Source organism: Oncorhynchus mykiss, chromosome 11 (genome assembly GCF_057628025.1).
Source record: "Oncorhynchus mykiss isolate SJ-2025 chromosome 11, ASM5762802v1, whole genome shotgun sequence".
NCBI lineage: Eukaryota > Metazoa > Chordata > Actinopteri > Salmoniformes > Salmonidae > Oncorhynchus > Oncorhynchus mykiss.
Genome location: NC_143032.1, coordinates 83,492,063 through 83,636,241, shown reverse-complemented (window position 1 = coordinate 83,636,241; position 144,179 = coordinate 83,492,063). Strand labels below are relative to the sequence as shown.

Below are 144,179 nucleotides of genomic sequence, written 5' to 3'. Positions count from 1 at the left end.
TGGAATGGAAACCTATTTAACTTGTCTTTTTGTATTCAGTACATGGGAATTTAACTACAATTTAACGACACGGTCACCAAACACAGATTGTCATGCACAACAAGTAAATTTGATGGAAGCACATCACTGGTGGGAAAATGCTCATATTGTTTACATGCAAACTTTTGAATATTTGCATAAAAGTCTTGTCATGCTTGCTTCCACTCTTCCGACCCTGGCGCTCGAGGGCGCCAGGCTCCCCAACATTACGCTCACCTGCCTTCCCCCCGTCACGCGACATCAGTGATAATTGGACTCACCTGGACTCTATCACCTCTGTCGTTACCTTTCCGAGGTAGACCCTCGGTTCCCCGCTCTTTTCCCTGCTTCAGCGTTGATTGTCGAATGTCTTTGTTTCTGCCGTGTGCCGACGCTGTTCCTGTTCTGATACCTGTATGTTCCTGTTCTGATACCTGTCTGTTCCTGTTCTGATACCTGTCTGATCCTGTTCTGATACCTGTCTGTTCCTGTTCTGATACCTGTCTGTTCCTGTTCTGATACCTATCTGTTCCTGTTCTGATACCTGTCTGTTCCTGTTCTGATACCTGTCTGTTCCTGTTCTGATACCTGTCTGTTCCTGTTCTGATACCTGTCTGTTCCTGTTCTGATACCTGTCTGTTCCTGTTCTGATACCTGTCTGATCCTGTTCTGATACCTGTATGTTCCTGTTCTGATACCTGTCTGTTCCTGTTCTGATACCTGTCTGTTCCTGTTCTGATACCTGTCTGTTCCTGTTCTGATACCTGTATGTTCCTGTTCTGATACCTGTCTGTTCCTGTTCTGATACCTGTCTGTTCCTGTTCTGATACCTATATGTTCCTGTTCTGATACCTGTCTGTTCCTGTTCTGATACCTGTATGTTCCTGTTCTGATACCTGTATGTTCCTGTTCTGATACCTATATGTTCCTGTTCTGATACCTGTCTGTTCCTGTTCTGATACCTGTCTGTTCCTGTTCTGATACCTGTCTGTTCCTGTTCTGATACCTGTATGTTCCTGTTCTGATACCTGTCTGTTCCTGTTCTGATACCTGTCTGTTCCTGTTCTGATACCTGTCTGTTCCTGTTCTGATACCTGTATGTTCCTGTTCTGATACCTGTCTGTTCCTGTTCTGATACCTGTCTGTTCCTGTTCTGATACCTGTATGTTCCTGTTCTGATACCTGTCTGTTCCTGATTAAATGTTGACTCCCCGTACCTGCTTCACGTCTCTGGCGTCGGTCCTTACAAATCTGTCACCAAGTGGAAAGATCTGTCACCTAGTGTGTAAATAACAACAAATGAGTGCAATAAATGAAGAGGCTGATAACTATGCAAATGGCAAGCATTGGTTGAGTAGCAGGTAGACCCTCAGGTACATCTTCTAGTAGACCCTCAGGTAGACCCTCAGGTAGACCCTCAGGTAGACACTCAGGTACACCCTCTGTGAGAACCCTCTGTTAGACCCTCAGGTAGACCCTCAGGTAGACCATCAGGTAGAAACTCAGGTAGACCCTCTGTTAGACCCTCAGGTAGAAACTCAGGTACACCCTCTGTGAGGACCCTCTGTTAGACCCTCAGGTAGACACTCTGTGAGGAGCCTCTGTTAGACTCTCAGGTACACCCTCTGTGAGGACCCTCTGTTAGACCCTTAGGTAGACCCTCAGGTAGACCCTCTGTGAGGACCCTCAGGTAGACCCTCAGGTAGACCCTCTGTGAGGACCCTCAGGTAGACCCTCTGGTAGACCCCTAAACTTCTATCCCCTTCCCGACAAAAGGACCTCCTTCCTCCTCCCTCCTCTCTCCCCCCTCCTTCCTCCACCTTCCTCTCTCCTCTCTCCTCGCTCCTCCCTAACCCTAAACTCCTATCCCACTCCCAACACCATGTCTTTCTCCGTCCTCCCTCTTTCCTCCTCCCTCCTCCCCTCTTCTCCCTCCTCACTTGTTCCTCCTCCTCCCTCCGCCCTCCTTCCTCCTCCCTCCTCCCTAACCCTAAACTCTTTTCCCCCTCCTGACACCATGTCTTCTTCTCTCCTTCCTCCTCCCCATTACATTATAAACAAACACAATGTCCTGTGTGTCCTAAAAAAAACGTATTTCTGTAAAAGCCTCAGTGTATACATGCCAGCTGGGGCTTGAGTCAATACACTACAGTACACTACAGAGATATTGTCTGTCCCGTCCAGCCCCGTCTCAACACTGCTGGGCAGCAACTGGACTGGAAGCACAAGAAGAACAGAGCCCAAACAGCATAACAATGTAATGTGGCTGGCGGTCCGATCGTTACTCTCCTATCAGTGCCCCCCCAGACCATTTTTGTGTCCCAAATAACACCCTATTCTCTATGTAGCGCACTACTTTTTTTGACCAGGGCCCTAACCCTTATATAGTGGCCTATGGGTCCTGGTCAAAAGTAATGCACTACATAGAGAATAGGTTGCTAGTTTGGGACGCAGACCTACATGAAGGGAGTTGTGGGGCAGAAGTAGCTTTCTCAATGGACATCAGGCCTGGTCAGGCTAATGGGAGGTGACACGGAACATAATGCACCAACTACATCCCTCACTGCAACGCCTAATGGCTCATAAAGTCAGGCCCCGGAGCAGGAACTGTCCAAACTCAGCAGTGCACCAATGGCTAATGTTTTTCATCCATTTGAGGAGGAGGAGGGCACCCCTCCCTGCCTCCCGCCCATGCGCTCGAGCTCGCAGGCATAAGAAAGCCACACACAGTCACCCCCCCCCCACCCTTCTCCCCCTCCTGCTCACTCTCCACCCTACGGTGAAAGGCTGTCACCCATGCTAAAAAAAACGTTTTCTTTTTAATTAATCACGCCAATACAATGGCAGGCAGTCAGCCAGTCGCAAGAGGCAGTGCGGCTTAAGTCCAAATCAATGGCACAAGCCAGAGGCCCGGGCCGTCGATATTTTCCAAAGTGCAAAAAAGCCCTGCGAGTCCTGGGTTCCCTGTGACTGACCCAATACACACACAGACACTGTCCCAATAAAGGGACGCCCTGGGGTGTGAGTCAGCCCGGTCTGGTCTGGTCTGACCGCCCTCTCACTATACTCTAGCTGCCTACCCAGAAGGCCTCACTTCTCTTTTGTTCCTGCTCGTCGAGTAAAGACTAGAGGGCATTCAGCAGGACGGATCCAGCAGGCACCCAGCACATCACATAGCTAACAAAGGAGAAAGAGTGACTGTGTGAGTGACCCCCTGTAAGGTTACTGTAGCTGGGTCCGGTCTGGTCTGACATGACATTCAGTCAGCAAGCATGAAGCCTAGTGCACCTCATACGAACACAACAGAATAGAATAGAACAGGACAGAATAGAACAGGACAGAATAGAACAGGACAGAATAGAACAGAACAGAATAGAACAGAACAGAATAGAACAGAACAGAACAGAAAATAATAGAATAGAACGGAATAGAACAGAACAGAATAGAACAGAACAGAATAGAACAGAACAGAATAGAACAGAACAGAACAGAAAAGAATAGAATAGAACAGAACAGAACAGAACAGAAAATAATATAATAGAATAGAACGGAATAGAACAGAACAGAATAGAACAGAATAAAATAGAACAGAATAGAACAGTACAGAATAGAACAGAACAGAATAGAATAGAATAGAATAGAACGGAATAGAATAGAACAGAATAGAACAGAACAGAATAGAACATAATAAAATAGAACAGAATAGAACAGTACAGAACAGAAAAGAATAGAACAGAAAAGAACTGAATAGAACAGAATAGAACAGAACAGAATAGAATAGAATAGAATAGAATAGAATAGAACGGAATAGAATAGAACAGAATATAACAGAACAGAATAGAACAGAATAAAATAGAACAGAATAGAACAGTACAGAACAGAATAGAACAGACCAGAACAGAACAGAATAGAATAGAACAGAATAGAATAGAACATAATAGAATAGAATAGAACAGAATAGAACAGAACAGAATAGAACAGAATAAAATAGAATAGAACAGAATAGAACCGTACAGAATAGAACATAACAGAATAGAACAGAATAGAACAGAATAGAATAGAACATAATAGAACAGACCAGAACAGAATAGAACAGAATAGAATAGAACATAATAGAATAGAACAGAATAAAATAGAATAGAACATGATAGAATATAATAGAAGTAGCTAATTAGTTTGTCCTTGGTTAAAATAAAGGATAATAATAATAAGAAACAGGTATTTTTGATGTAATAATTTAGTTGCTTATTATTAATTGAGGTGAAAAACCTAAAATGCTATTACAATTTTGAACCGTCATCCGCACCATTAGCTCGCTGTGTCTGAGGTATTCAACGTGTGGTCACTGTGCCATGGTCCAAGGCCAGGAGATGCAGACAGATGGCTAGCTGGCTGTGCAGAGTGTAAAAACAACACTAACCTAATGATATGTGCGTGGTGTGAGTAATGACAAATGACCATGTGTTATAATAACGGTTCTGTTCACTGAACAATTTAAAAACATTAGTTCACGAGTCAGTGCTAGGAGACAGACAGACGGACAGGCAGACAGACAGGCAGGCGGACAGGCGGACAGGCAGGTTGGCAGGCGGGCAGGCAGGCAGGCGGACAGGCAGACTGGCAGGCGGACAGGCAGGCGGACAGGCAGACTGGCAGGCGGGCAGGCGGACAGGCAGGCTGGCAGGCAGGCGGACAGGCAGGCGGACAGGCAGGCAGACAGGCACAGGCAGGCTGGCAGGCAGACAGACGGACAAGCAGGCGGGCAGGCAGGCAGGCAGGCAGGCAGGCGGACAGGCAGGCAGACAGGCAGACAGGCAGGCTGGCAGGTAGACAGACAGACGGACAGGCAGGCGGGCAGGCAGGCAGGCAGGCAGGCAGGCAGACAGACAGACAGACAGAGACCCTTGACATAGCTCTTCAAATCAAATTGCTCACATACACATATTTAGCAGATGTTATTGCAGGTGTAGTGAAACGCTTGTGTTCCTAGTTCTAACAGTGCAGTAGTGTCTAACAATTCACAACAATACACACATCTAAAAGTAAAAGAATGGAATTAAGTCCGGAGTGTATATGTCTCCGCCAATCAAAAGTTTTGGGGTCACTTAGAAATATCTGTGTTTTTGAAAGAAAAGCACATTTTTTGTCCATTAAAATAACATCAAATTGATCAGAAACACAGTGTAGACATTGTTAATGTTGTAAATGACTATCGGAGCTGGAAACGGCAGATTTTTAATGGAATATCTACATAGGCGTACAGAGGCCCATTATCAGCAACCATCACTCCTGTGTTCCAATGGCACAATCCAAGTTTATCGTTTTAAAAGGCTAATTGATCATTAGAAAATACTTGCGCAATCATGTACTGTATTCTGAAACTCGTCAGTCTATTCTTGTTCTGAGAAATGAAGGCTATTCCATGCGAGAAATTACCAAGAAACTGAAGATCTCGTACAGCGCTGTGTACTACTCCCTTCACAGAACAGCACAAACTGGCACTAACCAGAATAGAAAGAGGAGTGGGAGGCCCCGGTGCACAACTGAGCAAGAGGACAAGTAAATTAGAGTGTCTAGTTTGAGAAACAGACGCCTCACGAGTTCTCAACTGGCAGCTTCATTAAATAGTACCCTCAAAACACCAGTCTCAACATCAACAGTGAAGAGGAAACTCCGGGATGCTGGCCTTCTAGGAAGAGTTGCAAAGAAAAAGGCATATTTCAGACTGACCAATAAAAAGAAAAGATTAAGATGGGCAGAAGAACACAGACACTGGACAGAGGAACTACGCTCTCCTCCCTTTCTGCATCCTATGACTCGCACTGTCCCCTTTCCTCCTGGCTGGCTCGGCCCTCCTGCTCAATGTCTAACTGACTCATTGCGAGCTTACTGAAGAGGGCTGTGGGCAGCTGAGAGAAAATTCAACTTCAGGAGGACCTATCATTCTTTCAATTCCTCCTCTTTACATTCTCTTCCTCCGTATCTGCTTTTAAAGCCGCTTTCTATCACTCTAAATATCAAGCTTCTGCCTCTAACCCTAGGAAACTCTTTACCACCTTCTCCTCCCTCCTTAATCCTCCACCTCCTCCATCTCTGCGGGCTACTTTGTCAACCACTTTGAAAATAATGTTGACAACATCCACTCTTTATTCACTCAGCCTATTGAGTCCACTGGTCCCACTCACACATTACTACCCTAGGCATTGACCTCTTTCTCTCCAGATCAAATCCTGTGACTACTGAGGTCTGGCCGCCCGACAACTTTCCCACTCGACCCCATCCCCTCCTCCCTTCTCCAGACCATCTCTGGAGACCTTCTCCCATTCCTCACTTCCCTCAACTCGTCCCTGACCACTGGCTGCATCCATTCTAACGTGAAAATGTCCCGAGTCACTTCCCTCAACTCTTCCCTGACCACTGGCTGCATCCCTTCTAACTCGAAAATGTCCCGAGTCACTTCCGTCAAGAAACTCGACTCATCTGATCTAAAGAAAATAAACATGTATCCCTTTCTTTTCTTTCCAGAACACTTAAGCGTGCTGATCAACTCTCTCGTTATCTCTCTCAGAACAATCTTCTTGACCCTAAACATTCAGGCTTCAAGACGGGTCACTCAACAGAGACTGCTTTTAGCACTACCAAAGCTAACTCTCTCTCTCTCCTCTTTTCTCATCCTCCAAGATCTGTCTGCTGTCTTTGACAGATCCTCCTCTCCACCCTTTCAGAGCTGGGCCCTCAGGCTCTGTACCCTCTTGGATTGTATCCTATCTGGCAGGACACTCCTACTAGATGATGTGGAGAGGATTTGTGTCTGCACCACATACTCTCACTTCTGGTATCTCCAAGTGGCTTGGTTTTAGGCTCTGTCCTCTTCTCTCTATACACCAAGTCACTGGGCTCCATCATATCCTCACATGGTCTCTCCTATCACTGCTATGAGGATGGACCTCTCCTCTTCTCTCTATACACCAGGTCACTGGGCTCCGTCATATCCTCACATGGTCTCTCCTATCGTTGTTATACAGATGACATTCAACTACTTTTCTCCTTCCCCTCTTCTGACACCCAGGTGGCGACACAAATTTCTGCATGCATGGCAGATATCTCAACTTGGATGTTGGCCCACCACCTCAAGCTCAACCTCAACAAGACAGAGCTGCTTTTCCTCCTGGGGAAGGCCTGCCCGCTCAAAGTCCTTTTCATCGCGGTTGAGAACTCCAGTGTGGCCCTCCAGAGTGCAAAGAACCTTGGCGTGACCCTGGACAACACCCTGTTCTCTGCAAACATCAACTCTCTCCTGCAGGTTCCTGCTCTACAACATCTGTAGAGTACGACCCTACCTCACACAGGAAGCGGCGCAGGTCCTTATCTAGGCACTTGTCATTGCCTGTCCGGATTACTGCAACTCGCTGTTGGCTGGGCTCCCTCCTTGTGCCGTCAGACCCCTGCTACTCACTGTTGGCTGGGCTCCCTGCTTGTGCCATCAGACCCCTGCAACTCACTGTTGGCTGGGCTCCCTGCTTGTGCCATCAGACCCCTGCAACTCACTGTTGGCTGGGCTCCCTGCTTGTGCCATCAGACCCCTGCAACTCACTGTTGGCTGGGCTCCCTGCTTGTGCCATCAGACCCCTGCAACTCACTGTTGGCTGGGCTCCCTGCTTGTGCCATCAGACCCCTGCAACTCACTGTTGGCTGGGCTCCCTGCTTGTGCCATCAGACCCCTGCAACTCACTGTTGGCTGGGCTCCCTGCTTGTGCCATCAGACCCCTGCAACTCACTGTTGGCTGGGCTCCCTCCTTGTGCCATCAGACCCCTGCAACTCGCTGTTGGCTGGGCTCCCTGCTTGTGCCATCAGACCCCTGCAACTCGCTGTTGGCTGGGCTCCCTGCTTGTGCCATCAGACCCCTGCAACTCGCTGTTGGCTGGGCTCCCTGCTTGTGCCATCAGTCCCCTGCAACTCGCTGTTGGCTGGGCTCCCTGCTTGTGCCATCAGACACCTGCAACTCACTGTTGGCTGGGCTCCCTGCTTGTGCCATCAGACCCCTGCAACTCACTGTTGGCTGGGCTCCCTGCTTGTGCCATCAGACCTCTACAACTTATCCAGAACACCGCACCTGGTGTTCAACCTTCCAAGTTCTCCCATGTCACCCTGCTCCTCCCATGTCACCCTGCTCCTCCCATGTCACCCTGCTCCTCCCATGTCACCCTGCTCCTCCCATGTCACCCTGCTCCTCCCATGTCACCCTGCTCCTCTGCACACTCCACTGGCTCCCAGTCGAAGCTCGCATCCACTACAAAACCATGGTGCTTGTCTACGGAGCAGCAAGAGGAACTGCCCATCCCTACCTTCAGGCTCAAACACTACACCCCAACCCGAGCCCTCTGTTCTGCCACCTCTGGTCTCTTGGCCCTCAGAGGTGCTGTTGGAGGGCTGCTGCCGCTCAGCCCAGTCCAAGCTCTTCTCTGTCCTGGCACCCCAATGGTGGAATCAGCTTCTCCCTGAAGCTAGGAGAGCAGAGTCCCTGCCCATCTTCCCGGAATCACCTGAAACCCTACCTCTTCAAAGTATTTCTTAAATAATCCCCCTGCTCACCTCGAGCGTCTGGTAAATGACTAAATGTAAATAAATGTATGGTTTGAACATCCCAATGTATTTTCCAATAGCTAATAACATTCTCATTCAAAGCAATTGATAGACCCAACCTTTCAAAATGGAGCCCGATGCTGGATTACTGTACCAAAGTCAGATCACTGTTCCTCGGCCTCTGAAGATCACAGGGAGAACATACTTATCTTTTATCATGATAAATCGTTTCTGCACAGAAGATAATTTTGTCCCAAAGGTCAAGGTGAAATTGACTTAACATGTACTTCAGGTCAGTGTTGCACAGCCTCTGAGCATCATATGGACATTACACTGACTCCATTCGTGTGCTGAAAAACCAGCTTGTTTCTAGGATGCACTGTTCAAAGGTTATATAGACCAAAATCAAATTGTGGGGTTCAAATTGACCCAGATTATCATGAATGTCTGTATTCCAGTACCTGGGCTTTATTTTATACGTTTTCATTTTTACAGATAACATTTTAGTTTGACGCCCCATACTTGAGAAAAGCCCATTGTGGAAAAATGACTTAAAATAGTATTTTAGTGATTTCAAACTCTGTTTATAAGGGAAGGGATCCACCAAAACAGAGCCTATAGGCCTGCAGGTAGCCGACTGTACAACACTAGGCACCGGCTACGATCACTATGAACTAATCACCAACCTGGGAGGTGCCGGGAAACAAACAGTGAAGCGTGAGACTGGGGTGACCTGGGCAGTCATGCGGTATTACGAAAACCCCAGCCTCGTAACAAAGCATAGCACGACGTCATCACGTTTGTGTATTGGCGTAGAGTAGAAGCACTGATGGAAAGTTGCACACATGGGGGAACATTTTTAGTAACCCGAAGGGTCCTGGGAAAATGTTGACCTTCGTGTGTGCAACGCTGTCATCAAGGCAAAGGCTGGCTACTTTGAGGAGTATCAAATATATCAAAACTACGTGATTCCATACGTGTTATTTCATCGTTTTTATGTCTTCACTATTATTCACCAGTGTAGAAAATATAGTTTTAAAAAATGAAGAAAAAAAAAAACATTGAATGAGAAGGTGTGTCCAACCTTTTGACTGGTGCTGTACTGTACATACACCCAATGGGAACAGGCCCCAGTTCTCTGATCCATTTTGCTGGTCCCTGTGAAGTCAGAGACAATCAAGATAGCACCCTGTGTGTGTGTGTGTGTGTGTGTGTGTGTGTGTGTGTGTGTGTGTGTGTGTGTGTGTGTGTGTGTGTGTGTGTGTGTGTGTGTGTGTGTGTGTGTGTGTGTGTGTGTGTGTGTGTGTGTGTGTGTGTGTGTGTGTGTCTGTCTGTGTATCTAACCTTCTCCTGAGATCAGCACCCTCATCTCGTCTGTGAGAACCAAACCTAGACCAATACTGCCATCATATGGTAGCTTTAAGTACTTCGTATGGACGCCGCCCTGCCAGGCCTCTTTGAGTAGGCACAATCTATTCTTTGTAAAGGACAGGAAAACAGTCAGTAAACAGTAAATATCATCCATCTGGCAACGTAAAACATACTGATCCAGGACATGGGATAATAACACAAGAGCCATCTTCTTTTAAAATGGTGTCATAGCTTCTATAATATCTAAAACGAAATATATTTTAAACATTTGGTATATTATTTGTACAATACACCTGACCTTTACTTGTTTGGCTTGGGAGTGGCCCTATTTCCCTGTACTCTGTGTACACCTTTGACCAATCCAAAGGCCTGAATAGTTATTGTTGATGACTGATTGGTCGGATGGTCAGTTCTAGAACATGAGCTTGTTCTAGAACAATTTGCCAGTCACGGCCTACTCTACACTCCGTACCCGGCCTAGGCTAATCATTCTATATCAAACAAGATTTTTTAAAGTTTTATTTAAATTACATTTTATAACTGCAGTAATAACGTTTTTGTTATTTTCTTTTCAACTGTTGATCATCCTAGGAAAGAAAAATCAGTGAATGAGTTTGTGGTAGTGCACTCCAACTCATGATTTTTGGCACCAAACATATTGTTTAAGGCTCACATAGATAATTAGGCTACTCTTTCCATTCATGCATGCATTTGTTGACTAAAACGTAGAACTAACTTTAGAATCAAATCGTTATTTTCCTCAATTGTACAGAAGTTCTTCATGCTTCCTGGTTGACGTTTGACAGGCAAACGGGCCTGCGTTCGAGTCACTGAGCTATAAAATAACTGGAGACTGCTTCCAAGATGGACGCCTGTTTCTATCAACGCAATCTACTCACATTCGCACACGTCGTTTCGTGAACGATGCCATCTGCTTTACAGTGCCAATAAAGCCTGCGTGTGCACTGGAGCGAGGGCCCTTGCTAACTGGGATCCTTGGGATGTCCCTACCCCATTGAATTGGACATTTTAAATGGTTAAGATAACGATTAAGGTAAGGGTAGATAGGTAGAGGCGTCATGCCCACAGGTGGCACAGGGACACGTGCCCCATCAGATTTGTTCTGTTTAAAAAAAGTGTATTTTTTTGCTGCTAGCCACCTAGCCATTTTATGAAGTAGACTTTGGCTAGCCCAGATAGGTTATCAACCTCAGGTAATGAGGGTTGAGAATCCATAAAAAATAAACTAAAAAAAAAGTCATTAAGGTCCATAGACTTTAGAAAATTACTAAATAAGACTAAATTAGACTCATATCTAGTTTTAAAAAATAAAGAAAAAAAAACATTGAATGAGAAGGTGTGTCCAATGTTCAATCTATACCCACATTTTTTTTTATTTTTTTAAAGAACCACCAGTCAGGAGGATACAGATACAGCTCATAAACATACATGCTTCAGCTCATAGTGGTGGGTGTGAGGCAATGAAGCAGGCAGTGGAGGTGCAACAAGGGAGAGTGGAGAGAAGGGTGTTATATCCAGGTGAGAAGGGTGTTATTTGCTGAGGCAGTGTGGTCCAGGTGAGAAGAGTGTTATATCCAGGTGAGAAGGGTGTTATATCCAGGAGAGAAGGGTGTTATATGCTGAGGCAGTGTGGTCCAGGTGAGAAGAGTGTTATATCCAGGTGAGAAGGGTGTTATTTGCTGAGGCAGTGTGGTCCAGGTGAGAAGGGCGTTATATCCAGGTGAGAAGGGTGTTATTTGCTGAGGCAGTGTGGTCCAGGTGAAAAGGGCGTTATATCCAGGTGAGAAGGGTGTTATTTGCTGAGGCAGTGTGGTCCAGGTGAAAAGGGCGTTATATCCAGGTGAGAAGGGTGTTATTTGCTGAGGCAGTGTGGTCCAGGTGAGAAGAGTGTTATATCCAGGTGAGAAGGGTGTTATATCCAGGTGAGAAGGGTGTTATTTGCTGAGGCAGTGTGGTCCAGGTGAGAAGGGTTGATAATTGATTGATGGAACATTTTATGTTGCTGCTTTTCTATTTACCAATTTCTCTGTTCTATGTTTTTCTGTTAACCTATTTCTGTGTTCATGCAAGTGACTGATTGAACGAATTCTCACTATCAGTGTCTGCAATTTGGAAGTACGCCCAGAAAACTTGTTTAGAGAAAGGAATATCTCCGTTATTTCACATGCATGACCCAGTATTGGTCGTTTACATGAATGAAGTAAACGTTAATGATTAATTCATTATGAGTAAGCTAAATCATGCAAATATGACTTGTCTGTATTTTCATTTTTTTGTACCTTTATTTAACTAGGCAAGTCAGTTAAGAACAAATTCTTATTTTCAATGACGGCCTAGGAACAGTGTGTTAACTGCCTGTTCAGGGGCAGAATGACAGATTTGTACCTTGTCAGCTCGGGGATTTGAACTTGCAAAATTAGTCCAAAGCTCTAACCACTAGGCTACCCTGCCGCCCCAATAGGACACTAAAGGAGGAATTTCTGACATAACCTTAATGTATAATGGGTTACTAGAGATAAAGTAACATAATATTGAGTATAATGGGCTATTTGGATAATCTGATGAAGTAAGAATAGAAGAAAACAAATAATAATACTAATATACATCTTGGAGACCCACACGTAGATGTACGTAAATTATGTAAAAAAATATTCTGAGAAAAGTGAGTAGCCAACAGAAATTTGAAATAACTATTAAGAGTAACATCGTTAGGCAAGACTAAAATGAAAACAATGCTTTCCAATATGGAGAAAGTTATCCCATTTGTTTTGTTTTAAACCTTGCAATAGGGGTAAAAGCAGAACATTGTTTGAGAGTGATCTGTGTGTATTAGTAGTAGTGATTAAGAATGTTTTATTTTCTACTGGAAAGAGTAAAAGGGTTTTATTTGAAGGAAACAGATTATGAAGACTAGTGAAAGTAACAAAGTGAATTTTAATTGGCTTTCAGACAGCATTCTAATAATGCAATATCTTAGTGATTTGAAGAAGATTGGGACTGATATTAAACTAGAGGCTGCTCACTCTTCAAGGCCTGGTCCACTGCTCTCGTGTTTAAGTCATCTGGTGTTTGGGTTAGAGATAAGCTTCCTATTATTATTATTATTAATTTTTAATATTAGTATTATTAATTATAATTATTTTTATTATTATGTATTATTATTATTAGTATTACTTTTTATTATTAGTATTATTAATTATAATTATTAGTATTATTATTATGTCTCATTATTATTATTATTACTTTTTATTAGTAGTATTATTTATTATTATTATTATTATTTATTATTATTATTATTATTTATTATTATTATTATTATTATTTATTATTATTATTATTACTTTTTATTAGTAGTATTATTTATTATCATTATTATTATTTATTATTATTATTATTATTATTATTATTATTATTATTTATTTATTTATTTTAAGTGTTCCACTCCGCTAGCCAGCACCTCACATAACTAGGTGTGCATTTCTTTCGCCTCTAGACATGACAGGGCTGTCATGGTAAGAGGTTTGAGACTAAATCAAACCAAATCAAATCCAATTTTATTGGTGACATATACAGATGTTAGCAGATGTTATCGCGATTGTAGCGAAATGCTTATGCTTCTAGATCCGACAGTGCAACAGTATCTAACAGGTAATATCTAACAATTCCACAACAAAAACCTAATATCTAAGAAATTCCACAAGAAAACATATTAAAGGAATGGGATGAGAATATATAACTATAAATATATGGATGAGCAGTGACAGAGCGGCTAAGATGCAATAGATATTAAATAATAGATAGTGAAGGATACAGTATACAGTATGTACTGTACATATGAGATGAGAAATGCGAGATATGTAAACATTCTTAAAGTGGCATTATAATAGTAAATAGTGTTCCATTTATTGAAGTGGCCAATGGTATCAAGGCTGTAGGTAGGTAGTAGTGGCTGTCAAACAATCTGATAGCCTTGAGATAGAAGCTGTTTTTAAGCCTCTCGGTCCCAGCTTTGATGCACCTGTACTGACTTCACCTTCTGGTGGAAGCGGGGTGAACAGGCAGTGGCTCGGGTGGATGTTGTCCGTGATTATCTTTTTGACCTTCCTGTGACATCAGGTGGTGTAGGTGCCATGGAGTGCAGGTAGTTTGCCCCCGGTGCAGACCGCACCACCCTCTGGAGAGCCCTGCGGTTGTGGGCGGTGCAGATGCCATACCAGGCGGTGATACAGCCCGACATGATGCTCTCGATTGTGCACCTGTAACAGTTAGTGAGGGTTTTTGGTGACAAGCCAATTTTTTCAGCCTCCTGAGGATGAAGAGGCACTCTTGCGCCTTCTTCACCAGACTGTCTGTGTGCGTGGACCATTTCAGTTTGTCGGTGATGTGTACACCGAGGAACTTAAAACTTTCCACCTTCTCCACTGCTGTCCTGTCGATGTGGAGAGTGGGGTGCTCCCTTTGCTGTTCCCTGAAGTCCACGGTCATCTATTAAGTTTTGCTGACATTGAGACAGAGGTTATTTTCCTAACACCACACTCTGAGGGTCCTCACCTTCTCCCTGTAGGCTGTCTCGTTGTTGTTGGTAATTAAGCCTACCACTGTAGTGCCGTCTGTAAACTTAATGATTGAGTTGGAAGCGTGCATGGCCACAGAGTCATGGGTGAACAGGAAGTACAGGAGAGGGCTGAGAACGCACCCTTGTGGGGCCCCAGTGTTGAGGATCAGGAGATTATGTTTCCTACCTTCACCACCTGGGGCGGTCCGTCAGGAAGTCCAGTACCCAGTTGCACAGGGCAGGGTTGAGACCAAGGGCCTCCAGCTTGATTATCAGCTTGGAGGGTACTATGTGGTTGAATGCTTAGCTGTAGTCAATGAACAACATTCTTACATAGGTATTCCTCTTGTCCAGATGGGATAGGGCAGTGTGCAGTGTGATGGTGATCGCATCGTCTGTGGACCTATTGGGGCGGTAAGCAAATTAGAGTGGGTCTTGGGTGTCAGGTAGGGTGGAGGTGAAATGATCCTTGACTAGTCTCTCAAAGAACTTCATGATGATAGAAGTGTGTGCTACTGGGCGATAGTCATTTAGTTCAGTTACCTTAGCTTTCTTGGAAACAGGAACAATGGTGACCATCTTGAAGCATGTGGGGACAGCAGACTGGGATAGGAATGATTCAATATGTCCATAAACACACTAGCCAGCTGGTCTGCGCATGCTCGGTGGCACTGTATTGTCCTCAAAGTGCTGGTTTTCTTTTTGTAATCCGTGATTGTCTGTAGACCCTGGCACACACGTCTCTTGTTTGAGCCTTTGTCTCTATACTGATGCTTTGCTTGTTTGATTGCCTTGTGGAGGGAGTAGCTACACTGTTTGTATTCGGCAATGTTTCCAGTCACCTTGCCATGATTAAGTGCAGTAGTACGTGCTTTCAGTTTTGCGTGAATGTTGCCATCAATCCACGGTTTCTGGTTAAGGAACCTTTTAATAGTCACGGTGGGTACAAAATCTCCTATACACTTCCTTATAAACTCGGTCACCGAGTCAGCATAAATGTTAATGTCTGAGGCTACCCGGAACATATCCCAGTCCACGTGATCGAAGAAATCTTGAAGCGTGGAATCCGATTGGTCAGACCAGCGTAGGATAGACATAAGTACGGTCGCTTCCTGATTTAATATCTGCCAATAGGAAGGGAGCAACAAGATGGAGTCATGGTCAAATTTTCCAAAAGGAGAGAGAGGGAGGGCCTTGTATGCATCGCGGAAGTTAGAGCTGATATCAAATAGTTCTTCCCAGCTAAATCCAACAGAAAAATAAATGTCCTCTCACTGTCAACTGCATTGATTTTTAGCAAACTTAACATGTGTAAATATTTGTATGAACATAACAAGATTCAACAACTGAGATATAAACTGAACAAGTTCCACAGACATGTGACTAACAGAAATTGAATAATGTGTACCTGAACAAAGGGGGGTCAAAATCAAAAGTAACAGTCAGTATCTGGTGTGGCCACCAGCTGCATTAAGTACTGCAGTGCATCTCCTCCTCTGCACTAGATTTGCCAGATCTTGCTTTGAGATGTTACCCCAATCTTCCACCAAGGCACCTGCAAGTTCCCGGACATTTCTGGAGAAATGGCCCTGGCCCTCACCCTGCGATCCAACAGGTCCCAGACGTGCTCAATGGGATTGAGATCCGGGCTCTTCGCTGGCCATGGCAGAACACTGACATTCCTGTCTTGCAGGAAATCACACACAGAACGAGCAGTATGGCTGGTGGCATTGTCATGCTGGAGGGTCATGTCAGGATGAGCCTGCAAGAAGAGTACTACATGAGGGAGGAGGAAGTCGTCCCTGTAATGCACAGCGTTGAGATTGCCTGCAATGACAACAAGCTCAGTCCAATAATGCTATGACACACCCGCCCCAGACATAACGGACCTTCCACCTCCAAATCAATCCAGGTCCAGAGTACAGGCCTCGGTGTAACGCTCATTCCTTCGATGATAAACGCAAATCCGACCATCACCCCCGGTGAGACAAAACCGCGACTCGTCAGTGAAGAGCACTTTTTTCCAGTCCTGTCTGTTCCAGCGACGGTGGGTTTGTGCCCATAGGCGACGTTGTTGCCGGTGATGTCTGGTGAGGACCTGCCTTACAACAGGCCTACAAGCCCTCAGTCCAGCCTCTCTCAGCCTATTGCGGACAGTCTGAGCACTGACGGAGGGATTGTGCATTCCTTGTGTAACTCGGGCAGTTGTTGTTGCCATCCTGTACCTGTCCTGCAGGTGTGATGTTCAGATATACCGGTCCTGTGCAGGTGTTGTTACAAGTGGTCTGCCACTGCGAGGATGATCAGCTGTCCGTCCTGTCTCCCTGTAGCGCTGTCTTAGTGTACAGACATTGCAATTTATTGCCCTGGCTACATCGGCGGTCCTCATGCCTCCTTGCAGCATGCCTAAGGCACGTTCATTCAGATGAACAGGGACCTTGGGCGTCTTTCTTTTGGTCTTTTCAGAGTCAGTAGAAAGGCCTCTTTAGTGTTCTAATTGTTCATAACTGTGACCTTAATTGGCTACCGTCTGTAAACTGTTAATGTCACAGGTGCATGTTCATTAATTGTTTATGATTAATTGAACAAGCAAGGGAAACACTCTTTACAATGAAGATCTGTGAAGTTATTTGGATTTTTACGAATTATCTTTGAAAGACAAGGTCCTGAAAAATAGACGTTTCTTTTTTTTGCTGAGTATATATGTAATACCACTTAAGGTTTTCTGGAAATTATACATACACATTTTTTTTTTTAACTGCACAGTTTCCTAAGGACAAGAAACAAAGCTGCCATCTCTATTGACAACATATTGCTTGTGTTACCTCAATCAGCAAAAGCTGTATTACTGGATCTTAGTTATGGTGGTAATACCACAATGGAATGCTTAAAGCCACTTGGCTAATAGGCAGGAGTTCAAAGCAGTTCATTGTAGATATATGCCAGCTAAGCCTGATGTGATTTGTGTGCAAGGAAACATGTCTCAAACTGACTATGGAGTGTATCACACAGGGATATGTAGTGGTTCTTAGTGAGAGATGCAGGGGGAGGTGGGGATGTTCCACCTTCGTAATCCAAGGACTATCCTACAGGATGCTAGGCAGAGGTATTGAACAGGAATATGTGGTGGTGGAGGTGTGTTTGAGAGGAGGGGTAATAGTGGTAGTGAATTACTATAATCCCTGTCAGATATTGGACCTGGAAGTGCTGGGGAGGGTGGAAGGACCAGAATATATGTAAGGTAATGTGGTATGGGGATTTGAAGGCCCACAACACACTCTAATGACAGTAGCAAGTAGTCATTACCCATAGTATGCACAGTAGGCCGGAGGGATGAGGAGGTGTTAGTGGATGGAGTAGGCAGGTGGGTGTTTGGAAAGGCAAAGTGTTTCAGGAGCTGAGTGAGTAGGTGATGTCTCGGGTGGATATGAGAGGGGATGTGGACAGTATGAATAACTGGGTGAGAGCAGCATTAGTGGGGGCAGCAACTGAGGCGATGCCTAAGAGTTCAGGGAGGAGGAGGAGGAAAGCAGTCCCATGGTGGACGGGGGAGTGTGGGGCAGCGGGGAAGAGTAGGAACAGGGCATTTAGAGTACTGAAAAGGATGCAGAACTTCCAACATCTGATTCAGTTTAAGTAGGCCCAGGCCCTGAGGAGGAGAACTATCCCTCAGTCTGATTCAGTATAAACAGGCCCTGAGGAGGAGAACTATCCCTCAGTCTGATTCAGTATAAACAGGCCCTGAGGAGGAGAACTATCCATCAGTCTGATTCAGTTTTAGCAGGCCCAGGCCCTGGTGAGGAGAACTATCCCTCAGTCTGATTCAGTATAAACAGGCCCTGGCCCTGGTGAGGAGAACTATCCCTCAGTCTGATTCAGTATAAACAGGCCCTGGTGAGGAGAACTATCCATCAGTCTGATTCAGTATAAACAGGCCCAGGTCCTGGTGAGGAGAATTATCCCTCAGTCTGATTCAGTTTAAACAGGCCCTGGTGAGGAGAACTATCCATCAGTCTGATTCAGTATAAACAGGCCCAGGTCCTGGTGAGGAGAACTATCCATCAGTCTGATTCAGTTTTAGCAGGCCCAGGCCCTGGTGAGGAGAACTATCCCTCAGTCTGATTCAGTATAAACAGGCCCAGGTCCTGGTGAGGAGAACTATCCCTCAGTCTGATTCAGTTTTAGCAAGGCCCAGGTCCTGGTGAGGAGAACTATCCCTCAGTCTGATTCAGTTTAAACAGGCCCTGGTGAGGAGAATTATCCCTCAGTCTGATTCAGTTTAAACAGGCCCTGGTGAGGAGAACTATCCCTCAGTCTGATTCAGTATAAACAGGCCCAGGCCCTGGTGAGGAGAACTATCCCTCAGTCTGATTCAGTATCAGCAGGCCAAGGTCCTGGTGAGGAGAACTATCCCTCAGTCTGATTCAGTATAAACAGGCCCAGGTCCTGGTGAGGAGAACTATCCATCAGTCTGATTCAGTTTTAGCAGGCCCAGGTCCTGGTGAGGAGAACTATCCCTCAGTCTGATTCAGTATAAACAGGCCCAGGTCCTGGTGAGGAGAACTATCCCTCAGTCTGATTCAGTATAAACAGGCCCAGGTCCTGGTGAGGAGAACTATCCCTCAGTCTGATTCAGTTTTAGCAGGCCCAGGCCCTGGTGAGGAGAACTATCCCTCAGTCTGATTCAGTTTTAGCAGGCCCAGGTCCTGGTGAGGAGAACTATCCCTCAGTCTGATTCAGTATAAACAGGCCCTGAGGAGGAGAACTATCCCTCAGTCTGATTCAGTTTTAGCAGGCCCAGGCCCTGGTGAGGAGAACTATCCCTCAGTCTGATTCAGTATAAACAGGCCCAGGTCCTGGTGAGGAGAACTATCCCTCAGTCTGATTCAGTATAAACAGGCCCAGGCCCTGAGGAGGAGAACTATCCCTCAGTCTGATTCAGTTTAAACAGGACCTGGTGAGGAGAATTATCCCTCAGTCTGATTCAGTTTAAACAGGCCCAGGTCCTGGTGAGGAGAACTATCCCTCAGTCTGATTCAGTTTAAACAGGCCCTGGTGAGGAGAACTATCCCTCAGTCTGATTCAGTATAAACAGGCCCAGGTCCTGGTGAGGAGAACTATCCCTCAGTCTGATTCAGTATAAACAGGCCCAGGTCCTGGTGAGGAGAACTATCCCTCAGTCTGATTCAGTTTAAACAGGCCCTGGTGAGGAGAATTATCCCTCAGTCTGATTCAGTTTAAACAGGCCCTGGTGAGGAGAACTATCCCTCAGTCTGATTCAGTATAAACAGGCCCAGGTCCTGGTGAGGAGAACTATCCCTCAGTCTGATTCAGTATAAACAGGCCCAGGTCCTGGTGAGGAGAACTATCCCTCAGTCTGATTCAGTATAAACAGGCCCAGGTCCTGGTGAGGAGAATTATCCCTCAGTCTGATTCAGTTTTAGCAGGCCCAGGTCCTGGTGAGGAGAACTATCCCTCAGTCTGATTCAGTTTAAAAAGGCCCTGGTGAGGAGAATTATCCCTCAGTCTGATTCAGTTTAAACAGGCCCTGGTGATGAGAACTATCCATCAGTCTGATTCAGTATAAACAGGCCCAGGTCCTGGTGAGGAGAACTATCCCTCAGTCTGATTCAGTTTTAGCAGGCCCAGGTCCTGGTGAGGAGAACTATCCCTCAGTCTGATTCAGTTTAAACAGGCCCTGGTGAGGAGAACTATCCCTCAGTCTGATTCAGTATAAACAGGCCCAGGTCCTGGTGAGGAGAACTATCCATCAGTCTGATTCAGTTTTAGCAGGCCCAGGCCCTGGTGAGGAGAACTATCCCTCAGTCTGATTCAGTATAAACAGGCCCAGGCCCTGGTGAGGAGAACTATCCATCAGTCTGATTCAGTATAAACAGGCCCAGGTCCTGGTGAGGAGAACTATCCCTCAGTCTGATTCAGTATAAACAGGCCCAGGTCCTGGTGAGGAGAACTATCCCTCAGTCTGATTCAGTTTTAGCAGGCCCAGGTCCTGGTGAGGAGAACTATCCCTCAGTCTGATTCAGTATAAACAGGCCCAGGTCCTGGTGAGGAGAACTATCCCTCAGTCATATTCAGTATCAACAGGCCCAGGCCCTGGTGAGGAGAACTATCCATCAGTCTGATTCAGTATAAACAGGCCCAGGCCCTGGTGAGGAGAACTATCCCTCAGTCTGATTCAGTATAAACAGGCCCAGGTCCTGGTGAGGAGAACTATCCCTCAGTCTGATTCAGTTTTAGCAGGCCCAGGTCCTGGTGAGGAGAACTATCCCTCAGTCTGATTCAGTTTTAGCAGGCCCAGGTCCTGGTGAGGAGAACTATCCCTCAGTCTGATTCAGTATAAACAGGCCCAGGTCCTGGTGAGGAGAACTATCCCTCAGACTGATTCAGTTTTAGCAGGCCCAGGTCCTGGTGAGGAGAACTATCCCTCATTCTGATTCAGTATAAACAGGCCCTGAGGAGGAGAACTATCCCTCAGTCTGATTCAGTTTTAGCAGGCCCAGGCCCTGGTGAGGAGAACTATCCCTCAGTCTGATTCAGTATAAACAGGCCCAGGTCCTGGTGAGGAGAACTATCCCTCAGACTGATTCAGTATAAACAGGCCCAGGCCCTGATGAGGAGAACTATCCCTCAGTCTGATTCAGTATAAACAGGCCCAGGTCCTGGTGAGGAGAACTATCCCTCAGTCTGATTCAGTATAAACAGGCCCAGGTCCTGGTGAGGAGAACTATCCATCAGTCTGATTCAGTTTTAGCAGGCCCAGGCCCTGGTGAGGAGAACTATCCCTCAGTCTGATTCAGTATAAACAGGCCCAGGCCCTGGTGAGGAGAACTATCCATCAGTCTGATTCAGTATAAACAGGCCCAGGTCCTGGTGAGGAGAACTATCCCTCAGTCTGATTCAGTATAAACAGGCCCAGGTCCTGGTGAGGAGAACTATCCCTCAGTCTGATTCAGTTTTAGCAGGCCCAGGTCCTGGTGAGGAGAACTATCCCTCAGTCTGATTCAGTATAAACAGGCCCAGGTCCTGGTGAGGAGAACTATCCCTCAGTCATATTCAGTATCAACAGGCCCAGGCCCTGGTGAGGAGAACTATCCATCAGTCTGATTCAGTATAAACAGGCCCAGGCCCTGGTGAGGAGAACTATCCCTCAGTCTGATTCAGTATAAACAGGCCCAGGTCCTGGTGAGGAGAACTATCCCTCAGTCTGATTCAGTTTTAGCAGGCCCAGGTCCTGGTGAGGAGAACTATCCCTCAGTCTGATTCAGTTTTAGCAGGCCCAGGTCCTGGTGAGGAGAACTATCCCTCAGTCTGATTCAGTATAAACAGGCCCAGGTCCTGGTGAGGAGAACTATCCCTCAGACTGATTCAGTTTTAGCAGGCCCAGGTCCTGGTGAGGAGAACTATCCCTCATTCTGATTCAGTATAAACAGGCCCTGAGGAGGAGAACTATCCCTCAGTCTGATTCAGTTTTAGCAGGCCCAGGCCCTGGTGAGGAGAACTATCCCTCAGTCTGATTCAGTATAAACAGGCCCAGGTCCTGGTGAGGAGAACTATCCCTCAGACTGATTCAGTATAAACAGGCCCAGGCCCTGATGAGGAGAACTATCCCTCAGTCTGATTCAGTATAAACAGGCCCAGGTCCTGGTGAGGAGAACTATCCCTCAGTCTGATTCAGTATAAACAGGCCCAGGTCCTGGTGAGGAGAACTATCCCTCAGTCTGATTCAGTATAAACAGGCCCAGGTCCTGGTGAGGAGAACTATCCCTCAGTCTGATTCAGTATAAACAGGCCCAGGTCCTGGTGAGGAGAACTATCCCTCAGTCTGATTCAGTATAAACAGGCCCAGGTCCTGGTGAGGAGAACTATCCCTCAGTCTGATTCAGTTTTAGCAGGCCCAGGTCCTGGTGAGGAGAACTATCCCTCAGTCTGATTCAGTTTTAGCAGGCCCAGGTCCTGGTGAGGAGAACTATCCCTCAGTCTAATTCAGTATAAACAGGCCCTGGTGAGGAGAACTATCCCTCAGTCTGATTCAGTATAAACAGGCCCTGAGGAGGAGAACTATCCCTCAGTCTGATTCAGTATAAACAGGCCCAGGTCCTGGTGAGGAGAACTATCCCTCAGTCTGATTCAGTATAAACAGGCCCAGGTCCTGGTGAGGAGAACTATCCATCAGTCTGATTCAGTTTTAGCAGGCCCAGGTCCTGGTGAGGAGAACTATCCCTCAGTCTGATTCAGTTTTAGCAGGCCCAGGTCCTGGTGAGGAGAACTATCCCTCAGTCTGATTCAGTATAAACAGGCCCAGGCCCTGGTGAGGAGAACTATCCCTCAGTCTGATTCAGTTTTAGCAGGCCCAGGTCCTGGTGAGGAGAACTATCCCTCAGTCTGATTCAGTATAAACAGGCCCAGGTCCTGGTGAGGAGAACTATCCCTCAGACTGATTCAGTTTTAGCAGGCCCAGGTCCTGGTGAGGAGAACTATCCCTCATTCTGATTCAGTATAAACAGGCCCTGAGGAGGAGAACTATCCCTCAGTCTGATTCAGTTTTAGCAGGCCCAGGCCCTGGTGAGGAGAACTATCCCTCAGTCTGATTCAGTATAAACAGGCCCAGGTCCTGGTGAGGAGAACTATCCCTCAGACTGATTCAGTATAAACAGGCCCAGGCCCTGATGAGGAGAACTATCCCTCAGTCTGATTCAGTATAAACAGGCCCAGGTCCTGGTGAGGAGAACTATCCCTCAGTCTGATTCAGTATAAACAGGCCCAGGTCCTGGTGAGGAGAACTATCCCTCAGTCTGATTCAGTATAAACAGGCCCAGGTCCTGGTGAGGAGAACTATCCCTCAGTCTGATTCAGTTTTAGCAGGCCCAGGCCCTGGTGAGGAGAACTATCCCTCAGTCTGATTCAGTTTTAGCAGGCCCAGGTCCTGGTGAGGAGAACTATCCCTCAGTCTGATTCAGTATAAACAGGCCCAGGTCCTGGTGAGGAGAACTATCCCTCAGTCTGATTCAGTATAAACAGGCCCAGGTCCTGGTGAGGAGAATTATCCCTCAGTCTGATTCAGTTTAAACAGGCCCTGGTGAGGAGAACTATCCCTCAGTCTGATTCAGTATAAACAGGCCCTGAGGAGGAGAACTATACCTCAGTCTGATTCAGTATAAACAGGCCCAGGTCCTGGTGAGGAGAACTATCCCTCAGTCTGATTCAGTATAAACAGGCCCAGGTCCTGGTGAGGAGAACTATCCCTCAGTCTGATTCAGTTTTAGCAGGCCCAGGTCCTGGTGAGGAGAACTATCCCTCAGTCTGATTCAGTTTTAGCAGGCCCAGGTCCTGGTGAGGAGAACTATCCCTCAGTCTGATTCAGTATAAACAGGCCCAGGCCCTGGTGAGGAGAACTATCCCTCAGTCTGATTCAGTATAAACAGGCCCAGGTCCTGGTGAGGAGAACTATCCCTCAGTCTGATTCAGTATCAGCAGGCCCAGGTCCTGGTGAGGAGAACTATCCCTCAGTCTGATTCAGTTTTAGCAGGCCCAGGTCCTGGTGAGGAGAACTATCCCTCAGTCTGATTCAGTATAAACAGGCCCTGGTGAGGAGAACTATCCCTCAGTCTGATTCAGTATAAACAGGCCCAGGTCCTGGTGAGGAGAACTATCCCTCAGTCTGATTCAGTTTTAGCAGGCCCAGGCCCTGGTGAGGAGAACTATCCCTCAGTCTGATTCAGTTTTAGCAGGCCCAGGTCCTGGTGAGGAGAACTATCCCTCAGTCTGATTCAGTATAAACAGGCCCAGGTCCTGGTGAGGAGAACTATCCCTCAGTCTGATTCAGTATAAACAGGCCCAGGTCCTGGTGAGGAGAATTATCCCTCAGTCTGATTCAGTTTAAACAGGCCCTGGTGAGGAGAACTATCCCTCAGTCTGATTCAGTATAAACAGGCCCAGGTCCTGGTGAGGAGAACTATCCCTCAGTCTGATTCAGTTTTAGCAGGCCCAGGCCCTGGTGAGGAGAACTATCCCTCAGTCTGATTCAGTTTTAGCAGGCCCAGGTCCTGGTGAGGAGAACTATCCCTCAGTCTGATTCAGTATAAACAGGCCCAGGTCCTGGTGAGGAGAACTATCCCTCAGTCCGATTCAGTATAAACAGGCCCAGGTCCTGGTGAGGAGAATTATCCCTCAGTCTGATTCAGTTTAAACAGGCCCTGGTGAGGAGAACTATCCCTCAGTCTGATTCAGTTTAAACAGGCCCTGGTGAGGAGAACTATCCCTCAGTCTGATTCAGTATAAACAGGCCCAGGTCCTGGTGAGGAGAACTATCTGTAAGTCTGATTCAGTATAAACAGGCCCTGAGGAGGAGAACTATCCCTCAGTCTGATTCAGTTTTAGCAGGCCCAGGTCCTGGTGAGGAGAACTATCCCTCAGTCTGATTCAGTTTTAGCAGGCCCAGGCCCTGGTGAGGAGAACTATCCCTCAGTCTGATTCAGTTTTAGCAGGCCCAGGTCCTGGTGAGGAGAACTATCCCTCAGTCTGATTCAGTATAAACAGGCCCAGGTCCTGGTGAGGAGAACTATCCCTCAGTCTGATTCAGTTTTAGCAGGCCCATGTCCTGGTGAGGAGAACTATCCCTCAGTCTGATTCAGTATAAACAGGCCCAGGTCCTGGTGAGGAGAACTATCCCTCAGTCTGATTCAGTTTAAACAGGCCCAGGCCCTGGTGAGGAGAACTATCCCTCAGTCTGATTCAGTTTAAACAGGCCCTGGTGAGGAGAACTATCCCTCAGTCTGATTCAGTATAAACAGGCCCACGTCCTGGTGAGGAGAACTATCCCTCAGTCTGATTCAGTATAAACAGGCCCAGGCCCTGAGGAGGAGAACTATCTGTCAGGCAAAGAGGTCATGTTGGCGTCGGTTCTGTGACATACAAGAATGGCTCCTGCTATTTGTAACTTATTTTGTAGATGTCTGTTGTAACAGTCAGTAAGACATGGGAGACAGTACTGTAGATGTCTGTTGTAACAGTCAGTAAGCCAAGGAAAACAGCAGATGTCTGTTGTCTGTTGTAACAGTCAGTAAGACATGGGAGACAGTACTGTAGATGTCTGTTGTAACAGTCAGTAAGCCAAGGGAGACATTAGATGCACCTGTGGGAGTGATCGTGGACAGTGAGATCGGAGATCTGCTCCAACTGTCTCACATGCTGACCACACCGCTCACGTCTCTTGCTCATGCTTTGCATAATACACATACATGTTATTCAATCGTTGCACCCACACCGCTCGCGCGCGCCAACGAGCGTCTGCGTTGCCAAGCAATAGAAGTCAGTTCTATTTGTGACGCTGAACGCGATGCAAGTCCTGCCTCTCTCATCTCCTCATTGGTTTATAGAAGCAGGTACCCAACGTGCCATCTCCTCATTGGTTATACCCACGTGGGGGATTGAAAAATGAACCGAGGTCGGTCGGTCGTGGTAATACCATGAAAGTTAGATGCTAATCGCCATATAAAGTCCAAAGAAGAAAATGCCTTGAAAGGAGGAGAGATGACTAGAAACGTTTCGGTTGACCGTTTTATGTGTGGATTAATTGTCGGAGTAGAGGACCTTGTGCATTTCAGGTAAAATAACAACGTAACATTTATATCCCGTGACAAATTACCTAGCAACTGCAAGCTAAATTACCAGCCAGACGCCTCAGGAGAACAGGCCATGAGACGAACTAGCCAGGCACCTCAAAAGAACAGGCCATGAGACGAACCAGCCAGGCACCTCAGGAAAACGGGCCATGAGACGAACTAGCCAGGCACCTCAAGAGAACAGGCCATGAGACGAACTAGCCAGGCACCTCAAGAGAACAGGCCATGAGACGAACCAGCCAGGCACCTCAAGAGAACAGGCCATGAGACGAACTAGCCAGGCACCTCAAGAGAACAGGCCATGAGACGAACTAGCCAGGCACCTCAAGAGAACAGGCCATGAGACGAACTAGCCAGGCACCTCAAAAGAACAGGCCATGAGACGAACCAGCCAGGCACCTCAAGAGAACAGGCCATGAGACGAACCAGCCAGGCACCTCAAGAGAACAGGCCATGAGACGAACCAGCCAGGCACCTCAAAAGAACAGGCCATGAGACGAACCAGCCAGGCACCTCAAGAGAACAGGCCATGAGACGAACCAGCCAGGCACCTCAAGAGAACAGGCCATGAGACTAACCAGCCAGGCACCTCAAGAGAACAGGCCATGAGACGAACCAGCCAGGCACCTCAAGAGAACAGGCCATGAGACGAACCAGCCAGGCACCTCAAAAGAACAGGCCATGAGACGAACCAGCCAGGCACCTCAAGAGAACAGGCCATGAGACGAACTAGCCAGGCACCTCAAGAGAACAGGCCATGAGACGAACCAGCCAGGCACCTCAAGAGAACAGGCCATGAGACGAACCAGCCAGGCACCTCAGGAAAACGGGCCATGAGATGGACAGACAGACGAACAATGACAGATGACACAGGGAACAGCTCGTCCTTGTCCATATCACACAAAAGAAAATGAAATGTATCATACCGTTTATCACACAATGAGATGTGGATGTGCCCATTTGCAGGACTATTTGCTTCACCAGACAAAGATTAAGCCGATAGTCCTGGACTAAACTGCTGACAGCCAGTTGAGAGAATGTTTTTGATTTAGTTGTGTTTGACATGTGCTCTCTGGGATTGTACAGCAGCAGTTTAGCTGTCATGCACTGAATTGTAGTACATGCAATGGGGTTTATTTTCATTAACCCATGAAATGCAATAACACTCTTAGTTGGGAACAAAAAAAACGTTTCTGAACAGAAGAAATCATGATTTATTCCACAGGGGAAAATTGAAATGTAAGATTTGTTTAAATTATTTGTGTATTTTTTCTTTCTTGAAATTTAACATGAAAGAGATCTCATTATGAGATACTTCGTTCTATACAATCACTTCCTGGTGGCTGTTTGGGGTACGTTTGTGTGGCGGCTCAAATTATAACACAAATCAAATCACAGTTGAAAATATACCTTTTGGTATAATTACAAAAATATTCTCAAAAAATATAATCAGAAATTCACGCAATACACAAGTGTAACGGATGTGAAACGGCTAGCTTAGTTAGCGGTGCTGCGGCGCTAAATAGCGTTTCAATCGGTGACGTCACTCGCTCTGAGACCTTGAAGTAGTGGTTCCCCCTTTGCTCTGCAAGGGCCGTGGGTTTTGTGGAGCGATGGGTAACGATGTTTCGTGGGTGACTGTTGTTGATGTGTGCAGAAGGTCCCTGGTTCGCGCCCGGGTATGGGCGAGGGAACGGTAAAAAAGTTATACTGTTACTTACACAAGCACAATTTACATACAACTAGTCTGTAGGACTGACTAAAAAGGATTTTAAGTGCTTGAGGTGATGACGCTGTTTTAACACCAGATGTCAGCATTGTATTGGGAACATCATCGCTATAGGCAACATGTAACAAAACAATACCACACCATACTGGATAGTCAAACCATCCCCATTACACAAACTTAATGTGTGCAGAAGGCTTCCCCTTTGTTATGCTTCCTCAACATGTATCTTAAGTAGTTTTGTGAACCCGGCTAATAAATTTGTAAGATTTATTGTGAAAATAAGTTTGTGTTGTCAAAAGCACATTAGCCAAAAGTAGCTGATTTTGTGTTTTGAAAAGGATATGTGGATGTAATTTAACTCAAACCCTGGTCTTGTAGTCTACTTTATCTCAACAGATTTTAACATAATTTGATTCTGTTATTTTTGGTAAATTAATGCAATTCTGATTTCTTCACCAGCTTGAAAACATCCCACTGGGCACATATGTCAAGTTCAGAAGTTACGATTTATTTGGTTGAGTTTCCAACCAATGTGAATTCAACATCAAATCAACAAAACATTTCACTATGATAATTGGATTTAGGTTAAAAGTTGGGTGAAAAAAAGACAACATCCCTACGTCCAATCAGGTTTCCAACCTTCCAATCAGGTTTCCACGTTGATTCAACGTCATCACTTGTTTGGTTGAAATGACATGACTTGCCCAATGTTATTGAATACTTAAATGTAGGCCTACCTGAATCGAACATATTTACTGCTTACTGTATAGGCAAAGTAAATATGATTTGCTGAAAAATGCATTTCGATGAGTCAATGTCAAGTATTCCAATAATTTAAATACCATAGATGTATTCAAATGACGAAATTAATACATTTTAAACCGTGTGCATAATGATTAAACATATTATTGTCCCTGAGTGAACTAGTCACGTTTTTCTAATTATTTATTTTATATTTTTATTAGTTTAAATGTGATTTTTTTTAAATCTGTAAATTAGTGTTTTGCCTGACAGTCCTAATATTCCGGATGCATGTCAACGCTTGACGCGTGTTTGGAGACGAGGGAGAATAGGCTATATTTCAAGAGGGGGGGTTGCTTTATTGCGTTATTTATCGGTGGTTTTCGGAAAAAGGCGTAGTTATTCGGTAGTTTTCGGGAAAAATCGTTGTTTTTGTCGGTGGTTTTCGGGAAAAAGCGTTGTTTTGTCGGTAGTTTTCGGAAAAAGACTTACTGGCTACAACATAGAGTCGTTACATAATTAGCGTCGTTACGAACATCCCTCGGTGCACTTGTCTTGACAAGCCAGTTGTATAACCAACAGGCTGCAGAAGAGGTTTTCCGTGATCCATGGACGATAGCTGATGTTCTAGCCTAGTCTAGCCTACATAGATAGTATTTAAATGTAATTCTCTCCGTCACACTGAAGACTATTCAGAAACGAGGTTAGTTATATTTACCAGAAACTCAAAACAACTGCCTCATCTAATATTATCATCCCTTCCTGTATGTACTCTGAAATGTATTATTGGTAGGCAGCATGGACAGGTCATTCCAATAGACTAGTTAAAAGATGAACACGTTTATCTGCAGTTGTCGGGAAAAACAATATCCATGGTAACCCAGTCATCTGAAGTTGGGGAATTCCCGGCCCGTAGACTTGATATGCTTTTTGCCTGTTTTATGTAGATTAAGTATTGATAGGTTACATATAGGTTATATTAATATTAGCGTGGCAATTCTGTAACATTATAATTACAGTAGGTGTTATTACTATTATAATTAAACCTGTTGGTGTTAGTAGTGCTAGTTTCAGTAGGCCTAGTATAAATCGTTTATGGTTGCCATAATAGCGGTCTATACTTTTATTTTGCCATCAAAGTAGGGATGAAATTGAATATATTTAATTAATTGAGGTCACACTGAAATAAACCAGGTCATATACATTAACAGCTGGTAGATGCTGGTCCTGCTAGTCTTCTTATTATTGCTCTGTGTCTTGTTGCTCCTCTATTGTTTAAAAAAAAAATATATATATATATATTGACTTAGAACACGAAAAAAAGCAAGTAATCTGCCATCAAGTGTACTTTTATGACACTATTTTTGGTCAGACAGAGAAAATTGCGACTATAGATGTCACCTGATTAGGAATGAAATTTTTCAAAAAAAATGTGGCGGGGGGGGGGGGGGACATCCCTCTCTCCCTCTCCCCTCCCCCACGGACCAGAAGACCGCCTACCACAGATAGACGACCCGAGACCCCTTATAGATTTAAAAAGAGACGCTGCATTCTCAGACTGACATTCATTCAGCACTCACAGCCACCTTTTAAACAGATTTACTCTGTTCGCTTCGCTGCTAGTGTCAATACCCGATACCTTGTTCACTTCACTTCGTCTCCAGCACCATGCTCAGGATGCTACAGAAACTCCGTCTCCAGCCAGGGATGATTATATTATTGATATGGCTCTGTCATTTCATGGAAGATCAAAAAGTACAAGGTACATTATTATTATATTTTCCAAATCTTTTCGACCCCCCCTCCACCCCCCTCAACAACAAAAAAACTTTTACTGCAAAGTGTATCCTATTCTGTCTGCGTCTTGATGTGAATTGTAACGGTGTCAGAATTTCCAGTGTTGCAAATGTTTCAAAGAGAGTTCTACATTCTTTCCATTTGGTTTGAAATTGCTCACGATCAGATTGACTGTACTAAACAGGTGCCATTCGGGTCGTTTCAACGAGATGTTATTGCACGTTTTTTTTCTAGCCCACACGATCAAGGCACATGGAATGGCATTTTTAGATGGATTTCTTTCCCACTTGCTCTCCAAGTCTGTAATACTTGGACATTTTTGTTAGTTTCACGGATTGCCATATCACCAGTCCGCTACGGTCAATATGATGGGACGCAGCAGTGTGGTGTGGCTGTATACACAGTTAACTCAAACTGAGATAGAGTTGGAGACGGTGCATGGCAGAGAAAAATGCTTGAAATTTGTGAGCACATATTATTTGACCCATAGAATGTTGTTTATGTGCGTTGCAACCAACCCATTTCCGATCTATTTGTCATATGGAGATCGGTACTACCTTTATTATTGTTACATTGATAATGATTTTAATACAGTTTGCTGATAATGATGCTCAGAAATTACATAATGACAGAAAATGTCCCTTAATTTTCTGCCGCTGAAATTAACGTCAACAATATAAACCGTTTTAAATGCACCCTTAAACAAAAAAAAGTTACAAATTAGTCGTATTGGTTGGTGTCCATATGTGTATTTGGGCAACGTGTTGTTTTGGTAGCTATTCGTAAAATGCTGCTATGACAGGTCTCGGTGTGATCTGCGTCCACGGATGCGAATTGCTCAAATATATTTGGAACAGATTTTACACTACCATGCGTATAGTTCGAGCGTCAAAATTCATGAATGTCAAGAATAGCCTACAGTTGTTGTTCTGGACTGTTATAATCGGACACAGAATGGATTGGCAATATAACTAGATTGCTCCACTGTCTGCATTTTGAACATGGATAACGCAGTACTTTGTATACAGTTTTATCACACGGGCTCTCAGTATTGAACATTGGTGACGGGATAACCAAATATTTTCATTACGATGGAAAAAAAAAGAAGAAAAAACCAGACACAACACTTGTCTGGGTCAGTAACTCAGCGCTTTGGCTTCAGACTTTAATACGACTGGGACGTTTTCATGTTTGTTTCCAGCTGGCAACTGCTGGTTACAGCAAGGGAAGAACGGGAGGTGTCAGGTGCTCTACGTGCCGGGGATGAGCCGAGAGGAGTGTTGTCGAAGCGGGAGGCTGGGGACGTCATGGACCGAGGAGGATGTACCCAACAGCACCTTGTTCCGGTGGATGATCTTTAACGGCGGTGCTCCTAACTGCATACCTTGCAAAGGTTCAAGTTTTATTAGTCGTATGTATGGGATACACGTGTTATACAGTATACACCGTCTAACAAAATGTATGTATGGGATACACGTGTTATGCAGTATACACCGTCTAACAAAATGCTTTCTTTCAGGTTCCTTTTCCACAATGCAACAACAATAAGAACTAATACAATGAACTAATATAATTTAAGAATAGGGAACATAAAGTACATGTCTCATAAAATATAATACACATTTTAGCATTAGTATAATACACGAAGGCACAATTTATAGTCCAATATTTACACGTGTTTTGGGGAAGGGGGATTGGCGGAAATTGTTTAAATGGAGGTGTATTTAGAAATCATAGAGTCTGGTAGCAACAGTTGTGACTTGTGTATAAAACAATGTTACAACTTCATTTATATTTAAGTGAAAACTCAATTAGAATAATTTGTCGACACGTTTAAAGTTTATTGACCTCGTTGCGTCTAAACATTGTCTATTCTCCATAATTGTGTTTCATATCATTTAATAAACTTGATATATTGATATCTCTTCTAACTCCAGAAACGTGTGACAACGTGGACTGTGGACCCGGAAAGAGCTGCAAGATGAACCGGAGAAGTAAGCCGCGCTGCGTCTGCGCGCCAGACTGCTCCGACGTCACTTGGAAAGGACCTGTCTGCGGGTCGGATGGAAAGACATACAAAGACGAGTGCGCGTTGCTCAAGTCCAAATGTAAAGTCCATCTGGACCTGGATGTGCAGTACCAGGGCAAATGCAAAAGTAAGTTCACCGGGCAGGCAGACCCAATGCATTAAAATAATAATAATAATAACATCAGCTACTTATTCATATCCAATTCTTTGGAAACTTTTCCCATTATAATTGGTCTTTTGACCAATCACATCAGATCTAATTGGTCAAAAGACCAATTAGTGAAACAAAGATCAGAATTGGGCAGCCTGTCTAAAGGCAGCCAATGGGGATGCCTGTCTAAAGGCAACCAATGGGATTCAGTCTGATTGCATTTTATTGGATCACAGTGAGTAATGGTCGATTCACAGGTGTTTAATTAAGGGACATCTGGTTGGCTTGTTACTCTGCTGATATGAATCGCCATGTTAATTTGACTCCCTTTCGTTCTGACAGAGACCTGCCGTGACGTCTTGTGCCCGGGAAGCTCCACGTGCGTCGTGGACCAGACAAATAACGCGTACTGTGTGACCTGTAATCGGATCTGCCCTGAACAGACGTCACCGCAGCAGTTCCTGTGTGGCAACGACGGGATCATCTACACCAGCGCGTGCCATCTGAGGAGGGCGACATGTCTCCTGGGAACATCCATAGGAGTAGCATACCAGGGGAAATGCATCAGTAAGTAGTGTCTCCTGGGAACATCCATAGGAGTAGCATACCAGGGGAAATGCATCAGTAAGTAGTGTCTCCTGGGAACGTGCATAGGAGTAGCATACCAAGGGGAAATGCATCAGTAAGTAGTGTCTCCTGGGAACATGCATAGGAGTAGCATACCAGGGGAAATGCATCAGTCAGTAGTGTCTCCTGGGAACATCCATAGGAGTAGCACATCAAGGGGAAATGCATCAGTCAGTAGTGTCTCCTGGGAGCATCCATAGGAGTAGCATACCAGGGGAAATGCATCAGTAAGTAGTGTCTCCTGGGAGCATCCATAGGAGTAGCATACCAGGGGAAATGCATCAGTAAGTAGTGTCTCCTGGGAGCATCCATAGGAGTAGCATACCAGGGGAAATGCATCAGTAAGTAGTGTCTCCTGGGAGCATCCATAGGAGTAGCATACCAGGGGAAATGCATCAGTCAGTAGTGTCTCCTGGGAGCATCCATAGGAGTAGCATACCAGGGGAAATGTATCAGTCAGTAGTGTCTCCTGGGAGCATCCATAGGAGTAGCATACCAGGGGAAATGCATCAGTCAGTAGTGTCTCCTGGGAACATGCATAGGAGTAGCATACCAGGGGAAATGCATCAGTCAGTAGTGTCTCCTGGGAGCATCCATAGGAGTAGCATACCAGGGGAAATGCATCAGTAAGTAGTGTCTCCTGGGAACATCCATAGGAGTAGCATACCAGGGGAAATGCATCAGTAAGTAGTGTCTCCTGGGAACATGCATAGGAGTAGCATACCAAGGGGAAATGCATCAGTAAGTAGTGTCTCCTGGGAACATCCATAGGAGTAGCATACCAGGGGAAATGCATCAGTAAGTAGTGTCTCCTGGGAACATGCATAGGAGTAGCATACCAAGGGGAAATGCATCAGTAAGTAGTGTCTCCTGGGAACATCCATAGGAGTAGCATACCAAGGGGAAATGCATTAGTCAGTAGTGTCTCCTGGGAACATGCATAGGAGTAGCGCACCAAGGGGAAATGCATTAGTCAGTAGTGTCTCCTGGGAACATGCATAGGAGTAGCGCACCAAGGGGAAATGCATCAGTCAGTAGTGTCTCCTGGGAATACGCATAGGAGTAGCATACCAGGGGAAATGCATCAGTCAGTAGTGTCTCCTGGGAATACGCATAGGAGTAGCGCACCAAGGGGAAATGCATCAGTCAGTAGTGTCTCCTGGGAATACGCATAGGAGTAGCATCAGTCAGTAGGCCTAAGCTTTTGAAGCAACAGTATATACAGTAATTCAGCTTAGTCAGCCTGTCCCCCCCCAAAAAAACTTTAGCCCCTAACCTCTAGACACGTAACCATATGGTTTACACATGTCCAATTCTTTAAGGCTGCATTTACACAGGCAGTCAAATTCAGATATTTCACCACTAATTGGTCTTTTGACTGATCAGATCAGATCTTTTTGCCAATAATTGGGCAAAATATCAGAATTGGGCTGCCTGTGTAAATGCAGCATAAGAGATCCACACGTTTCTAACGGAAGGGGCTAGGGGTTATTTCTGGACATGGCCTACGTACTGTGGTCCCTCTTGGGACACTCAAATCCGTCCCAACTCACACTGTACACCAGGGGTTGGAACCGGTTCAGGGAACAGAACCAAATATGTTTTTTTTTTTAAATAGAACAGGTCTCGTTCCAGTTCCAACACTTACCTCTTATCATTTAAAAAACCCGTTGATGACTAAACTCAAGAAAAGTTGTGCTCTTTGTATTTAAGCAATATGATTGGCTGTTCATCCACTACGGCTCTAACGAATCACAACTTCTCGAGCGGTACAGAAGTTGATAGCTACGTTCACACAGCACACGCGAGCTGTCCAGAGCTGAAAGAAGCGTCCACCTATCTACTCGCGGAGCTTACTCATTTTAGGGAAAGAGATTTACAAAAGTAAACCAATAAGTGAACAGAGTAGCAATACGCTGGCTACTGTTGCTAGTCTGCTAATTGAAAGCTACAAAATACTCTTTATCATTAGTCTTGACTAACTTACTGTAGCCAGGTCCATATCGCTTTTGGAATGCAATTGTCTTATAAAGGGGCAGGGTCCTATTTTACAACGTTAAAATGAGTTACATTGCTAAATTATATTATATTATTTTTAATACACATCATAATAACCAAATGTAGCTTATTCATAGCTGAATACAGAAAGAAAGCCTGTCTCTACCTATAGTCTCTGCATGACCCCAATGCATTTAAAAACAGCACCATGTCTGACATCAAGACCCTGTCATGGCCCAGAGTTTTACCTGACCAGATCATGAGATCAGAAAAAAACTCCAGGCCCCAGAAAATACATAAACCAACTTTTGAACCAGTTGTACCACCACTCCCCCCACTCCCCAGGGCTTCAATCCTCCTCCTGCATCCTCTCTCTCGCTATCTCCCAACCTGTTGTACCACCACTCCCCCCTCTCCCCAGGGCTTCAAGCCTCCTCCTGCACCCTCTCTCTCTCTATCTCCCAACCTGTTGTACCACCACTCCCCCCACTCCCCAGGGCTTCAATCCTCCTCCTGCATCCTCTCTCTCTCTATCTCCCAACCTGTTGTACCACCACTCCCCCCTCTCCCCAGGGCTTCAAGCCTCCTCCTGCACCCTCTCTCTCTATCTCCCAACCTGTTGTACCACCACTCCCCCCACTCCCCAGGGCTTCAATCCTCCTCCTGCATCCTCTCTCTCGCTATCTCCCAACCTGTTGTACCACCACTCCCCCCACTCCCCAGGGCTTCAATCCTCCTCCTGCATCCTCTCTCTCACTATCTCCCAACCTGTTGTACCACCACTCCCCAGGGCTTCAATCCTCCTCCTGCATCCTCTCTCTCGCTATCTCCCAACCAGTTGTACCACCACTCCCCCCACTCCCCAGGGCTTCAAGCCACCTCCTGCATCCTCTCTCTCGCTATCTCCCAACCCTTAACATTTCTGTCGCATCTCGCGCCGTACACTTGTCCATCACACAATGTCAACAACTAGCTTGCCCGCTCTGGAGCTAAATGTAAAATAAAAAAATATATATCACAGGTTAAAAAAAAGGAACTGAAAGGTACGATTGAATCCGGTACTTTTATTTTGTTCTCACCAGAATTGTATTATGCTGGTCGGAACAGTGGAACAGAATGGGGAAGAAAATAGTGGTTCTGTTCCGAAGGAAATAATTGGAAAATGATTTCAGTTCTTAACCATGCTGTACAGTACTTACAATATAGTCTGAATGTAGGCTTTACCATAGAAATGTAATCTATAGAAGGGATTTAGAGCCCCTAACCCTGGCAATCTGACTGGTAAACTCATCGGTATTCATTCTAAACATTCTATTTCTATGGCCTGATTCTCTTTGCCAACATTCCACATAAATGGAGGTTCTCCAAGCAGAGCCATTGAAGCTGTGGATGTTCAGTGTACCTGGGACTACTTTGTACTTGTTACTGTTTAGAATATGATGGACGTCTGATTGTTTCCTGAAGTTGGCAACATTACCCGCAACACAGCTGAGGACGTTTTTCCTCCCCACTACAATGATACTTGACCAAACGTGACCTAACATAGGACATGACTCACTACGACCCACTACGGTTACATGGTTATATTACTCAATACGATCCACTACGGTTACATGGTTATATGACTCACCACGACCCACTATGGTTACATGGAGATATGACTCACCACGACCCACTACGGTTACATTGTTATATGACTCAATACGACCCACTACGATCCACTACGGTTACACGGTGATATGACTCACCACGACCCACTACGGTTACATGGTTATATGACTCAACACGACCCACTATGGTTACATGGTGATATGACTCACCACGACCCACTACGGTTACATTGTTATATGACTCAATACGACCCACTACGATCCACTACGGTTACACGGTGATATGACTCACCACGACCCACTACGGTTACATGGTGATATGACTCACCACGACCCACTACGGTTACATGGTTATATGACTCAATACGATCCACAACGGTTACATGGTGATATGACTCACCACGACCCACTACGGTTACATGGTTATATGACTCACGACGACCCACTACGATCCATTACGGTTACATGGTGATATGACTCACCACGACCCACTACGGTTACATGGTGATATGACTCACCACAACCCACTACGGTTACATGGTTATATGACTCAATACGACCCACTACGGTTACATGGTGATATGACTCACCACGACCCACTACGGTTACATGGTGAAATGATTCACCACGACCCACTACGGTTACATTGTTATATGACTCACGACGACCCACTACGATCCACTACGGTTACATGGTGATATGACTCACCACGACCCACTACGGTTACATGGTGATATGACTCACCACGACCCACTACGGTTACATGGTTATATGACTCAATACGACCCACTACGGTTACATGGTGATATGACTCACCACGACCCACTACGGTTACATGGTGATATGCCAAGCAGCACCAACGAGGCGTCAGTCTGATAAGTTCCGTCTTTCTTCTCCTCTCCTCTCTCTGGCTCCAGAGGCCAAGTCGTGCGAGGACATCCAATGCAGTGTGGGAAAGAAGTGTCTGTGGGACGCCAGGATGAGCCGAGGCCGCTGCTCCCTCTGTGAGGAGGCGTGTCCAGAGAGCCGGATGGACGAGGCGGTGTGCGCCAGCGACAACACCACCTACCCCTCAGAGTGTGTTATGAAGCAGACTGCCTGCTCTCTGGGAACGCTCCTGGAGGTTAAGCATTCAGGATCTTGCAACTGTAAGTAATCACCACAGCAAAAGACAATTCCATGATCTTTCCCAACAATAATCCCTCCCTCGTCTCGTCTTGAGCCCCCGCCCCTGCAAACTCCTACACCGCCCCCCGCCCACCTCCCCCACCCACCCGGCACAGCTCAGCACAGCTTAACGCATCTGAAAGGACTTGAGAATGGGAGAACTTGCATGATGTTGTCTGTGTTGCTGGCTTCTCTAACAAAAAATAACCAAAAAATCTGCAAAAACAAACGTAAAAGTTTTTAAAAAATATATATCTACAGTGGGGAGAACAAGTATTTTATACACTGCCGATTTTGCAGGTTTTCCTACTTACAAAGCATGTAGAGGTCTGTAATTGTTTATCATAGGGTACACTATGGTACACATAGGTACACAAAAATTCAGAAAATCACATTGTATGATTTTTAAGTAATTAATTTGCATTTTATTGCATGACATAAGTATTTGATACATCAGAAAAGCATAACTTAATATTAGGTACAGAAACCTTTGTTTGCAATTACAGAGATCATACGTTTCCTGTAGTTCTTGACCAGGTTTACACATATTGCAGCAGGGATTTTGGCCCACTCCTCCATACAGACCTTCTCTAGATCCTTCAGGTTTCGGGGCTGTCGCTGGGCAATACGGACTTTCAGCTCCCTCCAAAGATTTTCTATTGGGTTCAGGTCTGGAGACCGGTTAGGCCACTCCAGGACCTTGAGATGCTTCTTACGGAGCCCTTCCTTAGTTTTGTTTTAGATTCCGTCTCTCACAGTTGAAGTGTACTTATGCTAAAAAATTACAGACCACTACATGCTTTGTAAGTAGAAAAACCTGCAAAATCGGCAGTGCATCAAATACTTGTTCTCTCCACTGTATATATCAACAGGTTAAGGACAGTTCAAAAGAGAACTACTCTTTTTTGGGGGGAGAGGTCGAGATGCTAACTCCATGAAAATAACAAGAGACTAACTTTTACAATTAGAACAGTGAAATGTTCAGTATTTAACATCGAGTTTGTGGTCATAATCTCACTTCCGTGCAGTTTTTAATTTATTTTTATTGTCATAGTTTTAATTGTATTTTTCATCTAGACAGACAGATAATGGTAATATCTTTACAGCTTCGACATTCCATGGTCACATTGCTAATTTTATGTTAATAATGCATTATTTTTTTTATTTTGGGGTGTAATCAATCAATTCAAAATAGACTATGTCTGTAATGGTACACACCGCTCTGCTAACATGTAATATAGAGTCAGAATGACAACACACACCACTCTGCTAACATGTAATATAGAGTCAGAATGAAAACACACACCACTCTGCTAACATGTAATATAGAGTCAGAATGACAACACACACCACTCTGCTAACATGTAATATAGAGTCAGAATGAAAACACACACCACTCTGCTAACATGTAATATAGAGTCAGAATGAAAACACACACCGCTCTGCTAACATGTAATATAGAGTCAGAATGACAACACACACCGCTCTGCTAACATGTAATATAGAGTCAGAATGAAAACACACACCGCTCTGCTAACATGTAATATAGAGTCAGAATGACAACACACACCGCTCTGCTAACATGTAATATAGAGTCAGAATGACAACACACACCGCTCTGCTAACATGTAATATAGAGTCAGAATGACAACACACACCGCTCTGCTAACATGTAATATAGAGTCAGAATGACAACACACACCGCTCTGCTAACATGTAATATAGAGTCAGAATGAAAACACACACCGCTCTGCTAACATGTAATATAGAGTCAGAATGACAACACACACCGCTCTGCTAACATGTAATATAGAGTCAGAATGAAAATACACACCGCTCTGCTATAACATGTAATATAGAGTCAGAATGAAAATACACACCGCTCTGCTAACATGTAATATAGAGTCAGAATGAAAATACACACCGCTCTGCTATAACATGTAATATAGAGTCAGAATGACAACACACACCACTCTGCTAACATGTAATATAGAGTCAGAGTGGACATCTTCCACTAAATTACATGATTATATATGATGTTCGACTGACTACATTTCTTCCACTAAACTACATGATTATATGATGTTCGACTGACTACATTTCCTCCACTACACTACATGATTATATGATGTTCGACTGACTACTTTAATGTAAATGTGCCTTATTAAGGTACGTGTAGATTACAACTTCTTTTAAAGGACCTTTGCCATGATCACCTCATGAAAGAAGCATTTACCCTATAAGCAGAAGTAGCAGCTTGCAGAAAAAATGTTATCTTATTTCTCCTCAGTCACTTTCTTCTTGTAGAAAATTAACACGTGTTCTATCCATCTATCTGTACTGACTGCTGTGTGTGTTGAATGTATTGAATGTTGTCTATCAGAATATATGTATATATATAAAAACAAATCCCTTTTGGATTTGATGAGGTACTGCTCGTTTTGAATTGTTGTCTCTCTTGCCTTTTACATTTTCCAAAAATCAAAGCTCTGTGGTTGGCCTGGCTCATGTCCTGCTCGATAGGGGTTTCATAGGTCAAACTGCTGTGACCCCAGAGAAACACTCCGCCCAATGGCAGCCACTGTACTGTGTCTGAGACAAAAGGAGACTTTAAAAAAAAAAAAAGAAGAGAAAGCCATTGAATACCTCATACCCCTCGCCCCCCCCCCCCCCCCCCCCCCCCTCCTCCTCCCTGCCAAGTCCCGTCTCTTCCCTGAAACATGCCAACACCACCACGCTTTCCTGTGGCTTTGTGCCGGGAGTGGGGGGCGGGGCTTTTGAGAACCTTCACTGAATATTTTTCTGCTGCGTTGCTGTTGTGCTCTTTATTCATACACCAGCTATCATATATTCTCCCATCTAGCCATAACAGAAGACCGCGAGGAAGAGGAGGAGGAGCAAGAAGATCAGGACTACATGGTTCACATCCATCTGTCCCCCTTATTGGATGGATAGACTGTCTATCATATCCACCTGACCTCCTTATTGGATGGATAGGCTGTCTATCATATCCGCATGCTCTCATTATTGGTTGGATAAGCTGTCTATCATATCCACATGCTCTCCTTATTGGTTGGATAATCTGTCTATCATATCCACATGCTCTCCTTATTGGTTGGATAAGCTGTCTATCATATCCACATGCTCTCCTTATTGGTTGGATAATCTGTCTATCATATCCACATGCTCTCCTTATTGGTTGGATAGGCTGTCTATCTACCTGCCTGGTCTCCACGAAGGGAACAGTCCTAGGGCCAGGTCTCATGTTGTCCATACTGTACAGTACATATGTATATGCTTATTTATACATATTGTTCAGTTCTGCTAGATGTTTTATTTATACTGTGTTTTGTGTTATTTTTAAAAAATAATTTATACATTTACAATGTTCAGGATTACTATGTACCATGTTATTGTTACCACTTGTTTCTATTGGTTTTGTTGTCCTGTTTATTTTTTTCCTTCCTTCCTTCATTTTTTATTTTTTATATATAATGAAGAAAGATATATTTCTCCAAAGAGAAGCAGTGTTATTTATTGAGTGAAGTTTCCGTCTCCATTCTGTAAGCTGTAGTGGACTCTCATGATTCCCTGTGCTGTACTAACCTACCTATGTCCGCACTGTTAGATATCTCTATCACAGATGTTTATCATTCACACATCAATGCATGCTTTAGCCTACTGTGTGTTTATTTATGGGGAGGAATCTTATCTGTCAATCATTTTATGTACAGAAATGTTTCTGCTTTTTTTGTTTTTTGTCTAACCCATTATTATAACTTGCTAAAGGGACAGTTGTTGGGGGTCAAATCTATTTTAATTCCACGCGTTTTCAGGAAGTAAACCCAATTAAAAAATGTTCCTCATTGAAGAGAATGGAATTGAAATGGAATTGAATTCCCACTTGGTTATGAATGCAGCCTTATTTACTCCCTACCCTACAATGTGTTTCCCCAATGGAGATGTCTGTCTAACCCAGGGGGGGGGGGGGGGGGGCGGCAACATTTGATTTTTGTCACAAGATGTGCCATGAACATTTGTGTGCTGCCAACGTTGTGCTCCATGTAGCTCTTGCAGAGCTCACCTGACTAAAATGCTATACACATACACTGTAGTAAACCTCATCACTTTGCTTTTCTCATACTGCCGTTGTTTTTCTCAGAACACATTTTCATTTTTAACAAATCACAAGAGAAATACAAAATTCTGTTATAAGTATATAGTTCTTTTTTTTAAATGTAAATGTCATATGTACATACAGAAAGTCTGATGGTATTTGTACAGATATGAAGAGTAAAACAATAAAAAACGTTTTTTTTTTCCTTACATGTTTGTTGTTTCTGACTCGTAAAGGAGACTGAAATCTCACTGTCTTTGATATACAAAACGTATTAGATATTTTAAAAATCACTGACACCAAAACACCAAAAAAGTATTTCACCAAAGAATTCAACACTGTGATATGCAATATAAATTGATCCATATCTTGGGCCCTTAAGAAATTACATTAACTACAAGCCCTATGAAATGTGTCTCCATAGATGTATTGAGTAACAATAATGCTGTTTAAGGCAGAATGATCTCAAGTAGGAGTGCTGATCTGAGATCAGTCTATAATGTTAAATCATAACTAATACGATCATATGGACTGATCCTAGATCAGCACTCCTACCTAATCTGATACATGTGCCTAGATCAAACTTACTATGAGATGCTTTGTTGTTTATATTATACTAAGAGGTGTGTCTGTAAGAGGTTGGTCCTAGCTAGCAAATTCATGGGATTAGTCCTAGCTAGCAAATTCATGGGATTAGTCCTAGCTAGCAAATTCATGGGGTTGGTCCTAGCTAGCAAATTCATGGGGTTGGTCCTAGCTAGCAAATTCATGGGGTTGGTCCTAGCTAGCAAATTCATGGGGTTGGTCCTAGCTAGCAAATTCATGGGGTTGATCCTAGCCAGCTGAATCATGGGGTTTGTCCTAGCCAGCTGAATCATGGGGTTGGTCCTAGCCAGCTGAATCATGGCGTTTGTCCTAGCCAGCTGAATCATGGGGTTTGTCCTAGCCAGCTGAATCATGGGGTTTGTCCTAGCCAGCTGAATCATGGCGTTTGTCCTAGCCAGCTGAATCATGGGGTTTGTCCTAGCCAGCTGAATCATGGGGTTTGTCCTAGCCAGCTGAATCATGGGGTTTGTCCTAGCCAGCTGAATCATGGGGTTTGTCCTAGCCAGCTGAATCATGGGGTTTGTCCTAGCCAGCTGAATCATGGCGTTTGTCCTAGCCAGCTGAATCATGGGGTTTGTCCTAGCCAGCTGAATCATGGGGTTTGTCCTAGCCAGCTGAATCATGGGGTTTGTCCTAGCCAGCTGAATCATGGGGTTTGTCCTAGCCAGCTGAATCATGGCGTTTGTCCTAGCCAGCTGAATCATGGGGTTTGTCCTAGCCAGCTGAATCATGGGGTTGGTCCTAGCCAGCTGAATCATGGGGTTTGTCCTAGCCAGCTGAATGATGGGGTTGGTCCTAGCCAGCTGAATCATGGGGTTTGTCCTAGCCAGCTGAATGATGGGGTTGATCCTAGCCAGCTGAATCATGGGGTTTGTCCTAGCCAGCTGAATGATGGGGTTTGTCCTAGCCAGCTGAATCATGGGGTTTGTCCTAGCCAGCTGAATCATGGGGTTTGTCCTAGTCATCCCAACCGTGAAGCACGGCGGTGGCAGCATCATGTTGTGGGGGTGCTTTGCTGCAGGAGGGACTGGTGCACTTCACAAAATAGATGGCATCATGAGGCGGGAAAATTATTTGGATATATTGAAGCAACATGTCAAGACATCGTTCAGGAAGTTAAAGCTTGGTCGCAAATGGGTTTTCCAAATGGACAATGACCCGAAGCGTACTTTCAAAGTTGTGGCAAAATGGCTTAAGGACAACAAAGTCAAGGTATTGGAGTGGCCATCACAAAGCCCTGACCTCAATCCTATAAAACATTTGTGGGCAGAACTGAAAAAGCATGTGCGAGCAAGGAGGCCTACAAACCTGACTCAGTTACACCAGCTCTGTCAGGAGGAATGGGACAAAATTCACTCAACTTATTGTGGGAAGCTTGTGGAAGGCTATCCCAAACGTTTGACTCAAGTCACACAATTTAAAGACAACGCTACCAAATACTAATTGAGAGTATGTAAACTTCTGACCCACTGGGAATGTGATGAAAGAAATAAAAGCTGAAATAAATCATTCTCTCAACTATTATTCTGACATTTCACATTCTTAAAATAAAGTGCTGGTCCTAACTGACCTAAGACAGGGAAGTTTTACCAGAATTAAATGTCAGGAATTGTGGCAAACTGAGTTTAAATGCATTTGGCTAAGGTGTTATATATATATATATATATTAAACCTATATATATATATGTTTGGGGTCACTTAGAAATGTCCTTGTTTTTGAAAGAAAAGCATTTTTTTTTGTCCATTAACATAACATCAAATTGATCAGAAATACAGTGTAGACATTGTTAATGTTGTAAATTACTATTGTAGCTGGAAACAGCAGATTTTTTTATGGAATATCTACAGAGGCCCATTATCAGCAAACATCACTCCTGTGTTCCAATGGCACGTTCCGTTAGCTAATCCAAGTTTATCATTTTAAAAGGGTAATTAATCATTTGAAAACCCTTTTGCTATTATGTTAGCACAGCTGAAAACTGTTGTACTGATTAAAGAAGCAATAAAACTACACGTTATTAGACTATTTAAGTATCTGGAGCATCAGCATTTGTGGGTTCGAATACAGGCTCAAAATGGCCAGAAACATAGAACTTTCTTCTGAAACTCGTCTGTCTATTCTTGTTCTGAGAAATGAAAGCTATTCCATGTGAGAAATTGCCCAGAAACTGAAGATCTCGTACAACGCTGTGTACTACTTACTTACCGTAACTTCAGTAATCCCCCAGAATGCCTCAGGCTGCCTTCACTACTTATTTTATTTGTGCAGTTCTGCTCTTATGTGGAGCGGTCATATTGATTGCCTTACACTTCAAGGCCAAGAAGTCTACACAATCTACTACCATTGTTTTCTCCGTAATCGAGCATTTCTGCTCGCATATCACATTAGCATTCGGCTGAGGTTCCACCGGTCTCCTCGGAGCGGCCATTAGCTGTTGTATCTGGAGCATTTTGAGCACTAGCTTTGTTATTCACTTCCTGAACAGCCTCAACATAGGATACATTGTTTGTCCAAAAAAAAAATAAAAAAATGATACCTCTGCGCTCCCATGGCTTTCTGTTGTACTTCACATCCTGCATATGCTGCACTATGTTCTCCGTCACAGTTACAAGATTTACCTTTAGCACACATTTCTCGTTGATCACCACCACACTTTGCACATCTCATTTTACCTTTGGACACATTAGCAACATGCCTCATCCGTTGGCACCTAAAGCACCGAAGTGGAGGCGGCACATACTCTCTAAACAGGATAACTGAGTGATCCTACACTGCACCCCATTCGGCAGATTCCCTTCAAAATTGTAACAGTACAGTTGTAGTCTTTCTGCTCTTCCTCCTTTCAGAGAAGCCTTAACTTCTTCCATTGTAATTTCCACTGGAGGCGGCACACGTCCTCTCCGTTTAGACATAGCCCCGGGAATGTGACATTTCACCCCCCCCCCCCCCCCCCCCCCATTGGGTGTGCAATGTCGAAAACTTTCTTATGCTGGATTTTACTACTTGCAATGATCAGGACCTTCCCATAACCCATTGATATGGCACCCTTAATCTCTTCTCTAATTAAAAAAAAAAAACATTATGCTAAGGGTTGAACTACTTTCTTGCTGGCTCTGAGAACACTGCCATAACTTTATAACCTTCTACTCTGACCTGTGTGTCTAGGGTGGTCCTTTTAAAAGTATACTCTCAGTACTACTCGTTGTTTCCCCAGCAGTATTCATCCCTCATTGTGATTTCTCTTAATCCCGATCCTCCTATTCTCAACAGGTGTAAATAGCTGATCATCACTGGTTTCATCATCGTTATCTATTGTCCTAACGCTGCCCTCTGAATTGTCCGCCATGCCGACCCGTCGTCACAGTGCAGTTGTGCAACAAACAAACAGCTTGTTCCCACTTTTCGACCACCACCGACGATGAATTGGCTTCCTAGTCGTCGCCGTCTTCTTCTTCTTCTTTAGGATCTGTTTTGGCGGATCGTGTCCAACTTTTAGGCGTATACACCGCCACCTACTGTACTGGTGTGTGAGGCCATTCACGGCCTACCTACATTCTTAATACAAAACTGAGAAAAGGGAAAAAGGAACATTTCCTTGCCAACTATTAACCGTCTAAAAAAAACACACCACCTTGTCCACTATGTAACCCTGTCTACTGCAGACCATCGGTCTGAGAGGACAGAAAACTACCACTCAACACCACCTTGTCCACTATGTAACCCTGTCTACTGCAGACCATCGGTCTGAGAGGACAGAAAACTACCACTCAACACCACCTTGTCCTCTATGTAACCCTGTCTACTGCAGACCATCGGTCTGAGAGGACAGAAAACTACCACTCAACACCACCTTGTCCACTATGCAACCCTGTCTACTGCAGACCATCGGTCTGAGAGGACAGAAAACTACCACTCAACACCACCTTGTCCACTATGTAACCCTGTCTACTGCAGACCATCGGTCTGAGAGGACAGAAAACTACCACTCAACACCACCTTGTCCACTATGTAACCCTGTCTACTGCAGACCATCGGTCTGAGAGGACAGAAAACTACCACTCAACACCACCTTGTCCACTATGTAACCCTGTCTACTGCAGACCATCGGTCTGAGAGGACAGAAAACTACCACTCAACACCACCTTGTCCACTATGTAACCCTGTCTACTGCAGACCATCGGTCTGAGAGGACAGAAAACTACCACTCAACACCACTTTGTCCACTATGTAACCCTGTCTACTGCAGACCATCGGTCTGAGAGGACAGAAAACTACCACTCAACACCACCTTGTCCACTATGCAACCCTGTCTACTGCAGACCATCGGTCTGAGAGGACAGAAAACTACCACTCAACACCACCTTGTCTTCTATGTAACCCTGTCTACTGCAGACCATCGGTCTGAGAGGACAGAAAACTACCACTCAACACCACCTTGTCCACTATGTAACCCTGTCTACTGCAGACCATCGGTCTGAGAGGACAGAAAACTACCACTCAACACCACCTTGTCCACTCTGTAACCCTGTCTAATTCTACTGCAGACCATCGGTCTGAGAGGACAGAAAACTACCACTCAACACCACCTTGTCCTCTATGTAACCCTGTCTACTGCAGACCATCGGTCTGAGAGGACAGAAAACTACCACTCAACACCACCTTGTCCTCTATGTAACCCTGTCTACTGCAGACCATCGGTCTGAGAGGACAGAAAACTACCACTCAACACCACCTTGTCCACTCTGTAACCCTGTCTAATTCTACTGCAGACCATCGGTCTGAGAGGACAGAAAACTACCACTCAACACCACCTTGTCCACTATGTAACCCTGTCTACTGCAGACCATCGGTCTGAGAGGACAGAAAACTACCACTCAACACCACCTTGTCCACTATGTAACCCTGTCTACTGCAGACCATCGGTCTGAGAGGACAGAAAACTACCACTCAACACCACCTTGTCCACTATGTAACCCTGTCTACTGCAGACCATCGGTCTGAGAGGACAGAAAACTACCACTCAACACCACCTTGTCCACTATGTAACCCTGTCTACTGCAGACCATCGGTCTGAGAGGACAGAAAACTACCACTCAACACCACCTTGTCCACTATGCAACCCTGTCTACTGCAGACCATCGGTCTGAGAGGACAGAAAACTACCACTCAACACCACCTTGTCCACTATGTAACCCTGTCTACTGCAGACCATCGGTCTGAGAGGACAGAAAACTACCACTCAACACCACCTTGTCCACTATGTAACCCTGTCTACTGCAGACCATCGGTCTGAGAGGACAGAAAACTACCACTCAACACCACCTTGTCCACTCTGTAACCCTGTCTAATTCTACTGCAGACCATCGGTCTGAGAGGACAGAAAACTACCACTCAACACCACCTTGTCCTCTATGTAACCCTGTCTACTGCAGACCATCGGTCTGAGAGGACAGAAAACTACCACTCAACACCACCTTGTCCTCTATGTAACCCTGTCTACTGCAGACCATCGGTCTGAGAGGACAGAAAACTACCACTCAACACCACCTTGTCCACTATGTAACCCTGTCTACTGCAGACCATCGGTCTGAGAGGACAGAAAACTACCACTCAACACCACCTTGTCCACTATGCAACCCTGTCTACTGCAGACCATCGGTCTGAGAGGACAGAAAACTACCACTCAACACCACCTTGTCCACTATGTAACCCTGTCTACTGCAGACCATCGGTCTGAGAGGACAGAAAACTACCACTCAACACCACCTTGTCCACTATGTAACCCTGTCTACTGCAGACCATCGGTCTGAGAGGACAGAAAACTACCACTCAACACCACCTTGTCCACTATGTAACCCTGTCTACTGCAGACCATCGGTCTGAGAGGACAGAAAACTACCACTCAACACCACCTTGTCCACTATGTAACCCTGTCTACTGCAGACCATCGGTCTGAGAGGACAGAAAACTACCACTCAACACCACCTTGTCCACTATGTAACCCTGTCTACTGCAGACCATCGGTCTGAGAGGACAGAAAACTACCACTCAACACCACTTTGTCCACCATGTAACCCTGTCTACTGCAGACCATCGGTCTGAGAGGACAGAAAACTACCACTCAACACCACCTTGTCCACTATGTAACCCTGTCTACTGCAGACCATCGGTCTGAGAGGACAGAAAACTACCACTCAACACCACCTTGTCCTCTATGTAACCCTGTCTACTGCAGACCATCGGTCTGAGAGGACAGAAAACTACCACTCAACACCACCTTGTCCACTATGTAACCCTGTCTACTGCAGACCATCGGTCTGAGAGGACAGAAAACTACCACTCAACACCACCTTGTCCACTATGTAATCCTGTCTACTGCAGACCATCGGTCTGAGAGGACAGAAAACTACCACTCAACACCACCTTGTCCACTCTGTAACCCTGTCTACTGCAGACCATCGGTCTGAGAGGACAGAAAACTACCACTCAACACCACCTTGTCCTCTATGTAACCCTGTCTACTGCAGACCATCGGTCTGAGAGGACAGAAAACTACCACTCAACACCACCTTGTCCACTATGTAACCCTGTCTACTGCAGACCATCGGTCTGAGAGGACAGAAAACTACCACTCAACACCACCTTGTCCACTATGTAACCCTGTCTACTGCAGACCATCGGTCTGAGAGGACAGAAAACTACCACTCAACACCACCTTGTCCACTCTGTAACCCTGTCTACTGCAGACCATCGGTCTGAGAGGACAGAAAACTACCACTCAACACCACCTTGTCCTCTATGTAACCCTGTCTACTGCAGACCATCGGTCTGAGAGGACAGAAAACTACCACTCAACACCACCTTGTCCACTATGTAACCCTGTCTACTGCAGACCATCGGTCTGAGAGGACAGAAAACTACCACTCAACACCACCTTGTCCTCTATGTAACCCTGTCTACTGCAGACCATCGGTCTGAGAGGACAGAAAACTACCACTCAACACCACCTTGTCCACTATGTAACCCTGTCTACTGCAGACCATCGGTCTGAGAGGACAGAAAACTACCACTCAACACCACTTTGTCCTCTATGTAACCCTGTCTACTGCAGACCATCGGTCTGAGAGGACAGAAAACTACCACTCAACACCACCTTGTCCACTATGTAACCCTGTCTAATGCAGACCATCGGTCTGAGAGGACAGAAAACTACCACTCAACACCACCTTGTCCACTATGTAACCCTGTCTAATGCAGACCATCGGTCTGAGAGGACAGAAAACTACCACTCAACACCACCTTGTCCACTATGTAACCCTGTCTAATGCAGACCATCGGTCTGAGAGGACAGAAAACTACCACTCAACACCACCTTGTCCACTATGTAACCCTGTCTACTGCAGACCATCGGTCTGAGAGGACAGAAAACTACCACTCAACACCACCTTGTCCTCTATGTAACCCTGTCTACTGCAGACCATCGGTCTGAGAGGACAGAAAACTACCACTCAACACCACCTTGTCCACTATGCAACCCTGTCTACTGCAGACCATCGGTCTGAGAGGACAGAAAACTACCACTCAACACCACCTTGTCCACTATGTAACCCTGTCTACTGCAGACCATCGGTCTGAGAGGACAGAAAACTACCACTCAACACCACCTTGTCCGCTATGTAACCCTGTCTACTGCAGACCATCGGTCTGAGAGGACAGAAAACTACCACTCAACACCACCTTGTCCGCTATGTAACCCTGTCTACTGCAGACCATCGGTCTGAGAGGACAGAAAACTACCACTCAACACCACCTTGTCCGCTATGTAACCCTGTCTACTGCAGACCATCGGTCTGAGAGGACAGAAAACTACCACTCAACACCACCTTGTCCACTATGTAACCCTGTCTACTGCAGACCATCGGTCTGAGAGGACAGAAAACTACCACTCAACACCACCTTGTCCACTATGTAACCCTGTCTACTGCAGACCATCGGTCTGAGAGGACAGAAAACTACCACTCAACACCACCTTGTCCTCTATGTAACCCTGTCTACTGCAGACCATCGGTCTGAGAGGACAGAAAACTACCACTCAACACCACCTTGTCCACTATGTAACCCTGTCTAATGCAGACCATCGGTCTGAGAGGACAGAAAACTACCACTCAACACCACCTTGTCCTCTATGTAACCCTGTCTACTGCAGACCATCGGTCTGAGAGGACAGAAAACTACCACTCAACACCACCTTGTCCACTATGTAACCCTGTCTACTGCAGACCATCGGTCTGAGAGGACAGAAAACTACCACTCAACACCAACTTGTCCACTATGTAACCCTGTCTAATGCAGACCTTCGGTCTGAGAGGACAGAAAACTACCACTCAACACCACCTTGTCCACTATGTAACCCTGTCTACTGCAGACCATCGGTCGGAGAGGACAGAAAACTACCACTCAACACCACCTTGTCCACTATGTAACCCTGTCTACTGCAGACCATCGGTCTGAGAGGACAGAAAACTACCACTCAACACCACCTTGTCCTCTATGTAACCCTGTCTACTGCAGACCATCGGTCTGAGAGGACAGAAAACTACCACTCAACACCACCTTGTCCACTATGTAACCCTGTCTACTGCAGACCATCGGTCTGAGAGGACAGAAAACTACCACTCAACACCACCTTGTCCTCTATGTAACCCTGTCTACTGCAGACCATCGGTCTGAGAGGACAGAAAACTACCACTCAACACCACCTTGTCCACTATGTAACCCTGTCTACTGCAGACCATCGGTCTGAGAGGACAGAAAACTACCACTCAACACCACCTTGTCCTCTATGTAACCCTGTCTACTGCAGACCATCGGTCTGAGAGGACAGAAAACTACCACTCAACACCACCTTGTCCACTATGTAACCCTGTCTACTGCAGACCATCGGTCTGAGAGGACAGAAAACTACCACTCAACACCACCTTGTCCACTATGTAACCCTGTCTAATGCAGACCTTCGGTCTGAGAGGACAGAAAACTACCACTCAACACCACCTTGTCCACTATGTAACCCTGTCTACTGCAGACCATCGGTCGGAGAGGACAGAAAACTACCACTCAACACCACCTTGTCCACTATGTAACCCTGTCTACTGCAGACCATCGGTCTGAGAGGACAGAAAACTACCACTCAACACCACCTTGTCCACTCTGTAACCCTGTCTACTGCAGACCATCGGTCTGAGAGGACAGAAAACTACCACTCAACACCACCTTGTCCTCTATGTAACCCTGTCTACTGCAGACCATCGGTCTGAGAGGACAGAAAACTACCACTCAACACCACCTTGTCCACTATGTAACCCTGTCTACTGCAGACCATCGGTCTGAGAGGACAGAAAACTACCACTCAACACCACCTTGTCCTCTATGTAACCCTGTCTACTGCAGACCATCGGTCTGAGAGGACAGAAAACTACCACTCAACACCACCTTGTCCACTATGTAACCCTGTCTACTGCAGACCATCGGTCTGAGAGGACAGAAAACTACCACTCAACACCACTTTGTCCTCTATGTAACCCTGTCTACTGCAGACCATCGGTCTGAGAGGACAGAAAACTACCACTCAACACCACCTTGTCCACTATGTAACCCTGTCTAATGCAGACCATCGGTCTGAGAGGACAGAAAACTACCACTCAACACCACCTTGTCCACTATGTAACCCTGTCTAATGCAGACCATCGGTCTGAGAGGACAGAAAACTACCACTCAACACCACCTTGTCCACTATGTAACCCTGTCTAATGCAGACCATCGGTCTGAGAGGACAGAAAACTACCACTCAACACCACCTTGTCCACTATGTAACCCTGTCTACTGCAGACCATCGGTCTGAGAGGACAGAAAACTACCACTCAACACCACCTTGTCCTCTATGTAACCCTGTCTACTGCAGACCATCGGTCTGAGAGGACAGAAAACTACCACTCAACACCACCTTGTCCACTATGCAACCCTGTCTACTGCAGACCATCGGTCTGAGAGGACAGAAAACTACCACTCAACACCACCTTGTCCACTATGTAACCCTGTCTACTGCAGACCATCGGTCTGAGAGGACAGAAAACTACCACTCAACACCACCTTGTCCACTATGTAACCCTGTCTACTGCAGACCATCGGTCTGAGAGGACAGAAAACTACCACTCAACACCACCTTGTCCACTATGTAACCCTGTCTACTGCAGACCATCGGTCTGAGAGGACAGAAAACTACCACTCAACACCACCTTGTCCACTATGTAACCCTGTCTACTGCAGACCATCGGTCTGAGAGGACAGAAAACTACCACTCAACACCACCTTGTCCACTATGTAACCCTGTCTACTGCAGACCATCGGTCTGAGAGGACAGAAAACTACCACTCAACACCACCTTGTCCACTCTGTAACCCTGTCTACTGCAGACCATCGGTCTGAGAGGACAGAAAACTACCACTCACCACCACCTTGTCCACTATGTAACCCTGTCTACTACCACCTGCAACTGTTCTGCAGTAAATCCCCTCAAACACAAGTACTTCTCTGCCACTTCCATCTCAACCTCTATTTTATTTTTTAATTCCAATCCATGTCTTCAGTATAATTGACAACCATGGCTATAAACGCTAAAAAAAGCTCACCTTACTGAAGAACATATTCTTCCTATCACTCTCTCTGGTCTCTGCCTACTCACAGGAATCGTCAAGATGATCCCTCACCCTGTATCCATCTTCCTCTATCAATCTCTTTGCTTCAGCATGCAAAACTTTCTGTACTTTCTTCTTCTCTTTTGGAGTTTTATTGTGAACTACACTTAAAAGGTGTGTGGGGGGTTTTGGTTTGGTCAGGGTGTGATTTGGGTGGGCATTCTACGTTCTTTATTTCTATAGTAAAACATTTACAAAAGAAAGGTAAACTCCCATACAAGGGAATGTAAAAATCACCATGGAATCTGTATTTATGATCAATTTGATGTTACTTTAATGGACAATTAAAAAAAAAAAAATTGCTTTTCTTTCAAAAAAACAAGGACATTTCTAAACTTTTGAACGGGTTTGGGGTAACTTAGAAATGTCCTTGTCTTTGAAAGAAAAGCAACTTTTTTTGGGGGGGGGGTCCTTTAAAATACCATTAAATTGATCAGATATACAAACATCGGATGCTGAACCAGAATTCAAATGATGATCAGTGTAATAAATAGTGTTGTGGTGTTCCTTACCGGACTTGGCGTGTATACAAGAAACATGGTTTAAACCTCAGATGGATTATATTATACCTGGGGTTTATCTCTGTGTGAAGTGATAGAAGGGAGTGTTCGGGGTGATGGGTGTGCTATATTTATCAAAGAAGGTGTAGCCCATAGAGAGATTCATGATTTCAAAGAACATGCATGTGTGGCAGTGGAGATTTGTAGAGAAGGGGGGGGGGGGGGGGATATCACATTGTTTGATTACTATAGTCCTTGTAAGCCCATCTCTGTATCTGAATTAGACATCGTTGCAAAATCCATGTCACGCCCTGACCTTTGAGAGCCTATTTATGTCTCTTTATTTTGGTTTGGTCAGGGTGTGATTTGGGTGGGCATTCTATGTTCTTTATTTCTATGTTTTGTTTTTCTATGTTTTGGCCGGGTATGGTTCTCAATCAGGGACAGCTGTCTATCGTTGTCTCTGATTAGGAATCATACTTAGGCAGCATGTTTTGCTACCTTAGGTTGTGGGATGTTTTTTTTTTTTTTGTTAGCTCTGAGTAACCTTCAGAACGTGAAGTTGGTTTGTTTGGATTAAATAAAGAATCATGAACACGCTGCACCTTGGTCCACTTCTTCCGACGAGCGTTACAATCCAGTTCAGGTGATAAAGAGATACAGTGGGGACCGAGAGACTGAAAAACAGCTCCTATCTCAAGGCCATCAGACTGTTAAACAGCCACCACTAACATTGAGTGGCTGCTGCCAACATACTGACTCAACTCCAGTCACTTTAATAATGGAAAAATTGGATGTAATAAATATATCTCTAGCCACTTTAAACAATGGCACTTTATATGATGTTTACATACCCTACATTACTCATCTCACATGTATACACTGTACTCTATACCATCTAGTGCATCTTGCCTACGCCGTTCGGCCATCGCTCATCCATGTATCTTTATGTACATATTCTTTATCCCTTTACACTTGTGTGTATAAGGTAGTAGATTTGGAATTGTTAGATTACTTGTTAGATATTACTGCATGGTCGGAACTAGAAGCACAAGCATTTCGCTACACTCGCATTAACATCTGCTAACCATGTGACAAATCAAATTTGATTTGATTTGACATATCAATGCACATAACAGGCTGTGGGGCAGCAATACCAATGTGTCTGAAGACTTTATGGAGTGGAGGGGACTAGTTTGTATAAATGACGGTTAGGGGACACGGGTAAATGTGACTAGAAGTATATCTTCATGGTTTGATCTTACATTACTGTCCTCCTCCATTGCTGGAATATGTGAGTGGGATGTGAAAATATAATCCACGATAGGTAGTGATCATTTCTCATTCATGTACCAACATACAGTACCAGTCAAAAGTTTGGACACAGCTGCTAATGCTAGTTAATTTTTACATTTTTACTATTTTCTACATTGTAGAATAATAGCGAAGACATCAAAACTATGAAATAACACATATGGAATCATGTAGTAACCAAAAAATTGTTAAACAAATCAGAATATATTTTAGATTCTTCAAATTAGCCACCTTTTGCCTTGATGACAGCTTTGCACAATCTTGGCATTCTCTCAACCAGCTTCACCTGGAATGCTGAGGTGACCAGAGCTTTGGCAATGAAGGAAGTGATGTCAAAAGTATATTTTGATATTGAAAAAGCATGTGATACAATGTGGCAAGAAGGTCTACTGATTGGATTATGGATCATGTTTGACTGAACCTTCCAGGTAAGGGTGGGATTGGAGTTATCAAGAGAATATGAGGTGGAAAATGGAACTCCACAGGGTAGTGCTATTAGTCCTATCTTATTCACGTTGATGAGTGACGATATCTTCGGGGATATCGGACAGGGTATAGGGGGCGGAGTTATATGCCGATGAAGGTGCCATTTGGAAAAGGGGAAGGAATATTCATCGAGGAAATGTAAGGTGCAGTTGTAGCAGTAGAGGAACGGTCCTTATCACGGGGTTTCAAGTTATCTTTAGTTAAATATTGCCATACGTTGTTCACTAACAAAAAGTTTAAGGAATATGTCAGTGTTCAATTAAATGGAGAACGACTGGAAAGGGTAACAGAATTGTGAGTATTTTGGGGGCCTATGGTTTGATGAAAAGCTGGAGACATATTACATTTATTGAGACTGCATGTAAGAAAGTATTACATCTTATGAGGACCATAGTTGGTCATGATTGGGGGGGGGGGGGCAGATAGGCAATCTTTACTGAATATTTTATCAAGGTCACTCAGAATGTGCGATGACGCTTTTAAAACTACACCGGTAGAGGCTTTATAAGTGTATACTGGGGAAACGCCACTATCCTTTAGACGAGTTAAGCTAGCCCTGGCATACTGTGAAACACTGAAGGGTAGTACGATAGATCATCCTACACTGACGCTACCGGAAGACTGTTGGGAATATAAACGATATCAAAATAAGTGTTTTGGGCGAGAGTTTGAATGAAAAGTTGATGACTATGGACTCAGAGATGTTGTTATAGGACCATCTGTGGTAATAGAAAATGTGCCACTGTAGTTTTATACAAGACCACATGTTGGTCTTAGCCTGATAGAAGAAAACAAACAGTTGTGTGAAGAAGATAATGTAGAAATAATAGTGGATCAAGATATTAGTAATCAGTTGTATTCTTGTCTTGCAGTGTATACAAATGATCCCATGAATGGGAAGACAGGAGCGAGGTGTGTTTATTCCTGAGTTTGACGTTAATCTACGCATAAGAGTGACTAATGATTTATCTGCATATTCAACAGAATTGCTTGTGATAGTTGTTGTATTGCAATGGATAGAGGAAGGAGCAACCAAGAAAAGTAGTAATATGTTCAGACTCTGCATCAGTTTTAAGATCTGGAAAATCAGAATGTGAGGATTTATGGGTAGAAATAATGATGATGTTCTTGTGGCTACAAAGACATGGTATTGAAACTCAGTTCTGTTGGATACAAGCTCATACAGGAGTTAAAGGATATTATATAGTAGATATATATTATATAGTAGATATTATATAGTAGATATTATATATTATATAGTAGATATTATATATTATATAGTAGATATTATATATTATATAGTAGATATTATATAGTAGATATTATATAGTAGATATTATATATTATATAGTAGATATTATATATTATATAGTAGATATTATATAGTAGATATTATATATTATATAGTAGATATTATATAGTAGATATTATATATTATATAGTAGATATTATATAGTAGATATTATATATTATATAGTAGATATTATATAGTGGATATTATATATTATATAGTAGATATTATATAGTGGATATTATATAGTAGATATTTTATAGTGGATATTATATAGTAGATATTATATAGTAGATATTATATAGTAGATATTATATAGTGGATATTATATATTATATAGTAGATATTATATATTATATAGTAGATATTATATAGTGGATATTATATATTATATAGTGGATATTATATATTATATAGTAGATATTATATAGTAGATATTATATATTATATAGTAGATATTATATATTATATAGTAGATATTATATAGTAGATATTATATATTATATAGTAGATATTATATAGTAGATATTATATATTATATAGTAGATATTATATAGTAGATATTATATAGTAGATATTATATATTATATAGTAGATATTATATAGTAGATATTATATATTATATAGTAGATATTATATAGTAGATATTATATATTATATAGTAGATATTATATAGTGGATATTATATATTATATAGTAGATATAATAGCAAAAAAGAGCAAGGCAAAATTATATTATGGATATACACGTGGAGTTGGGTAGATGGGGAAATTTAAACATTGATTCAGAAAAATGGGGTTAGATTGCTGGCAGAGACAATGGGAGGAAAGTAGTAAGGGCAGATATAAAAAAAATGTATAGTACAAGTAAATATGTACAGGAGATAATGTCATATAATGGGAACGGAAGGGAGGAGGTTATGTTGTGTAGGATAAGGTTAGGGCATACGGGATTGAATTAATCTTTGAAATTGATAGGGAAACATGGTCATGGAATGTGTAATGGAGGAAACGGTTGAACAGTATTATTTTGTGAATTGTATGACGTACAAAGGGAGAGGTTGTTTGATAGGGTCAGAGAGGTTGGATGGGAATTATTTGATTTTATTTTAAATTCAGGGTTAATTAATAGGAGCAGCGGGTAGCCTCATGGTTAGAGCATTGGTTGCTAGCTCAAATCGTTCTGCCCCTGATCTAGGCACTTTTAGTGGCACTGTTCCTAGGCCGTTATTGTAAATAAGAATTTGTTCTTAACTGACTGGTTAAATAAAATGTTTTAAAAAAAATACAATATAGTGTTATAGAAATCTCTCGACCGGCCCCACTCTCCAGAACAATAGGTGGTGCTATATGCACCTGTCTGTTGGTTGCGATTCGCCCAAAAAACTTAGAAGAAGAAGCCCAGCAGCAGCTCTTTTTGTTTAGTTTTGAACCTTCCCGTACTCCGTACAAATTAGCTGTTGACAGAATCATGGCGTCCTCAATGTCACTTCTAGGTTTGGGACGGTGTTCCCTGCTAAATACAGCCACTAAAGTAATCCTGAATCCTGTCAGGTAATTATGTTTTTATTTTGCTACATTGCTATAGTCATATTTCTGTCGCACAACGAGTTTCTATCCTCCTATTCGTCATAACATGCCATTGTTAGCTAGTTTATGCCTGTGTCATTGGTTTACTTTAGCTAGCTATTTAGCTTAGCACAAACAACACAAAAGTTACGTTTCACGATGTGTTCTTGGGATATTTCTAGGTGATAATGAGTATGGATGGTTGTATTGGTTTTTGTGAAAGGCAGTGTAAATAAGTCATAGCTAGTTAAGGAGTTAATCGCTAGTGTTAACGTTAGCTAGCTGCATGTGTCCTTTAAATGTGTTAACAAGCTAGTTAGCAGCAAAGACAGTACAGTATGTGGAGATGGGCAGAAATCCGCGATCATGCTTGTATGCGATGTCATGTCGTCGGCTGGCTAAGTTCCGACTGGGAAAAAATATATTTGAATGGTTATCCAAGTCGGGAACTCGGGCCTCTTTATATATAGAGCTCCTACTTTCTTTTTCTTACCGGAAGTAAATACTTTACCTCTTTATGTTTCCGACTTCCCAGTTGTCTTGAAAGCACCCAAATTTGTTTGACGAAAATGAAAACGTGTCTGTTTGTCACTTTTCACAAGAGCTGCGTTCGAATACCCATAATAACATACTGTATGCTACATACTTTCTACTATTAGTTCATTTTAGTATAGAGTAAATGAGCGGTATTCTTTCAGTTGACTGTCCTAAGCACTTCGCCTGTCCACTGGAAGTGGATGCTGTTGCTATGCAACCGCCTGTTAGCATAGCAAATTAATATCTAGACATTTTATGACTTTGTGCGGGTTTGTCAATTCAATCTGGAGTGCCAGAGTGCGTTCTGGGTGTTTGTAAATTGTCAAGATGGTCCATTGGTAAATTCAGAGAGCGTTTTGCTATCGCCGTTCTGACCTCACAACGACAGTCAAGCACCCAAGCTAACTTACTAGCTACTTCCAGACACAAATGAGAGAACACCTCACTCTGACCATTTTACTCTGACCTCACTCTGACCACCTCTATGTCCACCTCTTGAACATCAGACTCTGAGGCCTCATCTTCACTGTCACTTTCCAACCCTGTTAAGGATTGCTCGTTGTCAGGCTCAAAAAGCCTCAAATTTATGAGACACGGTAGCGATGACACCATAGGCCTTGTTGAGCTCTACACCAGACGGGATGCTCTTGCCAGCAGACTTGAGTTCCAACATATATGCTGCGGTGTGTATGGGCTTCAGGCAGAAGTCTTCACGCCTTTTGATATATTTCAGAACTGCAGTTTCCTCTGCTTGGAGCAACAGTGAAGTGGGCAGAGCAGTACGGATTTATTATCTTACATCTGCAAGCAGAGTCTGAACGTCAGACTGGATGGCATTGTCCTGTTCAATCCGTGCACTGGCTACTGCTATAGGTTTCAGGCTGCTTACCGCTCTCTCCCAAAATACATCATCCTGGAGGATCCTCTTGATGTTGATGTCCATATTGACAGACTGAGATATGGCCATGTCTAGGAGACTATTAAACATCATAACAACACCACCCCAATGGGTGTTGCTGGGCAGATTTAATGTGGTGCTCTTATTCTTCTCACTTTGCTTGGTGAGGTAGATTGTTGCTATAACTTGATGACCCTTCACATACATAACCATTTCCTTGGCTCTCTTGTAGAGTTGGGGAAATGTTTTCAGTGCCACGATGTCCTTGAGGAGCAGATTCAATGCATGAGCAGTACATCCAATGGGTGGGATGTGAGGGTAGGACTCCTCCCACTTTAAATCAAGCAGCCTTCATGTTCACAGCATTGTCTGTCACTAGTGCAAATACCTTATGTGGTCCAAGGTCATTGATGACTGCCTTCAGCTCATTTGCAATGTAGAGACCAGTGTGTCTGTTGTCCTTTGTGTCTGTGCTCTTGTAGACTACTGGTTGAGGGGCGGAGATGTAGTTAATTATTCCTTGCCCACGAACATTCAACCACCCATTAGAGATGATTGCAATACAGTCTGCTTTCTCTATGATTTGCTGGACCTTCACTTGAGCTCTGAACTCTGCATCTAGCAAATGAGTAGAGAAAGCATGTCTGGTTGGAGGGGTGTATGCTGGGTAAAGAACATTCAGAAATCTCTTCCATTACACATTGCCTGTGAGCATCAGATGTGAACCAGTTGCATACACAGCTCGAGCAAGACATTCATCAGCATTCATCAGCATTTCTCTGACTATGTTCCTCCATTGAGACAAAACAACTTGATTCCAGGAGGACCATGAGCTGTTGCTATCGATAAGATGTCTGATTCATAATTTTCACCTTGAATAGATGTAGAATTTTGTCAGAGGTTGCTTGTTGTGAGCGTCTGTTTCATCTACTTTGTGCATGACACATACTTTTTCCAATAATTGTTTACAAACAGATTATTTCACTTATAACTCTATCACAATTCCAGTGGGTCAGAAGTTTACATACACTAAGTTGACTGTGCCTTTAAACAGCTTGGAAAATTCCAGAAAATTGTCATGGCTTTAGAAGCTTCTGATAGGCTTATTGACATCATTTGAGTCAATTGGAGGTGTACCTGTGGATGTATTTCAAGGCCTACATTCAAACGCAGTGCCGCTTAGCTTGATATCATGGGAAAATCAAAAGAAATCAGCCAAGACCTCAGAAAAAAAAAATTGTAGACCTCCACAAGTCTGGTTCATCCATTGGAGCAATTAAAGATACAAATAAAAAAAAAGTACTTTTATTTATTTATCTAGGCAAGTCAGTTAAGAACAAATTCTTATTTTCAATGACGGCCTAGGAACAGTGGGTTAACTGCCTGTTCAGGGGCAGAACGACAGATTTGTACCTTGTCCGCTCGGGGGTTTGAACTTGCAACCTTCTGGTTACTAGTCCAATGCTCTAACCACTAGGCTACCCTACTGCCCCAAATACTTGAAGGTACCACGTTCATCTGTACAAATACATGGGACCACGCAGCCTCCATACCGCTCAGGAAGGAGACAAATTCTGTCTCCTAGAGATGAATGTACTTTGGTGCGAAAAGTGCAAATCAATCCCAGAACAACAGCAAAGAACCTTGTGAAGATGCTGGATAAAACGGGTACAAAAGTATCTATATCCACAGTAAAATGAGTCCTATATCAACATAACCTGAAAGGCCGCTCGGCAAGGAAGAAGCCACTGCTCCAAAATCACCATTAAAAAAGCACGGGGGTGGCAGCATCATGTTGTGGGGGTGCTTTGCTGCAGGAGGGACTGGTCCACTTCACAAAATCGATGGCATCATGAGGCAGGAAAATTATGTGTATATATTGAAGCATCATCTCATTACATCAGTTACATCTTGGTTGCAAATGGATCTTGCAAATGGACAATGACCCCAAGCAGACTTCCAAAGTTGTGGCAAAATGGCTTAAGGACAACAAAGTCAAGGTATTATAGTGGCCATAACAAAGCCCTGATCTCAATCCTTTTGTAAATGTGTGGACAGAACTGAAAAAGTGTGTGCGAGCAAGGAGGCCTACAAACCTGACTCAGTTACACCAGCTCTGTCAGGAGGAATGGGCCAAAATGCACTCAGCTTGTGGAAGGCTACCCAAAATGTTTGCCCCAAGTTAAACAATTTAAAGTCATTAGTTATTCTGCTCTCTGGCACACTCAGATGAGAGTGCTCTGAAATCGGTGTAGATAGCCAGAGCGAATTTACGAATGCATTACGACAATGCCGCTAAGCTAAGAATGACTTGAATAATCAATTCAATACACTTTGTGTCGTTAGATAGCATATAGTTAATATACTGGCAAGTTCGATGTATCAGTAGCCAACTAACGTTAGGTAGCTAGCTAACATACCGGTACATCCTGCTGTTATGATATGCGATTCGTAAGGACAGCGTAGCTAACAAATTGTCAGCCAACATAAGTTACACGTTATCTGAAAAGTCATTGCTTTATTACATTGCTCAACATTTTTACATTTGTCATTAGTTAAAGCAATGATTTTGTATCAGACTTCGGCTGCATATTTTCTTCAAATCTGAAAATTTAGTGAAGCCATGCCCATTTTCGGGAAGAATTGCATTATGGGCCCTAAAAGCACGGAAATAGTGTCCACTGCATGTATACTACATATTCAATTTCTGTCGCAAATAGTATGTTAGTGTAGTTAGTATTCAAACACACCTAAGGACTTTCGTGGTTGGAGTCATAACATGTTCGAATCCCCGAGCTGACAAGGTACAAATCTGTCAACTCTGCCCCTGAACAGGCAGTTAACCTGTTCCTAGGCCGTCTTAACCGACTTGCCTAGTTAAATAAAGGTTAAAAAAAAAACAACTACTGAAGACATTGGCGGTAACTCAGGCCCCGTAATAGGGTTAGAGGCAGAGAATCCCGGCGTAGAGGAGTGAACCCGCCCAGGCAGACACAGCAAGGGCAGTTTGGTGCTCCAGTGCCTTTCCGTTCACCATCACACCCCTCGACCAGACTACACTCAATCATAGGACCTACTGAAGAGATGAATCTTCAGTAAAGACTTAAAGATCAAGACCGAGTCTGCATCTCTCACATGGATAGGCAGACCATTCCATAAAAATGGAGCTCTATAGGAGAAAGCTTAGAAATTCTAGGGACGGTAAGGAGGCCTGCGTCTGGTGACCGTAGCGTACGTGTAGGTATGTACGGCAGGGCCATATCGGAAAGATGGGTAGGAGCAAGCCCATGTAACACTTTGTAGGCTTGCCATAAAACCTTGAAATCAGCCCTTGCCTTATCAGGAAACCAGTGTAGAGAGGCTAGCACTGGTGTAATATGATCACATTTTTTTTGGGGGGGGGTTCTAGTCCAAGAATCTAGCAGCCGTGTTTAGCACTAACTGAAGTTTATTTAGTGCTTTATCCGGGTAATCGGAGAGTAGAGCATTGCAGTAGTCTAACCTACAAGTGGCCAAAAACATGGATACATTTTTCAGCATTTGTTTTAGGACAAAGTTTCAGATTTTTTTTGCAATGTTATGTAGATGGGAAAACAACGTTTTTAGTTAATCAAGTTACTGACTGACTAGGATCATTCTTCTTTGTGTTTTTGGAGGTGATTCAAAGGGAGTTAAATCACTAGAAAAGCAGCAATGCAGACAGACCAGGGAGAATTGAGCATGAGATGGAGTGAGTACAGTAAATCCTGTCTAACCATTGGACCTGGATAATATGCTGACATCACACAAGCAGACTGCCATAGTGAAGGAGGTTTACCCAGTGGAGGAGGAGGTTTACCCAGTGGAGGAGGAGGTTTACCCAGTGGAGGAGGAGGTTTACCCAGTGGAGGAGGAGGTTTACCCAGTGGAGGAGGAGGTTTACCCAGTGGAGGAGGAGGTTTACCCAGTGGAGGAGGAGGTTTACCCAGTGCAGCTTACTTCTCTGTGCTCTGGAGAGATCGCAGGTAGTGGGTCAGAAGGCTCTAGAGGTCCTTGGACCAGTCACACTCTGTAGCACCCGGAGAGAGATGGATAGAGGTAGGGAGTGTGCTTGAAAGAGAGCTCTCACCTACTACTGGCTCAGGGCCTCCTGGCTAACCCTCTAATTCATCTCTACTGGCTCAGGGCCTCCTGCTTAACCCTATAATCGGTCCCCACTGGCCCAGGGCCTCCTGCCTAACCCTCTAATTGGTCTCCACTGGCCCAGTGCCTCCTGCCTAACCCTCTAATCGGTCTCCACTGGCCCAGGGCCTCCTGCCTAACCCTCTAATTGGTCTCCACTGGCTCAGGGCCTCCTGCCTAACCCGGTAATTGGTCTCCACTGGCCCAGGCCCTCCTGCCTAACCAAATCAAATCAAATGTATTTATATAGCCCTTCGTACATCAGCTGATATCTCAAAGTGCTGTACAGAAACCCTGCCTAAAACCCCCAAACAGCAAGCAATGCCGGTGTAGAAGCACGGATGTCTCTCTGACAGGAATTTACTCCAGGAGTAGAATGTTGTATGGGGTCTAGGTCTTCTCCACTTCTTATGAGTGTAGTATTAACTCTTGAAATTTCTATCATTTGTATTTATTTAACTAGGCAGGTCAGATGACGACAAATTCTTATTTACAATAACCGCCAAACCCAGACGACACTGGGCCGCCCTAAAGGACTCTCAATCACGTCCGGTTGTGATACAGCTTGGATAATGCAATGTGAAGGAAACAATTGTATCATGACTTAGTGGCACGGAGTGGTCCATGTTCCTGCTGACCTGCTGATAGCACGAAGTGGTCCATGTTCCTGCTGATAGCACGGAGTTGTCCATGTTGCTGCTGATAGCACGGAGTGCTTCATGTTCCTTCTGATAGCGAGCCTCGACCTGGATGCGCCTGTAAATGACGTCAGAGCTGTCGTCACTAGTTACCACAGCCACAAAGTTTTATATCCCGGCCTATTTCTAAATTTTCTCTACTTTAAAATCGGATAAAAAAAATAAAAAAACTTAAGCCTAACCTTTTACTGAAACTTTTAAATTAAGACCAAAAACATATTTCTTTCATGAATTTTCACGATTTGGGCAATTTTGACTCTGTGACTGTGGTAACAACAGCGCTGATAGCTTAAAAAATATATATTTTTTTATAAATATGCACAACATTTTGTGATAAAGATTATGACATAATGACATGGTATCCATGTACAGAGGATCAAAGACGGATCAGATACGCACATGTGGAGGGGGGGGGGGGGGTGTTAAAGTGAATTATGGCCGTTAACTTAACTCAGCAAAAGCTTTAGCTAGTTAACTTGATTGTGTTATAGTCTCACTCGTCTCCGCCATCTCCTTGGAGCGCAGTGCTGTGACATCTGGATCTCTGTGCCGTCCTATTCCGTCCCAGGTTGTGTAGGTCGTCAACCATCAGGTCCGGCCATTTTGACTTTCCTCTTGAGAGTGGTCAGTTAGAGGGGGGAGGGAGGGGGGTGACTCCAGAGATGTGATCGCCATCTGCCTACTGTCATAATGAGTTGATCTAGTTATTAATGTGCATCGTAAACGTGTTTCCCGTTTCACCCTACATATGAACAGGGTGATTCACGTCTAGCCTTGCCATGGAAACGTACCTGTAAAACATTTTATGGTAGGCCTATTTTAAATTCAAAGAACCCGTAGTGTGATTATCCATGTCTGATTGGTCATCTGTAGCCTGTACATCTGATTGGTCATCTATAGCCTGTACATCTGATTGGTCATCTGTAGGATATAGCCTGTACATCTGATTGGTCATCTATAGCCTGTACATCTGATTGGTCATCTATAGCCTTTACATCTGATTGGTCATCTATAGCCTGTACATCTGATTGGTCATCTATAGCCTGTACATCTGATTGGTCATCTATAGCCTGTACATCTGATTGGTCATCTATAGCCTGTACATCTGATTGGTCATCTATAGCCTGTACATCTGATTGGTCATCTATAGCCTGTACATCTGATTGGTCATCTATAGCCTGTACATCTGATTGGTCATCTATAGCCTGTACATCTGATTGGTCATCTATAGCCTTTACATCTGATTGGTCATCTATAGCCTTTACATCTGATTGGTCATCTATAGCCTTTACATCTGATTGGTCATCTATAGCCTTTACATCTGATTGGTCATCTATAGCCTGTACATCTGATTGGTCATCTATAGCCTGTACATCTGATTGGTCATCTATAGCCTATAGCCTGTACATCTGATTGGTCATCTGTAGCCTGTACATCTGATTGGTCATCTATAGCCTGTACATCTGATTGGTCATCTATAGCCTGTACATCTGATTGGTCATCTATAGCCTTTACATCTGATTGGTCATCTGTAGCCTGTACATCTGATTGGTCATCTATAGCCTGTACATCTGATTGGTCATCTGTAGGATATAGCCTGTACATCTGATTGGTCATCTGTAGCCTTTACATCTGATTGGTCATCTATAGCCTGTACATCTGATTGGTCATCTATAGCCTATAGCCTGTACATCTGATTGGTCATCTATAGCCTGTACATCTGATTGGTCATCTATAGCCTGTTCATCTGATTGGTCATCTATAGCCTGTACATCTGATTGGTCATCTGTAGCCTGTACATCTGATTGGTCATCTGTAGCCTGTACATCTGATTGGTCATCTGTAGCCTGTACATCTGATTGGTCATCCGTAGCCTATAGCCTGTACGTTGTCCCCGGATTTTGGGAGCGTTCCCTGCCAATTCAGCTGGGTCTTATTCACTAGGAAGCAAACAGGCTGAAATGGCAAGGGACCTACCTGACTTTGTCCAATAAACTATTTTATTTTTTCCGTAAACAAAACATTTTTGCTACAGTGTGCACCAATGAATATGACCCATTCAATAGTCTTATTTAACCAGGCTATCAACGGGCTGGTCTTCCATGGACTAACACAGACGGGCAAATCTACCTCCCTGGCTGGCCACTGGGCTGTTTTTGTGACAAGCTAATAGCCAGTAGGCCACTTTGTTCACTTCTCACAGAACCGCCCCAGTTCTTGCCCCACTGACTCAGTCGCCATGGTTTGACCAGGACATTGTTGGCTGGCTAGGCTTCCTGGTTGTTTCATGACAAGCCAGCAATGTTCACTACTCCACACAGAGCCATCCCAGTCCTTCCTTAGGCACTCGGTGGCGGTGAGCCGACATAAAATGTGGTCTGCCGTCAACTCATCAGCAGACCTGGGTTCAAAGGTTATTTGACATTGTTCAGATACTTTTGCTGGGCTTGATTGATTGTGCGATGGAACCGATTGAATAATTTAAACAGCCCAAACCCCTCCCATTTTGGCATTCCAGACAGGCTTGGGGCAAATGCTGTGTTTTGAAATATGCCAAATATGGGTTGAACCCAGCAGGTCCGTCTGGTTAACAGGCAAGCAGGAGCCAGAGACTCACCAGACAGAACTAATGGGGAAGGAAAATAACCCCCCCCCGTCTGTCTCCTTTCACTGTTTCCTTCCCTCCTTTCTTCTCCTCCGCTGAGTCCTCCAAGACAGTTAATTGTCATTTAAGTTCCTAACTTGTTTGCGTAATGTTGTGAGTGTGTGTGTGTGATTCTTTGCCATGAACAGTCTTCTAACTTCCTGCGTTGCCATTGCAGGTCGGTGAGCCTGTCGGGATGTAGGCTGGCAGAGAAAGCAGGACAAGAGACCCAACTGATCACCGTGGACGAGAAGCTGGTGAGTAATAGGCTACACACACACACACACACACACACACTTCCTGCTCAACGTGTCTGTCTACATGACAGTATCTCTCGTGTGACGGCGTCCAACTCTGCTCTCACGGTGTCCCCCACCTCCGTGTGTCACGCCATCCACGTCTCACGACATCAGTTGTGTGTTAGCCTAGTTCCACACATGAATGGAACAGATCAGTTGTTTTATAAATATAATTGTAAATGTCATCAAACAGATTAGAAATATCACAGCCTGTTTTAAACAGTCCCCCCCCCCCCCCCCCCCCAGAAGGTTGTCTCCCCCAACACATTAGATCATACAGAGCTCTCAAGTCAAAGGCTAATTTCATGTTTCTAGAAATCCAAGGTCTTCACCGTCGTCCTTCTCATCTTCGTTGTATAACATAAACATTGATTAGCAAGCCTCTGGTGTGCTTTGAACATACTGTACCAAGGCTGGCTGTGTTTTTATAAGAACATTATTATTTTACACTGCAGGTGAAGTAATGGGGAGATAAGATGGGAGGCTGGTGTAAGTGGATGGATGTTGTGTTCTTCCCAGTCTCTGAGCTGGCCACCCTGGCACAGACAGAGAAAGGTGAAGTAATGGGGAGATAAGATGGGAGGGAGGCTGGTGTAAGTGGATGGATGTTGTGTTCTTCCCAGTCCCTGAGCTGGCCACCCTGGCACAGACAGAGAAAGCCTTTGACCGGCACAGGGCCCGGCTACATCCAAATGGTACCTTGTTCCCAATGGGCCGCCTGGTCAAATGTAGTGGCATTTATATAAGGAATTGGGTCCCATTTAGAGAAGCAGCCTCTCCGTCTGTCTGTCTCTCCTCAGTCCTCACAGCAGGAGACACGGTGAAGAGAAAAGGGGACCAAAGAATGAACGGGGGACTCATTCAGCCACTTGCATTCATTCTCACGCAGAAGACGGTGCTTCAGCATTGTGGGCCACAGAGATTTTTCATTGTGGTGGAGAGAGAAGCTTAAAGGGGCAATCCGCAAATGTTAAATTTTTTTCCCCCAACACTGTTTCAAATTGTTAAAAGCGGGAGGGATGAGGCTGGAGAAATGTAACCACTCTCAAATTCATAGACAGAGATATGGATGCAAGGACTGACCATCCATGATATCAACAATTATAGTTTCAACCATGTTTTGAGGCTATAGAATGTTTGTTTACGTTTAATTTGTTTACAAACGTTGGAATAAAACAAGCTTATATTTTGGGTAGTGACGTGATGCGACAGTTGAACTAAGATCATGATGCATTTGTTTTAAGTTATATTCTTTTAAGAATCATTTTGTAGATTTCATTCATTTTATAAGTCGAGAAGTTGTCGTAGAAACTGCAGATTGACCATTTTAATGCTCAGTCAGACTGACCAGAGAGAGGACAGGAGGATATAATGGGACTGGCCAATCGGACGTAAAAATGTTAACGTTTCAGTCATATAGCAGACGCTCTTATGCAGAGTGACTTGCAGTCAGTTCATTCGTCTTAAGATAGCTAGGTGGGACAACCACATCACAGGCATAGTGAAGACACTTCCTCAATAAAGTAGCTTATCAGCAAAGTCAGAGCTAGAAAGGCGGGGGGGGGGGGTGGTGCAAGTGTTTGTTCAGGAAAGATGTTTTTTAAATATCTTTTGAGTGGGGGTGTCAAGGTAAAGAAGGGTATTATTTAAGAAACACTTTGAAGAGGTAGGGTTTAAGATGTTTTCAGGAAGATGGGCAGGGACTCTGCTCTCCTAGCTTCAGGGAGAAGCTGGTTCCACCATTGGAGTGTCAGGACAGAGAAGCGCTTTAACTGGGCTGAGCGGGAGCTGCCTTCCCGTAGGGGTGGGATGGCCAAGAGACCTAAGGTGGCAGAATGGAGTGCTCGGTTTGGGTTGTTGTCCAGGGTCACGCCAAGGTCCTTTGCACTGTCTGAGGCGACACTGGAGTTGTCAACCGTGACGGAGAGGTCTTTAAGCTTGCAGGCCTTCCCTGGGAGGAAGAGCAGCTCTGTCTTGTCGAGGTTGAGCTTGAGGTGGTTTACCGACATCCAAGTTGAGATATCTGCCAGGAACGCAGAGATGCATGTCGCCACTTGATTGTCAGATTGACGTAAGGTGAAAAGTAGTTGAGGTCCATCCACATAGCAATGATATGAGGCCATGTGAGGATATGACAGAGCTGAGTGACTTGGTGTATAGAGTGAAGAGGACAGGGCCTAGAACTGAACCCTGGGGGACACCAGTAGTGAGAGTATGTGGAGAGGATCTGTGTCTGCACCACATCACCTGGTAGGAGCGGCCTGCCAGGTAGGATGCAATCCAGGAGTGTGCAGAGCCTGAGACGCCCAGCCCTGAGAGGGTGGAGAGGAGGATCTGATAGAACCTGAGACGCCCAGCCCTGAGAGGGTGGAGAGGAGGATCTGATAGAGCCTGAGACGCCCAGCCCTGAGAGGGTGGAGAGGAGGATCTGATAGAGCCTGAGACACCCAGCCCTGAGAGGGTGGAGAGGAGGATCTGATAGAGCCTGAGACACCCAGCCCTGAGAGGGTGAAGAGGAGGATCTGATAGAGCCTGAGACACCCAGCCCTGAGAGGGTGGAGAGGAGGATCTGATAGAGCCTGAGACACCCAGCCCTGAGAGGGTGGAGAGGAGGATCTGATAGAGCCTGAGACACCCAGCCCTGAGAGGGTGGAGAGGAGGATCTGATAGAGCCTGAGACACCCAGCCCTGAGAGGGTGGAGAGGAGGATCTGATAGAGCCTGAGACACCCAGCCCTGAGAGGGTGGAGAGGAGGATCTGATAGAGCCTGAGACACACAGCCCTGAGAGGGTGGAGAGGAGGATCTGATAGAGCCTGAGACACCCAGCCCTGAGAGGGTGGAGAGGAGGATCTGATAGAGCCTGAGACGCCCAGCCCTGAGATGGTGGAGAGGAGGATCTGATGGTTCACTGTGTCCAAGGCAGCGGATAGATTTAGGAGGATGAGAAGAGAGGAGAGAGAGTCAGCTTTGGCAGAGCAGAGAGACTGTGACACAGAGAAGAGCAGTATCCGTTCAGTGACCCGTTTTTTGGAACCTAACTGGTTAGGGTCAAGATCGTTCTGGATGAGAGACGGCATGCTCAAGTGTTTTGAAAAGAAAAGTCTCCAGAGATGGTCTGGAGGAGGGGATTGGGTAGAGTGGGCAGGTTGTCAGGCAGCCAGACCTCACTAGTCACAGGATTTCATCTGGAGAGAGAGGTTTTATTTTGATTTATTGAACCTTTTATTTAACTAGGCAAGTCCATTAAGAACAAGTTCTTATTTACAATGGTGGCCTACCGGGGAACAGTGGGTTAACTGTCTTGTTCAGGGGCAGAACAACATATTTTTACCGTGTCCGGGGATTCGATCGAGCAACCTTTCGGTTACAGTAAAGACAAGGTCAAGCGTATTGCCTTGTGAATTGGAAGGGATTAGGAAATGGTGAGGTCAAGAGGCAAGGACGCGACAGCGAGAGCTGGAAAGAAGTGAATCGAAGGCAGACGTCGGGAGGTTGAAGTTGCCAAGTACGAAGAGCAGTGAGCCATCGTCAGGAAATGAGTTTATCAAGGTGTCGAGCTCATTGAGGAACTCTCCGAGGGCACCTGGTGGGTGATAGATGACAACACTGTTACGCTTGAGTGGACAAAGGACAGCGACAGCATGGAATTCAAATGAGGAGATGGACATGTGAGAGAGGGAGAAAAGACAATCTCCAGTTAGGAGAAATGATTAGCCCTGTGCCACCACCGCGACGATGACCAGATGCTCTCGGACTATGAGAGAAAACGTAGTCAGATTAAGAAAGAGCAGCTGGAGTAACCGTATTCTCTGGGGTGATCCATGTCTCCCATCAGGGCCAAAAAGTCTAGGGACTGAAGGTCAGCATTGGCTGAGATGAACTCTGCGATGTTAAACGCAGATCAGCACTTCCTGAGCGCTGCCAGAGACCAGGAATTGCACATGGGTTGTGCTCTCAGGGTACACTAAATTTATAAGGGTTGCAGCCAAGGGGTGTGGAGCGTCTGTAAAGCCTACAGGGAGAGGCGCAAATAGGTTGCCAAACACACACCTAGTTGCCAAAGCGGCAGAAGATCAAAATGACAATCTGTAAATAACTAGGTAAGGTACTGAAGTCCGAGTGGAACCTTCCTCTCTTTTCTTCCTGCAGCAACTCGGCAGAACCGTCTTTGTTTTGGCGACAGTCTTTAGTTTTTACCAACGAGACCTCCACTGACACGACTGCCGTGGAGAGAACACTATTTGCCAGTTGCCTAGCAGAGGTGAAGTACACACCACCCAGACAGACAGGCGGTATACTGGGACTGGCTCGACAGACAGGAAACTATACTGGGACTGGTCAGTCAAACATACAGACAGGAGACTGACTATACTGGGACTGGTCAGTCAGACAGACAGGAGACTATACTCTATACTGGGACTGGCCTCACAGACAGACAGGAGGCCTTACTGGGACTGGCTCGACAGACAGACAGGAGACCTTACTGGGACTGGCCCCACAGACAGACAGGAGGCTATAGTGGGACTGGTTAGACAGACAGACTATACTCTATACTGGGACTGGCCCCACAGACAGACAGGAGGCTATAGTGGGACTAGTTAGACACAGACAGGAGGCCTTAGTGGGAATAGACAGACAGGAAACTATACTGGGACTGGTCAGTCAGACAAACAGACTGGAGACTGACTATACTGGGACTAGTCAGACAGACAGGAGACTACACTGGGACTAGTCAGACAGACAGGAGACTACACTGGGACTAGTCAGACAGACAGGAGACTACACTGGGACTAGTCAGACAGACAGGAGACTACACTGGGACTAGTCAGACAGACGGGAGACTGACTATACTGGGACTAGTCAGACAGACGGGAGACTGACTATACTGGGACTAGTCAGACAGACGGGAGACTGACTATACTGGGACTAGTCAGACAGACAGGGGACTACACTGGGACTAGTCAGACAGACAGGGGGCCTTACTGGGACTAGTCAGACAGACAGGAGAATATACTGGGACTAGTCAGACAGACAGGAGAATATACTGGGACTAGTCAGACAGGAGACTACACTACTAGTTAATTGAACGGTTAGAATAATCATTACATTTCCATTATTCTAACTCTATAGTTCCATTATTCTAACTCTATAGTTCCATTATTCTAACTCTATAGTTCCATTATTCTAACTCTATAGTTCCATTATTCTAACTCTATAGTTCCATTATTCTAACTCTATAGTTCCATTATTCTAACTCTATAGTTCCATTATTCTAACTCTATAGTTCCATTATTCTAACTCTATAGTTCCATTATTCTAACTCTATAGTTCCATTATTCTAACTCTATAGTTCCATTATTCTAACTCTATAGTTCCATTATTCTAACTCTATAGTTCCATTATTCTAACTCTATAGTTCCATTATTCTAACTCTATAGTTCCATTATTCTAACTCTATAGTTCCATTATTCTAACTCTATAGTTCCATTATTCTAACTCTATAGTTCCATTATTCTAACTCTATAGTTCCATTATTCTAACTCTATAGTTCCATTATTCTAACTCTACAGTTCCATTATTCTAACTCTATAGTTCCATTATTCTAACTCTATAGTTCCATTATTCTAACTCTATAGTTCCATTATTCTAACTCTATAGTTCCATTATTCTAACTCTACAGTTCCATTATTCTAACTCTATAGTTCCATTATTCTAACTCTATAGTTCCATTATTCTAACTCTATAGTTCCATTATTCTAACTCTATAGTTCCATTATTCTAACTCTATAGTTCCATTATTCTAACTCTATAGTTCCATTATTCTAACTCTATAGTTCCATTATTCTAACTCTATAGTTCCATTATTCTAACTCTATAGTTCCATTATTCTAACTCTATAGTTCCATTATTCTAACTCTATAGTTCCATTATTCTAACTCTATAGTTCCATTATTCTAACTCTATAGTTCCATTATTCTAACTCTATAGTTCCATTATTCTAACTCTATAGTTCCATTATTCTAACTCTATAGTTCCATTATTCTAACTCTATAGTTCCATTATTCTAACTCTATAGTTCCATTATTCTAACTCTATAGTTCCATTATTCTAACTCTATAGTTCCATTATTCTAACTCTATAGTTCCATTATTCTAACTCTATAGTTCCATTATTCTAACTCTATAGTTCCATTATTCTAACTCTATAGTTCCATTATTCTAACTCTATAGTTCCATTATTCTAACTCTATAGTTCCATTATTCTAACTCTATAGTTCCATTATTCTAACTCTATAGTTCCATTATTCTAACTCTATAGTTCCATTATTCTAACTCTATAGTTCCATTATTCTAACTCTATAGTTCCATTATTCTAACTCTATAGTTCCATTATTCTAACTCTATAGTTCCATTATTCTAACTCTATAGTTCCATTATTCTAACTCTATAGTTCCATTATTCTAACTCTATAGTTCCATTATTCTAACTCTATAGTTCCATTATTCTAACTCTATAGTTCCATTATTCTAACTCTATAGTTCCATTATTCTAACTCTATAGTTCCATTATTCTAACTCTATAGTTCCATTATTCTAACTCTATAGTTCCATTATTCTAACTCTATAGTTCCATTATTCTAACTCTATAGTTCCATTATTCTAACTCTATAGTTCCATTATTCTAACTCTATAGTTCCATTATTCTAACTCTATAGTTCCATTATTCTAACTCTATAGTTCCATTATTCTAACTCTATAGTTCCATTATTCTAACTCTATAGTTCCATTATTCTAACTCTATAGTTCCATTATTCTAACTCTATAGTTCCATTATTCTAACTCTATAGTTCCATTATTCTAACTCTATAGTTCCATTATTCTAACTCTATAGTTCCATTATTCTAACTCTATAGTTCCATTATTCTAACTCTATAGTTCCATTATTCTAACTCTATAGTTCCATTATTCTAACTCTATAGTTCCATTATTCTAACTCTATAGTTCCATTATTCTAACTCTATAGTTCCATTATTCTAACTCTATAGTTCCATTATTCTAACTCTATAGTTCCATTATTCTAACTCTATAGTTCCATTATTCTAACTCTATAGTTCCATTATTCTAACTCTATAGTTCCATTATTCTAACTCTATAGTTCCATTATTCTAACTCTATAGTTCCATTATTCTAACTCTATAGTTCCATTATTCTAACTCTATAGTTCCATTATTCTAACTCTATAGTTCCATTATTCTAACTCTATAGTTCCATTATTCTAACTCTATAGTTCCATTATTCTAACTCTATAGTTCCATTATTCTAACTCTATAGTTCCATTATTCTAACTCTATAGTTCCATTATTCTAACTCTATAGTTCCATTATTCTAACTCTATAGTTCCATTATTCTAACTCTATAGTTCCATTATTCTAACTCTATAGTTCCATTATTCTAACTCTATAGTTCCATTATTCTAACTCTATAGTTCCATTATTCTAACTCTATAGTTCCATTATTCTAACTCTATAGTTCCATTATTCTAACTCTATAGTTCCATTATTCTAACTCTATAGTTCCATTATTCTAACTCTATAGTTCCATTATTCTAACTCTATAGTTCCATTATTCTAACTCTATAGTTCCATTATTCTAACTCTATAGTTCCATTATTCTAACTCTATAGTTCCATTATTCTAACTCTATAGTTCCATTATTCTAACTCTACAGTTCCATTATTCTAACTCTACAGTTCCATTATTCTAACTCTATAGTTCCATTATTCTAACTCTATAGTTCCATTATTCTAACTCTATAGTTCCATTATTCTAACTCTACAGTTCCATTATTCTAACTCTACAGTTCCATTATTCTAACTCTACAGTTCCATTATTCTAACTCTACAGTTCCATTATTCTAACTCTATAGTTCCATTATTCTAACTCTATAGTTCCATTATTCTAACTCTATAGTTCCATTATTCTAACTCTATAGTTCCATTATTCTAACTCTATAGTTCCATTATTCTAACTCTATAGTTCCATTATTCTAACTCTATAGTTCCATTATTCTAACTCTATAGTTCCATTATTCTAACTCTATAGTTCCATTATTCTAACTCTATAGTTCCATTATTCTAACTCTATAGTTCCATTATTCTAACTCTATAGTTCCATTATTCTAACTCTATAGTTCCATTATTCTAACTCTATAGTTCCATTATTCTAACTCTATAGTTCCATTATTCTAACTCTATAGTTCCATTATTCTAACTCTATAGTTCCATTATTCTAACTCTATAGTTCCATTATTCTAACTCTATAGTTCCATTATTCTAACTCTATAGTTCCATTATTCTAACTCTATAGTTCCATTATTCTAACTCTATAGTTCCATTATTCTAACTCTATAGTTCCATTATTCTAACTCTATAGTTCCATTATTCTAACTCTATAGTTCCATTATTCTAACTCTATAGTTCCATTATTCTAACTCTATAGTTCCATTATTCTAACTCTACAGTTCCATTATTCTAACTCTACAGTTCCATTATTCTAACTCTACAGTTCCATTATTCTAACTCTACAGTTCCATTATTCTAACTCTATAGTTCCATTATTCTAACTCTACAGTTCCATTATTCTAACTCTACAGTTCCATTATTCTAACTCTACAGTTCCATTATTCTAACTCTATAGTTCCATTATTCTAACTCTATAGTTCCATTATTCTAACTCTATAGTTCCATTATTCTAACTCTATAGTTCCATTATTCTAACTCTATAGTTCCATTATTCTAACTCTATAGTTCCATTATTCTAACTCTATAGTTCCATTATTCTAACTCTATAGTTCCATTATTCTAACTCTATAGTTCCATTATTCTAACTCTATAGTTCCATTATTCTAACTCTATAGTTCCATTATTCTAACTCTATAGTTCCATTATTCTAACTCTATAGTTCCATTATTCTAACTCTATAGTTCCATTATTCTAACTCTATAGTTCCATTATTCTAACTCTATAGTTCCATTATTCTAACTCTATAGTTCCATTATTCTAACTCTATAGTTCCATTATTCTAACTCTATAGTTCCATTATTATAACTCTATAGTTCCATTATTCTAACTCTATAGTTCCATTATTCTAACTCTATAGTTCCATTATTCTAACTCTATAGTTCCATTATTCTAACTCTATAGTTCCATTATTCTAACTCTATAGTTCCATTATTCTAACTCTATAGTTCCATTATTCTAACTCTATAGTTCCATTATTCTAACTCTATAGTTCCATTATTCTAACTCTATAGTTCCATTATTCTAACTCTATAGTTCCATTATTCTAACTCTATAGTTCCATTATTCTAACTCTATAGTTCCATTATTCTAACTCTATAGTTCCATTATTCTAACTCTATAGTTCCATTATTCTAACTCTATAGTTCCATTATTCTAACTCTATAGTTCCATTATTCTAACTCTATAGTTCCATTATTCTAACTCTATAGTTCCATTATTCTAACTCTATAGTTCCATTATTCTAACTCTATAGTTCCATTATTCTAACTCTATAGTTCCATTATTCTAACTCTATAGTTCCATTATTCTAACTCTATAGTTCCATTATTCTAACTCTATAGTTCCATTATTCTAACTCTATAGTTCCATTATTCTAACTCTATAGTTCCATTATTCTAACTCTATAGTTCCATTATTCTAACTCTATAGTTCCATTATTCTAACTCTATAGTTCCATTATTCTAACTCTATAGTTCCATTATTCTAACTCTATAGTTCCATTATTCTAACTCTATAGTTCCATTATTCTAACTCTATAGTTCCATTATTCTAACTCTATAGTTCCATTATTCTAACTCTATAGTTCCATTATTCTAACTCTATAGTTCCATTATTCTAACTCTATAGTTCCATTATTCTAACTCTATAGTTCCATTATTCTAACTCTATAGTTCCATTATTCTAACTCTATAGTTCCATTATTCTAACTCTATAGTTCCATTATTCTAACTCTATAGTTCCATTATTCTAACTCTATAGTTCCATTATTCTAACTCTATAGTTCCATTATTCTAACTCTATAGTTCCATTATTCTAACTCTATAGTTCCATTATTCTAACTCTATAGTTCCATTATTCTAACTCTATAGTTCCATTATTCTAACTCTATAGTTCCATTATTCTAACTCTATAGTTCCATTATTCTAACTCTATAGTTCCATTATTCTAACTCTATAGTTCCATTATTCTAACTCTATAGTTCCATTATTCTAACTCTATAGTTCCATTATTCTAACTCTATAGTTCCATTATTCTAACTCTATAGTTCCATTATTCTAACTCTATAGTTCCATTATTCTAACTCTATAGTTCCATTATTCTAACTCTATAGTTCCATTATTCTAACTCTATAGTTCCATTATTCTAACTCTATAGTTCCATTATTCTAACTCTATAGTTCCATTATTCTAACTCTATAGTTCCATTATTCTAACTCTATAGTTCCATTATTCTAACTCTATAGTTCCATTATTCTAACTCTATAGTTCCATTATTCTAACTCTATAGTTCCATTATTCTAACTCTATAGTTCCATTATTCTAACTCTATAGTTCCATTATTCTAACTCTATAGTTCCATTATTCTAACTCTATAGTTCCATTATTCTAACTCTATAGTTCCATTATTCTAACTCTATAGTTCCATTATTCTAACTCTATAGTTCCATTATTCTAACTCTATAGTTCCATTATTCTAACTCTATAGTTCCATTATTCTAACTCTATAGTTCCATTATTCTAACTCTATAGTTCCATTATTCTAACTCTATAGTTCCATTATTCTAACTCTATAGTTCCATTATTCTAACTCTATAGTTCCATTATTCTAACTCTATAGTTCCATTATTCTAACTCTATAGTTCCATTATTCTAACTCTATAGTTCCATTATTCTAACTCTATAGTTCCATTATTCTAACTCTATAGTTCCATTATTCTAACTCTATAGTTCCATTATTCTAACTCTATAGTTCCATTATTCTAACTCTATAGTTCCATTATTCTAACTCTATAGTTCCATTATTCTAACTCTATAGTTCCATTATTCTAACTCTATAGTTCCATTATTCTAACTCTATAGTTCCATTATTCTAACTCTATAGTTCCATTATTCTAACTCTATAGTTCCATTATTCTAACTCTATAGTTCCATTATTCTAACTCTATAGTTCCATTATTCTAACTCTATAGTTCCATTATTCTAACTCTATAGTTCCATTATTCTAACTCTATAGTTCCATTATTCTAACTCTATAGTTCCATTATTCTAACTCTATAGTTCCATTATTCTAACTCTATAGTTCCATTATTCTAACTCTATAGTTCCATTATTCTAACTCTATAGTTCCATTATTCTAACTCTATAGTTCCATTATTCTAACTCTATAGTTCCATTATTCTAACTCTATAGTTCCATTATTCTAACTCTATAGTTCCATTATTCTAACTCTATAGTTCCATTATTCTAACTCTATAGTTCCATTATTCTAACTCTATAGTTCCATTATTCTAACTCTATAGTTCCATTATTCTAACTCTATAGTTCCATTATTCTAACTCTATAGTTCCATTATTCTAACTCTATAGTTCCATTATTCTAACTCTATAGTTCCATTATTCTAACTCTATAGTTCCATTATTCTAACTCTACAGTTCCATTATTCTAACTCTACAGTTCCATTATTCTAACTCTACAGTTCCATTATTCTAACTCTACAGTTCCATTATTCTAACTCTATAGTTCCATTATTCTAACTCTATAGTTCCATTATTCTAACTCTATAGTTCCATTATTCTAACTCTATAGTTCCATTATTCTAACTCTATAGTTCCATTATTCTAACTCTATAGTTCCATTATTCTAACTCTATAGTTCCATTATTCTAACTCTATAGTTCCATTATTCTAACTCTATAGTTCCATTATTCTAACTCTATAGTTCCATTATTCTAACTCTATAGTTCCATTATTCTAACTCTATAGTTCCATTATTCTAACTCTATAGTTCCATTATTCTAACTCTATAGTTCCATTATTCTAACTCTATAGTTCCATTATTCTAACTCTACAGTGGATAGCACTTTGAATATGTTGTTTCACATGACAACGAATTAATAAACCAGGGAAGAATTATTAACACGGTAGGAACCAAAAGTTTGTCAGTGTTTCCAGGTGACCCTAACTAGATGTTACATTACATTCTAGAACGCCAGAGCAGAGCATCATCTCACCAACGTTGTTGCGTCCATCTGACCACGAAGAGGTGAGCGGTAAAGAAAATGCTCGTGACACCTTGGTGGAGTCAGTGATCTCTCCTTCAGTGACGGGGCCCGTGGGGCTTGGCGTGATTAGAGGCATGTAGCAGGAGAGGGACAGAAAGAACTCGTGTAGCAAATTCAACCTATAAGAAGTGATCTATGCTCCCCGGGGTGGCGTATCACATTTTAACAAACCACACCATTGAAATACCGTTATAGAAGGTCAATTTAAAAATAACAAAACTCAAACCTGTTCCGTTTTTAAAATATTTTTCTCAAAAATCCTGTTAGGCAGAGGGAGGGAGACTTACCGTCCTTGCCCTTCCCTCCCCTGCTCCCCCCCCCTGCTCTCCCCCGCCCTCCCTTCCCCGGCTCTGCCCTCCGCCGACCCACTTTTGTTAGTAATTACTGTTTGATTTAGCATGCTGTGGTACTCCAGGACCCGGCTGACAGGCTGGCCACTGATACACAGCTTGACATGAAATGTCTGCTCTCTCTACAAGCAGGCTGACTGGCCCTGCAGCCCCCTCTACTCAACCAGCTAGTAGCTTACAGACACAGGCCTGGTCAGCTCAGCTAGGCGTAAAGGAGAGGCAGAAGCACTCTGCTTGATCTCTCTCTCTCTCTCTCTTTCTATCTCTGTTAGCGAGCTAGCACCCTCCTCTCCCTTCTCCGTTCACACAAAGACAAACCAATAACCTTAAAGCGCTTGTGAAGCTTTGTTCTAGTCTTCTAAAGTAAACTATGGTTTTATGGGAGGAGAGGATTGTGGGAGAGGAGTGGAGGATGTAACATTGACTAGGTATTTAGGACATGGTCCTTCAGTTCCAGCTGGTTTGTTTGGCATCAGTTGGCAGCCGTGACTAGTGTCCTGTCTGGTTGGTGACATTTTATTGTTATTTCATCCGGTTATCTTTGAAGTGCCTTTGCCACATATTTATGGAGAGACACTAGAGCTGATTTCTTTTCTCCCCCTTTTAACATTGTCCAAATGATGATGATGATGATTTATTATTTACGTAGACAGCAGGTGAGGCGGCAGTGGTTACTGTTGGGCCAGTAACTGAAACGTTGCTGGTTCGAATAGCTGAGTCGACAAGGTTAAATTGTCGGCTGTGCCCTTGAGCAAGGCACTTAACCCTAAAACAACACCTCTCATACTCCTCCGACATTTAGAAAACGCAACTTTTTATTCTTTCAGTGAAATACGGAACCGTTCCGTATTTTATCTAACGGGTGGCATCCATAAGTCTCTAAATATTGCTGTTACATTGTACAACCATCAATGTTATGTCATAATTACGTAAAATTCTGGCAAATTAGTTAGCAACGAGCCAGGCGGCCCAAACTGTTGCATATACCCTGACTCTGCTTACACTGAACGCAAGAGAAGTGACACAATTCCCTAGTTTATATTGCCTGCTAAAATGAATTTCTTTGAACTAAATAATAAAAAAATAATACTTCTGTGTATTGATTTTAAGAAAGGCGTTGATGTTTAGGGTTACTTACATTTGTACAGAGATTGTGTTTTCTTTCCCGCTCTTTTGTTAAATCATCCCCCCGTTTGACGAAGTTGGCTGTCTTTTGTTAGGAAGAAATGGTCTTCACACAGTTCGCAACGAGCCAGGCGGCCCAAACTGCTGCGTATACCCTGACTCTGTTGCACAGAACGCAAGATAAGTGACACAATTTCCCTAGCTAAAAGAAATTCATGTTAGCAGGCAATATTAACTAAATATGCAGGTTTAAAAATATATACTTGTTTTTTATTTTTATTTTAAGAAAGGCATTGATGTTTATGGTTAGGTACACACAGTGCTTTCTTTTTTTGCGAATGCGCTTGTTAAATCACCCGTTTGGCGAAGTAGGCTATGATTCAATCATTAACAGGCACCGCATCGATTTATATGCGACGCAGGACAAGCTAGTTACATTTGTAATATCATCAACCATGTGTAGTTAAAACTAGTGATTATGTTAAGATTGATAGTTTTTTATAAGATAAGTTTAATGCTAGCTAACAACTTACCTTGGCTCCTTGCTGCACTCACATAACAGGTAGTCAGTCAGCCTGCCACGCAGTCTCCAAAAATGCAGGTTACCGATTGTTATGAGAACTTGAAATCAGCCCTAATTAATCGGCCATTCCGATTAATCGGTCGACCTCTAGACAGGAGTAAAATGTCTGTCTGAAACTGAGCAGAGCATCTCTAGTCTGCAGCCTCTGCTGCTGCTCTGCTCACAACTTTTATTTTTTATTTGATTCATGGCTCAAAACCTACCTCTTTTATCAATGTCCACTTAGCAATGTCCACTCGGCAGTGTCCGCAATGTCCACTCGGCAGTGTCCGCAATGTCCACTCGGCAGTGTCCGCAATGTCCACTCGGCAGTGTCCGCAATGTCCACTCGGCAGTGTCCGCAATGTCCACTCGGCAGTGTCCGCAATGTCCACTCGGCAGTGTCCGCAATGTCCACTCGGCAGTGTCCGCAATGTCCACTCGGCAGTGTCCACAATGTCCACTCGGCAGTGTCCGCAATGTCCACTCGGCAGTGTCCACAATGTCCACTCGGCAGTGTCCACAAGAAGGTGGGCTTTATTGCCCTAACCATTTACCAAGTGATATGGTTATACTAGCATGTTAAGAAGATGAAAATGTCCAGCTATATCTCAGAACTTAAAACCTCTAGTGACACCCCATCCCGTGAACGGGATCGTTATCATCATCATCTGACACTAATTAGCATAACGCGACGGACATAAATCTTCCTAGAAAATATTCCTATTGATGAAAATCGCAAGTGAAATATATTGGAACACAGCTTAGCCTTTTGTTAATCACACTGTCGTCTCAGATTTTCAAAATATGCTCAACAGCCAAAGCTAGACAAGCATTTGTGTAAGTTTATCGATAGCCTAGCGTAGCATTATGCCTTGCTAGCAGCAGGCAAACTTGTCATGGAAATCAGAAAAGCAATCAAATTAAATCGTTTACCTTTGAACTTCGGATGTTTTCACTCACGAGACTCCCAGGTAGACAGACAAAGTTATTTTTTTCCCCAAAAAATATTATTTTTGTAGGCGAAATAGCGGCGTTTGTTCTTCACGTTTGGCTGAGAAATCGCCCGGAAATTGCGGTCACCACAATGCCGAAGAATATTCCAAATTAGCTCCATAATATCGACAGAAATATGGCAAATGTTGTTTAGAATCCATCCTCAAGGTGTTTTTCTAATATCTATTCGATAATATATCAGTCGGGACAATTCGTTTTTCACTCGGACCGATTGGAGTAATGGCTACCTCTGTATTTTACGCGAGAATCTCTCTCGGAGCCACCATGTGACCACTTACGCACTGTGGCTGCCTACGGCTATTCTTCAACAGAAATGCGTAAAACTACGCCACAATGCTGTAGACACCTTGGAGAATACGTAGAAAGCGTAAGCTGGTTGATAGCACATTCACAGCTGAATAGGGACTCATTGCAACGCAGCGCTTTCAAAACCTGGGGCACTTCCGGATTGGATTTTTCTCAGGCTTTCGCCTGGAACATCAATTCTGTTATACTCACAGACAATATCTTTACAGTTTTGGAAACGTTAGTGTTTTCTATCCAAAGCTGTCAATTATATGCATGTTCTAGCATCTTTTCCTGACAAAATATCCCGTTTTAAAACGGGAATGTTTTTTTTCCAAAAATGAAAATACTGCCCCCTAACACCAACAGGTTTAATGAAGTGGATGAGTCTGAGCTCTGAAGCCTCTCTGGAGTTATGAATACTCTGACACAACGGTCTTCGCTATCTCTGTCTGTCTGTGTCTCTCTGTCTGTGTCTCTCTGTCTGTGTCTCTCTGTCTGTGTCTCTCTGTCTGTGTCTCTCTGTCTGTGTCTCTGTCTGTGTCTCTGTCTGTGTCTCTCTGTCTGTGTCTCTCTGTCTGTGTCTCTCTGTCTGTGTCTCTCTGTCTGTGTCTCTCTGTCTGTGTCTCTCTGTCTGCGTCTCTCTGTCTGCGTCTCTCTGTCTGCGTCTCTCTGTCTGCGTCTCTCTGTCTGCGTCTCTCTGTCTGCGTCTCTCTGTCTGCGTCTCTCTGTCTGCGTCTCTCTGTCTGCGTCTCTCTGTCTGCGTCTCTCTGTCTGCGTCTCTCTACCTGTGTCTCTCTGTGTGTGTGATTGACAATGTGGACATAGAAGCGTGACTACCAGAGGAACACTGTCCTGTCCAGGGTATTTTTTAGAGTGATGAGTTAAGATCAGGGTTTGAATTCTCTAAGCCGGCCAGGGCCTGCCTAGCCTGCCTCGCTCTGGGGTAGGATGACATGCACTGGAGCATATTGCATTGATTCTCCCCTCTCTCGCTCTCACTCGCTCTCTAGACATATCAAGTGTCTGTTTTGTCTGGTTGCCTCCTTGTAGTGTGTGTGGGAATCTACCGGCTGGTGTGTAGAGTAGCCTAGCAGGTCAGAGGAGAGGCCTCTTTGATGGGGCCCTGGGACAAGAGGTTTATGTATGCTCCACTAAATAAGGATTTCATTTAGTTAACACACTTTCTACACAGAGAGAGGAGTGTTGTCTGAGCTGTGAAGGGTTGGAGGAAATGACAGGCCGTGGCTCGCTGGAGCATACGGTCTGATGTGTGGAAAACAGGAAATCTCCCAACCCCTTGTCTGTGGTAGTGCTAGTCACCCCTTGTCTGTGGTAGTGCTAGTCACCCCTTGTCTGTGGTAGTGCTAGTCACCCCTTGTCTGTGGTAGTAGTCACATAGCCAGGCTGTCTGTCGGCTCCTGTTTTTGCAGGTTTTCTTTTGGTTCTGTGATTTTGGGCCTTTTTTTTTAAAAGTTTGTTTGTAAAATCGGTCCATTCCACATGACACAATTTCATTTTTTAAAATTAAACAAATGTTTTTTTTCTCCTTCAGGATGTAATACTTGACTAGCTAGACGTTGTGGACTTTCTTCAGCTGAGTCCTAACAATATAATGAAGTGACAATGAGTGTTGTTTTGGCATGTCCCCTAAATGGCCCGCGGGTGTTTTCAATCTACCTTTAGGGGGTTGAAGAAGATCTGTATCATAGTAACCGTAGTAACTGTCGTAGTAACTGCCGTAGTAACTGCCGTAGTAACTGCCGTAGTAACTGTCGTAGTAACTGTCGTAGTAACTGTCGTAGTAACTGTCGTAGTAACTGTCGTAGTAACTGCCGTAGTAACTGTCGTAGTAACTGCCGTAGTAACTGCCGTAGTAACTGCCGTAGTAACTGCCGTAGTAACTGCCGTAGTAACTGCCGTAGTAACTGTCGTAGTAACTGTCGTAGTAACTGTCGTACGTAGTAACTGCCGTAGTAACTGTCGTAGTAACTGTCGTAGTAACTGTCGTAGTAACTGTCGTAGTAACTGTCGTACGTAGTAACTGCCGTAGTAACTGTCGTAGTAACTGTCGTAGTAACTGTCGTAGTAACTGTCGTAGTAACTGTCGTAGTAACTGTCGTATGTAGTAACTGCCGTAGTAACTGTCGTAGTAACTGTCGTAGTAACTGTCGTACGTAGTAACTGTCGTAGTAACTGTCGTAGTAACTGCCGTAGTAACTGTCGTAGTAACTGTCGTAGTAACTGTCGTAGTAACTGTCGTAGTAACTGTCGTAGTAACTGTCGTACGTAGTAACTGTCGTAGTAACTGTCGTAGTAACTGTCGTAGTAACTGCCGTAGTAACTGTCGTACGTAGTAACTGCCGTAGTAACTGTCGTAGTAACTGTCGTAGTAACTGTCGTACGTAGTAACTGTCGTAGTAACTGTCGTAGTAACTGTCGTAGTAACTGTCGTAGTAACTGTCGTAGTAACTGTCGTAGTAACTGCCGTAGTAACTGTCGTAGTAACTGCCGTAGTAACTGTCGTAGTAACTGTCGTAGTAACTGTCGTAGTAACTGTCTAGTAACTGTCGTAGTAACTGTTGTAGTAACAGTCGTAGTAACTGTCGTAGTAACAGCCGTAGTAACTGCCGTAGTAACTGTCGTAGTAACTGTCGTAGTAACTGTCGTAGTAACTGTCGTACGTAGTAACTGTCATAGTAACTGTCGTAGTAACTGTCGTAGTAACTGTCGTAGTAACTGTCGTAGTAACTGTCGTAGTAACTGTCGTAGTAACTGTCGTAGTAACTGTCGTAGTAACTGCCGTAGTAACTGCCGTAGTAACTGTCGTAGTAACTGTCGTACGTAGTAACTGTCGTAGTAACTGTCGTAGTAACTGCCGTAGTAACTGTCGTAGTAACTGTCGTAGTAACTGTCGTAGTAACTGTCGTAGTAACTGCCGTAGTAACTGTCGTAGTAACTGTCGTAGTAACTGCCGTAGTAACTGTCGTAGTAACTGTCGTAGTAACTGTCGTAGTAACTGTCGTAGTAACTGTCGTAGTAACTGTCGTAGTAACTGCCGTAGTAACTGCCGTAGTAACTGCCGTAGTAACTGTCGTACGTAGTAACTGTCGTAGTAACTGCCGTAGTAACTGTCGTAGTAACTGTCGTAGTAACTGTCGTAGTAACTGTCGTAGTAACTGTCGTACGTAGTAACTGTCGTACGTAGTAACTGTCGTAGTAACTGTCGTAGTAACTGTCGTAGTAACTGTCGTAGTAACTGTCGTAGAGAGGCACATATAAACAGAACATGATTTCCGGGGGCTGCAGGTAGCTGGGCCAGTAACCGAAAGAAAGGTTGTTCATTTCGAAAACCACTGAGCCGACAAGGTTGAGATCTGTCGACGTGCCCTTGAACAAGGTACTTAACCCTAATTGTTCCAGGGTTGTCGTTGATGATGGCTGACCGTGGCTGTGACCCCGCTCTCCCAGGGTGGCTCAGGGGAAGTTGTGTTTTCTTATTTTTACATATCCCATTTCCAAATTCAACACCTAATACCCACTTTTATTTATATAACAGGACAAAGATTATCACCCACCAAATGATGAATTATTGTATATGATGTCCTGGCCAATAGGATGTGGGAACGGACACTGTCGGTATGGTAACCGGAGAACTAAGACAACCCTTAGCACCAGCTGCTCCTCGCCCTCCCCCCCCTCTAAAACCACACACGCAAACGCACAGTATTTGTTGCTATTAGTGACGGACGCCGTCTACATCCAGTCCATAATTAGCACGAGACTCCTCCTCTTTTACTCTTCAAAGCTGAACCCTACCCGCCAGGGTGAAAAGTGAGGCCAGCTGCCCTGGTCCAGACACTGGGGGGGGGCCGTGTTTGGACCCTCCCTCTGGAGGTTAAGGGGGACATATATGTCTCCTCCCCAGCCCAAGGCGGTTCACTGTGATCGGCCTTGTTTTGGCTGACCTGCTGACCTCCTTGGAGCTGCTGAGTAGTGGTAGTAGTGATTTGGCATAGGGAGTCCGGTCTGGTCGTACACATGTGGAGCTATAGGGATAGTGTATCCTGTCCGTGGGCCTCTCAGTCAGTACGTTTGTCACCGGGTCTGCAGCCTGACAAACCAGCCCCCCAGCCAAAACATCCTGCCACTTTGAAGACTCTGTTATATAGACAAGCTTCCTGCATGCTATAGTGTGTGATCCTCAGTGACAGGGAAACCAGCATCTTTAAAATAAATAAAAAATAATAATAATATATATATATATTATTATTATTTTTTATTTATTTTAAAGATGCTGGTTTCCCCGTCACTGAGGATCAGTCTATATTTGGGGGGGGGGGGGGGGCAATTATTTAAGACTATTGAGCGGTATGCCTAAAAGTGATTCGCTATAATAGTTTTGTTGTTCTTCTCTCCAGTAAGTGACTCTGCATGCAGTGGAGAAGAGGTCTTTAGTTTCTACATGTTACTTTTCATGTTTTCCTCATCAGTCAGTCATTCAGACCTTGTCCTGAAAGCCTTTCAGATGATATTGTCATTGGAACCTGAGAATGGAAGGTAATATTAGGTTTCCTAGATAATGGACTTGGACCAGGAAGAGGACAACTTTTTTTTTTTTTTTTAAAAGGTAGTCCTTCATTCAATGACGGGATATAACCCTTACACCCTAGTGCAAAAGCAGAACATTAGGAGGGTATGCTTGGCCTAGGCCACTGTTTCCCCAATCCTGGTCCTCCAGTACCCCCGACCCTGGTCCTCCAGTACCCCCGACCCTGGTCCTCCAGTACCCCCGACCCTGGTCCTCCAGTACCCCCGACCCTGGTCCTCCAGTACCCCCGACCCTGGTCCTCCAGTACCCCCGACCCTGGTCCTCCAGTACCCCCGACCCTGGTCCTCCAGTACCCCCGACCCTGGTCCTCCAGTACCCCCGACCCTGGTCCTCCAGTACCCCCCCAACAGTACAAACAACCCTGGACAAGCACACCTGATTCAGCTTGTCAACTAATCATCAAGCCCTCAATGAGTTGAATGAGATGTGTTGGTCCAGGGATACCTCAACAACAACAACAACAACGTGTACTGTTGGGGCTGCTGGAGGACCCCTGTTGGGACTGCTGGAGGACCAGGGTTTGGAAATGCTGTTGGGGCTGCTGGAGGATCCCTGTTGGGGCTGATGGAGGACCAGGGTTTGGAAATGCTGTTGGGGCTACTGGAGGATCCCTGTTGGGGCTACTGGAGGATCCCTGTTGGGGATGCTGGAGGACCAGGGTTTGGAAATGCTGTTGGGGCTACTGGAGGATCCCTGTTGGGCCTACTGGAGGATCCCTGTTGGGCCTACTGGAGGATCCCTGTTGGGGATACTGGAGGCCCAGGGATGGGGAACACTGTGTAGGGGAATAAGCAGGTAGGGATTTCTGGGGGGCGGGGGTGGGGGGATGGAGTAGTGGGGATGAGCATGGTCAATTATTTTACTGTTCCTATATTATTTAAAGAGGTGTCGGATGTATGGATAGTCAAAAAATAATCCTGACTCTCGACCAATCAGAATGATGCAGAGGTAAGCAGCAGAAATGTTGCTTTTCTCCAGTTAGTTGGCTAACAGCAACAGCAGTCTGATCTTCACCATGATAGAACTGATTATGTTACAAAAAGGTTTTCTGGTGAGTGTATTGCATTGATCCGTGTCAGGTATGGTGGAAACTCTGTTAGGTGAGAGCCTGTAATTGCTATTTGAAGGGGGGGGGGGGGGAGCGACAGCATACCGGAGCCTGGAGGGCTAACTCCTCGATCAGACCGACAGCGTTGTTCCATCAATGCTGCTTAAAAAAAAAAAAGTCTGCAGTTAAACTTTTTTTTTTCCATTATGCAATCCAAAATGGTTACTTGATATGTGTGCAACAATATTTCAACTTTTTGAAACCATTTCTGTACTCGTTCCAAGTCTGCTCATAAGGTTGGATGCATCCAGTGCATTCGGGAAGTATAGAAACTAAACCGTATTTAACCATATACCGGTATTGATGCATGGACTGGTTTGGGTTTTTACTTTACCTCCTATAAACGGTATTTCAATGTTTGTTTAAATGTGACACGCTGTGTTTAACGTTGATTTGTTTTATAGGTTACTTCGCTACTTGAGTCATCTCTCTGAGCTCTCTCTCTCTCTCTCTCTCTCTCTCTCTCTCTCTCTCTCTCTCTCTCCACCTCGCTTTCAACACAGCCCTAGCCCCCGCCCCCTGTCACTCAATGAGCCATGTAACAATGTTGATGACGACAATGCTGTTATCACTTTGCTTCTTCATATGAATCCAGTAGCGTTCAATAATGACACGATTAGTTTGTGTTTCTTACATCTGCAAACAGCTAGTTTGTCTTTACTTAGTAAGTTGGGCCAATAATCTTGTTAGCCGGTAATGCTAATCGCTAGGTAGCTAGCTTATAAATGTACTGAGTCGGAGCAAACATAATTAGTTATACAGCCTGATAATACCAGTGATGGTGTACTGTCGTTGCCAAAAGTTTTGAGAATGACACATTAATTTCCACAAAGTTTGCTGCTTCAGTGTCTCTAGATATTTTTTGTCAGATGTTACTAAGGAATACTGAAGTATAGTTACAAGCATTTCATAAGTGTCAAATACTTTTTTATTTACAATTACATGAAGTTGACCCTTCTTTTCAAGACCTCTGCAATCTACCCTGGCATGCTGTCTATTAACTTCTGGGCCACATCCTGACTGATGGCAGCCCATTCTTGCATAATCAATGCTTGGAGTTTGTCAGAATTTGTGGGTTTTTGTTTGTCCACCCGCCTCTTGAGGATTGACCACAAGCTCTCAATGGGATTAAGGTCTGGGGAGTTTCCTGGCCATTAACCCAAAATATCAATGTTTTGTTCCCCGAGCCACTTAGTTATCACTTTTGCCTTATGGAAAGGTGCTCCATCATGCTGGAAAAGGCACTGTTCGTCACCAAACTGTTCCTGGATGGTTGGGAGAAGTTGCTCTCGAAGGTTGTGTTGGTACCATTCTTTATTCGTGGCTGTGTTCTTAGGCAAAATTGTGAGTGAGCCAACTCCCTTAGCTGAGAAGCAACCCCCACACATGAATGGTCTCAGGATGCTTCACTGTTGGCATGACACCGGACTGATGGTAGCACTCACCTTGTCTTCTCCGGACAAGCTTTTTTCCGAAAGCCCCAAACAATTGGAAAGGGGATTCATCAGAGAAAATTACTTTACCCCAGTCCTCAGCAGTCCAATCCCTGTACCTTTTGCAGAAAATCAGTCTGTCCCTGAGGTTTTTCCTGGAGAGAAGTGGCTTCTTTGCTGCCCTTCTTGACACCAGGCCACCCTCCAAAAGTCTTCGCCTCACTGTGCGTGCAGATGCACTCACACCTGCCTGCTGCCGTTCCTGAGCAAGCTCTGTACTGTCTTGTTTTCCCCGATCCTGCAGCTGAATCAACTTTAGGAGATGGCCCTGGCGCTCGCTGGATTTTCTTGGGCACCCTGAAGCCTTCACAACAATTGAACCGCTCTCCTTGAAGTTCTTGATGATCCGATAAATGGTTGATTTAGGTGCAATCTTACTGGCAGCAATATCCTTGCCTATGAAGCCCTTTTTGTGCAAAGCAATGATGGCGGCACGTGTTTCCTTGCAGGTAACCATGGTTGACAGAGGAAGAACAATGATTCCAAGCACCACCCTCCTTTTGAAGCTTCCAGTCTGTTATTTGAACTCAATCAGCATGACAGTGATCTCCAGCCTTGTCCTCATCAATACTCACACCTGTGTTAACGAGAGAATCACTGACATGATGTCAGCTGGTCCTTTTGTGGCAGGGCTGAATGCAGTGGAAATGTTTTTTGGGGATTCAGTTCATTTGCATGGCAAAGAGGGACTTTGCAATTAATTGCAATTCATCTGATCACGCTCCATAACATTCTGGAGTATATGCAAATTACCATAATACAAACTGAGGCAGCAGACTTTGTAAAATTTCATATTTGTCATTCTCAAAAATGTTGGCCACGACTGTAGACCTAAATCAGCATTTTCTCTGTGCATCTAAATCAAATAGGAATACAAGAAGCATTAATATGTTAGCTACATGAAGTAGCTAAGAGAAAACAGACAATGTAGCGAAAGATTATAGGGTCCCCTAGGAAACAAGTATCAACACTTTGGTTCCTGCCCTAAGTGTTTGTTTTAGGAACCAATCATAGTAACTCCTCCCTGGCATTTTAATTTGTTTATGTCAAACAACACTATTCAATGTGCCCTCTATCATATTCTAACTATAGAATTAGAATAATCATTATTATTATCATTATATTGCAAAAAACAACTCTGTTGTTTTTGTCGCACTGCTTTGCTTTATTTTGTCCAGGTCGCAGTTGTAAATGAGAACTTGTTCTCAACCTGCCTAACTGGTTAAATAAAGGTGAAAGTGAACAGTATAAACCAATCAGAATGGGGAAAGACCCACTTCATGTACATTTGAAGTCGGAAGTTTACACCTTAGCCAAAAACATTTAAATTCAGTTTTTCACAATTCCTGACATTTAATCCTCGTAGAAATTGCCTGTCTTAGGTCACCACTTTATTTTAAGAATGTGAAATGTGAAAGAATGTGAAATGTCATAATAGTAGAGGGAATGATTTATTTCAGCTTTCATCACATTCCCAGTGGGTCAGAAGTTTACATACACTCAATCAGTATTTGGTAACATTGCTTTTAAATTGTTTAACTTGGGTGAATTTTGGCCCATTCCTCCTGACAGAGCTGGTGTAACAGAGTCAGGTTAGTAGGCCTCCTTGCTCGCACACTTTTTTTTCAGTTCTGCCCACACATTTTATATAGGAGTGAAGTCGGGGCTTTGTGATGGCCACTCCAATACCTTGACTTTGTTGTCCTTAAACCATTTTGTCACAACTTTGGAATTATGTTGGTCATTTGAACATCTTGGCCATGTTCTGTTATAATCTCCGCCTGGCACAGCCAGAAGAGGACTGGCCACCCCTTATAGCCTGGTACCTCTCTAGGTTTCTTCCTAGGTTCTGGCCTTTCTAGGGAGTTTTTCCTAGCCACCGTGCTTCTACACCTGCATTGCTTGCTGTTTGGGGTTTTAGGCTGGGTTTCTGTACAGCACTTTGAGATATCAGCTGATGTAAGAAGGGCTTTATAAATAAATTTGATTTCTTGATGGAAGACCCATTTGCGACCAAGCTTTAACTTCCTGACCGGTGTCTTGAGATGTTGCTTCAATAAATCCACAGAATTTTCCTGCCTCATGATGCCATCTATTTTGTGAAGTGCACCAGTCCCTCCTGCAGCAAAGCACCCCCACAACATGATGCTGCCACTGCCGTGCTTCACGGTTTGGATGGTGTTCTTCGGCTTGCAAGCCTCCCCCTTTTTCCTCCAAACATAACTATGTTCGTTATGGCCAAACAGTTCTATTTTTGTTTCAGACCAGAGGACATTTCTCCAAAAAGTACCATCTTTGTCTCCATGTGCAGTTGCAAACCATAGTCTGGCTTTTTTAATGGCGGTTTTGGAGCAGTGGCTTCTTCCTTGCTGAGCGTCCTTTTCAAGTTATGTCGATATAGGACTCGTTTTACTGTGGATATAGATTATTTTGTACCTATTTCCTCCAGCATCTTCACAAGGTCCTTTGCTGCAGTTCTGGGATTGATTTGCACTTTTCGCACCAAAGTACGTTCATCTCTAGGAGACAGAACGCGTCTTCTTCCTTAGCGGTATGGAGGCTGCGTAGTCCCATGGTGTTTATACTCGCATACTATTGTTTGTACAGATGAACGTGATACCTTCAGGCGTTTGTAAATTGCTCCCAAGGATGAACTGACTTTTTTTCTGAGGTCTTGGCTGATATCTTTTGATTTTCCCATGATGTCAAGCAAAGAGGCACTGAGTTTGAAGGCAGGCCTTGAAATACATCCACAGGTACACCTCCAATTGACTCAAATTATGTCTATTAGCCTATCAGAAGGAATTTTCCAAGCGATTTAAAGGCACAGTCAACTTAGTGTATGTAAACTTCTGACCCACTGGCGCTCGTCGGATGGACCAGGAGCACTACTCATTCCGCTCTCATCCTCTTGGGCCACAACAAGACCATAGAACAACCGCTGTCAGTGTCCTGGAGTGTAATCTTTTTGGCTACAAACCATTTTCTCCAAACTGAAGTTCCTCCCTGTTTCCTTCTGTTTGGTAAAATAATAGAACAAGTTTTCCGTAATGAATACACCCCCCTGGTCCAACCACAGTTGTAATTGATGTCTCCACTCAACTTTTTAAATATGAACACCATGTGGACCAGGGCTCTTTCCTTTCTCCACTTTGACCACAAAGAGACCACAGAACAACCGCCCAGTGTCCCTGTCCAACCACAGCCTAAGGTTGTGTCCAAAATGGCACCCTATTCCCCTTTATCCCTGGTCAAAAGTAGTGCACTATAAAGAGTGTAGTGTACCATTTAGGAGTCGCCCTGTAATTGATCCGTCTTCACTCAACTATATGTACAGTTTTTTTCAAAGATTTGTGTGTTTGTGTATGTATATATGTGTGTGTGTGTGTGTGTTTGTCCTTAGTTGTACCAGTTGTTCATTGTGTCCACATTAGAATGGTCCAACCTGATCTCACCTGCCTTCGATCCTTGAGGACATGTACTCTGTTGTTAGAGCGGTTACTTGAATATCTTGTCAATATCATTGATAGTCTTTGGCTTTGGCCCTGTGCGGGCGGGCCAGTTGGCCCTGTGCGGGCGGGCGGGCCAGTTGGCCCTGTGCGGGCGGGCGGGCCAGTTAGCATAGCTCTGCTGCTGGCTTTTGTGTGGAGTTCGTGCCAAAAGACCGCCTTTTATACAAATCAACTGGCAGATGACAGACAATGATGAAAATGTCATTCTTTTGAAGTTGTAATGGCCATCAAAATGTGTGAAATCCATGTATTGAAAGGGGAAAGCCCTCCAGTCCTGGGTGGCTGTGGCCGGGAGGTTGGTCTGGGTTTTGTAGCCGACTTCCCCATCGCTTGTTTGCTAATTCCCAGAAGAATTGAACCAGGTTCTCTATAGGGCTCTGAATGGGCTTCAGTTGAACCAGGAATATGCATATATTATATAGCCAAAGGTTGGGCTTTCCTTCCTTTTTTTTTCTCCAGCACCACCAGGGACCAGGCTAGTGGTGCTCAAGGTCTTTGTGTTCCACTTAGGTCAAGGTTTATTGACTAGGCTAAGTTATCTATTTTAATTTGGATTTATTTGATCCATTTTTGAGCTAAGCAACACGCAACTGCTATTTGCAGATTTTTGCTAAGTTTGTTCACCTCTGGGGTATTATGTTCCATTTTCAAATGAACATAAATAAACATTATCTGAAAACTGATTGAAACAGGGAGGGACTATTTCTTGTTGAAATAAGAAATGGTTGTTTTCGTAACTTGAGCCATGCTGGGAGCCATTGGCTGTGTTCCTGATAGGATCATAATTCTAACATAACATTTGTTGCCAAGCATTTCAGAGTTTTGAGGAATCAAAGTCTCAACAAGAGTTCAAGTCTGTTTTTAATAGTGACATATTTGGGCTTCATGCTGTTCAGGTCTGAAATATATGACGGATGCCAGTTATTTTTTTTTAAATCTTTTATTTTGTTGCACAAAGTGATTCATTTTTCACAAGTAGTTTAACTTTAAAACACACTTTACTGAAATAGTTATTTCCAGTCTGCAGCCAAGACTAAAGTGTTTATTCGGCTTGCTCACCTAGCCTAATCTCCCAATGGAAAATATAGGAAGGACTCATCCAGTCACACAGTTTAACTCTTGTCTCCCGGAGGGAGTATCCTAGTCCGCAGGTCCTCAAAACGTTCTGCTTTGTGACCCACTAATTGAGGTGTCTGACGTCGCGAACAACCATAAGAGTTGAGTGGTGTGGGGGGGGGGGGGGGGGAACTCTGCCGACCAAAGAATACGAAAAAATATATAATTTTAATGAATACCCATTACTTCAAAACATCAACCTTTATTAAATGTCATGAATAGTCAAAATCATGTTTTTTTTCTTTCAGGAAATGTGATGATATTTGGATTAAACCAGATCAAAGAATGAAAAATGACTGTTACTTCGTCATTGATGAAGTTTGGTCATAAAGTTACTGGTCCCCCTCCCCCATGTAAAAAAAAATTGCAAACTATTTTATGACATTTGTTTCATTAGTCCATTGTTGAGAGGGGGGGCAAAAGAGAGATGGGGGGCCATCTCTCTTTTGCCCCCCCCATCTCTCTTTTGCCCCCCTCTCTCTTTTGCCCCCCCATCTCTCTTTTGCCCCCCCATCTCTCTTTTGCCCCCCATCTCTCTTTTGCCCCCATCTCTCTTTTGCCCCCCCATCTCTCTTTTGCCCCCCATCTCTCTTTTGCCCCCCATCTCTCTTTTGCCCCCCCATCTCTCTTTTGCCCCCCCATCTCTCTTTTGCCCCCCATCTCTCTTTTGCCCCCCCTCTCTCTTTTGCCCCCCCCTCTCTCTTTTGCCCCCATCTCTCTTTTGCCCCCCATCTCTCTTTTGCCCCCCCCATCTCTCTTTTGCCCCCCCCCCATCTCTCTTTTGCCCCCCATCTCTCTTTTGCCCCCATCTCTCTTTTGCCCCCCATCTCTCTTTTGCCCCCCCCATCTCTCTTTTGCCCCCCCCCCATCTCTCTTTTGCCCCCCCCCCCATCTCTCTTTTGCCCCCCCATCTCTCTTTTGCCCCCCCATCTCTCTTTTGCCCCCCCCCCCCCCCCCCCCATCCCTCCCTCCCATCTCTCATTACTTAAACACGTTCATGTTTATCGGTAAGGAACTGCAGTGACCCATTCAATCTCCACCAATAGCTAGGTTTCAGTAGCTAGGTTTCCATCCAATTGGCAACAGATTTTCATGCAAATATTCTAACATCGGCATATAAACAATATGTGCATTTTCCCACCAGAGACGTGTTTCCATCAAATTGACTTGTTCATTAAAAAGCTGTGTTTTATGTAAATCACATAAAAATACCTTTTGCGGTTAAATTCCCATGTAACAAATAAAACATTAAAGTTAATTGGGTTTCCATTGCATTTTCAACTCTACCGATGGTTTTGTCACAGAAATGTTTGTTATACACAGAGTGTAGAAAACAATAAATACACCTTTTCTTTCCATGACACTGACCAGGTGAATCCAGGTGAAAACTATGATCCTTATTGATGTCACTTGTTAAATCCACTTCAATCAGTGTAGATGAAGGGGAGGAGACCGGTTGAAGAAGGTATTTTTAAGCTTTGAGACATGGATTGTGTGTGATTGCCATTCAGAGGGTGAATAGGCAAGACAGCAGATTTAAGTCCCTTTGAACAGGGTATGGTAGTAGGTGCCACGCGCACCAGTTTGTGTCAAGAACTGCAACGCTGCTGGGTTTTTCACTCTCAACAGTTTCCCGTGTGTATCAAGAATGCTCCACCACCCAAAGGACATCCAGCCAACTAGACACAACTGTGGGAAAGCATTGGAGTCAACATGGGCCAGCATCCCTGTGGAACGCTTTCCACACCTTGTAGAGTCCACATGGGCCAGCATCCCTGTGGAACGCTTTCTACACCTTGTAGAGTCCATGTCCAGATGAATAGAGGTGGTTCTGAGGGTGAAACTCAATATAAGGACGGTGTTCTTAATGTTTTGTAGAGTCCACGTCCAGATGAATAGAGGTGGTTCTGATGGTGAAACTCAATATAAGGAAGGTGTTCTTAATGTTTTGTAGAGTCCACGTCCAGATGAATAGAGGTGGTTCTGAGGGTGAAACTCAATATAAGGAAGGTGTTCTTAATGTTTTGTAGAGTCCATGTCCAGATGAATAGAGGTGGTTCTGAGGGTGAAACTCAATATAAGGAAGGTGTTCTTAATGTTTTGTAGAGTCCGTGTCCAGATGAATAGAGGTGGTTCTGAGGGTGAAACTCAATATAAGGAAGGTGTTCTTAATGTTTTGTAGAGTCCATGTCCAGATGAATAGAGGTGGTTCTGAGGGTGAAACTCAATATAAGGAAGGTGTTCTTAATGTTTTGTAGAGTCCACGTCCAGATGAATAGAGGTGGTTCTGAGGGTGAAACTCAATATAAGGAAGGTGTTCTTAATGTTTTGTAGAGTCCATGTCCAGATGAATAGAGGTGGTTCTGAGGGTGAAACTCAATATAAGGAAGGTGTTCTTAATGTTTTGTAGAGTCCATGTCCAGATGAATAGAGGTGGTTCTGAGGGTGAAACTCAATATAAGGAAGGTGTTCTTAATGTTTTGTTCGCTCCGTTGTATTGGCACTTGCGCTCTGGCCAACCGTTTTCAGATACAATGCGAGTATAGCCTACTTAATGATGAGATTATCATAGACAGGACAGCAACATTGTATTTGTCAAATGGCATCGATCATGTCACCCGAATAAAAACAGTCAATATTTATTGGAAAAGGAGAATCGAGCTCATCCACATTGCACTTCCACCACCCTGAAGTTCGTAACTTATTTAATCTGTAGCCTCATAAACTGCTTGGTTTCATGAGTCGTGGAGGGAGGACCGCAGAACATTTCATGTGACTCCGAAGTTAACTTCAATATAATGGTTATTATAATCAATATTTATTATCGCTATATATATATACTTTTTTTTTTTTACAGAAACCAAACGATCCCACCTTGTCGAGAGTATTTTTGTTTTGTCCACATTTGGAAAGTTGACTGAGAAGTTTTCTGTTTCCATCAGGCCTCCTCATTACATTATTTTATTTTTTTAATACGTTCTTTACTCCCATAAAAAAAGGTTGGCTGGTTATGGGTCCACTTGACAGAATATGTTCAAAGGAACTCCCCAGGCAGGATCCTGACGGCCGGCAGTTAGCAGCCAAGGGGCCAGCTCTTTAAATCACCGTCTGGGAAAGGGGGAGAAAAACACACAAGGGGAAATTAAGCTGCTAAATTAGTTGAATATTGTTATAAAATGTGCATGTCATGGACTCTGTAATATGGAAACAAATAGGAATACATCTCTTGATTTAAAAAAATATATTTTTTACATCCACATTCGTTTTCAGTTGTCACAAACTAGTCGGTCATAAAGTCAAGTGTTGGTCAAAGTTTTTGAAAACGGCATTAAGGTAACATTTTTGAAATGTTTATAACCACTAAAATAAGTGATAGTCAGTCATCCATTTACATTATTTACGATGTAGGCCTACATTTTAATTATCCCAACCACACAGATCTTGTATATCCAAATAATTATAGGCCTTATTAATTAGGCACCAAAAAGCAACTTGAAACCAGGAGGGAAACCAGGAGGGACTACGTTCGGTTTTTCTCTTGCTAAACATTTTTGATACGGTTTTCACTAATGAATACAACCCTAATGCGTAGGGGTGTAACAGATCACCAAATCCAATCTTCGGTACGTATTGTGGTTTTTAGGGCCACTGTTAGGTTTCGGTACACCGGGAAAATGACTCGTCATTCGCAGTGTTCTTGGCCATCGTCTGTTGTGACGTCATTCACAGTGTTCTTGGCCATCGTCTGTTGTGACGTCATTCGCAGTGTTCTTGGCCATCGTCTGTTGTGACGTCATTCAGTGTTCTTGGCCATCGTCTGTTGTGACGTCATTCACAGTGTTCTTGGCCATCGTCTGTTGTGACTTCATTCGCAGTGTTCTTGGTCATCGTCTGTTGTGACGTCATTCAGTGTTCTTGGCCATCGTCTGTTGTGACGTCATTCACAGTGTTCTTGGCCATCGTCTGTTGTGACGTCATTCACAGTGTTCTTGGCCATCGTCTGTTGTGACGTCATTCACAGTGTTCTTGGCCATCGTCTGGTGTGACAGGATTGTTATGTTGGGCCTCTCCAGTTTCCACTCTGCTACGTCTCTGACCATGTGGGAGATGGGAATTTACCAGTTAACAAGTGTAGTTGTTGCAAACCTTTTTAATGTCTTAAATCAAAACCTATCTTGGCTGCATGATGCCACTTATGGACGATTTGTGAAAAGTCGTGGGGGGGGGGGGGGCTTGTGCCCTATCCCTTGTGCCCTATCCCTTGTGCCCTATCCCTTGTGCCCTGTCCCCTGTGCCCTGTCCCGTGTGCCCTGTGCTTTGCCTCAAGCTGCACACCCCTCAGACTATTCTCAATGTCATCTAGTCTTTACTAATATGTACAGATTGAAAGAGTTGGAGAGGGTTTATCTGATGTACCCTCGTTAGGTTATCTTGCTCTGGCTAACATTAGTTGTTGATCTTGTTGATGTGCATAACAGAGAGAGAGAGAGACCACCTTTTTCATGGTGTTTTGATCAGTAGGACTGTAAACGTTCCCAAATGTAACAGGACTCCCTTGGTGTTTTACATATTTACAGAAATCCATTTAGGTGAATGTGTTCTAAGTGAATGATGGCAGGCCCTACTTCCTGTAAACGCACAGTCCAGTTCAGTGAATGATGACAGGCCCTACTGCCTGTAAACACACAGTCCAGTTCATAGTGAATGATGACAGGCCCTACTTCCTGTAAACACACAGTCCAGTTCATAGTGAGTTATGGCAGGCCCTACTTCCTGTAAACACACAGTCCAGTTCATAGTGAATGATGACAGGCCCTACTTCCTGTAAACACACAGTCCAGTTCATAGTGAATGATGGCAGGCCCTACTTCCTGTAAACACACAGTCCAGTTCAAAGTGAATGGTGACAGGCCCTACTTCCTGTAAACACACAGTCCAGTTCATAGTGAGTTATGGCAGGCCCTACTTCCTGTAAACACACAGTCCAGTTCATAGTGAATGATGACAGGCCCTACTTCCTGTAAACACACAGTCCAGTTCATAGTGAATGATGGCAGGCCCTACTTCCTGTAAACACACAGTCCAGTTCAAAGTGAATGATGACAGGCCCTACTGCCTGTAAACACACAGTCCAGTTCACAGTGAATGATGACAGGCCCTACTGCCTGTAAACACACAGTCCAGTTCACAGTGAATGGTGACAGGCCCTACTGCCTGTAAAAACACAGTCCAGTTCACAGTGAATGGTGACAGGCCCTACTTCCTGTAAACACAGTCCAGTTCAGAGTGAATGGTGACAGGCCCTACTGCCTGTAAAAACACAGTCCAGTTCACAGTGAATGGTGACAGGCCCTACTTCCTGTAAACACAGTCCAGTTCAAAGTGAATGATGACAGGCCCTACTGCCTGTAAACACACAGTCCAGTTCATAGTGAATGATGACAGGCCCTACTTCCTGTAAACACACAGTCCAGTTCATAGTGAATGATGGCAGGCCCTACTTCCTGTAAACACACAGTCCAGTTCAAAGTGAATGGTGACAGGCCCTACTTCCTGTAAACACACAGTCCAGTTCATAGTGAGTTATGGCAGGCCCTACTTCCTGTAAACACACAGTCCAGTTCATAGTGAATGATGACAGGCCCTACTTCCTGTAAACACACAGTCCAGTTCATAGTGAATGATGGCAGGCCCTACTTCCTGTAAACACACAGTCCAGTTCATAGTGAATGATGACAGGCCCTACTGCCTGTAAAAACACAGTCCAGTTCACAGTGAATGGTGACAGGCCCTACTTCCTGTAAACACAGTCCAGTTCAAAGTGAATGATGACAGGCCCTACTTCCTGTAAACACACAGTCCAGTTCATAGTGAGTTATGGCAGGCCCTACTTCCTGTAAACACACAGTCCAGTTCACAGTGAATGGTGACAGGCCCTACTGCCTGTAAACACATAGTCCAGTTCACAGTGAATGTTGACAGGCCCTACTGCCTGTAAACACACAGTCCAGTTCACAGTGAATGGTGACAGGCACTACTTCCTGTAAACACACAGTCCAGTTCATAGTGAGTTATGGCAGGCCCTACTTCCTGTAAACACACAGTCCAGTTCACAGTGAATGATGACAGGCCCTACTGCCTGTAAACACACAGTCCAGTTCACAGTGAATGGTGACAGGCCCTACTGCCTGTAAACACACAGTCCAGTTCACAGTGAATGGTGACAGGCCCTACTTCCTGTAAACACAGTCCAGTTCAAAGTGAATGATGACAGGCCCTACTGCCTGTAAACACACAGTCCAGTTCACAGTGAATGATGGCAGGCCCTACTGCCTGTAAACACACAGTCCAGTTCACAGTGAATGATGACAGGCCCTACTTCCTGTAAAAACACAGTCCAGTTCACAGTGAATGGTGACAGGCCCTACTGCCTGTAAACACATAGTCCAGTTCACAGTGAATGGTGACAGGCCCTACTGCCTGTAAACACACAGTCCAGTTCACAGTGAATGGTTGCAGGCCCTACTTCCTGTAAACACACAGTCCAGTTCAAAGTGTATGATGGAAGGGTATAGCCAATTAAATAGATCACCATAATAACTATTTGTACAGATTTGTTTGGGGCCCGTGTAGGGAAATGACTTATTTACATATAGGCCTAATGTGGTGCTTATTGGCTGTACTGGTCTGCAGTGTCTTCATTGTCCAAACACATGGCCCCTTCTCCACTCTGTTGCTATAAACGTTTCACATCCTTTTACTCAATGTTGTTCCCCAAAAATGTGAAAATGACCATCTCTAAGTGCTCCCTTGTCTAAACTACCTTTTTTCTTGTTGTTGCTGAAATGGGCGCAGTAGGGACGTTTGTAACGTTGCTTAAGGGCTTTTTCATGAGTTGCTGAAACCCACCTAGAATGGACGAAATATCTGCGCCTTTAAACCAATGACTGATAGGTAGGCTACGTTTATATTTTTAACAATCTCTTGTAATTTCTTTGTCCCGGTCAGAATCAGCTGCCAAAGGGCTGCTTGAATGCAGACCAGAGATGATGTTGTGTTGTTAATTTGCGTTTCCGTCTTTCCGTCCGGTATACTGAGTTGATGCCGGTGTAAATGTTGAGCGTGGCGACAACATGTTTTATCCACAACTCTCTGTCCGTTGCCGTTGGGAAGGCTAAATGTTCCCAATTCTGGTTTATCCAACCGCACCACTCTCCATCGTATAGAACTAGCTCCCAGCTGCACCTGACAAAAGGACATTTTGAAATGCAACAATTTTTAACATTTGAATTTTGATTACAACGTGTGCATAGGCTCCAGTTTTAACGGGAATAGCACAAACTGTTTTATCAGCTCAGATTTACTTGAGGCATTTTTGAGGTATTCATTGGTTTCCATGAATATGATTTACCGTTACACCCCTTACTAACGCGTGTGTTTGTGGTTCTCACCCTCAGGACATCTCCACTCTGACCGGGATTCCCGACGAACACATAAAGACCCGCAAGGTGCACATCTTTGTGCCGGCCCGCACGGCCATGCAGTCAGGAGCCCACGGAACCAAGAAGTGGAAGATTGACTTCGACACCAGGGAACGCTGGGAAAACCCTCTGATGGGATGGGCCTCCACGTAAGACAATACAGACGTATATTAAATACCTGTTTCCAGTCAGAACCCTAACCCAAAAAACGTCACTGGGTGGTGATATGTGATTTTATTTTATTTAAAAAAATAATAATATTTTTTTTTTAATTTGTGAGAAAATCTGACTGAAATGTTGTTACTTTCAAGCTAGTTTTTAATGATTTATGTTATCACATGGCTTTCTATTTGTTCTCTCAGGGGTGACCCCATGTCCAACGTGAACCTTACGTTCACCTCCAAGGATGACGCTGTCGCGTTCGCAGAGAAAAACGGTAAACATCACACACTGTTAAATCCCAAAGATCCCTCTTTCCGACCTCCGCTAGTCGTTGGTTGAGGGTGACGCTGATAACACTTAACTCAAGGACACGTGTTCTGTTTATCATAGCAGGATAGAGATTAGTGCGGTTCTGTCTATACACAGCTTTCTGACGACACGTGTTTATGCCTCCCACTTTACAAAATAAAACAAGTTGTGAATGGGAGTTGATCCAAGACGAATACACAAGCTGTTCTTGGCCCCCGTGGCTTCATTTCATTCATCTGAGCTGTTTATTATCTCAGGTTGGAGCTACGACATCACAGAGAAGATGGAGAAGAAGCCCAGAGCGAAGTCGTACGGAGCCAACTTCTCCTGGGACAAAAGGACTAGGAGGTCTGCTAAGTAAACTGGACTGTCCTGACCCCGGTCTGAAGACACACACCTGTTGTTGCTTGTACCATAATACTCTACTTGATTAAATAATACATGGATATTTATGTGTTCAAAGGAATTTTCTGTCCTGTTTTAGTATTGCAAGTATTACGTTTGTTTGTGTACTTTTTATGTTTGTTGCTTCGTCCCTTTTTTTATGCTGTAGTTTAAGACAACAACAACAACAAAGCTAAAATCCTGAAATTGCTTGCAGTCCAGAGAGAGCTATTTGTTAGGAATTAATGAGCTCCAAGTTTAACTTCCCATTTTGACTAATTACAGTTGGACTAAATTCTATTGTAGTGGGATTGTGTTGTAACCGTCAACATTTCAACAACAACAGCCAAATGAATTAATGTTTACACACGAGTCCCATCTTGGATTTTAAACCATCGCCATCACACTCCATTTCAAATAAGACATTGTCTCCCAGGTTCAGGCAATACCTATTATCTGTTGGGCCGTCCCTCTAACAGACCACTAATACACTATTTAAATCAAGTTGGGAGACATCAACAGAAAACTGAAGGAATCCAACTCATCGCCTCAGTAGGGCTTCTCTGAACAACCAGGGAAAACTCATCCCATTACCTCAGCAGGGTTTCGCTAGACAACCAGGGAAAACTCATCCCATTACCTCAGCAAGGTTTCTCTGAATAACCAGGGAAAACTCATCCCATTACCTCAGCAAGGCTTCTCTGAACAACCAGGGAACACTCATCCCATTACCTCAGCAGGGTTTTACTAGACAACCAGGGAAAACTCATCCCATTACCTCAGCAAGGTTTCTCTGAACAACCAGGGAAAACTCATCCCATTACCTCAGCAAGGCTTCTCTGAACAACCAGGAAAAACTCATCCCATCACCTCAGTAGGGTTTCTCTGAACAACCAGGGAAAACTCATCCCATTACCTCAGCAGGGTTTCGCTAGACAACCAGGGAAAACTCATCCCATTACCTCAGCAAGGCTTCTCTGAACAGCCAGGGAAAACTCATCCCATTACCTCAGCAGGGTTTCGCTAGACAACCAGGGAAAACTCATCCCATTACCTCAGCAAGGCTTCTCTGAACAACCAGGGAAAACTCATCCCATTACCTCAGCAAGGTTTCTCTAGACAACCAGGGAAAACTCATCCCATCGCCTCAGTAGGGTTTCTCTGAACAACCAGGGAACACTCATCCCATTACCTCAGCAGGGTTTCTCTAGACAACCAGGGAAAACTCATCCCATTACCTCAGCAAGGTTTCTCTAGACAACCAGGGAAAACTCATCCCATCACCTCAGCAAGGTTTCTCTGGACAACCAGGGAAAACTCATCCCTTCACCTCAGTAGGGTTTCTCTAGACAACCAGGGAAAACTCATCCCATTACCTCAGCAAGGCTTCTCTGAACAACCAGGGAAAACTCATCCCATCACCTCAGTAGGGTTTCTCTAGACAACCAGGGAAAACTCATCCCATTACCTCAGCAAGGTTTCTCTGGACAACCAGGGAAAACTCATCCCATTACCTCAGTAGGGTTTCTCTGGACAACCAGGTAAAACTCATCCTCATCGTATAAAGAAGGGAGGTCTTGTTAATTTAAACTGGAAAGTATAGAACGTACCCAAATCGGCTCCCTGTTCCCTATATAGTGCACTACATCTGGAATAGGGTTCCGTCTGGAGTACAGGTGATGGAGATGGGAAGACTTGTTAATTAGCCATTAAGTTAAACTATGGAAAGTATAGATTAGAGGGACATGGACAGGTCACAGTATGAAGCCCTATATAGCACGAACAATGAGATACCTTTGTGTGTGTGTGTATATATATATATACATATGTGGACACCCCTTCAAATTCAGCCACACCCGTTGCTGATGGGTGTATAGAATTGAGCACACCGCCATGCAATCATTGGCAGTAGAATGACTGAAGATCAAATCAAATGTTTTTATATAGCCCTTCTTACATCAGCTGATATCTCAAAGTGCTGTACAGAAACCCAGCCTAAAACCCCCAAACAGCAAGCAATGCAGGTGTAGAAGCACGGTGGCTAGGAAAAACTCCCTAGAAAGGCCAGAACCTAGGAAGAAACCTAGAGAGGAACCAGGCTATGAGGGGTGGCGAGTCCTCTTCTGAAGAGCTCAGTGACTTTCAATGTGGCACCTTCATAGGATGCCACCTTTCCAATAAGTCAGTTCATCAAATGTCTGCCCTGCTAGAGCTGCTCCCGACCAACTGTAAGTGCTGCTATAGTGAAGTGGAAACGTCTAGGAGAAACAACGACTCAGCCGTGAAGTGGTAGGCCACACAAGCTCAGAACGGGACCGCCGAGTGCTGAAGCATGTAGAGCGGTTGTCCACGGTTGCAACACTCACTAACGAGATCCAAACTGCCTCCGGAAGCAACATCGGCACGGTTACTGTTCGTCGGGAGCTTCATGAAATGGGTTTCCATGGCCGAGCAGCCGCACACAAGCCTAAGATCACCATGTGCAAGCGTCGGCTGGAGTGGTGTAACGCTCGACGCCATTGAACTCTTGAGCAGTGGAAACACGTTCTCTGGAGGGATTCACCATCTGGCTGACGGACTAATCTGGGTTTAGCGGATGCCAGGAGAACGCTACCTGCCCCAATGCATAGGGCCAACTGTAAAGTTTGGTGGAGAAGGAATAATGGTCTGGGGCTGTTTTTCATGGTTCGGACCCCTTAGTTCAAGTGAAGGGAAATCTTAAAGCTACAGCATACAATGACATTCTAGACGATTCTGTGCTTCTAACTTTGTGCCAACAGTTTGGGAAAGGCCCTTTCCTGTTTCAGCATGACAATGCCCCCGTTCACAAAGCGAGGTCCATACAGAAATGGTTTGTCGATCGGTGTGGACGAACTTGACTGGCATGCACGGAGCCCTGATCTCAACCTCGTCGAACACCTTTGGGATGAATTGCAACACCGACTGTGAGCCAGGCCTAATTTCCCAACATCAGTGCCCGACCTCATCTAATGCTCTTGTGGCTAGGTATTTATAATGTGGTTTCCATACGTTTTTTTTCATCAATTCTGAGACCTCTCCAATACCCCCTTTTAACACTGAATGCTTTGCAGGACCCACCACCAGTTGCTGTGACCGTGCTGAAAAGGCCAAAAAGGAAACACACACACACATTGCACTAGGCTACCGTTGGCACGATAGTGTGAAAAGGGTACAATAACAACAAGCAGGGCTTCTTTACAGTTGGTCTTTTGTGTTTCGGTAAACAATAGTGTTGCTGTCCAGTGAGCCTCTAGCTGCGTGACTGTGCCTTCCGTCTTTTTTCGCACAACAAACCACTTAATTGGTATAACCCAGCACTAATTAACGCATTGCAAATCCTTCAGTCTCTCGCTCTTTATTTAAACCCAATGCTCCCGAACACATCAAACGACCCACTCCGATATGAGCGTTCTGACCAAACACAAGACGTGTTTTTTTGTAAAGGACAACGGGCAGCATTTGTTGCTTTCGATGTGCCTCACTTTTTTGAGATTAAGGATGGTGGGGGGGTGGGGGGGACTGGTGCAGAGTTGACACAAATGTTCTACTGTCAATACTAAACTGGAACAATAAAGATTGAACGCTTTCCATCAATGACTTCAGTGGAATTAGTTCGGGAATTACAATCGTCACGATGAAGGGAAAGTTGGATCAAGTGGAATCGGCCAAACAACAGTACTTTGATTCAGTTATAGAGACCTATTTCATGTGACTGTCTGATGATTCCACTGTATTTTCACTAGAACTCAATTCCCATATCTTAGCATTGTCTGCATTCCAAATTGCACCCTTGTCAAAAGTAGTGCACTATGTAGGGAATAGGGCTCTAATCAAAAGTTGTGCGCGATATAGGGAATAGGGCTCTGGTCTAAAGTAGTGCACTATGTAGGGAATAGGGCTCTAATCAAAAGTAGTGCGCGATATAGGGAATAGGGCTCTGGTCTAAAGTAGTGCGCTATATAGGGAATAGGGCTCTAATCAAAAGTAGTGCACTATATAGGGAATAGGGCTCTGGTCTAAAGTAGTGTACTATATAGGGAATAGGGCTCTGGTCTAAAGTAGTGTACTATATAGGGAATAGGGCTCTGGTCTAAAGTAGTGCACTATATAGGGAATAGGGCTCTGGCCTAAAGTAGTGCACTATGTAGGGAATAGGGCTCTAATCAAAAGTAGTGCGCTATATAGGGAATAGGGCTCTAGTCAAAAGTAGTTCACTAGGGTGCCATTTAGGACAGCTCCATTGTGCTATATACCTTCAGATCCACATACACTGTACTCTATACCAAAACAGTCCACCAATCACCAACACCTTGTAGAAATGAGCTGACAGTAGAGCAGAGCGATGCTTGATGTCTTGAAGTTAATATGTTTCCATGAGTTGGAATACACAGCGCATTCGGAAGGTATTCAGACCCTGTGACATTTTCCACATTTTGTTACGTTACAGCCTTATTCTAAAATGGATTTAAAAAAAATAATTCCCCCCTCATCAATCTACACACAACATACGCCATAATGAGAAAGTAAAAACAGGTTTTTAGACATTTATGCAAATGCGTAACATTTTTTAAACTGAAATATCACATTTATGAAGTTTTCAGACCCTTTACTCAGTACTTTGTTAAAGCACCTTTGGCAGCGATTACAGCCTGGAGTCTTCTTGGGTATGACGCTACAAGCTTGGCATACCTGTATTTGGGGAGTCTTTTCAGCAGATCCTCTCAAGCTCTGTCAGGTTGGATGGGGAGTGTCGCTGTGCAGCTATTTTCAGGTCTCTCCAGAGATGTTTGATCAGGTTCATATCCGGGCTCTGGCTGGGCCACTCAAGGACATTCAGAGACTTGAATCCACTCCTGCTTTGTCTTGGCTGTGTACTTCGGGTCGGTGTCCTGTTTGAAGGTGAACCTTCGCCCCCAGTCTGAGGTCCTGAGCGTCCTCATCAAGGATCTCTCTGTGCTTCGCTCTGTTCATCTTTCCCTCGATACTGACTAGTCTCCTACTCCCTGCCGCTGAAAAAACATCCCCACAGCATGATGCTGCCACTGTGCTTCACCACCATGCTTCACCGTAGGGATGGTTGCCAGGTTTCCTCCAAACGTGATGCTTGGCATTCAGGCCAAAGAGTTCGATCTTGGTTTCATCAGACCAGATAATCTTGTTTCTCATGGTCTGATGGTCCTTAGGTGTCTTTTGGCAAACTCCAAGCAGGCTGTTGTGCTTTTTACTGAGCAGTGACTTCCTTCTGGCCACTCTACTGTAAAGGCCTGATTGGTGGAGTGCTGCAGAGATCGTTTTCCTTCTGGAAGGTTCTTTTATCTCCATAGATGAACTCTAGAGCTCTGTCAGAGTGACCATTGGGTTCTTGGTCACCTCCTTGACCAAGGCCCTTCTCCCCCGATTGCTCAGTTTGGCCGAGCGGCCAGCTCTAGGAAGAGTCTTGGTGATTCTTCAATCTTCCATTGAAGAATGATGGAGGCCACTGTGTTCTCGGGGACCTTCAATGGTGCAGAAATGTGTTGGTACCCTTCCCCAGATCTGTGCCTCGACACAGTCCTGCCTCTGAGCTCTACAGACAATTCCTTTGACTTCATGGCTTGGTTTTCTTTTTTTTGCTCTGACATTCACTGTCAACTGTGAGACCTTTTTTATGATTGGTTTGAGAAGGTGTAGAAATGAGTCTTGGAGCTTTTATTCTTAATTTATTAAAGCGTTGTGTGTGTATATTGCAATTGTTAACTTTTTCAATACATTTAAAAATCTTTAAAGTAATAAGAGCCGACCCGAAGGGGATGGACGAAGTAGTAAGTCACTGAAAAAAACGTTTTTATTAAACTAAGTTGGGTTCGTTAAAGCTGCAATATGTCAATTTTGGGGCGAACTGACCAAATTCACATAGAAATGTGTTATAGATCTGTCAATCTCATTAATACCAAGTCTAAGAAGCTGTAGCTCTGTTCTATGTACTCTACTTCTATTCTCCGTTCTACTACGTCTTCTACTTTCGGTTGAAATTACATTATTTTGGGTTTCTGTTATATTTCACAGCGTTTTACAATGATTCTCTACCCTATATTGGCTTTTTTTTTGTCACAAACTGAAATTATAGGGATATTATTAGAATTTTAGCAACCAGGAAATGACGGAGCGATTTCTGCATAGTGCATCTTCAACAAAAAAAAGTAAAAATCCATAACCGAAAAGCGTTTTTTTTTTTCAAACTTTTAATCACATATAGAGAAATAAACATTCATAAAAAATACAAGTGTTATAAAGATTAACTTGTTGTTAATCCAGCATCTTTAAATCCAAAAGACTCTGTTTTGTTGGCATGTTTTGTTCAGTAATCCACTAGCTCAAAGGCGGTCACGACAGGCAGACTAATACATCCTAATAGTCCCGGTAAAGTTTATCGAAACATGTCAAACGATGTTTATAATTAATCCTCGGGTTGTCTATTGTCTAAATAATCGATAATATTTAAACCGGACAATGGCGTATTCAACAGAAAGGAAAAACAACGGACGGCGCGCAGTCGGTCACACGCGCAAACCAGCTCTGGTTTGTTCTACAGTCCAATTACAAAATGGTCTCATTCTTCCTCATTTTTCAGAAAACAAGCCGAAACAATGTCTGAAGACTGTTGACATCTAGTGGAAGCCATAGGAACTGCAATCTGGGTCCTAACCCATTACATACTGTACAGGCATTCAATAGAAAACTACACACATCAAAAATATCCCACTTTCTGGATGGATTTTCCTCAGGTTTTCGCCTGCCATATCAGTTCTGTTATACTCAGACATTATTTTAACAGTTTTGTAAAAGGTGGTGAAATGCAAAGTTTGCAAGGTGTGATTTGAGGTACAGTGGCAGTATAGGCGAAATGCGTCACCATCTGCAGGAGAGTCACGGTGAGACACAAACTGTTGCTGGCAGCAGCGCAGGTCTCAACAGCAGACATTAGACAGGATCTTCACACCATTGTTGGCAGCAGTGCATTTAAACTTTTTTTTTTTTCACCTTTATTTAACCAGGTAGGCCAGTTGAGAACAAGTTCTCATTTACAACTGCGACCCTGACCAAGATAAAGCAAAGCAGTTCGACACATACAACAACACAGAGTTACACATGGAATAAACAAACATACAGTCAATAACACAGTAGAAAAAAAACTCTATACGCTGTGTGTGCAAATGAGGTAAGATAAGGGAGGTAAGGCAATAAATAGGCCATAGTGGCGAAATAATTACAATTTAGCAATTAAACACTGGAGTGATAGATGTGCAAAAGAGGAATGCAAGTAGAGATACTGGGGTGTAAAGGAGAAAAATAAATAACAATATGGGGATGAGGTAGTTGGATGGGCTATTTACAGATGGGCTATGTACACTATTTACAGATGGGCTATGTACACTATTTACAGATGGGCTATGTACAGGTGCAGTGATCTGTGAGCTGCTCTGACAGCTGGTGCTTAAAGCTAGGGAGGTAGATAGGAGTCTCCAGCTTCAGTGATTTTTGCAGTTCGTTCCAGTCATTGGCAGCAGAGAACTGGAAAGAAAGGCGGCCGAAGGAGGAATTTGCTTTGGGGGTGACCAGTGTAAAATACCTGCTGGAGCGCGTGCTACGGGTGGGTGCTGCTATGGTGACCAGTGAGCTGAGATAAGGCGGGGCTTTACCTAGCAAAGACTTACAGATAACCTGTAGCCAGTGGGTTTGGCAACGAGTATGAAGCGTGTGCCAGCCAACGAGAGCATACAGGTCGCAGTGATGGGTAATATGTAGGGCTTTGGTAACAAAACAGATGGCACTGTGATAGACTGCATCCAATTTGCTGAGTAGAGTGTTTATAAATGACATCGCCAAAGTCGAGGATCGGTAGGATAGTCAGTTTTACGTTGGTATGTTTGGCAGCATGAGTGAAGGATGCTTTGTTGCGAAATAGGAAACCAATTCTAGATTTAACTTTGGATTGGAGATGTTTGATGTGAGTCTGGAAGGAGTGTTTACAGTCTAACCAGACACCTAGGTATTTGTAGTCCACATATTTTGAGTTTGTAGTCCATATATTCTAAGTCAGAACAGTCCAGAGTAATGATGCTGGACTGGCGGGCAGGTGTGGGCAGTGATCGGTTGAAGAGCATGCATTTAGTTTTACTTGTATTTAAGAGCAATTGGAGGCCACGGAAGGAGTGTTGTATGGCATTGAAGCTCGTCTGGAGGGTTGTTAACACAGTGCCCAAAGAAGGGCCAGAAGTATACAGAATGGTGTTGTCTGCGTAGAGGTGGATCAGAGAATCACCAGCAGCAAGTACGACATTGATGTATACAGAGAAAATAATCTGCTTGAGGATTGAACCCTGTGGCACCCCCATAGAGACCGCCAGAGGACCGGACAACAGGCCCTCCGATTTGACACACTGAACTCTCTCCGAGAAGTAGTTGGTGAACCAGGCGAGGCAGTTATTTGAGAAACCAAGGCTGTTGAGTTTACCGATAAGAATGTGGTGATTGACAGAGTCGAAAGCCTTGGCCAGGTTGATGAATACAGTTGCACAGTAATGTCTCTTATTGATGGCGGTTATGATATTATTTAGGACCTTGAGTGTGGCTGAGGTGCACCCATGACCAGCTCGGAAACCAGGTTGCATAGCGGAGAAGGTACGGTGGGGTTCGAAATGTTTGGTGATCTGTTTGTTAACTTGGCTTTCAAAGACCTTAGAAAGGCAGGTTAGAATAGATATAGGTCTGTAGCAGTTTGGGTCTAGAGAGTCTCCCCCTTTGAAGAGGGGGATGACAGTGGGAGATCTTTGGGGATCTCAGACGATAGGAAAGAGAGGTTGAACAGGCTAGTAATAGGGCTTGCAACAATTTCTGCAGATCATTTTAGAAAGAGAGGGTCCAGATTGTCTAGCCAGGCCGATTTGTAGGGGTCCAGATTTTGCAGATCTTTCAGAACATCAGCTATCTGGAATTTGGTGAAGGAGAAATGGGAAGGCTTGGGCAAGTTGCTGTGGGGTGTGCAGGGCTGTGGACCGGGGTAGGGGTAGCCAGGTGGAAAGCATGACCAGCCTTATTGAAAATGCTTATTGAAATTCTCAATTATCGCAGATTTATCAGTGGTGACAGTGTTTCCTAGCCTCAGTGCAGTGGGCAGCTGGGAGGAGGTGCTCTTATTTTCCATGGACTTTAGTGTCCCAGAGATTTTTGGAGTTTGTGCTACAGGATGCAAATTTTTGTTTGAAAAAGCTAGCCTTTGCTTTCCTAACTGATTATATTGATTATATCCTATATTGGTTCTTAACTTCCCTGAAAAGTTGCATATCGCGGGGGCTATGCAATGCTATTGCAGTCCACCACAGGATGTTTTTGTGCTGGTCGAGGGCAGTCAGGTCTGGAGTGAACCAAGGGCTGTATCTGTTCCTGGTTCTACATTTTTTGAATGGGGCTTATTTAAGATGGTGAGGAAGTTACTTTTAAAGAATGACCAGGCATCCTCTACTGACGGGATGAAGTCAATATCCTTCCAGGCTACCCGGGCCAGGTCGATTAGAAATGCTCACTAAAGTGTTTTTTGGAGCGTTTGACCGCAGACCCATTACGGACGCAGACAATGAGGCAGTGATTGCTGAGATCCCATGTTTACTGATTTAGGGTTGTACCTGGTAGGTTCATTGATAATTTGTGTGGGATTGAGGGCATCAAGCTTAGATTGTAGGATGGCTGGGGTGCTAAGCATGTCCCAGTTTAGGTCATCTGACAGCACGAGCTCTGAAGATAGATGGGGGGCAGTCAGTTCACATATGGTGTCCAGGGCACAGCTGGGGGCAGAAGGTGGTCTATAGCAAGCGGTAAATGATCGAAGCTTGATGATTTCACTGCATAGTGCTAGGGCAAAAACCAAAATGTGTCCCGAGGACCGAGTTTGGGGCAAACCCTGGTTTAAAGTGTAAAAACAGTTTCAGTTAAATCATTAAGATTTTTTTATTTATTTGCCACATCCCTAAACGAAACCAACAGAGCCATGGAACAGACACAGAAAACTATCACGTTGTTTCTTTAAAGCTCTGGTCTCGGCACACAAGGGGCGTCGCCGTGACGATGAATTGTCCCCCTAAGAGTTCATCGATAGGTGGGACGGATTGTGAAAGGAGAAAAACGGAGAGGGAGAGAAAGTCACTTTGCTTCTCTCTGCCTGGTTGTCCCATTTGAAGGAGATGTGAGTTGGCAGGGACGGAGAGGCTTGAAGATTAATGGGGAGGGGGGGGGGCTCTGACAGGTCTTCCACTGGCCCTGCCTCTCCTGGGTGGCCCGATTTGGTTTTGGATGTCACTTTTGCTACTTAATCTTGTGTATGTGAAACAGCCACACTGGGAGAGGCCGGCCGGGCTGGTTGTCTGTCTGTCCACCACTGTATAGACATCAACCAGAGAGACGGAGGAGGAGAGAGACGGAGGAGGAGAGAGACGGAGGAGGAGAGAGACGGAGGAGCAGAGAGACGGAGGAGGAGGAGGAGATAAACAGAGGAGGAGGAGCAGAGGGAGAGGAGAAGAGAGATCAGAGAGGTCATGAACGTTTCCTGAACTTTTCTGCAAAATGATAGATTTAGAGTTAGATAAACTAAGATAAACTTTCACAAAGACCTATAAAGGATACTAACCTCTACAACAGGCCTGGGCAAACATGGAATGTAGGATGTTGCAGCAAGGGTGGACATGTAAATATTTCTTTATTGAGGTATCAGGGAAAGCTGTGTGCAAAGAGAGCATCGCTGTCTTGAAAGACTACAACTTGTCCTGACGCTTCCAGACGATGCATGCAAAGAAATACAGGAATACGTCTTCTGAGCAGAGGACAAGTGCATTGAAAGAGTTGCTTTCTCGAAGCATGCAGAGAAATACAGGAATATGTCTTCTGAGCAGAGGACAAGTGCATTGAAAGAGTTGCTTTCTCGAAGCATGCAGAGAAATACAGGAATATGTCTTCTGAGCAGAGGACAAGTGCATTGAAAGAGTTGCTTTCTCAGTTGCAAAAGCAGCAAGGACTTTTCACCAAAGTGCATTCAGCAAACAACGGAATTGCGAGAGATAGCTATGAACTGTCCCACAAAATTGCTAAACATAGCAAGCCATTCGCTGAGGACGAATTCGTTAAAGAATGTTTATTTGACTCCGTGACACTTTGCCCTGACAAAAAAGAGCTGTTTGAAAATGTTTCAAGATGAACAGTGACACGGTGTGTTGATGACATCGTAAAATAAGTAGCATATCTGGACATTATTTGCAGTAGATAAATCTGTCAACACAATCACACACATGATGTATAATCCTGTAATAGGATTCTGGCCTGCGATGCCAAAAACATATTCTAATGTAGGCCTCCATGGAAAATATTTGCCCAGGCCTGCTCTACAACATAACCTTCACTCCAAATCAAAACTCCAAACCTACAACCTGGGTTTTGGACAAAATTATCCATAAAGATTCTTGCCACCAAAATACCCTCCAACCTGAAACTGAGTGAGTAATGTTCAATCTGAAACTATGTTTAAAGCCAACATGTAAAAGGCAAAAATGTCAAGATATTTTACTTCATGAAGACTAAATTGTAAATGAGGGCGACAGAGCTACAAAGCTTGCTAGGACAGGACAGACTTCCCAGCTCCACCTTTTAAGTGTGTGAAGTGAGAGGTGTGAAAGCCCTTGAACCCAATAATGGGAACAGAGAATCACAACCTCTACCAACCAAATGCAGAATGTCTCTGAGACCCTCTGCCCCATGGCTTCCTTACGAGGACCCTGAGACTGAGACCCTCTGCCCCATGGCTTCCTTACGAGGACCCTGAGACTGAGACCCTCTGCCCCATGGCTTCCTTACGAGGACCCTGAGACTGAGACCCTCTGCCCCATGGCTTCCTTACGAGGACCCTGAGACTGAGACCCTCTGCCCCATGGCTTCCTTACGAGGACCCTGAGACTGAGACCCTCTGCCCCATGGCTTCCTTACGAGGACCCTGAGACTGAGACCCTCTGCCCCATGGCTTCCTTACGAGGACCCTGAGACTGAGACCCTCTGCCCCATGGCTTCCTTACGAGGACCCTGAGACTGAGACCGCCTCTGTCAATTCAGAACAGTGGTGGTGCAGGGTACAATAGGACTTTTACTAAATCGAAGACAGAGCACCGCAGGAGAAGCTCTCTCTTGGTGACAACTCCCCTTCCCCAACACAGAGCACTACTCTCTCATTGAAATGAGGGATACATTCACCCAGCTGGAGGTAAGGCAGGTGGAGTAGGAACAGCAGGTCAACACTCTCCAGTCAGCACAGACACAGACAACAGTCCAGCACAACAACACCCACTCAATGAGAACTAGACAACAGTCCAGCACAACACCCCCTCAACTAGAACTAGACAACAGTCCAGCACAACAACACCCCCTCAACTAGAACTAGACAACAGTCCAGCAAGTCAACACCCCATCAACTAGTACTAGACAATAGTCCAGCACAACACCCTCTCAACTAGATTGAGAGAACTGCAGGGGGAGAGAGACGTGTCTGGACTTTGGTGAGACAACACCAATGGGACAAAGAGGAAGAATGAAAGGAGGAGGCCCCAGTGGCAGGAGAAGATGAGAGCACTAGATGGAGGAAGAGAGAAGGCTGAAAGAGAAAATTAGAGCACTAAAGGGAGATGAGAGAAAAGCTGATGGAGGAGTTGAGAGAGGTGAGATGCGACACAGAAAAACCCATGAAAGAGCTGGCCACTCCCCCAGGAAAGCCAGCAGAACAGCCCATACTAGACCCTAACCACAGGCTAAACTCTGGTGCCCAAAAACCCAGCACGCCCTAGATCTGCTATCTGAGGAACAACTAGGGTCACCCAGCCACTTCAATATTTCACACAGGCACAAATGACCTGAGTGCACAGCAGGAAAGGGTGTCCACAGCACTCAAGGGATTGATTGAAAAGCTTCTTCCACTTTCCCCAACGCATGAGTGGTTACCTCCCCTTTGCTACCACAAAAAAATTATTCCACCCTGCTACCATACAGCGGAAAATCGCAAGTCTGCCTATACAACAGTCCCCTACTTTTGCAAGAACCCTGGAATACATTGCCCTCAACCGCAACTTCAGTACTTCAAACCTTTTTCGTTTCTTCCTGGAAGGCAAAACTACGAGAGAAGGAAGAAAGCAAGGGGAGAAAAAAAGCTGTGGCAACACCTCTGCTCTGATGCTCGTCGGATGTGGCAGGGCTTGAAAACTATTACGATCTACAAAGGGATACCGAGATCCCAGTGACGCAAGCCTACCAGACGAGCTAAATGCCTTTTATGCTTGCTTCGAGGCAAGCAATACTGAAGCATGCACGAGAGCACCAGCTGTTCTGGACAACTGTGTGATAACACTCTCGATGTCCGATGTAAGCTAGACCTTAAAACAACTCAACATGCACAAAGCCGTGGGGCCGGACGGATTACCAGGATGTGTACTCTGAGCATGCACGGACCAACTGGCAAGTGACATTTTCAATCTCTCCCTGACCAAATCTGCAATAGCTACATGGTTCAAGCAGACCACCATAGTTCCTGTGCCCAAGGAAGCGAAGGTATTCTCCCTAAGTGATTACCGCCCCATATCACTTACGTTGGTAGTCTTGAAGTGCTTTGAAAGGCTGGTCATGTCTCACATCAACACCATCATCCCGGAAACCCTAGACCCACTCCAATTCGCATACCGCACCAACAGATCCACAGATGACGCAATCTCAATTGCACTCTGCACTGCCCTTTCCCATCTGGACAAAAGGAACACCTATGTGAGAATGCTGTTCATTGACTACAGCTCAGCCGTAGGCGCTGACCGTAAGGTCCAGGACCTATAAACTAGGTGGTGTCAGAGGAAAGCCATGGAGAATAAGAGCACCTCCGCACAGCTGCCCACTGCACTGAGGCTAGGAAACACTGTCACCACCGATAAATCCACAATAATCGAGAATTTCAATAAGTTATTTTTCTACGGCTGGCCATGTTTTCCACCTAGCAACCCATACCCCGGCCAATTGTTGCAACCCCTATTACTAGCCTGTTCAACCTCTCTTTCGTATCGTCTGAGATCCCCAAAGATTGGAAAGCTGCCACGGTCATCCCCAAACTGTTACAGACCTATATCCATCCTGCCCTGCCTTTTTGTAAAGTTTTCAAAAGACAGCACTGTGCAGCCGTCTTCATCGACCTGGCCAAGGCTTTCGACTCTGTCAATCCCCGCATTCTTATCAGCAGACTCAACAGCCTTGGTTTCTCAAATGACTGCCTCACCTGGTTCACCAACTACTTCTCAGAGAGAGTTCAGTGTGTCAAATCGGAGGGCCTGTTGTCTGGACCTTTGGCAGTCTCTACGGGCCGACTCTCTTCTCTCTATATATCAATGATGTCGCTCTTGCTGCTGGTGATTCTCTGATCCACCTCTACGCAGACAACGCCTTTCTGTATTGGTGTTCCTAATGTTTTGTACACTGTGTATACAGTACCTTAACCCTATTCCCTTGAACATAGCTACGCTCACCAGTAGAGTACCCCACTGGGTTTTTCAAATGGGCCACCTCCCCTAATCACCATGAACGACACACTAAAGCACCGTTTATACCCGATGCTAACATGTGTCCTTTGTCCTGATTGTGCCCACATTCTGATTGTGCCCACATTTTTAGGCAGGTGTAGACGATCAAAAGACACATTGTGATCAGCTCGTCCTCCGGAGGGCACATTATGTCTGGTTTTATCACAAGTGTAGACAGTAAAACAATTTCAATCATCATTATCCTGCTTTCTAAAATCATCGACAGCTGGCACCATTGACTTCTGACATCAATATATGTCCTAAAATAAATACATATTATTTTGGAAGACAATCAAATAATGAGCATACAGAGAGGGGCCAGGAAACTGGTCACAATACAGACACAATGGAGGGATAAGAAACCCAAATATGGGCATAGTCAATATGTGGACAAGATCAGGACCAAGAACGCATGTTAGCACCAGGTGTAAATGAGGCTTCATTCCTAAAAAACTAGTTGAACAGCCATTTCAAAACAATGAGTAATTGCAGTACTAGTTGCCTATTAGCTTGCGAGTGGTGCCCAGGTGTCTTAAGGCACTGCATCTCAGTGCAGAGGCGTCACTACAGACCCTGGTTCGATTCCAGACTGTATGACAACCGGCCGTGATTGGGAGTCCCATAAGGCGGCGCACAATTGGCCCAGCGTCGTCCGGGTTAGGGTTTGGTCGGGGTAGGCCGTCATTTGTAAATAATCTTATTAACTGACTTGCCTATTTAAATAAAGGTTAAATAAATAAGAGGTAATGTCAAATGTTACCCTGAGTATTTATCATTGGTTTATTTCTTATTCAGTGTCACATGGCACCATGGTGTGAATTGTCATTGTTCTAGTCGAGGTAGAAAATAAATGGACAGATTTCGCTCTCATGATTCAGAATTTTTATATTCAGGTATAACCGTTTCCTGCTGTTGCCCAAATATGGCCCAGACATCCGTCCTCTAAACCAAACCACTGTTCCATGGCTGAACTGAAAATGTCTCTCTAAGGAAATCCCATTTGTTTACTAGAAGGTGACTGTGAACCAGTTGCTTATTTCTCTCGTTCTCTTTCACACGAAATGTTTGTGTGTTCTGAGCGCTGCAAGCTGCCCACATAGTGTCGTCATCAGAGTTGCTTTTCGCTGTAAACTGTTTGGATTCAATGAACTAATCCACCTACAGAGTCTGGCCTCACGCCGACACAGCAACATCAAACACAACACACTACTCTGGTTTTACAGGGAGATTTAATGGCACATTTTAAAGATTTACAGCCACATAAACAATTCATTAATTACCTATGGTTGGAGAGACAGAGAGAAAGATAGAATTGTTATTCAAATAAAGGCATCACCAATCTCATTGTTTCATTTGTATCACAACTGGTCTTATTACGTTCATTTACAGAGGAACTCCAGGTTAAAGGAGGAGACTGGTTAAAGGAGGAGACTGGTTAAAGGAGGAGACTGGTTAAAGGAGGAGACTGGTTAAAGGAGGGGACTGGTTAAAGGAGGGGACTGGTTAAAGGAGTGGACTGGTTAAAGGAGGAGACTGGTTAAAGGAGGAGACTGGTTAAAGGAGGAGACTGGTTAAAGGAGGAGACTGGTTAAAGGAGGAGACTGGTTAAAGGAGGGGACTGGTTAAAGGAGGGGACTGGTTAAAGGAGGGGACTGGTTAAAGGAGGGGACTGGTTAAAGGAGGAGACTGGTTAAAGGAGGAGACTGGTTAAAGGAGGAGACTGGTTCAAGGAGGAGACTGGTTAAAGGAGGGGACTGGTTAAAGGAGGGGACTGGTTAAAGGAGGAGGCAGGCTGATTTCAAAATTGATTCAAATGTGATTTTGCGTCACTGGTCTAATCTGACCACGACTGTATTTTGCTCCTCCCTTCCTATAGGCAGAAACTCAAACAGAAAGCACCTGTGCTAAGGACTATTCAACATTGGTCTGGTTAAAGGAGGAGACTGGTTAAAGGAGGGGACTGATGGCAGCTGATGGCAGCCCATTCTTGTATAATCAATGCTTGGAGTTTGTCAGAATTTGTGGGTTTTTGTTTGTCCACCCACCTCTTGAGAATTGACCACAAACTCTCAATGGGATTAAGGTCTGGGTAGTTTCCTAGCCATGGACGAAATAATTTGATGGTTTGTTCCCCGAGCCACTTAATTATCACTTTTGCCTTATGGAAAGGTGCTCCATCATGCTGGAAAATGCACTGTTCGTCACCAAACTGTTCCTGGATGGTTGGGAGAAGTTGCTCTCGGAGGATGTGTCGGTACCATTCTTTATTCATGGCTGTGTTCTTAGGCAAAATTGTGAGTGAGCCCACTCCCTTGGCTGAGAAGCAACCCCACACATGAATGGTCTCAGGACACTTTACTGTTGGCATGACACAGGACTGATGGTAGCGCTCAAATTGTCTTCTCCATACAAGCTTTTTTCCTGATGCCACAAACAATTGGAAAACCGTCGTGGACACAGAGGTCTTGCTGCCAGACAAGCTAAACACGTTTTTTGCCCACTTTGAGGATAACACCGACGCGGCCAGCTACCAAGGACTTTTGGCTCTACTTCACCGTGGCCGACGTGCGTAAGATATTTTAAACGTTTTAACCCTCGCAAGGCCTCCGGCCTAGATGACACGGTAGCAAACGGAACAAAACGTGGATTAAAAGACTTACATTTGTCCAGTAGAAACTCTTATTTGCAACTGTTGTACTAATGATTAAATCCTAGACATAGATGAATGTCACTGTCTGTCCATGTGTAACGGATGTGAAACGGCTAGCTTAGTTAGCGGTGTGCGCTAAATAGCGTTTCAATCGGTGACGTCACTTGCTCTGAGACCTTGAAGTAGTGGTTCCCCTTTGCTCTGCAAGGGCCGCGGCTTTTGTGGAGCGATGGGTAACGATGCTTCGTGGGTGACTGTTGTTGATGTGTGCAGAAGGTCCCTGGTTCACGCCCGGGTCGGGGCGAGGGGACGGTCTAAAGTTATACTGTTACACATGTGTCACTGTCTGTCACCTCAAATTTTGTCTCTCGACCTCTGTGCACCTACGTTGTCGACTTTCATTCATAGACTAGGTTGTAGTTACCTCATGATGGGTGTAGGGAATATTCTAGTATCATGTAGTAGTCTAAACCTATAGATGTTGCATTGAACTGGTTAAATGGAATATGAATGACAATTATCCAACATGCTCTAATATAAATAAATAAATATAATTTTCCTCCATCTTAAATGGCACTGACTGCCACTGGTGTGCAGTAATAGTGTTTTAATGTGATTTAAATATATATATATATATATATATATATGTGTGTGTTTGTGTGAGAGGAGGTTGTAATATGTAAGGTCCCTCAGTCAACCACTTGTTGGCTGCTTTTCCTTCACTCTGTAGCCCAACTCATCCCAAACCATCTCAATTGGGTTGAGGTTGGGTGATTGTGGAGGCCAATGTCATCTGAAGCTGCACTCCATCACTCTCATTCTTGGTCAAATAGCCCTTACACAGCCTGTAGGTGTGTTGGGTCATTGTCCTGTTGAAAAGCGAATTATAGTCCCACTAAGCGCAAACCAGATGGGATGGCCTATCGCTACAGAATGCTGAGGTAGCGATTGTCTTGTCGTTTAACTATCATTAAATGTGAAGACCTGTATCTTATCAAATCAATTCTCTATGTGCAATTTATTTCTGTGATTCAACTAATCATGTAACTTTAACTAGGAAGTCGGGCCACCACGGAAAGATTTTTGTTCATAAGAGTTTCAATTCTCTAATATACATCTTCAGTTATTTTCATTATCGAGTACAGTATTAGTGTATTATTATTATTATTATTATTACCTCATCAGTCATATTCTTAATGTCGCATGAACCCGGGATTATACAAATTGTCTTAATGACTTATTTACTAACTAACTAATCAAATACCCTCGTTGGTTGGCCCTCGCTTCATACTCGTCGCCAAACCCACTGGCTTCAGGTTATCTACAAGTCTCTGCTAGGTAAAGACCCGCCTTATCTCAGCTCACTGGTCACCATAGCAGCACCCACTCGTAGCACGCGCTCCAGCAGGTATATTTCACTGGTCACCCCCAAAGCCACTTCCTCCTTCGGCCGCCTTTCCTTCCAGTTCTCTGCTGCCAATGACTTGAACGAACTGCAAAAATCACTGAAGCTGGAGACCCATATCTCCCTCACTAGCTTTAAGCACCAGCTGTCAGAGCAGCTCACAGATCACTGCACCTGTACATAGCCCATCTGTAAACAGCCCATCTACCTACCTACCTCATCCCCATACTGTATTTATTTATTTATTTTGCTCCTTTGCACACCATTCCAGTGTTTAATTGCTATATTGTAATTACTTCACCACCATTGCCTATTTATTGCCTTAACTCCCTTATCTTACCTCATTTGCACTTACTGGACATAGACTTTTTTGTTTTCTTTTTTTTCTACTATATTATTGACTGTTTTGTTTATTCCGACACAACAACACAACTCTGTGTTGTTGTGTCGAATTGCTATGCTTTATCTTGACCAGGCCGCAGTTGCAAATGAGAACTTGTTCTCAACTAACCTACCTGGTTAAATAAAGGTGTTCTCAACTAACCTACCTGGTTAAATAAAGGTGTTCTCAACTGGCCTACCTGGTTAAATAAAGGTGAAATAAAAATACATACATGAATAAAAATCACAGAAATACATGAGAAACACAATTAGTTCATACTATTAGTATTACATTGATGCAAAGAAAAAGTTCCTAGCCAGACGAAACCGATATGATGGCTTGGTAGACAAAGGAAAGGGGCGGGGACTGCTCGAGAGCGGGAAACTCATAGAAAATGCTAATACTTTACATGAACGACCGCTCATTCGAAAATAAATTACAATTTACATATGTACGAGTGTCTGCCTCGTTGTCTCTCTCTGTGGTCGCCAGTTCATCTGCTGGAGAGTCAATCGACAGAAAGCCTCTGGTTGTGATCATAATGGATACGTCAGGCGTACCCATGGTTGTCGCATAGAATAAACCACCACCACCATAGATCACTTTCATCCGCTCCACAAATTTCTTGTTAACAAACTATAGTTTTGGCAAGTCGGTTAGGACATCTACTTTGTGCATGACACAAGTAATTTTTCCAAAAATTGTTTACAGACAGATTATTTCACTTATAATTCACCATATCACAATTCCAGTGGGTCAGAAGTTAACATACACTAAGTTGACTGTAGCTTTAAACAGCTTGGAAAATTCCAGAAAATTATGTCATGGCTTTAGAAGCTTCTGATAGGCCAATTGACACAATTTGAGTCAATTGGAGGTGTGCCTGTGGATGTATTTCAAGGCCTGCCTTCAAACTCAGTGCCTCTTTGCTTGACATCATGGGAAAATCAAAAGAAATCAGCCAAGAAAAAACATTGTAGACCTCCACAAGTCTGGTTCATCCTTGGGAGCAATTTCCAAATGCCTGAAGGTACCACGTTCATCTGTACAAATAATAGTACACAAGTATAAACACCACGGGACCACGTAGCCATCATACCACTCAGGAAGGAGACGCGTTCTGTCTCCTAGAGATGAACATACTTTGGTGCGAAAAGTGCAAATCAATCCCAGAACAACAGCAAAGGACCTTGTGAAGATGCTGGAGGAAACAGGTACAAAAGTATCTATATCCACAGTAAAACGAGTCCTATATCGACATAACCTGAAAGGCCGCTCAGCAAGGAAGAAGGCACTGCTCCAAAACCGCCATAAAAAAAGCCAGACTGCGGTTTGCAACTGCACATGGGGACAAAGATCATACTTTTTGTAGAAATGTAATCTGGGCTGATGAAACAAAAATAGAACTGTTTTGTTTATGATTGGAGGAAGAAGGGGGAGGCTTGCAGGCCGAAGGACACCATCCCAACTGGGGACAAATATCAGAGGGTAATGCGCACGACACAGTACATCACTGGGGCCAAGCTTCCTGCCAAAAGGCTCCTTAACAGCTTCTACCCCCAAGCCATAAGACTGCTGAACAATTAATCAAATGGCCACCGGAAATATTTACATTGACCCCCCACCCCCCTCCATTTGTTTTTACACTGCTGCTACTCGTTGTTTATTATCTATGCATAATCACTTCACCCCTACCTACATTTACAAATGACCTCAACTAACCTGCACCCCCACACACACTGACTCGGTACCGGTTGCCCCTGTATATAGCCTCCACACTGACTCGGTACCGGTACCCCCTGTATAAAGCCTCATTATTGTTATTTGGTTGTGTTACTTTTTATTATTTTTTACTTTAGTCTATTTGGTGAATATTTTCTTAACTCTATTTATTGAACTGCATTGTTGGTTAAGGGCTTGTAAGTAACTATTTCACGGTAAGGTATTTGGTACATGTGACAAATAACATTTGATTTGATTGACAGAATGAAAAGGAAGCCTGTACAGAATACAACTATTCAAAAAATGCGTCCTGTTTGCTATAAGGCACTAAAGTAAAACTGCAAATATGAAAAATAGATGTAATTAATGTTTGGGGCAAATCTAACACAACACATCACTGAGTAACACTCTTCATATTTTCGAGCATAGTGATGGCTGCGTCATGTCATGGGTATGCTTGTCATCGTTAACGACTAGGGAGTTTTGTAGGATAGAAATAAATGGAAATAAATGGAATAGAGCTACGCACAGGCAACCTGGTTCATTCTGCTTTCCAACAGACACTGGGAGATGAATTCACCTTTCAACAGGACAATAACTTAAAACACAAGGCCAAATATCCATTGGAGTTGCTTACCAAGATGACATTGAATGTTCATGAGGGGCCTCGTTACAGTTTTGACTTAATTTGGCTTAAAAATCTATGGCAAGACTTGAAAATGGCTGTCTAGCAATGATCAACAACCAATTCGACAGAACATGAAAGAATTCTAAAAAAGAATAATGTGCAAATATTGTACAAAGAGACTTACCCAGAAAGACTCACAGCTGTTAGAGACTTACCCAGAAAGACTCACAGCTGTTAGAGACTTACCCAGAAAGACTCACAGCTGTTAGAAACTTACCCAGAAAGACTCACAGCTCTTAGAGACTTACCCAGAAAGACTCACAGCTGTTAGACTTACCCAGAAAGACTCACAGCTGTTAGAGACTTACCCAGAAAGACTCACAGCTGTTAGAGACTTACCCAGAAAGACTCACAGCTGTTAGAGACTTACCCAGAAGGACTCACAGCTGTTAGAGACTTACCCAGAAAGACTCACAGCTGTTAGAGACTTACCCAGAAAGACTCACAGCTGTTAGAGACTTACCCAGAAAGACTCACAGCTGTTAGACTTACCCAGAAAGACTCACAGCTGTTAGAGACTTACCCAGAAAGACTCACAGCTGTTAGAAACTTACCCAGAAAGACTCACAGCTGTTAGAGACTTACCCAGAAAGACTCACAGCTGTTAGAGACTTACGCAGAAAGACTCACAGCTGTAATCACTGCCAAATGTGATACGTGTATTGACTCAGAGTAGTGAATACTTATGTAAATGAGATATGTCTTTATTTTATTTTCAATACATTTTGCAAAAACGTTTAAAAACTTGTTTTCACTTTATCATTATGGGGTATTGTGACGTCATTATGGGGTATTGTGATGTCATTATGGGGTATTGTGACGTCATTATGGGGTATTGTGATGTCATTATGGGGTATTGTGACGTCATTATGGGGTATTGTGATGTCATTATGGGGTATTGTGACATCATTATGGGGTATTGTGATGTCATTATGGGGTATTGTGACGTCATTATGGGGTATTGTGATGTCATTATGGGGTATTGTGACGTCATTATGGGGTATTGTGACGTCATTATGGGGTATTGTGACATCATTATGGGGTATTGTGATGTCATTATGGGGTATTGTGACGTCATTATGGGGTATTGTGACGTCATTATGGGGTATTGTGACATCATTATGGGGTATTCGGTGTAGATGGGTGATGGGTGAAAAAGCACTTCCTCTAAGAGAAAGGATGTTTGAATCGTTTTATATCCTATAAGAAACCTGCCTACACATTGTTTTAAAGTCCAATAGAGCAACATAGCTACTGTAGTAGTTCAAAGCTGTGTGCTGGAAAACCTTGGTAGAGCATGGGTGCAGTAGGCATTGTGGTGCTCCTGTAAATTACTTTTTTTTCTTCTTCAGTTTTAGAGCAATGCCTACTTTTCACTTAAAACATATTTATTTTGTTTTTTTAATAGATACAAATACCAAATGTGTTACAACTTTCCCGGTCTCCCCTTACTACAGATGTTTAAAAGGGATCAACTGGAAGTTTGCATTTCCTGTTGTGTTGGGAACATTACTGCAACAACAGGATGATCAAATTAAGATACAGCATCTGTAACGTGTGTCACGAGTAAAATTAGGAAACCCAGGTTTCAAGAGGCAATAAGACAATAATGTATCATGAAAGAAGTGTGGATATTTGGCCTGACAAAGAGGTTTTACCTATCGACTGAATGAGAGCTGATAATTATGAGTGTTTTAAGAGTCTAAATTGTCCAAGACCCGAGTCATTTTTTAAAATGTATTTTTTAATAATTAAGACACTGAGACAAGACCGGTTCTTGAGTACTATAACACTACGACCTGGGCTGGCTACCATGATGCCACTTCTCATGGGGCCACAGAGAATAATAGAAATCATGTGAATCAGGAGCCATGTCAGATAAAGGACTGGACACACTATTCCCTATATAGTGCACTACTTTTGACCAGGGGCCCATAGGTATCTGGTCGAAATGTAGAGCAGTTATATAAGAGGGTGCTATTTCGGACAAATCCACTGATGTGTCTGAAGTTCATCGTGTGCGATAGCTAGCTATTGATTATTTATTTATTTAAACCTTTATTTAACTAGGCAAGCCAGTTGTTAATAAGAACAAATTCTTATTTTCAATGACGGTCTACCAAAAGGCAAAGGCCTCTCCTGGAACGGAGCCCGGGATTTAAAAATATTTAAAAAAAACAATATAAATATAGGACAAAACACACATCACATCAAGAAAGACACAACATTACATAGAGAGAGACAGGATGTATAGATACTCCCGAGCTGAAGATTTTCACACGTATATTGTATTTATAGAGGACTCCTGAGTGGCGCAGTGTTCTCTAATGGCACTGCATCTCAGAGGCGTCACTACAGACTCCCTGGTTCGATTCCAGGCTGTATCACAACCGGCCGTGATTGGGAGTCCCATAGGGCGGCTCACAATTGGCCCAGCGTCGTCTGGGTTAGGGCATGGCCAGGGTAGGCCGTCATTGTAAATAAGAATTTGTTCTTAACGGACTTGCCTAGTTAAAGGTAAAAAAAATATATATATATATATATATATATATATATATATATATATATATATATATATATATATATATATATATATACAGTGCCTTGCAAAAGTATTCGGCCCCCTTGAACTTTGCGACCTTTTGCCACATTTCAGGCTTCAAACAAAGATATAAAACTGTATTTTTTTGAAGAATCAACAACAAGTGGGACACAATCATGAAGTGGAACAACGTTTATTGGATATTTCAAACTTTTTTAACAAATCAAAAACTGAAAAATTGGGCGTGCAAAATTATTCAGCCCCCTTAAGTTAATACTTTCGCAAGGCACTGTATATATGTATATTTTAAATTAAGGCAGTTTATACAATAAAAAAATGTAAAATATTACATTACATTACATTTCATAACACTTTTCATAGCAATTTTCACAACACATTAAGTGTGTTCCCTCAGGCCTCTACTCTTCTACCACATATCTACAATACAACATCCATATGTATGTGTGTGTAGAGTGCATGTCTTCTCATGTGTGTGTGTCTGTGCCTTTGTTTGTGTCCCTTCACAGTACCCGCTGTTCCATAGGATGCATTTTTATCTGTTATATAAATATGATTTTACAGCTTGCATTAGTTACTTGATGTGGAATAGAGTTCCATGTAGTCACGGCTCTATGTAGTACTGTGTGCCTCCCATAGTCTGTTCTGGACTTGGAGACTGTGAAGAGATGTCTTGTGGGGTATGCATGGGTGTCTGAGCTGTGTGCAAGTAGTTAGTTTAAACACAGCTTGGTACATTCAGCTTGTCAACATTTCACAAGTAGTGATGAAGTCAGTCTCTCCTCCACTTTGAGCCATGAGAGAAGTACATGCATATTATTCATGTTAGCTCTCTGTGTACAACCAAGGGTGACGGGGTACTTCCTGGGAATAAAATAAAAATATATATTTGAGTTAAGAGCTGGGAAATGATCAATAAAACCTTCTTGTTTATTGGTTTCTAGAAACTAGAGGCTCAAAACAATATATATATATATTTATTTTGACCCCAAAAACATTTTGAGTCAAATTAAAGTGGTGCCGAAGTGACCTCCGGCCATTTTGAATTCAAACCTAACTGACCTTCTTAAAGAATGCGGTGCCATCATTTTGATTGACATGTTCTGTTGTCGTTGTTGTGGGATAGAGCAGTGGAAGGCAATAGGGAGAGGGGATTTTCGAGAGATAAACCCTTACACCCCCCCCCCCCCCCCCCCCCACACACACACACACACACACACCTCCATCGCCTCCCCCATGTCCCTCGGACAACAAAAAGAGTCAGTGATGTTTGGCTGAAACAGAGAGCTGGTCTTCTTAATGTTTTTGATGTGTTGACCACTTGGGAGGAGATAGGTTCTCGGTCAGTCAACACTGTGTTGTTGTTGGTGACGAAGAGAAACAACAGAGAGCTTGCAGGGGGCAGAGGTGGGGGAGCAAGAGAGAGCAAAACAGTAAGACTCTGAGCGACAGTCTACTGGAATCTAATAGACCAACAGACAGAGAGGGCATTCAATCAAAACATGAGACAACAACAACAGGAATCTAGGTTGGGGGGGAATGAAGGTGTCAGTGTCATGTTGACAGACATCGACTTTGTATAAACTTTTCATCCTCAAAAGAGTCATTTTGAGATGTTTTGAAGGTTTTCCAGTCCAGGAACAAAAGGGGGAAAAGAACCATCATGTTTATTATACAGTCAAAGGGCTAAAAATTATTCACACACAAAAATTTTTAAAAAAAATGTCTATCTCTGATTTTCTGGTAACACTTTACTCTAGGTGTCCTTATGAATGTATTCATAAAGCCTTTATAACAGCTATATAACACTTAAAATATCTGTCATAAGTAGTTTTAAAAATAGTTATGAGACACGGTCATCCTGTTGTCATATGTCAACTGTTAGTAACGACTGCTATTACAGTCTGGATGACAGTGTATGTCAAATGTTATGACCATGCTACATAAGATTCTACAGTACATACCAGATGCTATAACCATAACAAATGTTATGACATGCTACATAAGATTCTACAGTACATACCAGATGCTATAACCATTAAAACATGTTATGACATGCTACATAAGATTCTACAGTACATACCAGATGCTATAACCATAACAAATGTTATGACATGCTACATAAGATTCTACAGTACATACCAGATGCTATAACCATAACAAATGTTATGACCATGCTACATACGATTCTACAGTATATACCAGATGCTATAACCATAACAAATGTTGTGTGTTATTTAGCTGTTATAAAAGGCTTTATGGCTGCATGTATAATTTATCAAGTAAATCAGTTTTAAACATGAAGATAAGAACTCAAAGAACACACACACACACAATCATTAGCAAGATCATTTGGCGCATCGCATCAAGAGCGATTCTAGCTCTTATCGTTTGGCAGGGTCTAATTCATTAAGATGAAGAATCAAGAATGTGCTGTTCTGTCTTCACACCTCGATCACAACTCTCCTCGAAAGATACTTATGCAAGGCTCATGGAATCTCTCTATTGTGTGTGTGTGTGTGTGTGTGTGTGTGTGTGTGTGTGTGTGTGTGTGTGTGTGTGTGTGCGTGTGTGTGTGTCAGTTAACAGAGCTGGGAACCGTACTGTAAATAAATGCGTCATTAGATCTAATTTCTCATCTATCACTGATCTTCTATTTAGGTATTCTCTAAACATGTCTATAATATGTCTCGCCCCAGAGACTTCCCAAAACAGGGGTGGAGCTAGGGATGGAGAGATACCATATTAGGAGCAGGGGTGGGGCTAGGGATGGAGAGATACAATATTAGGAGAAGGGGTGGAGCTAGGGATGGATAGATACAATATTAGGAGCAGGGGTGGAGCTAGGGATGGACCTAGGGATGGACCTAGGGATGGATAGATACAATATTAGGAGCAGGGGTGGAGCTAGGGATGGAGCTAGGGATGGATAGATACAATATTAAGAACAGGGGTGGGGCTAGGGATGGATCTAGGGATGGATAGATACAATATTAGGAGCAGGGGTGGAGCTAGGGATGGAGCTAGGGATGGAGAGATACCATATTAGGAGCAGGGGTGGATCTAAGGATGGATAGATACAATACTAGGAGCAGGGGTGGAGCTAGGAATGGATAGATACTATATTAGGAGCAGGGGTGGGGCTAGGGATGGACCTAGGGATGGACCTATGGATGAATAGATACAATATTAAGTACAGGGGTGGAGCTAGGGATGGACCTAGGGATGGAGAGATACAATATTAGGACCAACCCAATTTTTTCCTGAGAGTCCCACAACAGCCCATTTTATTCCTTTAGGCCTCCATTATTAGTCAGATAATGATCATTTTGCACAAATATTCAAAGTAAAAAATGGACCAACCCATCTGGGAAAAAACTGGACCAACCCATCTGGGAAAAAAATGGACCAACCCATCTGGGAAAAAAATGGACCAACCCATCTGGGCAAAAAATGGACCAACCCATCTGGGCAAAAAATGGACCAACCCATCTGGGCAAAAAATGGACCAACCCATCTGGCATTATCCTGAAATGGAGCATCAAAGGCATCAATGTGTTATTTAGCTTAGCCATGTGGAGAAATGCTTGGACAATCATTTGGCTGAAATTGAGCTCTAATTATCTGGTCTGTTTATGTTGTGTTTGTTTTCCAAAAGGGGTGTTTGTGTGTGTGTGTGTGTGTGTGTGTGTTTGTTTTACAAAAGGGTGTGTGTGTGTTTGCGTTGGAAGGTGGTGGTGGGTGTTGACATGCATAGAGAGGAAACACCTCCCCATTATCCCCAATTCTCCTCTTGGTTTCCTGGTTTCACCCCGTCACAGGGACAACAACAGAACAGTCGAAACTGAGCGGTGTCATATGGTGGCTTGTGGTGCGTCACCGCAGGGCAGGGCTTGTGTTTATGGTATCCCCTCCGGGAAGCCGAGTCACTGTTTATCTTTAATCCCGCCGAGAGCATGTCCTCCGGGAACATCAGGGTCGAGGAGAGGGATCTATGGGAAGACTTTCCCCCATCCGGGTTGAGGAGAGTGGTCTATGGGGAGGCTGCCCCCCCCCCCCCCCATCAGGGTCGAGGAGAGGGGTCTATGGGGAGGCTGCCCCCCACCAGGGTCGAGGAGAGGGGTCTATGGGGAGACTTTCCCCCATCCGGGTTGAGGAGAGGGGTCTATGGGGAGGCTTCCCCCCCATCAGGGTTGAGGAGAGTGGTCTATGGGGAGGCTGCCCCCACATCAGGGTCGAGGAGAGTGGTCTATGGGGAGGCCCCCCCCACCAGGGTCGAGGAGAGTGGCCTATGGGGAGGCTTCCCCCCATCAGGGTCGAGGAGAGGGGTCTATGGGGAGGCTTCCCCCCCATCAGGGTTGAGGAGAGTGGTCTATGGGGAGGCTGCCCCCACATCAGGGTCGAGGAGAGTGGTCTATGGGGAGGCTGCCCCCCATCAGGGTCGAGGAGAGGGGTCTATGGGGAGGCTGCCCCCCATCAGGGTCGAGGAGAAGGGTCTATGGGGAGGCTTCCCCCCATCAGGGTCGAGGAGAGGGGTCTATGGGGAGGCTGCCCCCCATCAGGGTCGAGGAGAGGGGTCTATGGGGAGGCTGACCCCCCCCATCAGGGTCGAGGAGAGGGGTCTATGGGGAGGCTGCCCCCACATCAGGGTCGAGGAGAGGGGTCTATGGGGAGGCTTCCCCCCTCCAGGGTCGAGGAGAGTGGCCTATGGGGAGGCTTCCCCCCATCAGGGTCGAGGTGAGGGGTCTATGGGGAGGCTTCCCCCCATCAGGGTCGAGGAGAGGGGTCTATGGGGAGGCTTCCCCCCATCAGGGTCGAGGAGAGGGGTCTATGGGGAGGCTTCGCCCCATCAGGGTCGAGGAGAGGGGTCTATGGGGAGGCTTCCCCCCATCAGGGTCGAGGAGAGGGGTCTATGGGGAGGCTTCCCCCCTATCAGGGTCGAGGAGAGGGGTCTATGGGGAGGCTGCCCCCCATCAGGGTCGAGGAGAGTGGTCTATGGGGAGGCTGCCCCCCATCAGGGTCGAGGAGAGGGGTCTATGGGGAGGCTGCCCCCCATCAGGGTCGAGGAGAAGGGTCTATGGGGAGGCTTCCCCCCATCAGGGTCGAGGAGAGGGGTCTATGGGGAGGCTGCCCCCCATCAGGGTCGAGGAGAGGGGTCTATGGGGAGGCTGCCCCCCCCCCATCAGGGTCGAGGAGAGGGGTCTATGGGGAGGCTTCCCCCCATAAGGGTCGAGGAGAGGGGTCTATGGGGAGGCTTCCCCCCCATCAGGGTTGAGGAGAGTGGTCTATGGGGAGGCTGCCCCCACATCAGGGTCGAGGAGAGGGGTCTATGGGGAGGCTTCCCCCCATCAGGGTCGAGGAGAGGGGTCTATGGGGAGGCTTCCCCCCATCAGGGTCGAGGAGAGGGGTCTATGGGGAGGCTTCCCCCCATCAGGGTTGAGGAGAGTGGTCTATGGGGAGGCTGCCCCCCACCAGGGTCGAGGAGAGTGGTCTATGGGGAGGCTGCCCCCCCCCCCATCAGGGTCGAGGAGAGTGATCTAAGGGGAGGCTGCCCCCACATCAGGGTCGAGGAGAGGGGTCTATGGGGAGGGTGCCCCCCCATCAGGGTCGAGGAGAGTGGTCTATGGGGAGGCTGCCCCCACATCAGGGTTGAGGAGAGGGGTCTATGGGGAGGCTGCCCCCCATCAGGGTCGAGGAGAGGGGTCTATGGGGAGGCTTCCCCCCATCAGGGTCGAGGAGAGGGGTCTATGGGGAGGCTTCCCCCCATCAGGGTCAAGGAGAGGGGTCAGCGGGGAGGCTGCCCCCCCATCAGGGTCGAGGAGAGGGGTCTATGGGGAGGCTGCCCCCCCATCAGGGTCGAAGAGAGGGGTCTATGGGGAGGCTGCCCCCCCATCAGGGTCGAGGAGAGGGGTCTATGGGGAGGCTGCCCCCCCATCAGGGTCGAGGAGAGGCGTCTATGGGGAGGCTGCCCCCACACAGAGAGTAGGTGGAGGAGGAGGAGTCACCTCTCTGTTTTGGACTGTTTCTTTCCGGAACCTATTTGGCCAGATCTGGTACCACTCCTGTCGTGAAAAATCAATCAAACATTTTGCAGTGTAAGCATATTAAGAAAATAAATCAAAGTTAATTTGAGTTGGCTCTTCGTTAGTTCTCCTGCCCCCCCCAAAAAAAAATGAATGTGAAAAAGTTGATTTTCAGCCCAGGCCTGATATTCTAAGAGTTGATTCGGGTTGGGCCGACCCGGGTTTGTGCAACATTGTAACCTATGTTTGAGACCAACGCCTGGCCTGGTCGTGTGAGACCAACGCCTGGCCTGGTCGTGTGAGACCAACGCCTGGCCTGGCCGTGTGAGACCAACGCGTGGCCGTGTGAGACCCAACGAGTGGCCGTGTGAGACCAACGCGTGGCCGTGTGAGACCAACGAGGGGCCGTGTGAGACCAACGAGTGGCCGTGTGAGACCAACGAGTGGCCGTGTGAGACCAACGAGTGGCCGTGTGAGACCAACGAGTGGCCGTGTGAGACCAACGAGTGGCCGTGTGAGAACCAACAGAACCAACGAGTGGCCGTGTGAGAACCAACAGAACCAACGAGTGGCCGTGTGAGACCAACGAGTGGCCGTGTGAGACCAACGCGTGGCCGTGTGAGACCAACGCGTGGCCGTGTGAGACCCAACAGAACCAACGCGTGGCCGTGTGAGACCCAACGAGTGGCCGTGTGAGACCCAACGAGTGGCCGTGTGAGACCAACGAGTGGCCGTGTGAGACCAACGAGTGGCCGTGTGAGACCAACGAGTGGCCGTGTGAGACCAACGAGTGGCCATGTGAGAACCAACAGACCCAACGCGTGGCCGTGTGAGAACCAAAAGAACCAACGCGTGGCCGTGTGAGACCAACGAGTGGCCGTGTGAGACCAACGAGTGGCCATGTGAGAACCAACAGACCCAACGCGTGGCCGTGTGAGAACCAAAAGAACCAACGAGTGGCCGTGTGAGACCAACGCGTGGCCGTGTGAGACCAACGAGTGGCCGTGTGAGACCAACGAGTGGCCGTGTGAGACCAACGAGTGGCCGTGTGAGACCAACGCGTGGCCGTGTGAGACCAACGAGTGGCCGTGTGAGACCAACGAGTGGCCATGTGAGAACCAACAGACCCAACGCGTGGCCGTGTGAGAACCAAAAGAACCAACGCGTGGCCGTGTGAGAACCAACAGAACCAACGCGTGGCCGTGTGAGACCAGTTTCTCTCACAGAACTAAAATGAGATTTGCTTTCTATGATCTGTGGATGTAGCCCATTAACCTACAGCATAACCTACAGTGGGAACTTGCAGAAAATCTGTCAGTGAACAGCACGAAGCCAAAAAAACAGGTACTTGCACCTCCCCATGAGCTATTGTTTTGAATAATATACCCTACCTCAATAGGAGCGTGACGATTTGCAGACAGAGACAAATATGACTGATCAATATTTATTTCCACACAATGTAGTAGTGAATGATGCGAGTTTGTGAATGGTGCGACAAAGAGGTGCTTTTAATACAATAGATTGGCTAATGCTTAGCCTACAAAACCAGAAGGTTATACTGAAATACTTTCATCCCAAAATTGTCTAACTGACCTCCTGCTTCCTTTCGAGGCATGAAAAATGAAGACCATGCCACAATGATCTCTGCTGGGCCCACTTCCAAATTTGCATCTGGGAAGAGGGGGGTGGGGGGGAATCTTGTAAATACCACAGCTAGAAAGTACTGGAATAGGGAGTGGAGCTGGCAGTGGACTGGGGTTCTGGGATGGGGTGGGTAGGGGGCTTGGGTAGGGTGCAAATGGGGAGTCTGGTGTTGCAGTGGTGGAACAAGTATCCAATTGTCATACTTGAGTAAAAGTAAAGATACCTTAAAAGAAAATGACTCAAGTAAAAGTTAAAGTCACCCAGTAAAATACTACTTGAGTAAAAGTCTAAAAGTATTTGGTTTTAAATATACTTAAGTATCAAATGTATATGTAATTACTAAAATATACTTAAGTATCAAAAGTAAAATAATAAATAATTTCAAATTCCTTATAATACGGAATGGGCCGGCACGTAGCCTAGTGGTTAGAGTGTTGGACTAGTAACCAGCACGTAGCCTAGTGGTTAGAGTGTTGGACTAGTAACCAGCACGTAGCCTAGTGGTTAGAGTGTTGGACTAGTAACCAGCACGTAGCCTAGTGGTTAGAGTGTTGGACTAGTAACCAGCAGGTAGCCTAGTGGTTAGAGCGTTGGACTAGTAACCAGCAGGTAGCCTAGTGGTTAGAGTGTTGGACTAGTAACCAGCAGGTAGTCTAGTGGTTAGAGTGTTGGACTAGTAACCAGCACGTAGCCTAGTGGTTAGAGTGTTGGACTAGTAACCAGCACGTAGCCTAGTGGTTAGAGTGTTGGACTAGTAACCAGCACGTAGCCTACTGGTTAGAGTGTTGGACTAGTAACCAGCACGTAGCCTAGTGGTTAGAGTGTTGGACTAGTAACCAGCAGGTAGCCAAGTGTTTAGAGTGTTGGACTAGTAACCAGCACGTAGCCTACTGGTTAGAGTGTTGGACTGGTAACCAGCAGGTAGCCTAGTGGTTAGAGTGTTGGACTAGTAACCAGCAGGTAGCCTAGTGGTTAGAGTGTTGGACTAGTAACCAGCAGGTAGCCTAGTGGTTAGAGTGTTCGACTAGTAACCAGCAGGTAGCCTAATGGTTAGAGTGTTGGACTAGTAACCAGCAAGTAGACTAGTGGTTAGAGCGTTGGACTAGTAACCAGCAGGTAGCCTAGTGGTTAGAGTGTTGGACTAGTAACCAGCAGGTAGACTAGTGGTTAGAGTGTTGGACTAGTAACCAGCAGGTAGTCTAGTGGTTAGAGTGTTGGACTAGTAACCAGCAGGTAGCCTAGTGGTTAGAGCGTTGGACTAGTAACCAGCAAGTAGCCTAGTGGTTAGAGTGTTGGACTAGTAACCAGCAGGTAGTCTAGTGGTTAGAGTGTTGGACTAGTAACCAGCAGGTAGCCTAGTGGTTAGAGTGTTGGACTAGTAACCAGCAGGTAGCCTAGTGGTTAGAGTGTTGGACTAGTAACCAGCAGGTAGCCTAGTGGTTAGAGCGTTGGACTAGTAACCAGCAGGTAGCCTAGTGGTTAGAGCGTTGGACTAGTAACCAGTAGGTAGCCTAGTGGTTAGAGCGTTGGACTAGTAACCAGCAGGTAGTCTAGTGGTTAGAGTGTTGGACTAGTAACCAGCAGGTAGCCTAGTGGTTAGAGTGTTGGACTAGTAACCAGCAGGTAGCCTAGTGGTTAGAGTGTTGGACTAGTAACCAGCAGGTAGCCTAGTGGTTAGAGTGTTGGACTAGTAACCAGCAGGTAGCCTAGTGGTTAGAGTGTTGGACTAGTAACCAGCAGGTAGCCTAGTGGTTAGAGTGTTGGACTAGTAACCAGCAGGTAGCCTAGTGGTTAGAGTGTTGGACTAGTAACCAGTAGGTAGCCTAGTGGTTAGAGCGTTGGACTAGTAACCAGCAGGTAGCCTAGTGGTTAGAGTGTTGGGCCAGTAACCAGCACGTAGCCTAGTGGTTAGAGCGTTGGACTTGTAACCGAACAGTTGCAAGATTGAATCCCTGAACTGACAAGGTAAAAATCTGACGTTCTGCCCCCGAACAAGGCAGTTAACCCACTGTTCCTAGGCCATCATTGTAAATAATAATTTGTTCTTAACTGACTTGCCTAGTTAAATAAAGGTAAAGTAGATGGCATGATTTTCAGATAGCCAGGGGCACACTCTGACATACTTTACAGATGAAGCATTTGTGTTTAGTGACTTCGCCAGAACAGCAGTAGGGATGACCATTTGATGTGAATAGGACCATTTTCCAGTCCTGCTAAGCATTCGAAATGGAACTACTACTTTTGGGTGTCAAGGAAAATGTCTAGAGTTGAAAAGTACATACTTTTCTTTAGGAATGTAGTGAAGTAAAAGTTTTCCAAAATATAAATAGTAAAGTAAAGATACCAACAAAAAAAACTACTTAAGTAGTACTTTAAAGTATATATATATATATATATATATATATATTTACTTAAGTACTTTACACCACTGTGTTTATAATATCACAGCCATTTCAGAGCAACATCCCTAGGAATCTCTGTCAAATGTTTATAAAACGTGACATTTACAGAATGTGTTGGGAGTACGGTGGTGTGTTGCGGTTCCGGGGGGTTCTGGGGTGTGGTGGGGGTGTTTTTTGGTGTCCAGGATGTGGTGGGGGTGTGTTGGGGGTCCGGGATGTGGTGGGGGTGTGTTGGGGGTCTGGGATGTGGTGGGGGTGTGTTGGGGTCCGGGGGGTTCCGGGGTTGTGTTGGGGATCCAGGATGTGGTGGGGGTGTGTTGGGGGGTCCGGGATGTGGTGGGGGTGTGTTGGGGGGTCCGGGATGTGGTGGGGGTGTGTTGGGGGTCCGGGATGTGGTGGGGGTGTGTTGGAGGGTCCGGGATGTGGTGGGGGTGTGTTGAGGGTCCAGGATGTGGTGGGGGTGTGTTGGGGGGTCCGGGATGTGGTGGGGGTGTGTTGGGGGGTCCGGGATGTGGTGGGGGTGTGTTGGGGGGTTCGAGATGTGTTGGGGGGTCCTAGGGTGTTAGACAAGGGGGTCTTCACAGACAGACAGTTGGAAGGCATTAGGTTGGCAGGCAGGACAAAACCATGTCAGACGCAGCTGTTGGCGATTGATATTAGCATTCCACCCCATCCCACACGACCCATACCCCCTTCATCCCGTGTTCTATAGTACTTCTGTCTTGCCATACAGATTATTCTGCATAAGAATATCCTATTATAGACCTAGAGACTAGTATGGGACCTTCCTAGGGACATTAAGACTCAAAGGGGGATGTTGTCCGCCTGCCTACTCGTCTTGCTGTGTTTTTAACTACCCACTTCTCTGAAACTACAGTATGTCAACACACAACAGAAGGCTTCAGACCTCATTCCTTGAATCCCAGAACATTGTTAGTTATCAGGACTGAACAACAAGGACCACTTGACAACTGGCACTTTTCTGTCTAATTTCTGGCTAATATGTGCTGCTCAGGTGGACATACGGTAAAGCAATTATCCCAAACGTTAAACATATTTACAGATGAGCTGCAGTCACTGCAGTGTGTTCATGATGACGACTTGAGGAATGCCGTACGCCGCGGAGGTTTCATTGACATGGCACACATAGTGGTAAACAAACAGCTTCCATTACTGAGAAAGTTGACAGAGTTTCCTTCATTACGAACAAAACAACTGCATCAGTTGGTGGATTGAATGGAACTGAGTTTGTTTTGGAAAAGGAGGATGTGTTGTGTAGCTGTTCTGTTGAATGCTTACAGATGAATTTGCTGTTCTGTGCTGCGCTGCTTCCATTTACTTAATCCCGCTTCCAAAACTGGGCGAGACGAGAGTCTGTGAGAACAAAACACAACTCCAAAATCAACTGCACGAACGCAAAGACGTTTCAACCATGTTAATGTGTGACTGTGGTCACAGGCAGGTCTTGCTGTGGTTGTCCTTTCACTCACAACATTAATGTCGTACCATCCTTCGACTCAACATGCTAATGTTAGCATTAAACGTCATACCATCCTTCGACTCAACATGCTAATGTTAGCATTAAACGTCATACCATCCTTTGACTCAACATGCTAATGTTAGCATTAACGTCATACCATCCTTTGACTCAACATGCTAACGTTAGCATTAACATCATACCATCCTTCGACTCAACATGCTAACGTTAGCATTAACATCATACCATCCTTCGACTCAACATGCTAACGTTAGCATTAACATCATATTATCTTTCGACTCAACGAGCTAACATTAGCATTAACGTCATACCATCCTTTGACTCAACATGCTAACGTTAGCATCAATATTAGTATCATTATCGCCATGCCAGCTAACAACAAATGTTCCCACAACTTTAGAGAATGTTCCCTTTAGAGTCTCATTTGTTCATAAACTAACGTTTTCATAGGAATGTTCCCGTGATGCGCAAGGAATGTTTCCAAGAGACCATTCCCTTAATGTCAAGTAGACCTTACCCAGAACATGATTACCATGTTCTCAGAACTTAAGATTATATATGTTCTAGACAAGTTTCATGGGAACGTTGCATGAATGTTCTCCCAACCCTCAGAAAACTGTACACGGGAATGTCCTTGCAACGTCCTACAAAACGTGTCTAGAACATTAATGTTCTATATTCTGAGAACGTTGTAACCACGTTCTAGATAAGTTCTGCTTGACATTTAAGGGAATATTCTCCTAACTTTAACACCATGCTAAAAAAGGTTCTCAGAAGTTTTTCTTTGCTAACATAGAATGTTCCCTTAACTAACGGAAAACTGGACAAACATTATGGGAACATTACGAGTAACATTACAGAAACGTTCTCTCTCCCTAGAATTGTAAGCTATGATGTCCTTTGCTATAAGATGCTAATGCAGCATTAGCATCATATCCTTGCGGGTAGCCCTGTGTCTAATGTAGCATTAGCATCATATCCTTGCGGGTAGCCCTGTGTCGAATGTAGCGTTAGCATCACATCCTTGCGAGTAGCCCTGTGTCTAATGTAGCATTAGCATCACATCCTTGCGAGTAGCCCTGTGTCTAATGTAGCGTTAGCATCATATCCTTGCGGGTAGCCCTGTGTCTAATGTAGCATTAGCATCATATCCTTGCAGGTAGCCCTGTGTCCGTGTCCTCCAGTAGTCTGATTAGCTGGATAAAGTTCTCCTTCACGGCCGCCATGTTGTTTGTCGTACTGCCCTCCAGGATCCAACGCTTCCCCCTGGCTAAAGGCTCCAGCTCGAAGTATTTCTTTATCTAGAAGACAGAATGGGGGGGGGGGGGGGGGCATTAAACCAAAGTCAACTCAAACAGCTTAAGTCCTGCCTAAAAACTAGAAGCTTAGCAGCCGCAAAGCCACAACACAGGCTTCCCCAAGAAAATATGTCAGTCTGATCTCTGGGAAAAGTAGTAATGCTGAGTGTTGGCGTGGGCTTGGCTGTTGGTAACATTTGATTATCAGTATCATATGTATGTGTGTGTGTGTTTGGGGGTGAGGAAGAGGGGGGGGGGGGGGCGCAATGCTTGGACCTTCTGAAGACACGAGAACTTGCATTATTAGTTGATGTGGATGTTTTGAACCTTACACGTGTGTTTTGTAACGTAATGAATGCCCACTGGAAGCTGCTAGCTATCTCCCTTATCTGCCCCCTAAACCAAACCGTTTTTTTGTTTTGCTGCCTCTTACTATTGAGGCAATTACCTGACATGGATGCAATAAAACACCTTTCATTGTGACAAAAGGTTCCACAGTGAAATACAGTATATCAGTATATAACAGGCCCAACAAAGATTTCCTCACTTCCTGCCCACTGCTGCTATTTTGAACAGCGTCTCTCTTCCAGAAGATTTGTTTATCTCAGTGAGACAAACCTGTATAAGTAAAAGTTATGCAAAAGAGATTGGAGAAGCCGTCCGCTCTCCTTATCACTTCTGTATTTGCTAAAACAAACAGCTGAGATATCAAAGTGTATCTATTTCAATCAAATGAGATGTCCTGATCAACGCTGTTCCTCCCTGGTTAGGACATAGACCAGCATCACACAATCAGGGTTCTGGTCAACGCTGTTCCTCACTGGTTAGGGCATAGACCAGCATCACACAATCAGGGTTCTGGTCAACGCTGTTCCTCCTGGTTAGGACATAGACCAGCATCACACAATCAGGGTTCTGGTCAACGCTGTTCCTCCTGGTTAGGACATAGACCAGCATCACACAATCAGGGTTCTGGTCAACGCTGTTCCTCCTGGTTAGGACATAGACCAGCATCACACAATCAGGGTTCTGGTCAACGCTGTTCCTCCTGGTTAGGACATAGAACAGCATCACACAATCAGGGTTCTGGTCAATGCTGCTCCTCCCTGGTTAGGACATAGACCAGCATCACACAATCAGGGTTCTGGTCAACGCTGTTCCTCCTGGTTAGGACATAGACCAGCATCACACAATCAGGGTTCTGGTCAACGCTGTTCCTCCTGGTTAGGACATAGAACAGCATCACACAATCAGGGTTCTGGTCAATGCTGCTCCTCCCTGGTTAGGACATAGACCAGCATCACACAATCAGGGTTCTGGTCAATGCTGTTCCTCCTGGTTAAGACATAGACCAGCATCACACAATCAGGGTTCTGGTCAACGCTGTTCCTCCTGGTTAGGACATAGACCAGCCTCACACAATCAGGGTTCTGGTCAACGCTGTTCCTCACTGGTTAGGACATAGACCAGCCTCACACAATCATGGTACTGGTCAACGCTGTTCCTCCTGGTTAGGACATAGACCAGCATCACACAATCAGGGTTCTGGTCAACGCTGTTCCTCCTGGTTAGGGCATAGACCAGGGCTATGTTCAGCAGCTGATATACTAAAGAGGAAATTACATACAGCACAAAGGTTGCAAACATTTTTCCCAGGTTTTCCAGAAATCCCGGTAGGAGAATTCCCGTATTTCCCTCCTAATTTCAATAATCTTTCAACCACGATTTCTGGAAAACCAGCATTCATCACATAGATGCATCACTGTGATGAAAAATGTTCACAATAAGAGAAACAGGATCATTACACAGCAAACATGTCCATTTTTAACAAGTGTCTGTCTACCTGCTGTGTCTGCCTCCCTCTCTGCCTCCGTCTGCCACCCTCTCTGCCTCTGTCTGCCTGTCTCTGTCGATCTGCCTGCCTGTCTATCTGCCTGTCTGCCTGCTACCCAGCCAAGTCAGTGGTAGCATGTGTCCATGTCTGTGTCTATGTCTGTGTCTATGTCTGTGTCTATGTCTATGTCTGTGTCCTCTGAGTTGACAAGTCTGTCCAAGTAGAACGTTAGTATAACAACAAATGAAGTCTCCTCTCCTCTGATCTCCTCAGCCTGGCTGACAGGCTGGCCCGGGGCCTGGGTGGAAAGCCGAGCGGATCCACTGTGAATAAATCAGTCTCCAGACTCCAAGCCCTCCCAGCTCTAACCTCCCCACCAGCCCTGGCCCTCCCAGCTCTAACCTCCCCACCAGCCCATGCCCTGGCCCTCCCAGCTCTAACTTCCCCACCAGCCCTGGCCCTCCCAGCTCTAACCTCCCCACCAGCCCTGGCCCTGGCCCTCCCAGCTCTAACCTCCCCACCAGCCCTGGCCCTCCCAGCTCTAACCTCCCCACCAGCCCTGGCCCTGGCCCTCCCAGCTCTAACCTCCCCACCAGCCCTGGCCCTCCCAGCTCTAACCTCCCCACCAGCCCTGGCCCTGGCCCTCCCAGCTCTAACCTCCCCACCAGCCCTGGCCCGGCCCTCCCAGCTCTAACCTCCCCACCAGCCCTGCCATCCCAACTCTAACCTCCCCACCAGCCCTGGCACGGCCCTCCCAGCTCTAACCTCCCCACCAGCCCTGGCCCTGCCCTCCCAGCTCTAACCTCCCCACCAGCCCTGGCCCTCCCAGCTCTAACCTCCCCACCAGCCCTGGCCCTCCCAGTTCTAACCTCCCCACCAGCCCTGGGGCGGCAGGGTAGCCTAGTGGTTAGAGCGTTGGACTAGTAACCGGAAGGTTGTGAGTTCAAACCCCCGAGCTGACAAGGTACAAATCTGTCGTTCTGCCCCTGAACAGGCAGTTAACCCACTGTTCCCAGGCCGTCATTGAAAATAAGAATTTGTTCTTAACTGACTTGCCTGGTTAAATAAAGGTAAAATAAAAAAAAATAAAAAAAATAACCTCCCCACCAGCCCTGGCCCGGCCCTCCCAGCTCTAACCTCCCCACCAGCCCTGCCCTCCCAGCTCTAACCTCCCCACCAGCCCTGGCCCGGCCCTCCCAGCTCTAACCTCCCCACCAGCCCTGGCCCTCCCAGCTCTAACTTCCCCACCAGCCCTGGCCCTGGCCCTGGCCCTCCCAGCTCTAACCTCCCCACCAGCCCTGGCCCTCCCAGCTCTAACCTCCCCACCAGCCCTGGCCCTGGCCCTCCCAGCTCTAACCTCCCCACCAGCCCTGGCCCGGCCCTCCCAGCTCTAACCTCCCCACCAGCCCTGCCATCCCAACTCTAACCTCCCCACCAGCCCTGGCACGGCCCTCCCAGCTCTAACCTCCCCACCAGCCCTGGCCCTGCCCTCCCAGCTCTAACCTCCCCACCAGCCCTGGCCCTCCCAGCTCTAACCTCCCCACCAGCCCTGGCCCTCCCAGTTCTAACCTCCCCACCAGCCCTGGCCCTCCCAGCTCTAACCTCCCCACCAGCCCTGGCCCTGGCCCTCGCAGCTCTAACCTC

At 44.1% G+C, this 144,179-nt stretch overlaps 2 protein-coding genes across 4 annotated transcripts; both read left to right on the top strand.

Moving 5' to 3' along the window:
• The first annotated feature begins 30,131 nt into the window (after window positions 1-30,131).
• On the top strand, window positions 30,132-42,361 carry fsta (follistatin a). Of its 3 annotated transcripts, none has more exons than XM_036934621.2 (6): window positions 30,132-30,423; window positions 31,660-31,851; window positions 32,396-32,614; window positions 32,981-33,205; window positions 37,791-38,021; window positions 40,904-42,361. In XM_036934621.2, exons 1-6 carry the CDS (start codon window positions 30,330-30,332, stop codon window positions 40,993-40,995), a joined length of 1,053 nt encoding a protein of 350 aa, XP_036790516.2. In that variant the 5' UTR covers window positions 30,132-30,329; the 3' UTR covers window positions 40,996-42,361.
• Window positions 42,362-58,478: 16,117 nt separating this feature from the next.
• ndufs4 (NADH:ubiquinone oxidoreductase subunit S4) lies at window positions 58,479-103,851 on the top strand. Its single transcript, XM_021622252.3, has 5 exons — window positions 58,479-58,659; window positions 67,791-67,869; window positions 102,909-103,081; window positions 103,295-103,368; window positions 103,661-103,851. The coding sequence occupies exons 1-5, from the start codon at window positions 58,577-58,579 to the stop codon at window positions 103,762-103,764; spliced, it is 513 nt and encodes a 170-aa protein (XP_021477927.1). The 5' UTR covers window positions 58,479-58,576; the 3' UTR covers window positions 103,765-103,851.
• Window positions 103,852-144,179: the final 40,328 nt, after the last annotated feature.

Bases quoted from the DNA above. Each gene is read 5' to 3' on its own strand.
- fsta (XM_090189022.1), top strand. From the start codon at position 30,330: ATGCTCAGGATGCTACAGAAACTCCGTCTCCAGCCAGGGATGATTATA. The intron at 31,870-32,395 runs GTATGTATGGGA...TTCTAACTCCAG, and splicing joins AGGTTCAAGTTTTATTAGTC to AAACGTGTGACAACGTGGAC. The intron at 32,615-32,980 runs GTAAGTTCACCG...TCGTTCTGACAG, and splicing joins GTACCAGGGCAAATGCAAAA to AGACCTGCCGTGACGTCTTG.
- ndufs4 (XM_021622252.3), top strand. From the start codon at position 58,577: ATGGCGTCCTCAATGTCACTTCTAGGTTTGGGACGGTGTTCCCTGCTA. The intron at 103,082-103,294 runs GTAAGACAATAC...TTGTTCTCTCAG, and splicing joins CTGATGGGATGGGCCTCCAC to GGGTGACCCCATGTCCAACG. The intron at 103,369-103,660 runs GTAAACATCACA...TTATTATCTCAG, and splicing joins CGCGTTCGCAGAGAAAAACG to GTTGGAGCTACGACATCACA.